Genomic DNA, 142,813 nt, shown 5'->3' with positions numbered 1-142,813 from the left:
CTCTCTGCAGTTCATTCACTAGGTCCCCCCGCGTGGTTCTGGGATTTTTGCTCACCGTTCTTGTGATCATTCTGACCCCACGGGGTGGGATTTTGCGTGGAGCACCAGATCGAGGGAGATTATCAGTGGTCTTGTATGTCTTCCATTTTCTAATTATTGCTCCCACAGTTGATTTCTTCACTCCAAGCTGGTTGGCTATTGCAGATTCAGTCTTCCCAGCCTGGTGCAGGGCTACAATTTTGTTTCTGGTGTCCTTTGACAGCTCTTTGGTCTTCACCATAGTGGAGTTTGGAGTCAGACTGTTTGAGGGTGTGCACAGGTGTCTTTTTATACTGATAACAAGTTTAAACAGGTGCCATTACTACAGGTAATGAGTGGAGGAAAGAGGAGACTCTTAAAGATGAAGTTACAGGTCTGTGAGAGCCAGAAATCTTGATTTCTTGTTTCTGACCAAATACTTATTTTCCACCATAATATGCAAATAAAATGAAAAAAAAACAGACAATGTGATTTTCTGGATTTTTTTTTCTCAGTTTGTCTCCCATAGTTGAGGTCTACCTATGATGTAAATTACAGACGCCTCTCATCTTTTTAAGTGGTGGAACTTGCACTATTGCTGACTGACTAAATACTTTTTTGCCCCACTGTATGTGGTATTATTGATTATTTAAAAAAAAAGTATGTGACACATTCTCTTAAAAGAAAAATAAATAAAAAAAATACCTAAAAAGAGTATTGGGTATTTTAAGAATTTTTTATAGGTTAGAGTAGAGTAGGACCCGGCCAAAAGAGTCCATATTGTCATGGTGGTGGCTTAAAAAAATATTTTGGCCAAACCAAAAGCTGATGGCTATGTATCTGTGTATGTGATCTGGTGTTCGATGGGAACTGCTAATCTGTGATTGGTGAGGACGAGGTAAAGAAATCGAGTTTTTCTGAGAGTGGGCAGGGACTGTGGAAGGTACGAGGGGTGGAGGCAGAGCTGTGGTGGACCCTGGGCGGAATCTCAAGGGGGACTGAAAATTTTGCCAGTATGGGGCCCTAAAATTCCTGGTGGCAGCCCTGACGGTAGCGCTTGGTTGGAAACAAGTGCAAATTTGACTGTTACAGATTGCGGTCGCCATGTCACTTTTGCCGAGTCCTTGTCATCCCAAAACAGCAGAAAGCCCTCACAAGTAACCCCATTTTGGTAACTAGACCCTTCAAGAAATTGATCTAGAGATGTGGTGATTATTTTTAACCCGCGGGTGCCTGGCAGAATCTTATAAGTTTGAGCAAAAATTATGTTTTTTCCACTAAAATGTTAATTTAGTCTCAAATTTTTCATTCTCTCAAGAGGTCATTTTTCCCAAACACAATGGCTGGATACTATTTTTGGTTTTATGCCAGGTCACGGATGGGAAGGAGTGCCAACTTTGGCTGGAATAGATAGTGAAGACCATGTTGCATTACAAGAGCCCCTGAAGTGGCAGAACTGCAAAAAAAAAAACATAAGTGACCCCATTTTGGAAACTTTGGAAATCAAGCAGTTCATCTAGAGGTGTTCTGAGTATTTGGAACCTACAAGTGCCTGAAAGAATTTTAGAACAGTAGGCCGCGGGAATACATTTTTCATTTATACAAGTGGTTATTGGATACAACTTGACCCCACGTTTTGTTCTGCAACTTCTCTTGGATGCAATTACACCCAATATGGGGTTGGAAACTACTGTTGGCCACACAGCAGAGCTCGGAAAGGATGGAGCAGTAACTTTTGGAGAGGAAATTTTGCTGGAATAGATGGCAAATTCCATTTTCAGACCCGAAAAAAAACCCAGAAAAACCCAAAAGTGACCCCCCTTTTGGAAAATACACCCCTCAATGAATTGATTTCTGACAATCCATACTGACAAACCAATCACAAAGATCACCGGTGGGAACCATAGTTGATAGGTCTGGGGCCGGCTAGCTGCATGTCTCCGGTGTAGGAGACAGTAGTTTACATTAAACTGTCACTGTGAAATTTTGAAGTTTAAAGCAATCAGGTCCATGTACGATGGAAAATGGTAAAAGAAATCTGTCAGTAGGATCAACCCTCCTAAGCCGTCTATATGGACACACGGGTCATTGGAAGCTGATTGAAATAATACCTTAATAACTGCGATCTGATGTCTTATTCTAGAGAAATCCACAATTTTTTTAAATATGTAAATGAGCTGTTGAGACCCATAAGCCGAACATAGATCTCCCCGAGAATCTGCCTCCAAAGCATATTATAAATGTAAGGGGGAATTACCAGTGTGAGACATGTAATGACTGACAGTCCGCTCACCTGGTTTCATTGCAGTGCTGAGCGTGATTACAACTAACACTTTTTCACAGGAAGTCAGTGTGGGGGAAGGACAGTAAAGCAGAGCTGTGTCTCATTGCAAACACATCTGTAGATCTCTTCTCACAGTTCAGTTAGCTTTGCTTCACCACTGTGCCTGCTTACATCTAATATTTCTTCAGCTTCTTTCTCATAGGTGGGTAATGTCAAAGAAAGAGATAGTACGGCAGAACTGAGTACTGTCTCATTACAAACATCTGCAGCTCTCCTCTAGCTGTCAGCTCAACTGCACATTCCGCCTCCCCCCACTGTGAGAAGAGAGATGCAGATGGGTTTGTAATGAGACACAGTTCTGCTGTACTGTCCATACCCCACACCGACTTCCTGTGAAGAAGTGTTAGTTGTATTCACACACAGTTCTGCAGTGAGATCAGAAGAGCAGACTGTCAGTCATTACATGTCTCACACTGGTAATGTCGCCTTTCATTTACAATAATCTGTGGAGGCAGATTCTCACGGAGATCTATGTTCAACCCATAGATCTTAACAGCTCATATACACATGGATTTCTCTGGAATAAGACATCAAACTTCAGATATCAACGTGTCCTTTCTGTTCAGTTTCCTATGACCAGCATCACCATATAGATGAGTTAGGAGGGTTGATACCCTTCAAGTAACCCTTGTCAAGATGGCACTCCTTCCTAATTCTTTTGAAAAACTGGAGAAAAAATATATATTAACTCAGTAATATCTTACCACAACAGTATAAATGGTATGGGACAAAGAGAGGGGGAACCCCAACAGAGTATATATGCAAAAAATGCCTATATAGGTTCCATCATGTAAGGAACAGCTACAGTAAGATGTTACCATAAATCTAAATGTCTAAAAGGACGGCCAATTCAGGGGTGAATAAGTCAGAACCTATGTATGCCCATGTATCGGGCTGATCATGCATCTATAGGTGGCAAAATTAGTCCTCCATTATTTATGTAAGTTGTTGTGCATTGCCCAAACAAAAAATGTATTGCGGGAGTAAGTGTGTCCGCTACCGGCGTGATAGAATCCCAGCGTAATATATGTGCAAAATGGCCTATATGGAATTCGTCATGCCAAGAGCAACCACACAAAAAGTACCCGGCACGGAATCAACTCATGCAATTTATAATCAAGTGGAAATGAGAAATGAAGGTAACTATTCCTGATGAATAAATAGATGTGAAGCAATGCTAGGGATGCATGGTAGACAACTCAGATAACCTGAAATAACATAACCATCATGGCAGAATGTAACAGGTGTGCTGGCCAGGAACCCCAACGCACGTTTTGCGGCTGAAGTACCGCTTCCTCAAGGGGCGTGGCTTAGATAGTGAAAGTGTAGGGAAGGTGACCTGACGGACGGACGGACTAGTCAGAGTGAAGAAAGATAGGTTTGCACAGTGTAGGTAGGAGTCAGTGATTACAGTGGGGAAACAACTAGGAAAGTGTAGTGGACGTGCAGTACCTTGGGATGACCATTAGATGGCAGGGAGGAGTGTGAGCAAAGGACTTTACAGCAGCTTAGGGCTTTAGAAACCGTTGGTCATGGGGGGCGTGGTGACAGTTAGAGTGACAGTTTCAAGGAACCGGGGAAGTTATAAATACTGAGGGAGGGTTCCAGAAGGTTCCAGTCCCCAGGGGGAGCTCAGGTGACAGGAGGACTTCGCCAGTCTGTGTGTCCTGAGGAGAATCCGACCAAGGGGACTGAGGAGAGGAAACGTCAGGGGGTGGTCCTGACAGAAAGATACCGCAGAAGAGACGAGGCAGTGAGTGCCATATACCGTATTTGACACGACGACTGACCAGTGAAAGCGCTGTTGGTTATTGGGCCTAGGGCGGCCACAGTGGCGGACCTGTCAGGAGCGTCGAACAAGTGAAGGAGGGACAGTACGCATATGTACGTCCCTATTGTAAAAGTACGGTGTGTAAACGGCTCTGGAAACGGAGGGCCGATAAGTGAAGAAACGTGCGGTGTGCTGCGGAGGCCGTCAGGCGGACGGCAAGTAATGAAATAAACTTGGACTTGTTGCACCCAGAATCTGCCTCATCGTGTCTCTGTTATCATCTCTGCGCGGTACAAAAGTAGGACCACCCCCCCAGCTCGGCACCCCACCACCGACACTACATTTGGCGTAGTCGGCAGGATAGACGCCGCTAATACATCATCTTCTGCGGCAGGCCTGCCTCAAAGACTGGAAAAGGACTTGGACTACTCTTTGGATTACAATTACCTGTGGATTACAAATGACCTACCTGTGGAATACAAATGGGAAGCGCTGTGGCGGATCTGTGTGGCCAGCAGAGGATCCGGGGCGGTACCAGGTACTGTGCAGTATGGCGGTGTTGCTTCAGCGCAGAGGAGAGGTCCGGGTGTTTGCAGTCATGTTGAATGGACTGGGACCCCCTCCAACGTATCCCAAAAGGAAGCAGTATGTGCCTGGAGATCGACGCTTCCATATATTGGACCCTGACAGGAGGGTGGAGAGGCCTGCCGACACCTCACCTCACAGAGGGAGTGGCACAGAAGAAAAACTTGGCTGCGGCTGTCTGATGCCATTCGAGTGCTGCCCAACGGACGGTATGAGACTCTGCAGGTGTCGGGGCATCGGCCGCCTAGAGTGGCAGTGGCGGCAGGGGATGGAGCTGTGCCAGAAGTTGCCCTCAGAGCCACGGGAGAGCAGCGGGATGCTGAGCTGGGGAGCGGAGCCTGAGCGGAGTTAGCGAGAACGGCCGCCACCAATACCAGCAGAGGACTTCTCAGCGGAGCCCCCGAGTTTGGGGGAAAGACCCGCGGGACAGTGGAGCGAGGGACGGAGGCTGCGGGTGAAGCCGCGTATTGATGTGATGGAGGCCGCAGCGCCGGAGAAGGTGAGAGTACCCCCGGCACCACCAGTGCCTCCGCCAGCGGCCCTCATCATTCCGCCGCAGCACGCTGCCCCCTGCGCACCGGAAGGCCTGGGTACATCGGGCCCAGTGGTGTATGCAGAGTTGTGCGAGGCCCCTGCTCAAGTCCCTGAGGTACCCCGCCTGGAGCCGCCAGTGCGGAAGTCATCCAAAGAAGACGCTGCTGCGTTCCCCCTGCTGATAGCAGCTGCGTCGTTGGAACCGGCCGTTACTCCGGCTCCATTGGAAGTAGTGGATGCGGCCTGTCCTGAGGCCGCGGTTATGCCGCTGCTGAAGTCGACTGCGGCCGACTTAGTGGGCCTTGTGATTCCAGCCTCCAAGGACCCGGTTGTCCCCATTTGCCACCTGGCCCCAGCGGCTGTTGAGCCGCAGGAATCATCGGCCGCCTCTGATCCACGTCCTTCCTCGGTTAAGTCCCGCCCACCGGACTCCAGGGCTCATGCCGGACCCTCTGTTTGGGTCGCAGGAGTTATAGAGAAGAAGAGGGCCAGGGGGCAGGAAGTCTGGAACCTGCTCCATGAGAGGGGAGAGGCTGGCATGGCGGCTGCACGACCCCCGGGACGGCTCGTTTATACTATCTTGCAGAAAGGGACACTTCTTGCATCCTGGGAGCTCCACGGTTGTGGGGTCCCTTACTACTGACCACCGAAAGGAGGATTGAACTGTCAGGAGTTCGTTGCACCGTTGTGCAGGTCAAAAGGACAGTTCGCGGTCAGCTTTTAAAAAAAAAAGAAATGTTTATCTGTGATTTTTATGTCTGTTTTTCTATGTTCCTCTTACAGGATAGATTGTGTTTACTTTTTAGACTGACAGAGCGCGGGATACTTAGAAGAGAGGGAGTGTCCATGTCCAAGGAAGGGAGGAGGAAAGGAGACATGCAATGTTATGTTATATTTTGGTTTTAAAAGCAAGAAAAAAAAAAATTATAAAAATGGGTACTTGTGCTATTATAAAGTTGTTTAATGTATAATATGCCAAAGTAAATGCAACAGGTCCGGGTAAGGGAAGGTCTGCGGGACCAAAGGAAAGTGTGAGATCCGGTAGGGATCTAAGAGTTGAGGAGGTCTGGGAGACCGGGACGCCGACCATGACATGTAATTGAAAGAAGGAAAATGAGTTGGAAGACGTGAGAAAGACAGCCGTCCTAGGTCAGGTCCCCAACACCACGGACACCCCTGAAGAAGGAAAGGCGGGTGCCGGCAATGATCTGGTAGGTGAGTGGCCTCGATCATGGCGTACCGGATAGTGAAAGGTAACAGTAGGGGAGAGTAGGGGAAAGATACACGCCGTAGAGAGAATACGGGTGTACCTTGCCCAATTTGAAAGACGTTGTCATGTGGCGTGCGAGCAGTAGGCTGCTCAGAGCATAGTGCTCCCAGTATGGTTCGGCCCCCGCAGATAGTGGGTTTGGCTCAACTTCTGGTCCGACAACAGAATGTAGGTGTAGATTCAGAACGACGAAGGCAGGGATGACGATTGTCGAGGACGACAATGGACAAAGGAAGGGGGAGTGTAGGGAAGGTGACCTGACGGACGGACGGACTAGTCAGAGTGAAGAAAGATAGGTTTGCACAGTGTAGGTAGGAGTCAGTGATTACAGTGGGGAAACAACTAGGAAAGTGTAGTGGACGTGCAGTACCTTGGGATGACCATTAGATGGCAGGGAGGAGTGTGAGCAAAGGACTTTACAGCAGCTTAGGGCTTTAGAAACCGTTGGTCATGGGGGGCGTGGTGACAGTTAGAGTGACAGTTTCAAGGAACCGGGAGAGTTATAAATACTGAGGGAGGGTTCCAGAAGGTTCCAGTCCCCAGGGGGAGCCCAGGTGACAGGAGGACTACGCCAGTCTGTGTGGCCTGAGGAGAATCCGACCAAGGGGACTGAGGAGAGGAAACGTCAGGGGGTGGTCCTGACAGAAAGATACCGCAGAAGAGACGAGGCAGTGAGTGCCATATACCGTATTTGACACGACGACTGACCAGTGAAAGCGCTGTTGGTTATTGGGCCTAGGGCGGCCACAGTGGCGGACCTGTCAGGAGCGTCGAACAAGTGAAGGAGGGACAGTACGCATATGTATGTCCCTATTGTAAAAGTACGGTGTGTAAACGGCTCTGGAAACGGAGGGCCGATAAGTGAAGAAACGTGCGGTGTGCTGCGGAGGCCGTCAGGCGGACGGCAAGTAATGAAATAAACTTGGACTTGTTGCACCCAGAATCTGCCTCATCGTGTCTCTGTTATCATCTCTGCGCGGTACAAAAGTAGGACCACCCCCCCCCAGCTCGGCACCCCACCACCGACACTACAAAAGTATCGGTTTAAATACACAACCAAAACTGTCATCTGACAAGAAAAGGCCAATGATATGCTGAAAATAGGTGCATGCGCTATGCCGCAGGGGGGGAGGAGAAAGCTCCACCGCCAATGCCATCACAGGACGCGTCAGCGGCGCCTGACAACAGCCGTGACTCAGATGCTGGCAGGACAACGCCAGTGGGCGTGCCGTGCAACAAAGTGGTACCCGGAAGCAAGTCCGTCAACAGACTGCTAACCAGGCAGCGCCCAGAGCATGTGATTCGCCAACGTCACCGAGGGGCGGCCGGCGCCTTAGCCATCACCAGGGTAACGCAGGAATCAAAAGACACGCCAGTGTCGCTGGGGGACGGTCGACGCCTGACCATCACCCCAGCAACGCCATGACGCACCCCGGAGGCAGAGGAAGGAGGGCCAGCACCACCGCCGCACGTGCATGTATATTGGGCAATTACATGGCTGTACTAGATGCACATAGATATACATGTACTGATTCCCACTAAACATACATAAAGCACCGCATGTGCAAAAATATAAGTAAACTGGGCAGTTATACAGCTGTAATGAATACACACATATATGTACTATTTCCCAATAAAAATATATAAAGCACCTATAATTAAATATGCAACAATAAGCATAAGAATGTGATATAACATAAGCAGACACATGGATATGCGAGGTGGATAAGGGCATCATGCCGTCCATAAAATAATGACTAATGATGAGTCCACATATTTTTCAAATATTTTCTTCCATCTTGCTGATTAGTCATCATAGTATAAGAGCGACGATACATCAGATGACAATAATAGCGATGCCTAGAGGCAAATATGAAAGAAAGACCAAATTAAAACGCAATAAAAAAAAACAAATAAAATTAAAACCAGTAGGCGAGGAGTCCATGTCGGAGTCAGGGAATCCAGAACTGCGATAAATCACAAGAAGGGCGCAAAGCCTAGTGTCTCGTTACGACCATGTGGTGTCATGGAGCCAAGAACCGTGATCCACATGCATTCCTTCTGAGCGAGGAGGCGTTTGATGTCTCCTCCCCGTATCCCACTTCTTACATGTTGAATACCCTTAACTAGAGTTGAGCGGCTTTTGTTTTTTTATGGTCGAGTTTCGTTTCGTGAAACCCGACTTTTCCAAAAGTCGGGTCGAGCAAGATCGTCCGATTATAGGGAAAAGTCGAGGTCGTCCCGAAACACGAAACCCAATGTAAGTCAATGGGGGATAAAAGTCGGCAGTGAGAGGAGGACAGGAAACACACCTACAGTGCCCATTTGAATGCCAAAAGCATCAATTCTTCTTACTTAAGCTTGTCAACCTTAATTAACTTCATAATACAAGTTACGCACTGAAAAATGGGGGTTATTTGGCTAAAGTTGTGGGGGGGTAGGGCTGGCTCCAGGTTTTCATGTTCCCTGGGCGAAAGAGCGCCCCTTTAACACATACCACAACTCATCATGCTCCGATACGGCAGAGAAATAGCGGTATAGTACAATGAAAAATACCTCACTTTTTACATCTCATGACGAGGCCCATCTATTTCTCCATACAGAATCATTGGTCCCATATAATGTTTGAAACAGTATATGATGAGCTCCACATAATGCTACAGTATATGTTGGTCCCCATGGATGAAGCTCCCCTGTCTTATGGGCCCAAATAATGCTCCAAACATAATGGGCCCCATTTCTAATGCTCTAGTGTATAATGGGCCCTGTAAATGCTGCTCCAGTGTCTGATGTCCACCTTTGGAATGTTCCAGTGTATGGTGAGCCCCATCTATCATTCTCCAGAGTATAGTGCTCCCCAATAATTGCTGTCCCAACATTGAAAACAATGAAATAAGTCTCCTCGCTAGGGAATCCCTGTACTTGTCTGGACTCCTCGTCGTCCCCATCTTCCATCTCACTGCACAGTATTTCAACTTTGCAAGTGCTGTGATCCTGAGCAAGCAGGGGGGGCCCACTCGTTGGCGACGGCACTGGCACAGGGCCCCTGATAGTACGGTGGTGTGTCTGATGGCGGGTGGGCCGAACCTGCACTTTCATCTGCAGCTTCCTCTTTGTCACCGTGTAAGATGGAACTGTATATGGGAAGGGTAACCTGAGTTTCATCAGGGTCAGATTCAGGCCATGTAGCGTGCGAGGGGAATGTAGTGGTCTGGGTCAATGTACCAGCAGATTCATCGAGCAGTGGCTGGGCATCAGTGCACTTGTGTCGCCCCCAAGGAGTACGGTCGCCACAGTGGCATTACCTTCTTCCTAGGGAGTGTGATGTCATGCTTGGGAGCAACGAAGGATCTCTCTAGCAGGTTAACTGATTGGGCGGCGTTATTCCCACGAGTCATGACCCTCCAAACAGCGTTCAAAGTGTTTGTTTTACGTGGGCAGTATGGTTGCAAAGCTGAACCTTAAAGGAATGTCCAGAAGGGCACCACCAGGAGTGGAGCCTACGGTTAAATTCGACTCCACCTGGGAAACCTCAACCATGCCAGCTACAGAACAGATGCACACATTGCAAGCTTAATTCCGTTAACGAACGAGACTCCGTCATGCCCCGCGGTCCGAGTCCGGCTTACTAGAGGGACACGTGAGGCTCTGGCACATGAGATTGGCCAATAACTGGTGTGTCATGCCCTTACATGTCCGTGGCTGCATGTGCGCTACAATGAAAAGGCCAGCGTTTGTCGCTTACAGGTGCAGATAACCCGCTGAACAACGTTAGTGATGGGGATCACTGATTACAATTATTACCCGCGAACAATGATTTCCCAGTAAGTGCAGATCAACCGCAGTTCCGGAATTAGGCCTAACCGTCATTCCTGAAAAAATGAAAAACTTACGTGTGCAAACCACAGGTGCTGTAGCTTGCTTAACAGCTCGCCAGCCGTTCTCACGCCCAGTATGGATTACACGTGATTGCACAAAGGTGAGAAAGGGTACCGTATACCCAGATAACATGTATGGATAGTGTACACATTCAAAATATATGTCTATACATCAGGAGGCAGGCTCAGACGGTGTTAGGCCCAGTATGGATTGCACGTGATTGCACAAAGGTTAGAAAGGGTACCGTATCCCCGGATAACATGTATGGATAGCGTACACATTCAAAATATATGTCTATACATCAGGAGGCAGGCTCAGACGGTGTCAGGCCCAGTATGGATTGCACGTGATTGCACAAAGGTTAGAAAGGGTACCGTATCACCAGATAACATGTATGGATAGCGTACACATTCAAAATATATGTCTATACATCAGGAGGCAGGCTCAGACGGTGTTAGGCCCAGTATGGATTGCACGTGATTGCACAAAGGTTAGAAAGGGTACCGTATCCCCGGATAACATGTATGGATAGCGTACACATTCAAAATATATGTCTATACATCAGGAGGCAGGCTCAGACGGTGTCAGGCACAGTATGGATTTGACGGCCCAGACTACACAGCGGAGGAGCAGGGAGAGGTAAAGATTGCAAATGCTGGGGTCCTGCCCAAGCAAGGGGGGCCCACTTGTGGGCGTCGGTACTGGCACTGGGCCCCTCATAGTACGGCGGCGTGTCTGACGGCGGGTGTGCACCACCACTGTCAGAGACACTTGATTGCACTATGAAAGACCCTGTGCCAGTGCCCGCGCCCAAGAGTCGGCCTACCCACCTGTCCAGGGCAACGGCACTCGCACGGTGTCGTGAGCTAGGTGGTGACCCCGGCCATGGGGGGGGAGGCAGCACAGTTAGGGAGTTTTAGAAAGTGGCATATGTTGATGTTGGACATTCAGCTGATGCAAAAGGTGAAATAGGTCAAGTCCCAGGAAGAGGTGGACCAAAGCAAGCCATTTTTCTGTCACCCTATGTGTCATCAGGGGAAGGTGGGACAAAATCCTTGGAAAGCCATGCATGGTTCATTTTAATGAAGGTTAGATCATCCACATTTTGGGTTGACAGACGGGTCCTTTTTTCTGTCAGGATTGATCCAGCTGCACTGAAGACTCTTTCCGATAGCACACTTGCAGCTGGGCAAGCGAGCTCCTGTAAGGCATATTGTGCCAATTCAGGCCAGGTGTCCAGTTTAGCGGCCCAATAGTCAAAGGGGAATGACCTGTGTGGGAGAACATCGATATGGGAGGAAAAGTAGTTTGTAACCATAGTTGACAACTGCTGTCTCCTGTCACTTTCCATCGATGCAGTATTACCAGTTGTGTGAGCGGTACTTGAAAAATCAGTCCACAACATTGTCATGAAACCCCTGTCTCCAACGCCACTTCTGCTGTGTGCACCACGAACACCTCTGCCAAGCTGCCCCCGGCCCGTACGGCTCGTGTGAGAACCATCACCGCTGCTGTGTGCTGGGAATGCCTCAAGCAACCGATTTACCAGAGTTGCTTGTTTATTAGCCAATATTAGGTCAAGGTTCTCCTGTGGCATGATGTTTTGTAATTTGCCTTTATAGCGTGGATCCAGGATGCTGGCCAACCAGTAGTCATCATCGTTCATCATTTTGGCAATGCGGGGGTCCCTTTTTAGGATCTGCAAGGCATAATCTGACATGTGGGCCAATGTTCCCGGTGTCAATGATGCACTGCGAGTGCTGGTTGGAGGAGCACTTTCTGGCAAATCCACATCCGTCCAGTCACGCACAAACCCTGTACCAGACCTTGCCACGCCAACATTTTCACTTGCCCCACGAGATGCATCCTCCTCCCCTAAGTAATCATCCCCATCATCATCCTCCTCCTCCTCTTCTTCCTCCACCTCGTCCAGGAGAGGTCCCTGAGCAGACAATGGCTGAATGTCATCAAGGATTCCCTCCTCCTCTTCCTCCTCATCTACATTGGCTGCAGAAGCCTGCTCCTTAAGGTGCGTCAAAGTTTGCATGAGCAGACGCATAAGTGGGATGCTCATGCTTAGGATGGCGTCGTCTGCACTTACCAGCCGTGTGCATTCCTCAAAACACTGAAGGACTTTACAGAGGTCTTTCAGCTTCGACCACTGCACGCCTGTCAACTCCATGTCTGCTCTCAAAGTGCCTGGCCGTGTATCCTCCCACAAATGCATTATGGCCTGCCTCTGCTCGCACAGCCGCTCCACCATGTGCAGGGTGGAGTTCCACCTTGTTGCAATGTCGATAATGAGGCGGTGGTTGGGAAGGTGGAGCAATCGCTGCAGCTTCTGCATACGAACGGAGTGTACAGGCGACCGGCGGATGTGCGCGCACAGTCTTCGCACCTTCTGGAGCAGGGCTGTTAACTCCGGATAATTTTTGAGGAAGCACTGCACCACCAGGTTCAAGGTGTGAGCCAAGCAAGGTATATGGCTGAGTTTTGAAAGGGCTATGGCTGCCACAAAATTACGCCCGTTATCACTAACTACCTTGCCTGCCTCAAGATGTACACTGCCCAGCCATGACTCAGTTTGTCGCTTCAAGTACTCGGCCAGCACCTCGGCAGTGTGTCTGTCGCCCAAACACATCATCTGCAACACTGCCTGCTGACACTTTCCACTAGCTGCTCGATAGGGGGACACCTTGTGTGCCACAGTGGCAGCTGCAGATGGAGTGCTCGTACGACTGCGCTCTGTGGACGAGCTTTCGCTTCTGGAGGAGGAGGAGGAGGAGGAGGAGGAGGAGGGTCGAACGCCTACAGCCAACTGTTTCCTATACCGTGGGCTAGGCAGCACTGTCCCACCACCGCTGTCCCCTGTGGACCCTGCATCCACCACATTAACCCAGTGCGCAGTGATGGACACATAACGGCCCTGGCCATGCCGACTGGACCATGCATCAGTTGTGAGGTGCACCTTTCCGCTCACTGACTGCTTGAGTGCATGGACAATGCGGTCTTTCACATGATGGTGGAGGGCTGGGATGGCTTTGCGAGAGAAGAAGTGGCGACTGGGTAGCTCATAGCGTGGTACTGCATAGGCCATGAGTTCGCGGAAAGCTGCGCTTTCCACCAAACGAAAGGGCATCATCTCAAACGAGATTAGTTTGGCAATGTGGGCGTTCAAACCCAGTGTACGTGGATGAGAGACTGAGTACTTTCTTGACCTACTCATAGTGTCTGGGAGGGTGAGCTGGACTTGAGAGCTGCATATGGTGGAAGTAGCGGTGGACAGGGCGGACTGAGAGAGGGTTGATGATGGTGATGGAGTTGGTGTTCTTTCTGATGGCCTAGAATCAGTCTTTTGTTGATATAACAGTGGGATTCCCTGACTGCTGTGGCCTTGCAACGACACCTCAACATTTGCTACTGTGCTAACCGGTGGGCTTACAGTGGGGGAAACAATGTAGCGTTGCTGACTACCTTCGTTGTGATCAGTTGCACATGTGGCACTTGAGGTTTGGTGTTGTGTCCACGCTTGCAAGTGCATGCTGGTTAAATGTCTAAGCATGCAACTGGTATTCAAATTTTTCAGATTTTTCCCTCGGCTAAAGGTCTTTGCGCACTTCTTACAGATAACCTTGGCCTGATCATGAGGATTTTGTTCAAAAAAGTGCCACACTGCACTCTTCCTACTTTGGCAGACATTTTGCAGCCTAGCACACTGTGATCTTTTGACCCTCTGGACAAGCTGTCCAGCAACTCTTTTAATGTTTGGAACCTGTCTTTGGAGTGCTCTGGGCCTGCCAGATAACAGCTGTTGCGATGTCGATGTCTGCCGTGGATGCTCCTCATCTGAGCTATTGGAAGCAGCACCCTCTTCCCCCAATGGATGCCAATCTGGGTCAACAACTGGGTCATCCATCACCTCCTCTTCTATGTCATGTGCACCTTCCTCTGTGTCACCGTGTATGGTGGTATAGTGTGCGGGAAGGGGCACCTGAGTCTCATCAGGGTCAGAATCTGGCTCTGTACACTGCGAGGACAATGTAGTGCTCTGAGTGAATGTACCAGCAGAATCATCCATCAGCGGCTGTGCATCAGTGCACTCCATGTCAGATTCATCTTGGCCTGGGTAATTCACCATTTCACTTGATAATCCAGGCATGGTATGTGAAAACAGCTCCATGGAGTAATCAGTAGTATGGCCTGCGTCATCCTTCAATCTTGGTTGGGGTGAAGGACACAAGGAAAGGTGTGGTTCATGAACATGAGCCTCCAATGACGACTCAGTGCTTTTACTTTTTACAACTGAAGAAGAGGAGGCGATAGAGCTGGAGGCTGAGTCAGCAATGTAAGACAAAACTTTTTCCTGATGCTCTGGCTTTAAAAGCGGTTTGCCAACTCCTAGGCCTTATGTAGCCAGACGATGACGCAGGCTCAACACCTCCTGCATTCGGTCCTATTTTGCTCTTGCCATTACCATCAGATCCACCACCAACACCATTATTACCAGCTGCCAACCCCCGCCCAATTCCACGGCCTCTTCCACCAGCCTTCCTCATTTTTGGTAGAAATGTAGACAAAATCCAACAAACTATATAGTAATGTAAAACAAGGTACAAGGTGTCTATAGGACAGGGGAGATTTTGAATTTCTGCAGACACTTGTGGACACTGGACACTTTTGGATTGTGTGAGGCCCACTGAATATCTGAGCGCTCTGTCACAGGCTCGATGGCACAGCTGTGACCAAAGTAACTAGAGGATAAGGGAGATTTTGAATTTCTGCACACACTTGTGGACACTGGACACTTTTGGATTGTGTGAGGCCCACTGATATCTGAGCGCTATGTCACAGGCTCGATGGCACAGCTGTGACAAAAGTGACTAGAGGATAAGGGAGATTTTGCATTTCAGCAGACACTTGTGGACACTGGACACTTTTGGATTGTGTGAGGCCCAATGAATATCTGAGCGCTATGTGACAGGCTCGATGGCACAGCTGTGACAAAAGTGACGAGAGGATAAGGGAGATTTTGAATTTCTGCAGACACTTGTGGACACTGGACACTTTTGGATTGTGTGAGGCCCACTGATATCTGAGCGCTATGTCACAGGCTCGATGGCACAGCTGTGACAAAAGTGACTAGAGGATAAGGGAGATTTTGAATTTCAGCAGACACTTGTGGACACTGGACACTTTTGGATTGTGTGAGGCCCACTGATATCTGAGCGCTATGTCACAGGCTCGATGGCACAGCTGTGACTAAAGTGACTAGAGGATAAGGGAGATTTTGAATTTCAGCAGACACTTGTGGACACTGGACACTTTTGGATTGTGTGAGGCCCACTGAATACCTGAGCGCTCTGTCACAGGCTCGATGGCACAGCTGTGACCAAAGTGACTAGAGGATAAGGGAGATTTTGAATTTCTGCAGACACTTGTGGACACTGGACACTTTTGGATTGTGTGAGGCCCACTGATATCTGAGCGCTATGTCACAGGCTCGATGGCACAGCTGTGACTAAAGTGACTAGAGGATAAGGGAGATTTTGAATTTCAGCAGACACTTGTGGACACTGGACACTTTTGGATTGTGTGAGGCCCACTGAATATCTGAGCGCTCTGTCACAGGCTCGATGGCACAGCTGTGACCAAAGTGACTAGAGGATAAGGGAGATTTTGAATTTCTGCAGACACTTGTGGACACTGGACACTTATGGATTGTGTGAGGCCCACTGAATATCACAGCGCTATGTCACAGGCAGAAATTGGCTAGTGTATCACAAACTACAAGGTGTATGTAGAATTGGGCAGAATAGGAATCTCCCTAGAGTGCAGGTCTGTAAGAACGGAACATGTCCTCGTTTTATTCTCACAGAGTGACACACTGATAGCTTCACTGTGGCTGTGATAACAGCCGTTACACGGTACTGTGTGAGGAGCGTACACCGCTGTATGGTGTGAAAAAATGCACGCTCAGTACCTCAGCAGGACAAAAAAAAAAAATTGGGATTGCTTTTAAAAAAGCAGTTTGCGGAGCAGTGGGTAAACAGCAATGCAGGAATGTCAGGAAGCCTTAGAAGGCAGCCCAACAACCAACACCACTGATACACCACTATATAGCCTCCCCTTGCACTGCACACACAGTGACTGGTGTGTTGTGCAGGCCAAATCGCTAGCAGCAGAAGCAGTTTTTGGTGTCTTCTTCCCTGCCTAACGCTCTCTCTACAAAATCAGCAGCAGCAGCAGCTCTCCCTATTCTGAGATCAGCATGAGAAAATAAGTATTTGGTCAGAAACAAAATTTCATCTCAATACTTTGTGATATATCCTTTGTTGGCAATGACAGAGGTCAAACGTTTTCTGTAAGTCTTCACAAGGTTGCCACACACTGTTGTTGGTATGTTGGCCCATTCCTCCATGCAGATCTCCTCTAGAGCAGTGATGTTTTTGGCTTTTCGCTTGGCAACACGGACTTTCAACTCCCTCCAAAGGTTTTCTATAGGGTTGAGATCTGGAGACTGGCTAGGCCACTCCAGGACCTTGAAATGCTTCTTACGAAGCCACTCCTTCATTGCCCTGGCGGTGTGCTTTGGATCATTGTCATGTTGAAAGACCCAGCCACGTTTCATCATCAATGCCCTTGCTGATGGAAGGAGGTTTGCACTCAAAATCTCACGATACATGGCCCCATTCATTCTTTCATGTACCCGGATCAGTCGTCCTGGCCCCTTTGCAGAGAAACAGTCCCAAAGCATGATGTTTCCACCACCATGCTTTACAGTAGGTATGGTGTTTGATGGATGCAACTCAGTATTCTTTTTCCTCCAAACACGACAAGTTGTGTTTCTACCAAACAGTTCCAGTTTGGTTTCATCAGACCATAGGACATTCTCCCAAAACTCCTCTGGATCATCCAAATGCTCTCTAGCAAACTTCAGACGGGCCCGGACATGTACAGGCTTAAGCAGTGGGACACGTCTGGCACTGCAGGATCTGAGTCCATGGTGGTGTAGTGTGTTACTTATGGTAGGCCTTGTTACATTGGTCCCAGCTCTCTGCAGTTCATTCACTAGGTCCCCCCGCGTGGTTCTGGGATTTTTGCTCACCGTTCTTGTGATCATTCTGACCCCACGGGGTGGGATTTTGCGTGGAGCACCAGATCGAGGGAGATTATCAGTGGTCTTGTATGTCTTCCATTTTCTAATTATTGCTCCCACAGTTGATTTCTTCACTCCAAGCTGGTTGGCTATTGCAGATTCAGTCTTCCCAGCCTGGTGCAGGGCTACAATTTTGTTTCTGGTGTCCTTTGACAGCTCTTTGGTCTTCACCATAGTGGAGTTTGGAGTCAGACTGTTTGAGGGTGTGCACAGGTGTCTTTTTATACTGATAACAAGTTTAAACAGGTGCCATTACTACAGGTAATGAGTGGAGGAAAGAGGAGACTCTTAAAGAAGAAGTTACAGGTCTGTGAGAGCCAGAAATCTTGATTGCTTGTTTCTGACCAAATACTTATTTTCCACCATAATATGCAAATAAAATGAAAAAAAAAACAGACAATGTGATTTTCTGGATTTTTTTTTCTCAGTTTGTCTCCCATAGTTGAGGTCTACCTATGATGTAAATTACAGACGCCTCTCATCTTTTTAAGTGGTGGAACTTGCACTATTGCTGACTGACTAAATACTTTTTTGCCCCACTGTATATAGTGAGAATGAACCAGAATATCACCGAGATTAGGACTCCTGCCATATGTCATTAAGGGGCGCTCAGATACGAATTTACTTAATGAAGGCTCCTTTTTCAGGATGTTCCATTGTTTGTTTAGAACATCTCTCATCCTATCCCATTCTCAATTGAAATAAATCTGTTCCCTGTTGCTGTTCCTTATTATTCTTAGAGGTGGGGTGTAATAAAGCTTTTTTTGCTCTATTGTACCCTTTTTTGATACAACGATGGCTGTAGCCCCGTGTTGAAAAGCGATCTCTGAGATCCTCCAATACAACTTATATAAATAATGGAGGATTAATTTTGCCACCTATAGATGCATGATCAGCCCCGATACATGGGCATACATAGGTTCTGACTTATTCACCCCTGAATTGTCCTTTTAGACATTTAGATTTATGGTAATATCTTAGGGTGGTTTCACATTAGCGTTTCAGGCCGCAGCGGCGGCCTGTGCTAAGCCCCGCCCCCTGCTGCGCCTCTTCCAGTAGCTCTGCCTACGGGCGCATGATGCTGCATGCGTCCCCTATCTTTATCACTGGGGATGCAGGCCGTGAGCAGTATGCATTTGGTGGCGCATGCGTCCTTTTGACGGTGCGCCGAGCGCAACCAAATTGCAACAGGTTGCGTTTGGCACTGGTCGGCGCACCGTCAAAAGGACGCATGCGCCACCAAATGCATACTGCACACGGTCTGCATCTCCAGTGATAAAGATAGGGGACGCAGGACGCATGCAGCATCATGCGCCCGTAGGCGGAGCTACCGGAGGAGGCGCGGCTGTGCGCAGGCCGTCGCTGCGCCCTGAAACGCTAATGTGAAACCACCCTGACTGTAGCTGTTCCTAACATGATGGAGCCTATATAGGCATTTTTTGCATATATACTCTGTTGGGGTTCCCCCTCTCTTTGTCCCATACCATTTATACTGTTGCGGTAAGATATTACTGACTTAATATATATTGGGCGACGTGCAATAATTTGCATAATATCTACTAACGTAGAATTTATTTCGGTACTTACAGATGCATTGTTTGCTCTTATGTATAAATATAGATTTCTCGACCTACTCATTTTTTAGTAGGTTCGTCCATTGGGACGTTCAGATCATTAATCATGTCTCATTGGCTCTGGGTTACGTATTTACATGATGCCTCATCTACTTACATTATAAATTAGTCACGTTCTCTCCGATGTGTCTTTTTTGATATAATTGACTTTATTTAAATAGCTTTGGACTGGATTTTTTCTCCTGTTCTTCATTGTATTGTTTCAGGAGTCGTCTCTGTTGCTATCACTATTGAGGCCCACTAAAGTATTTTACTGGTGATGGATTGGAAATGTCTTTTTGGAGTCTTCTTTTCATGTGCTAATTCTTTGGCAGCCCGGGACCCTCACACAGTCTGGGACGCCATTCTGTCCTGCCTTAAACAACGGTCGCAGAAATGTTCATCTGTATGTGGCTGCCCATGTGTATGTACAAGAGACCAAAAAAGAGAAGTAAAAAACAGCGCTGAAGTTATCATAGGTAGAGGTAAAAGGACTCTGTGCAGCCAAAATTGGACCCCTATAACAGGGCAATGGGCTCGCTTGATTGACATTTTTATACAGGGATGTAAAGTCAAGGCCACCATACACAGAAGACCTGGGAGTATCGTCAGGATCAGTCAACAGTTTAATATACATGGGGTCCTCCTTACTCTTCTCTGACTGATGATGTCGGGAGAAAGAAGGATCGGCAACTGGAACTCCAACAGTAGACCCTTCTGTTTTCCAGAAGTCACTGGCAGAGGAGTCTGGAGGAGGAGAGGAGAGTCTGGCAGAGGTCCCGGAGAACACACAAGTTAGGAGAGAGCTGTAGGCCAAACCATGGACTGACCAACAACTATCTAATATGTATGGTGGCCATTACAATGGTGATAGTTTGGTCTTCTCTATGACTACGGAAGAAGAGGACCCCCACATCCTCCCCATTAGGAGAATTCTAGAAATGTCCTCCTTTTTATTGTGTGGTTAGACATGACAAATTAGGCCCTCAAACTAGAAGATGTTATGGTCCTCTGCAATTTATTTAAAGAGGTTCTCCGCTACTTTTAGGTTGATCCTTACGTCCACCACCTATTGGTTTGAATAGGAGGAGGAGTACTCAGCAAGTGAGTACTTCCTGTCCCTAATAACAGCTGATCGGTAGAGGGGCCGGGTGTCATACTGCAGTGGATCAGACATTGATGACCTATCCTACGGTTGTAAAAGTAGTGGAAAACCTCTTTATTTTCGGTCTTAAAAAGTTACCTAAAAAATCCTTTCTTAGTCTTGATTATTTGTTTTACTACTCTAATATTTTGCATTAATTAGAAATGAGCCGTAAAGCACCGGACAGCTGGATGCACCATGGAAATGTACGATTGCATTCATCTCCATCTCATCCTAACTATAGTTTACTTTGGGGAAACAAAAAGTATTAAAAAAAACAGAAAGTGAAGTTCCTCCGATCCGTCCGCACATTTCGGGACAGTATCTCCGTGCCCGCTTGGTAAAAACCGTCACCGACCACAACAGGTCAGTACAAAGGACGGATAATGTTCAGGGCAGAAAGTTTCAGGATTGACATAAAGGAAAAGAAAAGTTCTGAGCTCACTAGAAACAGACACTAATTCCAGGCTTCGGTGATCTCCTTGGGGGACGGTTATTTCCTTCGGTATAAATCTAAACGTTAATAGTTGACTTTCACAAAATGTTTCCCAAGATTAAAAAAAAAAAGCTTCTAACAAAATCCTTAAAAGAAAAAGAACAAAAAAAGAAAAACGAGAACCAGTGATTATCGTCTGTGACCGAGCTAAAAGAGACGAAGGAGGGACGGGAGGCGTGAACGAGGCGGGAACCCGCGGGGAATAGCGCCACAGATTGTTTACCATTACATCAGCGGATATTCTAAGAGAGAAGCCTGCCGGGAGATTCTGCCAGCAATAGTCAGCGGTCAGAGACCGAGCGGCGCAGAGGAAAAGTTCTCTACAAGAGCTGCGATAATGATTAAAAGCTAACAAAATGATTAAAATGAACAATAACCGGCAGCACTGAAAATAAGGCAAAAAAAAAAAAATATATATATATATATATATATATATATATATATATATATACCATAGTTAAATTAATTATGAACAGCATCGAAACATAGTACAAAAAATAACAAAAACTGTCAAATATTAAAATGAATAATAGGCAAAATAAAAAACAAAAATGTAAAAAAAAATCAAATATTAAAATTAGTAAAATTAAAAATAATAAATCAATGCACAAAAAATTATAAAATATTAAGGAATAATAAAGTAGGAAAATGAATAATCACCAGCGTCATTGAAAACAATAATGAAAAAAAAATAACGTAAAATAATTAAAGTTTCCTAATATAGTAATGCAAAAAATAACAGAAATAGCCAACAAAAATAAATGCAATATTACAGTAAAATTAGGAATGAAAAGCATAAAATAATGCAATAATAATAAATAATATTATTATTATTAGGCAGCATCCTAAAATACAGTAGTAATGCAAAAAATAAAAAATAATAATTAAGATATTATAGTAAAGAAAGAAATGAAAAGCATAAAATAATGCAACAATAATAATCATAATAATAGACAGCATCCTAAAATAGTAATGCAAAGAAAATAAGAAAAATAAAAAGAGAACTAGCAAACAAAAAATAATTAAAATATTATAGTAAAAATAGCAATGAAAAGCATAAAATAATGCAAAAAAATAATGAAAATAGCGGGGTAAAATGAATAACAAGTACCATTAAATAAATATTTTAAAAAAATATTATTAAAAATGGTTAAAAAAAAGTAAAATTTATAATAAACATAAAAAAGCACAAAAATGTAGAAATGCATAAACTCGAGATGAAATATTACAATAAATAACAACCTGCATCATTAAAAGAAAGGCGAAAAAGAAAACAAAAAATTTAACGTTTTTAAAATTAATCATGTAAAATACACGGTAAAGTGTTAAAATTAATAGTAACCAACATTATAAAAAAAATGACAAAAAAATAGTAAAGTTAAACTTAATAATCACCTGCAGCAGAAAAAGAAATATATTAATGAAAATAAAATACTGCAATGAATAACCTGTATCCTAAAAAATAATGAATAATAATTATCAAAAAAGTGGTAAAATGAATAATGTACAGTATTAAAAAAAATATAAAAATGCAAAAAGTAAAAATTAGCTAAAAGCTAAAAAAAAATATATATTAAACTTTGAAAAAAAAAATAAGAAATTCACCATGGCTTTGCGTACGGCGCAGGGATGTGACATGTTTAATACTTGTGCCGCATCAGTAACATCAGTAACAACACGTACCAGCGCCAGGGAAGCAGCAGTACAGTTAGTGCTGTTCCCCGGCGCTGACTGCTGAAGACGGCTCTCATCATTCTCACCTGCTCTGCCGGCGATCAGCAGTGAGAGCATGCATCGGCTGGTAGGACTACTGTTCCCATCAGCCTACACCTGCTGCGGTTAATAATAGTGAGAGCAGGCGGCAGCTGATGGGAGTATTCATTGGCCGGTGCCGGTGCTATGAATAAATAAAAACGGTGTGGGTTCATCTGTATTTTTGATAACCAGCCAGGCAAAACTGACAGCTGAGGGCTGCAACCCTCAGATCTCAGCTTCAGCAAGGCTGGTTATCAAGAACAGAGGGGTCCCCAAACCGATTTTTTTTTAATTATTTAAATAATTTTAATAGACGACGTGGGGTTCCCCATTTTTGGAACCAGCCTTGCTAAAGCTGACAGCTAGGGGCTGGTATTCTCAGGCTTGGTAAGGGGCCATGATGTCACCTCTAGTCACTGAGGCTGCGCTTGCACAGCAGCTCATTCAACTGTGGTTCTCAGCCTGGATGGTCGCATCTTGGCACCGTCCAGGTTAAAAACTATTAATCCCTCAGACATCGATTACGGTGTGGGACAGAAGAATGGACAGGTGAGGGATATTGTTGTTTTTTTACTTTAGTTTTATTACAGGAGATGAGGGCTTCGGTGGAATTAGGCATTAGGTGAGTATAACTGAGTTTAGTCTTATTTCTAATAAAGGACTTAATTCTGCCTGTGTCTTTATTTACCATGTAACTATAGGATTATATAATGGATGGGCATCTTATAGATGCTTCTCCATTACTAATCTGGGGGCTTGATGTCACCAGAAAATACAAAGGTGACATCAGCCCCACAAATATGAACCCCACTTGCCACCTCTACGGGGCAAGTGGGAAGAGCTGGGCAAAGCGCCAGAGCTGGCGCATGTAATAGATGTGCCTTTTCTGGGTGGCTGCGGGCTGCTATTTTTTGGCTGGAGAAGTCTGCTTTAGCTAGGCTGGTTGTCATAAATGGGGGAGACCCAACGCCATTTTTTTACATTATTTATTAGTTATTTATTATTATTAATTATTCATTAGTATTAAAAAATACGGTGTGGAGACCCCACTATTCTTCATAACCAGCCTAGCCAAAGCTGCCTGCTCTCACTGTTATCACTTGAATACAATTTTCATCATTCACCCCTGCTTGCGCTGATTGTCAGCAGAGCAGGGGACAAGGCACCAGGGAACAGCACTAACTGTACCGCTGCTTCCCTTGCGCAGGTGTGTTTCACACTAATGGCACACGGATGCCATTTTGGGACCCGTGCTGCTGGTAAAAAACGGACATGTCAGCGTATGTTGCCCATGGACATATGGTCCGTGGAAGCAAACTGACATGTGCACAGACCCATTCACTTGAATGGGTTTAAGTGTGTAAGTGTCTCCATAAAGTGTGAAACCTGTCACCACACCAGAGACACGGACATGTAAAAGAGGCCTTAAACTGAGCACAGGAATAAAGTGAGACTCCTGCAGAGAAGAAGACATTCCCCACAGGAACATTGCCGGATACCATCACATTAGGGAGCTGCTATATAAGCAATAGTGTAATAATGACCTTTCATTTCATATAACTTTTTTTTTTACATACAGTGGCTTTCGAAAGTATTCACCCCCTCCTGGCATTTTTCATATTTTGTTATCTCACAACCTTTTTTTTTTGAGGATTTCCATCCTGACAACTCTGAAGATTTAGGGGTTTTTTATTGCGAAATAAACAACAAATACGACAAAATAACTGAAAACGTCAGTGTGCAAAACTATTCACCCCCCCTAAAGTCAGTACTTTTGCAGCAATTACATCTACTAGTCGCTTTGGTTAAGTCTCTATGAGCTTTCCACATCTTACCACTGGGATTTTCCCCATTCCTCATGGTAATACTGCTCCATGTCCATCAGGTTAAATGTTTCCTCTGGTGAACAGAAATTTTCACATCTGACCACAGATTCTCCATTGGATTAAGGTCCGGGCTGTGACTCGGCCGCTTCAGAACATTTACACATTTCCCCTTACACCACTTGAGTGTTGCTTTAGCAGTATACTTTGAGTCATTGCCTAGTTGGAAGGTGAACCTCCGTCCCAGTGTCAAACAGGTTTTGCTCAAGAATATCCCTGTATTTCTCACCATCTATCTTCCCCTCAACTCAGACCATTTTGTCTGCTGACTAAAAACATCCCCACAGTATAATGCTGCAACCACCATGTTTCACTGCGGGGATGGTGTTATTGGGGTGATGAACTGTGTTGGTTTGGCGTCAGACATAGCGTTTAACTTTGAGGCCAAAAAGTTCAATTTTGGTCTCATCTGACCACAGCACCTTCCTCCGTACATTTAGGAGGTGTCTCACATGTCTTTTTGTGTGTAAGTAAAGGCTTTTTTAAGCCCACTCTTCCACAAATGCCCCCTCTATGGAGTGTTCGGCTTATTGTGGTCCTATGAACAGATACTCTAGTCTCTGCTTGGGAACTCGGCCCCTCCTTCAGGATTACCTTAGGTCTCTGTGCTGCCTTCTCTGATTAATGCCCTCCTTGCCCGGGCTGAGAGCTTTGGTGGCACCCTCTCTTGGCAGGTTTGTTGTGGTACCATGTTCTTTCCATTTCATGATAATGGATTTGATGGTGCTCTGGGGGATCATCAGAGATTGGGATATTTTTTTTTATAACCCAACGCTGGCTAGTACTTGTCAACAACTTTGTCCTTGACTTGTTTGGAGATCTCCCTCGTCTTTGTGGTCTTGGAGATCTCCTTGGTCTTTGTAGTGTTGTTTGGAGATCTCCTTGGTCTTTGCAGTTGTGTTGGAGATCTCCTTGGTCTTTGTGGTCTTGTTTGGAGATCTCCTTGGTCTTCATGGTGTTGCTTGGAGACCTCCTTGGTCTTCATGGTGTTGTTTGGAGATCTCCTTGGTCTTGGTGGTGTTGTTTGAAGATCTCCTTGGTCTTGGTGGTGTTGCTTGGAGACCTCCTTGGTCTTCACGGTGTTCTTTGGAGATCTCCTTGGTCTTGGTGGTGTTGTTTGAAGATCTCCTTGGTCTTCGTGGTGTTGTTTGGAGATCTCCTTGGTCTTGGTGGTGTTGTTTGAAGATCTCCTTGGTCTTCGTGGTGTTGTTTGGAGACCTCCTTGGTCTTCGTGGTGTTGTTTGAAGATCTCCTTGGTCTTCGTGGTGTTGTTTGAAGACCTCCTTGGTCTTTGTGGTGTTGTTTGGAGATCTCCTTGGTCTTGGTGGTGTTGTTTGAAGATCTCCTTGGTCTTCGTGGTGTTGTTTGGAGACCTCCTTGGTCTTCGTGGTGTTGTTTGGAGATCTCCTTGGTCTTCGTGGTGTTGTTTGGAGATTTCCTTGGTCTTCGTGGTGTTGTTTGGAGATTTCCTTGGTCTTCGTGGTGTTGTTTGGAGATTTCCTTGGTCTTCGTGGTGTTGTTTGGAGATTTCCTTGGTCTTCGTGGTGTTGTTTGGAGATCTCCTTGGTCTTCATGGTGTTTGAAGGTCTCCTTGGTCCTTATGGTGTTGTTCGGAGATCTCCTTGGTCTTCATGGTGTTTGGTTAGTGGTGTCTCTTGTTAATGGTACTGCAGCCTCTGTGGCCTTTCAGAAAAGGTAAAGTGTATACAAAGCAACTAACTTACTAAGGAATTGCAAAAGGGGTGAATACATATGCACATGACAATTTTTAGTTATTTGATCCCATAAATGTAATTTAGAAAATATTTGCACACAGGCTGCAATGTAAAAAACAAATAGGTAAAAAAAGGCAAGGGGGTGAATACTTTGACAAGCTACTGTACATGTAGGTAGGAGAATCAGTGAAAGAGTAGATTACCATCCCACATACATGGAGATGATAGATTCTAATTCTAAATGTAATGGGGTCCTCCAGGTTTATCAGCAAAGCCGGCAGTCACTGTAAGAAAACCAAACCCAAAAAACCGAGGCGGAACCCATATGGGAAACTACAACGCGTCCCGCATAGAACAAGCCCTCGTACAACCACGGGGTTAAAAAAAAAAAGATACAAGTGGTGGCACCTGGAAGAAAGAGAAAGTAAGATATTACCGAACCAAAAATTGTCCTCAGTGTGAAGGGTTAAACGTCATCAATATTCCTCAACATAGAAAATGTCTCCATACTGGTATATGGACGTATTTGGGCTTTCCATGCTAGCTCCCAAATCGTGAGTAGACCCAATGACAGCCCCCCGAGACGGATGACCCAGTGATAGACGCCCCCCGGCCTCAGTCCCATCACTGACTGCAGCTCAGGGGGTCTCTGAAAAAGTCTGATTGTTTTATCTACAATTTACAGAACGGCCACCAGGTGGCGGCATTGTACCAGGTAAGAGCGCGCAGCCCGAGACTAACGTGCTGAGAATAGAGCGCGGGACGCAGACGGCTCCGGCCACTGCGCAGGCGCGGGGGTTATTTGCTCGTCACACAATCCCCTCCATTTCCTCACACGCGGTCACGTGTTCCGCGGAATGGAATTGTTAGAACTTTTTGATACATTTTTTTCTTCGTTTTTGTTTTACATAAAAAAAAAAATAATAATGTGTTTACACTAAGTGACCACGAGGTGTCAGTGTGGCGCCGCAGACAGCGGAGCATGCGCAGAACGGACTCGCGCTCATCACTCTCATCCTCCGGCTCTCAGCGCGCTGGGAGTTGTAGTTCTACAATGGGGGAGGGGGTGAGCTGGAGGCGAGAGAGGAGCAGCTGCTGCATCTGCGTAAGGTCACACTCTAGTCACATACAAAGCTGCGCCTCCAATCCTCAGCAAGGCGGTACCGGCGCCCCCTGGTGCTGCACCCAGGTAATAACATCCCGGCATGCCGTGCGGCCTAGCACTAGCTCCTACATCACCCCTCCCATCACCGGCCCGGCCCAAACATCAGAGGAGGGGTCACAGCAACGTGTCCTCACTGCAGCTCTGGAGGTGACCGGAGGATAAGGCTGATACTGTGGAAAGCTGTGGGTGCAGCTCTGGATGTGACTGGAGAATAAGGCTGGTAGTGTGGAAAGCTGTGGGTGCAGCTCTTGATGTGACTGGAGGATAAGGCTGGTAGTGTGGAAGGCTGTGGATGCAGCTCTGGGTGTGACTGGAGAATAAGGCTGGTAGAGTGGAAAGCTGTGGGTGTGACTGGAGAATAAGGCTGATAGTGTGGAAAGCTGCGGGTGCAGCTCTGGGTGTGACTGGAGAATAAGGCTGGTAGTGCGGAAGGCTGTGGATGCAGCTCTGGGTGTGACTGGAGAATAAGGCTGGTAGAGTGGAAAGCTGTGGGTGTGACTGGAGAATAAGGCTGATAGTGTGGAAAGCTGCGGGTGCAGCTCTGGGTGTGACTGGAGAATAAGGCTGGTAGTGTGGAAGGCTGTGGGTGCAGCTCTGGGTGTGACTGGAGAATAAGGCTGGTACTGCGGAAGGCTGTGGGTGCAGCTCTGGGTGTGACTGGAGGATAAGGCTGGTAGTGTAGGGGACTGCGTGTGCAGCTCTGGAAGTGACTGGAGAATAAGGCTGGTAGTGTAGGAGACTGCGGGTGCAGCTCTGGGTGTGACTAGAGAATAAGGCTGGTAGTGTAGGAGACTGTGGGTGCAGCTCTGGATGTGACTGGATGATAGGGCTGGTAGTGTGCAAAGCTGTGGCTGCAGCTCTTGATGTGACTGGAGGATAAGGCTGGTAGTGTGGAAGGCTGTGGGTGCAGCTCTGGGTGTGACTGGAGAAAAAGGCTGGAAGTGCGGAAGGCTGTGGATGCAGCTCTGGGTGTGACTGGAGAATAAGGCTGGTAGTGTGGAAAGCTGTGGGTGCAGCTCTGGGTGTGACTGGAGAATAAGGCTGGTAGTGCGGAAGGCTGTGGATGCAGCTCTGGGTGTGACTGGAGAATAAGGCTGGTAGAGTGGAAAGCTGTGGGTGTGACTGGAGAATAAGGCTGATAGTGTGGAAAGCTGCGGGTGCAGCTCTGGGTGTGACTGGAGAATAAGGCTGGTAGTGTGGAAGGCTGTGGGTGCAGCTCTGGGTGTGACTGGAGAATAAGGCTGGTACTGCGGAAGGCTGTGGGTGCAGCTCTGGGTGTGACTGGAGGATAAGGCTGGTAGTGTAGGGGACTGCGTGTGCAGCTCTGGAAGTGACTGGAGAATAAGGCTGGTAGTGTAGGAGACTGCGGGTGCAGCTCTGGGTGTGACTAGAGAATAAGGCTGGTAGTGTAGGAGACTGTGGGTGCAGCTCTGGATGTGACTGGATGATAGGGCTGGTAGTGTGCAAAGCTGTGGCTGCAGCTCTGGATGTGACTGGAGGATAAGGCTGGTAGTGTAGGGGACTGCGTGTGCAGCTCTGGAAGTGACTGGAGAATAAGGCTGGTAGTGTAGGAGACTGCGGGTGCAGCTCTGGGTGTGACTAGAGAATAAGGCTGGTAGTGCAGGAGACTGCGGGTGCAGCTCTGGAGGTGACTGGAGGATAGAGCACGCCCAGGAAGAGGAGGAGCATCTGTGCTGAGCGTCTGCAGGCTAGGGCCTTGCTAAGCTCCTGGGAAGGGAGGTTTTTTCCTGCAAGGACTTTCCATCTGCCCCCTTCCCAGGAAAGAGGACTTTCCCTGGGACTGAGCGCCGGGGCTGTGCCCCTGGCTCCCACCCTCCGGCAAGCCAGCTGGGGGTGGGGGGCCTCAGCACCATCCAGAGGCCAGGGTGCAGCCAGCCAGTCCCAGGGAGATGGGGAAGAGACGGAGCCAGGAGAGAGGGGGTCGCAGGACCCAGGAGCCCCGGGACACCGGGCCCCCCGAAGCTGGTACCGTGGCGGCTCCTCCTCCCGGAGGAGTGGCGGCCCAGAGCAGAGGTGCAGTGGCAGAGCCCCCCAACATCTGGGGCTCCAGAGCTGAGGGAGAGCCATCCACCATCTACGCCTCCCGCATCCATGCGCACCTCTGCGAATATGAGGAGGCCGCCAAACAGCTGAGAAAACTCCGGGAGGAGTTAAGGGGAGCACGAGCGGTGGCTAAGAACCGGCTCCCCGCCTCGAGACGAGCTGAGGTCTCCGCCACGGTGGAGAGGCTGAAGGGGGCTATCAGGGCCTTGGAGGAGATACGGGCGGCTATCCTGAGTGGGAGCGGCCCCTTTGCAGAGAAACTGAAAAACGATGACCGGTTTAGAGCCATGACCGGAGGGTCTCCTGGGGGGTCGGGAGGCCCCTGCCAGGTGGAGGGCCAAGAGGAGGAGGAGGATGGCGGAACATCTACGCCTGCCCCACCTGAAGGCCTGGTGAGCAACAACACCCAGGTAACATGCAGCGGGGTGGCCCCTGAGCAAGTGGCTCTCCCACCGGACTCCAGTTACTCGGAGGAAAGTGGGGGCGAGGGGGAGGCTGGTGGGAGTGGGGACAGTAGTAGTGAGGGGGGCTGCCTCGTCCTACAACAGGTGAGGCAGATCGAGTCCCCAGAGCGGTTTGGCACACTGCTCTTTGGGGATGAGGTCTGCCCTGAGGACGGGGCAACCGGAAAGAGGAAAAAGAAAAAAAACAAGCGCAAGCCAAAAAACACCGTGGCTGACAAACTTATGTTTGTCCCTCTTTCCGGGGCCCCTCTGTCCCGCTGTATGGAACCCGCTGCCCACCCCGGCTCGGGCCCTGTGGTGGGTCCGCAGCGGGGGCGCGGGGAGAGTGATGTGTGCCTGGACCTTACCGTCACATCTGGTGGTGGCGGTGAGGGTTCAGGCAGCGACATGGAGGTCGGTGCTGGTGCCAGTGGTGTAACAGCCGCTGGCGGTATTGGCAGTAGTGGTGTCCGGGCTCAGTCCCCGGTGGCAGGGGGGGCTGGCCTGGCGCTCAGCACGGGTACAGCCAGGACCGCACCTCCGGCGGTGAGTGCTGGGGTCTCTGGATCCCCCACGCACGGGTCCGTTAAGTCTGGTCCACTTATGGGGGTCCAGAGACCTAGAAAGGGCGTGGAGGCTGCTGTGAAGCAGCAGCTAAAAAAATGCAAGGGGCTGGTAGCTCCTCTGACGACGCCCGTGGCAAGAGCGGGGTCCCCGGCGCGTAGACCCAAAAAGGGGTCCGTGCTGGGGGCACCGCCGCCGCTGGGCGACGAGGGGGAGTGGCCAGCCCTGCCAACATCAAGTGGTGGGTTCAGGGGTGCAGTGACAGTCCGTGAGGGGGGCGTGGCCTCCCCGAGTGTTGCCCAGCCTGCAAAGGCTGCGGCATGCTGGGGGGGCGTGTCCTCCTCGGCCGCTGTCCCGCCCGCTGTGCCCGCGTCACCTGGGGAGGGCGTGGCCTCGCAAGGGGTCACTGCTCTGCCCGGGGTGGCTGCGGCCGGCGGGGGGGGCGTGGCCTTGGCGGGCCCACTGCCTCCTGTCCCGCCTACCCCCTCAAGCAGCATAGTGCCCCCAAAAGTCGGTAGGGAGTTGTCGGGGTCCCCAGCCCGCTTACCTCCATCTGGTGGTGCGGGGGCTCTGGCGCTCCTTGGGAAGCCGGCGGGGGCGAACAGCAGAGGGCAGGGTGCGGTGGCAGTGGCCGTCCCTGTCCTCAGTGCAAAGACACCGCAAAAAGAAAAAAAAGTGGAGCCAGAGAACCCAGGAGCTGCTGCTGCTCCCAGGCTCGGGCAGGGCGTACTGAGTGCGCTCTGCTCGGAGGTATTTAAAGGGGCAGCGGCACTCCTGGACAAGAGTTGGAGCAGTGCCAGCAGCTCCAAGGAGCAGAGCACTGGCCAGTCAGGGCCCCCAGCAGGCAGGCAGGGGTACTGCAACACCAAGTCTGCTAATGTAAATAGTGGTCTATCTGGAAGTGAGAGTGGGAGTGAGATAGGAGATATTTTTGAAGAGCTGTTTGAGGACATAAATGGTGATGTGAGCGATATGGATGAGGGAGTGAGTGCGAGTGTGAATGTGGCAGTAAATGCTGGAGTGAGTGCCGGAGCGAGTGGAAATAATAAAAGAGTGAACGGGAGAGTGAATGAGGGTGCTGGCACAAGTGGTGGTAGTGGTGGGAGGGCTGGCCCGTCTGCCCCCCCAGCCGCGAGGCCCCAACGTAATTATGCGGGTGTCGCGGCTGGGGGTCGGGGTGGTTCCGGGGGGGCCTCCTCGCCTCCGGGCTCCGGGGACGGCGGTTTGCACCGCCGTTTCCTGGAGGCCCTCCAAAGGGGAGAAAGATCGATCATGGTAGAGGGGAGGACAGTGGACCTGTCTTTCTGGATAGAGAGACATGGCCTAGCAGCCTTCCAAAATCAAAGGGAGGGAGGGACTGTTTGGTCTCTCCCCACAGCCGGGCAGGGGCCGCCAAGAAGGAATGTGGTCCGTCTTAGGTGGGGGGGCAGTGAAGCTTGTCCACCTAGGAGCAAGGTGGTGGAGCTCCTCCTTAAGATGGGCTTCGGGGCGAATGACATCTTTGCCCTGATACACCCTTCGGCGTCCCGCTTCTTCGACGTCAGCTTCGTGCGGCCAGAGGGGCTTGAGCTCTTCTGGTCAAACTACGAGCTGGTGCGAGAAGAGCCCGGATGGCGAGACTTCGTGGCTCAAGCGGTGTCTCGCCAAAATTCCGTCAAGCGAGTGACCGTGGTTACATGTAACGAGTCACTCGCAGGCGTGGACATCATGACGTGGCTTTCCCGTTACGGGGAGGTCACCGAGGTCCCAAAAAAGAACAGGGACGAGTTTGGCATCTGGTCGGGGGGCTGGACCTTCATGGTCAAATTGAAGGTTTCCGGCGGCACGGTCACCCACATCCCTTCCTCGGCGTTCCTGGGAAGGGACAGGATCCTGGTCTTCTACCAGGGGCAACCGAAGGTCTGCCACAAGTGCGGCGACCCCACTCACTTCAGCGCCAACTGCAAGGTGCAGAAGTGCGCGTTGTGTGGTGGGGTAGGTCACCTGGCTGCCTTGTGCAAAGACATTCGGTGCCACCTGTGTGGTGACCTGGGTCACCCTCTCAGCCGCTGCCCTCGCTCTTTCTCTAATGCCGCCACAGGCCCGGTGGGGGGAGACCGCGGGGGGGCAACCCCCGGTGGCGCTGCTTCTGCTGTGGCAGGTGGTGGCGAAGGGGGAAGGGCTGAGGGGCCAGTGAGGAAGGGCAATGCTGCAAGGGGCCCCGCGTACCAGCGGAGGCAGGAAAAGCGCCAGGGAGGTAAGGGACAGGTGGAGCCTCGGGCAACCGGGGTGATGCCTGCTCCTCCCTCCAGGCCCGTGGCCAAAGCCTCTGAGGCCCTGGGGGAGAGTGCGGTGAGTGAGGAGATCAGGAGGATGGAGAGAGAGGAGAAAGCGGCTGACTCGGACAATTCCTCTCAGTATGAAAGTGTTGATGAGGATGTCCAAGAGCAGCCTACAGCACCAGGTGGCAAAACCAGGCGTGCCAAGCGCAAAGCGGTGGGGAGGAAGGCTGACAAGCCTTCAAAGTCCCCCCCGCCCCCGACCACAAGGGTGCATACGGAAGGGCCCGCTGACCCCCCTCTGATCAGACTCTCCAACCGGTTCAGCGCCCTCGGGGGTTCAGATGATGAACCGCAAGACGAGGGTACTGGGCCGGGGGTAACACCGGAGGGTCCTTCGGGGGATGGCGGAGTCTGTCCCTCAGGGGGCATTGCTCCTCCTGAGGGGGGGACAGACCTGGAACCCGGGGGCGAGGACACCAGGGGGGGTGGGATGGACACGTCGGGAGCTTCCCTGAAAAGGAAGGTGTCTGACCCCTCCCCAGGAGGAGGTAATAGCGGGGTAGGGAAGAAATTGGCCATCCAACTCGATCACCCATGATGGCTGAACTCGCCCCGTTGACGCTGGCGTCTATTAATGTCGCCAGCATTAAGTCAGATGCGGCTCGCTTCACGGCCTTTGATTTTTTCTCCCGGATTGAGGCAGAAATTTTATTCTTGCAAGAGACCAGACTAACAGACATGGGGGCCATCTATAAAGCACGGAGGGAGTGGAGGTGCGGGCCCTCATACTGGTCTCTTGCGGCCGAGCCGTATAGCGAGGTGGCAGTCCTTTTTAAGACTGCAGCAGTTGAATGCCGACGGGTTACTGAGTTGGAAATGGGGAGGTGCCTGATCCTAGATGTCTTCATGAGGGGACAAGAGCTCCGGCTCATCAACATCTACGGCCCGCAGTCCAAGTGGGACCGCAAATGTCTCTTCCTGAGGATCAAGCCCTTTCTTTTTACGAGCCGACAGGTCGTCTTCGGTGGGGACTTCAACACCATTACGAGGTCCCGTGACCGGGGGGGTCCCGGAGATCGCCTGGCTTATGATAGCGTCGCGTTGAATAGCATAGCCAGTGAAGCTCGCCTGGTGGATGCCCACATCCGGCACACCCCAGGTCACGGAGGTTTCACCTACCATAGGGGTAGCTGTAGGTCTAGAATAGACAGGTTTTTTTTGAAGGAGGACGCCATCTTTTCTGCTGTGTCCGCCGTTGAGGTGGAGTTCTCCGATCACTGTCTAATTTTCTTTTCTCTGAATGTTGCAGAGACTCCTCGGATGGGAAGAGGGCTGTGGAAGCTCAATTCGTCCCTGCTGGAAGAAGCGGAGGTGAGACAATCCTTCGAGGATTTTCTTCAGAGCCAGGTACCGCTGTTGGATCTCTGTAGTAGTAAGTCAGAGTGGTGGGAGATCTTCAAAAAGCGGGTGGCGGGGTTCTTCCGTCAGCTCTCGAGCCTCAGGAGTCTGAACAGGCACCGCTTGTACCAGGCTCTGGGGAGGAAACTCGAGCAGCTTGTCTCGACTGGAGGTGACCGAGAGGAAATCTCCAGAGTGAAATCTTTGCTCAAGAGGTGTCAGTATGATAGGCACACATCTTTGGTTTTTGAGAGGGACTTCGGGAAGTACCGCTCGCCCGACCCTTACAGAAACTGTAAGATGTCAGTGAATTGTAAGATGGTGACAGGACTGATCGACAGTACGGGGTCCCTGAACAGATCCAAATCAGGGATCCTGGAGGTGGTCAGATCCTTCTACTCACACCTCTTGGAAAAGAAGGATCTGGATCGGGACAGGATGTCGGCTTTCCTGGCTGAAGCCATCCCTGAGCCAGGGGGTGACCCCTCTCTTGGTGTTTTGGCAGAAGAAATCAGGGAAGAGGAAGTGAGACTGGCCATTGATGGGCTTCGGCTCAAGAAATCGCCAGGTCCGGATGGCTTAACATCTGAGTTCTATAAGACTTTTAGGGACTCCTTGGTCCCCCTCTTGACAGGGGTCTTTAATGAGTGTCTCTCCTCGGGCACTCTTCCCGGCTCAATGAGGAAGTCAGCCCTCATTATTCTGTCAAAGGGTAAGGATCCGTCCCGAATCGAGAACTGGCGTCCCATAGCGCTTCTCGATACGGACCGGAAGGTTCTGGCCAAGGTGCTGTTTAATCGGCTGGTGAAGTTTGCACCCCGGCTCCTTTCAGGGGCCCAGCATTGCTCTGTTCCAGGCCGCAGTACTTTTAGTGCTGTGCTCGGTGTCCGAGAGGCAGTGGAGCAGGGTAGGGCAGGTCACTGGAAGGGGTACTTGCTGTCATTAGATCAAGCGAAAGCCTTTGACCGGGTCAACCACGAGTACCTCTGGTCCGTCCTTTTGAGGTATGGTCTGCCTGGGAGGTTTGTAAAATGGTTAGAGATCTTGTACCAAGGGGCTGAGACTTTTCCGCTGGTGAATGGTTGGTCAGGTCGTCCTTTTGAGGTGGGTTCTGGGGTCCGTCAGGGCTGTCCGCTGAGCCCGCTTTTATACGTGTTCGCGATCGATCCCTTCTTAAGGAGGGTAGATCGTGGACCGTTGGCGGGAGTCGGGATGGACCGGGTGGGCTCTGGCTCCTCTCTGAGGGTGGTGGCGTACGCCGATGATGTTTCCCTGTTCGTATCCTCGAGAGGGGAGGCGGACTGGGTCATGTCGGAGGTAGTGCGCTACTCGGAGGCATCCGGGTCCATGATCAACCGGGATAAGTGTGAAAGTCTCTGGCTGGGAGGGGGAGATCCTAGTTTTGATCTCCCGGACACCCTTCCAGGGCCCCAGGCCACCGCCAAAATTCTAGGCATCGAATTTGGCCCCGGGGACTACCCCCAGCAAAATTGGGAGGGCAGACTTAAGATCGCCGCCCAAAAGGTGGACCAATGGAAGGGTTGGTCTTTAACCCTGAGGGAAAGGGTTGCCCTGGCTAAAGGCTATCTGCTACCTTTATTGATATACCTGGGCAGTGTGTGCATCTTGCCGGAACCTCTCTGGACGCGGGTCTATAGCCTGTTCTTCCAATTGTTATGGGGGAATAGGCTTAACCTAATCAAGAGGGAGGTTACATACCGTACGAGGAGACTAGGCGGGTTGGGTATGGTCAACCCGGTGGTGTTTCTAGTAAACACCTTTCTTAAGACTAACATCTCTAACCTCTGGCTAGAGAGGGCTCCTCCGTGGGTAGTCTCCTGCAAGGGTTGGCTTTGGCCTTTCTTCCAGGAATGGGAGACAGGAGGGCGGGTGAAGGACCTACGCACACCTCATGGGCATCTTCCGGCTTACGCTACCCCGGTTCTGAAGGTGATCCGCCGGTGGGGTCTGGGAATGTGGGAACTCAGGACCATGTCGAGGCAGTGCCTTGACAGGAGGGTCCTGTTGACCCATTTCCAGAAGCCCCTGGCCCTTAAGGATTGCCCAGGCCGGGATCTGGAGGTCGGGCTGGGGCTTTTAAATTCTAAGCGGATCCCCATGAAGTTTTGGGACTTGACCTGGCGTTGCTTCCACGGGAGGCTGTATGTAAGGGACAACTTGAAGTGCAGGAACTCCGATGACCGGGGTTGCCCTCGTGAGGAGTGTGGCGACGTGCTGGAAAGCATGGAGCACTTCCTGCTTCATTGTCCCTTTAATGCAGAGGTTTACAACAGGGTGGGTGCCTCCATACGTTGGCCGCGGCTGGCGTCCCTCTCCTACACTGAATGGGCCTATGGAGCGTTCAGATCCCTGGGTGGCCGGGACCCGTGCACTTTATTCCTAGTCAGTGCAGCGGTTAGGTTCCACACTTGGAATGCACGGTGCCTAGTTACGACGCGGAAAAAACCCTCCCAAGGGATGAGGTGGTAGGAAACATCTTGGGTGACCTGGTGAAGGTCCGTTCTTTGGAGTTCGAAAGGTTGGGTGTGAGGAAGGCCTCTTGGCTTTGGAGAGGCCTCTCCTTTTAAAAACGCACTCAAGGGAGAGCTAGCTCCGTGTGAATGAGGGTAGGGATAGCATAAGTTTCACTGGGTGTGTTAGGGACAGAAGTAGAGGCAGATAGGGACAGGGAGGGACAGGCACTGAGGGACAGATAGTTAGTTATGATAAGTTAGGTAGAGTAGGGACAGATAGGGACAGGGAGGGACAGGCACTGAGGGACAGATAGAGAGTTAGTTATGATAAGTTAGGTAGAGTAGGGGCAGGTAGGGACAGATAGGGACAGGTTTCTTTTTTTAGGGACAGAAGTAGGGACAGTCTTAGTTCTTGAGGGATAGGATGAATGTGTTAGTGAGGGATGGAGCCTCTAGAACCCCGTTTTCCTGGTGGTGGGCTGGTGCATGCCACCTTAGCTTTTTGTTTTAAAAACAGGACATATAATGGATATTGGGCTTACAGGTGCCAAACTTGGGCCTTGGGTATGTAAATGCTGTGTTTAGTTTGTATATTAATGCGTAAGTAGATGGGATGGTATTGAGAGTTTTGGAAAATGTCTTTTGGTTGTGCTTTGGTAAAAGGAAAAACATATAACACACGTTTTTTTTTTGTTTTTTTAGTTAGAATGTGTGGATGGGGTGTAGTCAGGTTGGGAGGGGGGTGCATGGGGGGTGGTGGATGGATGACCGGATGCCAAGAGCAACATGAAGGAGCAAAGGAGCAGGGCAGGAGAAGTAGACTCTGCGGACCCTGGAAATAATTTTCGTGTGGAATCAAAAGGCCATAAACTTTCGTGGACCAGATTTTGCAGTGACAAGGCTACAAACTTGTAGGACCTGCGGTGCAAGGTGGTGGGAAAAAAGGCTGCGAACTTGTTGCCATGTGTGGGAGAGGGAAAAAAAAAAAAAAAAAAAAAAAAAAAAAAAATCTTTGCTGTGTAATAGGAGGTAAGGTTTGTCGGCCAAAGTGGCAGAGTTCTTGTTTTTTTCAAGGCGGAGGGCCAGGAAAGGGTTATTTTCGTTTGGTTTTTGTAAATAGTAAAATTGTAAATAGTAAACTAGTAAAATCGGTGAGGTGTGAATGGGGGTGAATGGGGGTGAATGGAGTGAGAGTGGGTAGAGGGGTCTAGGTTTCTTTGTATTCTCTTTTAAGTGGATTCCTGCTGGGGGACCCTAAGCTGCCGAGCTCAGTGGAGGACAAGGAAAGGATTTGGACTTTCAGTTGTTTGCGCATGTTTTGCACATTTTATGTCTGTCTATGTTGGTTTTCTTTAGTTTATGTATTGTGGTTTGTTTCTGAGTGTAATTTTGATAATTTTGTAAAATAAAAGAGTTGGAGAATAAGGCTGGTAGTGTAGGAGACTGCGGGTGCAGCTCTGGGTGTGACTAGAGAATAAGGCTGGTAGTGTAGGAGACTGTGGGTGCAGCTCTGGATGTGACTGGATGATAGGGCTGGTAGTGTGCAAAGCTGTGGCTGCAGCTCTGGATGTGACTGGAGGATAAGGCTGGTAGTGTAGGGGACTGCGTGTGCAGCTCTGGAAGTGACTGGAGAATAAGGCTGGTAGTGTAGGAGACTGCGGGTGCAGCTCTGGGTGTGACTAGAGAATAAGGCTGGTAGTGCAGGAGACTGCGGGTGCAGCTCTGGATGTGACTGGCGGATAAGGCTGGTAGTGTGGAAAGCTGTGGGTGCAGCTCTGGATGTGACTGGAGGATAAGGCCGGTAGTGTGGAAGGCTGTGGGTGCAGCTCTGGATGTGACTGGAGGATAAGGCCGGTAGTGTGGAAGGCTGTGGGTGCAGTTCTGGATGTGACTGGAGGATAAGGCCGGTAGCGTAGATAGCTGTGGGTGCAGCTCTGGATGTGATTGGAGGATAAGGCCGGTAGTGTGGAAAGCTGTGGGTGCTGCTCTGGATGTGACTGGAGGATAAGGCTGGTAGTATGGAAAGCTGTGGTGCAGCTCTGGATGTGACGGGAATAAGGCTGGTAGTGTGGAAAGCTGTGGGTGCAGCTCTGGATGTGACTGAAGGATAAGGTTGGTAGTGTGGAAAGCTGTGGGTGCAGCTCTGGATGTGACTGGGGAATAAGGCTGGTAGTGTGGAAAGCTGTGGGTGCAGCTCTGGATGTGACTGAAGGATAAGGTTGGTAGTGTGGAAAGCTTTGGGTGCAGCTCTGGATGTGACTGGGGAATAAGGCTGGTAGTGTGGAAAGCTGCGGATGCAGGTCTGCATGTGACTAGAGGATAAGGCTGGTACTGTGGAAGGCTGAGCGTGCAGCTCTGGATGTGACTGGAGAATAAGGCTGGTAGTGTAGGAGACTGCGGGTGCAGCTCTGGGTGTGACTGAATGATAAGGCTGGTAGTGTGCAAAGCTGTGGGTGCAGCTCTGGATGTGACTGGCGGATAAGGCTGGTAGTGTGGAAAGCTGTGGGTGCAGCTCTGGATGTGACTGGAGGATAAGGCCGGTAGTGTGGAAGGCTGTGGGTGCAGCTCTGGATGTGACTGGAGGATAAGGCCGGTAGTGTGGAAGGCTGTGGGTGCAGTCCTGGATGTGACTGGAGGATAAGGCCGGTAGCGTAGATAGCTGTGGGTGCAGCTCTGGATGTGATTGGAGGATAAGGCCGGTAGTGTGGAAAGCTGTGGGTGCTGCTCTGGATGTGACTGGAGGATAAGGCTGGTAGTATGGAAAGCTGTGGTGCAGCTCTGGATGTGACGGGAATAAGGCTGGTAGTGTGGAAAGCTGTGGGTGCAGCTCTGGATGTGACTGAAGGATAAGGTTGGTAGTGTGGAAAGCTGTGGGTGCAGCTCTGGATGTGACTGAAGGATAAGGTTGGTAGTGTGGAAAGCTGTGGGTGCAGCTCTGGATGTGACTGAAGGATAAGGTTGGTAGTGTGGAAAGCTGTGGGTGCAGCTCTGGATGTGACTGGGGAATAAGGCTGGTAGTGTGGAAAGCTGTGGGTGCAGCTCTGGATGTGACTGAAGGATAAGGTTGGTAGTGTGGAAAGCTTTGGGTGCAGCTCTGGATGTGACTGGGGAATAAGGCTGGTAGTGTGGAAAGCTGCGGATGCAGGTCTGCATGTGACTAGAGGATAAGGCTGGTACTGTGGAAGGCTGAGCGTGCAGCTCTGGATGTGACTGGGGAATAAGGCTGGTAGTGTGTAAAGCTGTGGGTTCAGCTCTGGATGTGACTGGAGAATAAAGCCGGTAGTGTGGAAGGCTGTGGGTGCAGCTCTGGATGTGACTGAAGGATAAGGCTGATACGGTAGAAGGTTGTGGGTGCAGCCCTGGTTGTGACTGGAGAATAAGGCTGGTACTGTGGAAGGCTGTGGGTGCAGCTCTGGATGTGACTGGAGAATAAAGCCAGTAGTGTGGAAGGCTGTGGGTGCAGCTCTGGATGTGACTGGAGGATAAGGCTGATACTGTAGAAGGTTGTGGGTGCAGCTCTGGATGTGACTGGAGAATAAGGCTGGTACTGTGGAAGGCTGTGGGTGCAGCTCTGGATGTGAATTGAGGATAAGGCTGATAGTGTGGAAGGCTGTGGGTGCAGCTCTGGATGTGACTGGAAAATAAGGCTGGTAGTGTGGAAAGCTGTGTGTGCAGCTCTGGATGTGACTGGAGGATAAGGCTAGTTTCACACTTGCTTTTTTTTGCAGCGCGTTTTTCCCGCAAAAAAACGCATTGAAAAAACGCATACAGATGCTGCGTTTTTTTTCAAGCATTTTTATGAGCATGCATGAAAAAAACGCAGCGTTTTTATGCGTTTGTATGCGTTTTTAGTGCGTTTTTACTGCGTTTGCGTTTTTCCAACATTAGGTGGCCCCTCACACTAACCCAAACCATGACTTCACTAACCCTAACCCTGACCCTAACCCTAACCCTTAACCAAACCATACCCTGATCCAAACCCTGACCCTAACTCTAACCCTGACCCTAACCCTGACCCTAACCCTTAACCAAACCATACCCTGATCCTAACCCTAACCCTAAACCCCTTAACTAACCCTAACTCTAATGCAAACCCCTAAATTCCATTGTCTAAACTAATGGTAAAAAAAAAAACGCATGTTCAAAAAAACGCATACATAAGCATGCCAATGCGCACATATGCTCACCATAGACTTATAATGGGTGTCTTGCTGTAAAAAAACGCATTGCGCGCGCACACGTTTTTTTGAGGCAAGTCGGACGCCCAAAAAATGCAACAGGTTGCATTTTGTGCGCCCGAGCGCATACCGCAAAAAAACGCATGCGCGGAAAAACGCGTACAAACGCATGTGTATGCGCACATAAGCGCATCCCATGCAAAGTATAGGAAAAAAAAACGCATGCGCTATTTAGCGCTAAAATACAGCGAAAAAAAACGCAAGTGTGAAACCAGCCTAAGGCTGGTAGTGTGGAAAGCTGTGTGTGCAGCTCTGGATGTGACTGGAGGATAAGGCCGGTAGTGTGGAAGGCTGTGGGTGCAGCTCTGGATGTGACTGGAGGATAAGGCCGGTAGTGTGGAAGGCTGTGGGTGCAGTTCTGGATGTGACTGGAGGATAAGGCCGGTAGCGTAGATAGCTGTGGGTGCAGCTCTGGATGTGATTGGAGGATAAGGCCGGTAGTGTGGAAAGCTGTGGGTGCTGCTCTGGATGTGACTGGAGGATAAGGCCGGTAGTGTGGAAAGCTGTGGGTGCAGCTCTGGATGTGACTGGGGAATAAGGCTGGTAGTGTGGAAAGCTGTGGGTGCAGCTCTGGATGTGACTGAAGGATAAGGTTGGTAGTGTGGAAAGCTTTGGGTGCAGCTCTGGATGTGACTGGGGAATAAGGCTGGTAGTGTGGAAAGTTGCGGATGCAGGTCTGCATGTGACTAGAGGATAAGGCTGGTACTGTGGAAGGCTGAGCGTGCAGCTCTGGATGTGACTGGGGAATAAGGCTGGTAGTGTGTAAAGCTGTGGGTTCAGCTCTGGATGTGACTGGAGAATAAAGCCGGTAGTGTGGAAGGCTGTGGGTGCAGCTCTGGATGTGACTGAAGGATAAGGCTGATACTGTAGAAGGTTGTGGGTGCAGCTCTGGATGTGACTGGAGAATAAGGCTGGTACTGTGGAAGGCTGTGGGTGCAGCTCTGGATGTGAATTGAGGATAAGGCTGATAGTGTGGAAGGCTGTGGGTGCAGCTCTGGATGTGACTGGAAAATAAGGCTGGTAGTGTGGAAAGCTGTGTGTGCAGCTCTGGATGTGACTGGAGGATAAGGCTAGTTTCACACTTGCTTTTTTTTGCAGCGCGTTTTTCCCGCAAAAAAACGCATTGAAAAAACGCATACAAACGCATACAGATGCTGCGTTTTTTTTCAAGCATTTTTATGAGCATGCATGAAAAAAACGCAGCGTTTTTATGCGTTTGTATGCGTTTTTAGTGCGTTTTTACCGCGTTTGCGTTTTTCCAACATTAGGTGGCCCCTCACACTAACCCAAACCATGACTTCACTAACCCTAACCCTGGCCCTGACCCTAACCCTAACCCTTAACCAAACCATACCCTGATCCTGACCCTAACCCTAACCCTGACCCTTAACCAAACCATACCCTGATCCTAACCCTGACCCTAACTCTAACCCTGACCCTGACCCTAACCCTAACCCTTAACCAAACCATACCCTGATCCTAACCCTAACCCTAAACCCCTTAACTAACCCTAACTCTAATCCAAACCCCTAAATTCCATTGTCTAAACTAATGGTAAAAAAAAAAACGCATGTTCAAAAAAACGCATACATAAGCATGCCAATGCGCACATATGCTCACCATAGACTTATAATGGGTGTCTTGCTGTAAAAAAACGCATTGCGCGCGCACACGTTTTTTTGAGGCAAGTCGGACGCCCAAAAAATGCAACAGGATGCATTTTGTGCGCCCGAGCGCATACCGCAAAAAAACGCATGCGCGGAAAAACGCGTACAAACGCATGTGTATGCGCACATAAGCGCATCCCATGCAAAGTATAGGAAAAAAAAACGCATGCGCTATTTAGCGCTAAAATACAGCGAAAAAAAACGCAAGTGTGAAACCAGCCTAAGGCTGGTAGTGTGGAAAGCTGTGTGTGCAGCTCTGGATGTGACTGGAGGATAAGGCTGGTAGTGTGGAAAGTTGTGTGTGCAGCTCTGGATGTGACTGGAGGATAAGGCTGGTAGTGTGGAAAGCTGTGTGTGCAGCTCTTGATGTGACTGGAGAATTAGGCCGGTAGTGTGGAAAGCTGTGGGTGCAGCTCTGGATGTGACTGGAGGATAAGGCTGGTAGTGTGGAAAGCTCTGGGTGCAGCTCTGGATGTAACTGGAGGATAAGGCTGGTACTGTGGAAGGCTGTGGGTGCAGCGCTGGATGTGACTGGAGAATAAGGCTGGTAGTGCGGAAAGATGTGGGTGCACCTCTGGAAGTGACTGGAGAATAAGGCCAGTAGTGCGAAATGCTGTGGGTGCAGCTCTGGATGTGACTGGAGAATAAGGCCGGTAGTGTGGAAAGATGTGGGTGCAGCTCTGGATGTGACTGGAGAATAAGGCCGGTAGTGTGGAAAGCTGTGTGTGCAGCTCTGGATGTGACTGGAGAATTAGGCCGGTAGTGTGGAAAGCTGTGGGTGCAGCTCTGGATGTGACTGGAGGATAAGGCTGGTAGTGTGGAAAGCTCTGGGTGCAGCTCTGGATGTAACTGGAGGATAAGGCTGGTACTGTGGAAGGCTGTGGGTGCAGCGCTGGATGTGACTGGAGAATAAGGCTGGTAGTGTGGAATGCTGTGGGTGCAGCTCTGGATGTGACTGGAGAATAGAGCACGCCCAGGAAGAGGAGGAGCATCTGTGCTGAGCATCTGCAGGCTAGGGCCTTGCTAAGCTCCTGGGAAGGGAGGTTTTTTCCTGCAAGGACTTTCCATCTGCCCCCTTCCCAGGAAAGAGGACTTTCCCTGGGACTGAGCGCCGGGGCTGTGCCCCTGGCTCCCACCCTCCGGCAAGCCAGCTGGGGGTGGGGGGCCTCAGCACCATCCGGAGGCCAGGGTGCAGCCAGCCAGTCCCAGGGAGATGGGGAAGAGACGGAGCCAGGAGAGAGGGGGTCGCAGGACCCAGGAGCCCCGGGACACCGGGCCCCCCGAAGCTGGTACCGTGGCGGCTCCTCCTCCCGGAGGAGTGGCGGCCCAGAGCAGAGGTGCAGTGGCAGAGCCCCCCAACATCTGGGGCTCCAGAGCTGAGGGAGAGCCATCTACCATCTACGCCTCCCGCATCCATGCGCACCTCTGCGAATATGAGGAGGCCGCCAAACAGCTGAGAAAACTCCGGGAGGAGTTAAGGGGAGCACGAGCGGTGGCTAAGAACCGGCTCCCCGCCTCGAGACGAGCTGAGGTCTCCGCCACGGTGGAGAGGCTGAAGGGGGCTATCAGGGCCTTGGAGGAGATACGGGCGGCTATCCTGAGTGGGAGCGGCCCCTTTGCAGAGAAACTGAAAAACGATGACCGGTGTAGAGCCATGACCGGAGGGTCTCCTGGGGGGTCGGGAGGCCCCTGCCAGGTGGAGCACGAAGAGGAGGAGGAGGATGGCGGAACATCTACGCCTGCCCCACCTGAAGGCCTGGTGAGCAACAACACCCAGGTAACATGCAGCGGGGTGGCCCCTGAGCAAGTGGCTCTCCCACCGGACTCCAGTTACTCGGAGGAAAGTGGGGGCGAGGGGGAGGCTGGTGGGAGTGGGGACAGTAGTAGTGAGGGGGGCTGCCTCGTCCTACAACAGGTGAGGCAGATCGAGTCCCCAGAGCGGTTTGGCACACTGCTCTTTGGGGATGAGGTCTGCCCTGAGGACGGGGCAACCGGAAAGAGGAAAAAGAAAAAAAACAAGCGCAAGCCAAAAAACACCGTGGCTGACAAACTTATGTTTGTCCCTCTTTCCGGGGCCCCTCTGTCCCGCTGTATGGAACCCGCTGCCCACCCCGGCTCGGGCCCTGTGGTGGGTCCGCAGCGGGGGCGCGGGGAGAGTGATGTGTGCCTGGACCTTACCGTCACATCTGGTGGTGGCGGGGAGGGTTCAGGCAGCGACATGGAGGTCGGTGCTGGTGCCAGTGGTGTAACAGCCGCTGGCGGTATTGGCAGTAGTGGTGTCCAGGCTCAGTCCCCGGTGGCAGGGGGGGCTGGCCTGGCGCTCAGCACGGGTACAGCCAGGACCGCACTTCCGGCGGTGAGTGCTGGGGTCTCTGGATCCCCCACGCACGGGTCCGTTAAGTCTGGTCCACTTATGGGGGTCCAGAGACCAAGAAAGGGCATGGAGGCTGCTGTGAAGCAGCAGCTAAAAAAATGCAAGGGGCTGGTAGCTCCTCTGACGGCGCCCGTGGCAAGAGCGGGGTCCCCGGCGCGTAGACCCAAAAAGGGGTCCGTGCTGGGGGCACCGCCGCCGCTGGGCGACGAGGGGGAGTGGCCAGCCCTGCCAACATCAAGTGGTGGGTTCAGGGGTGCAGTGACAGTCCGTGAGGGGGGCGTGGCCTCCCCGAGTGTTGCCCAGCCTGCAAAGGCTGCGGCATGCGGGGGGGCGTGTCCTCCTCGGCCGCTGTCCCGCCCGCTGTGCCCGCGTCACCTGGGGAGGGCGTGGCCTCGCAAGGGGTCACTGCTCTGCCCGGGGTGGCTGCGGCCGGCGGGGGGGGCGTGGCCTTGGCGGGCCCACTGCCTCCTGTCCCGCCTACCCCCTCAAGCAGCATAGTGCCCCCAAAAGTCGGTAGGGAGTTGTCGGGGTCCCCAGCCCGCTTACCTCCATCTGGTGGTGCGGGGGCTCTGGCGCTCCTTGGGAAGCCGGCGGGGGCGAACAGCAGAGGGCAGGGTGCGGTGGCAGTGGCCGTCCCTGTCCTCAGTGCAAAGACACCGCAAAAAGAAAAAAAAGTGGAGCCAGAGAACCCAGGAGCTGCTGCTGCTCCCAGGCTCGGGCAGGGGCCGCCAAGAAGGAATGTGGTCCGTCTTAGGTGGGGGGGGCAGTGAAGCTTGTCTACCTAGGAGCAAGGTGGTGGAGCTCCTCCTTAAGATGGGCTTCGGGGCGAATGACCTCTTTGCCCTGATACACCCTTCGGCGTCCCGCTTCTTCGACGTCAGCTTTGTGCGGCCAGAGGGGCTTGAGCTCTTCTGGTCAAACTACGAGCTGGTGCGAGAAGAGCCCGGATGGCGAGACTTCGTGGCTCAAGCGGTGTCTCGCCAAAATTCCGTCAAGCGAGTGACCGTGGTTACATGTAACGAGTCACTCGCAGGCGTGGACATCATGACGTGGCTTTCCCGTTACGGGGAGGTCACCGAGGTCCCAAAAAAGAACAGGGACGAGTTTGGCATCTGGTCGGGGGGCTGGACCTTCATGGTCAAATTGAAGGTTTCCGGCGGCACGGTCACCCACATCCCTTCCTCGGCGTTCCTGGGAAGGGACAGGATCCTGGTCTTCTACCAGGGGCAACCGAAGGTCTGCCACAAGTGCGGCGACCCCACTCACTTCAGCGCCAACTGCAAGGTGCAGAAGTGCGCGTTGTGTGGTGGGGTAGGTCACCTGGCTGCCTTGTGCAAAGACATTCGGTGCCACCTGTGTGGTGACCTGGGTCACCCTCTCAGCCGCTGCCCTCGCTCTTTCTCTAATGCCGCCACAGGCCCGGTGGGGGGAGACCGCGGGGGGGCAACCCCCGGTGGCGCTGCTTCTGCTGTGGCAGGTGGTGGCGAAGGGGGAAGGGCTGAGGGGCCAGTGAGGAAGGGCAATGCTGCAAGGGGCCCCGCGTACCAGCGGAGGCAGGAAAAGCGCCAGGGAGGTAAGGGACAGGTGGAGCCTCGGGCAACCGGGGTGATGCCTGCTCCTCCCTCCAGGCCCGTGGCCAAAGCCTCTGAGGCCCTGGGGGAGAGTGCGGTGAGTGAGGAGATCAGGAGGATGGAGAGAGAGGAGAAAGCGGCTGACTCGGACGGGTCCTCACAGTATGAAAGTGTTGATGAGGATGTCCAAGAGCAGCCTACAGCACCAGGTGGCAAAACCAGGCGTGCCAAGCGCAAAGCGGTGGGGAGGAAGGCTGACAAGCCTTCAAAGTCCCCCCCGCCCCCGACCACAAGGGTGCATACGGAAGGGCCTGCTGACCCCCCTCTGATCAGACTCTCCAACCGGTTCAGCGCCCTCGGGGGTTCAGATGATGAACCGCAAGACGAGGGTACTGGGCCGGGGGCAACACCGGAGGGTCCTTCAGGGGATGGCGGAGTCCGTCCCTCAGGGGGCATTGCTCCTCCTGAGGGGGGGACAGACCTGGAACCCGGGGGCGAGGACACCGGGGGGGGGTGGGATGGACACGTCGGGAGCTTCCCTGAAAAGGAAGGTGTCTGACCCCTCCCCAGGAGGAGGTAATAGCGGGGTAGGGAAGAAATTGGCCATCCAACTCGATCACCCATGATGGCTGAACTCGCCCCGTTGACGCTGGCGTCTATTAATGTCGCCAGCATTAAGTCAGATGCGGCTCGCTTCACGGCCTTTGATTTTTTCTCCCGGATTGAGGCAGAAATTTTATTCTTGCAAGAGACCAGACTAACAGACATGGGGGCCATCTATAAAGCACGGAGGGAGTGGAGGTGCGGGCCCTCATACTGGTCTCTTGCGGCCGAGCCGTATAGCGGGGTGGCAGTCCTTTTTAAGACTGCAGCAGTTGAATGCCGACGGGTTACTGAGTTGGAAATGGGGAGGTGCCTGATCCTAGATGTCTTCATGAGGGGACAAGAGCTCCGGCTCATCAACATCTACGGCCCGCAGTCCAAGTGGGACCGCAAATGTCTCTTCCTGAGGATCAAGCCCTTTCTTTTTACGAGCCGACAGGTGGTCTTCGGTGGGGACTTCAACACCATTACGAGGTCCCGTGACCGGGGGGGTCCCGGAGATCGTCTGGCTTATGATAGCGTCGCGTTGAATAGCATAGCCAGTGAAGCTCGCCTGGTGGATGCCCACATCCGGCACACCCCAGGTCACGGAGGTTTCACCTACCATAGGGGTAGCTGTAGGTCTAGAATAGACAGGTTTTTTTTGAAGGAGGACGCCATCTTTTCTGCTGTGTCCGCCGTTGAGGTGGAGTTCTCCGATCACTGTCTAATTTTCTTTTCTCTGAATGTTGCAGAGACTCCTCGGATGGGAAGAGGGCTGTGGAAGCTCAATTCGTCCCTGCTGGAAGAAGCGGAGGTGAGACAATCCTTCGAGGATTTTCTTCAGAGCCAGGTACCGCTGTTGGATCTCTGTAGTAGTAAGTCAGAGTGGTGGGAGATCTTCAAAAAGCGGGTGGCGGGGTTCTTCCGTCAGCTCTCGAGCCTCAGGAGTCTGAACAGGCACCGCTTGTACCGGGCTCTGGGGAGGAAACTCGAGCAGCTTGTCTCGACTGGAGGTGACCGACTGGAGGTGACCGTGAGGAAATCTCCAGAGTGAAATCTTTGCTCAAGAGGTGTCAGTATGATAGGCACACATCCTTGGTTTTTGAGAGGGACTTCGGGAAGTACCGCTCACCCGACCCTTACAGAAACTGTAAGATGTCAGTGAATTGTAAGATGGTGACAGGACTGATCGACAGTACGGGGTCCCTGAACAGATCCAAATCAGGGATCCTGGAGGTAGTCAGATCCTTCTACTCACACCTCTTGGAAAAGAAGGATCTGGATCGGGACAGGATGTCGGCTTTCCTGGCTGAAGCCATCCCTGAGCCAGGGGGTGACCCCTCTCTTGGTGTTTTGGCAGAAGAAATCAGGGAAGAGGAAGTGAGACTGGCCATTGATGGGCTTCGGCTCAAGAAATCGCCAGGTCCGGATGGCTTAACATCTGAGTTCTATAAGACTTTTAGGGACTCCTTGGTCCCCCTCTTGACAGGGGTCTTTAATGAGTGTCTCTCCTCGGGCACTCTTCCCGGCTCAATGAGGAAGTCAGCCCTCATTATTCTGTCAAAGGGTAAGGATCCGTCCCGAATCGAGAACTGGCGTCCCATAGCGCTTCTCGATACGGACCGGAAGGTTCTGGCCAAGGTGCTGTTTAATCGGCTGGTGAAGTTTGCACCCCGGCTCCTTTCAGGGGCCCAGCATTGCTCTGTTCCAGGCCGCAGTACTTTTAGTGCTGTGCTCGGTGTCCGAGAGGCAGTGGAGCAGGGTAGGGCAGGTCACTGGAAGGGGTACTTGCTGTCATTAGATCAAGCGAAAGCCTTTGACCGGGTCAACCACGAGTACCTCTGGTCCGTCCTTTTGAGGTATGGTCTGCCTGGGAGGTTTGTAAAATGGTTAGAGATCTTGTACCAAGGGGCTGAGACTTTTCCGCTGGTGAATGGTTGGTCAGGTCGTCCTTTTGAGGTGGGTTCTGGGGTCCGTCAGGGCTGTCCGCTGAGCCCGCTTTTATACGTGTTCGCGATCGATCCCTTCTTAAGGAGGGTAGATCGTGGACCGCTGGCGGGAGTCGGGATGGACCGGGCGGGCTCTGGCTCCTCTCTGAGGGTGGTGGCGTACGCCGATGATGTTTCCCTGTTCGTATCCTCGAGAGGGGAGGCGGACTGGGTCATGTCGGAGGTAGTGCGCTACTCGGAGGCATCCGGGTCCATGATCAACCGGGATAAGTGTGAAAGTCTCTGGCTGAGACTAGTTTTGATCTCCCGGACACCCTTCCAGGGCCCCAGGCCACCGCCAAAATTCTAGGCATCGAATTTGGGCCCGGGGACTACCCCCAGCAAAATTGGGAGGGCAGACTTAAGATCGCCGCCCAAAAGGTGGACCAATGGAAGGGTTGGTCTTTAACCCTGAGGGAAAGGGTTGCCCTGGCTAAAGGCTATCTGCTACCTTTATTGATATACCTGGGCAGTGTGTGCATCTTGCCGGAACCTCTCTGGACGCGGGTCTATAGCCTGTTCTTCCAATTGTTATGGGGGAATAGGCTTAACCTAATCAAGAGGGAGGTTACATACCGTACGAGGAGACTAGGCGGGTTGGGTATGGTCAACCCGGTGGTGTTTCTAGTAAACACCTTTCTTAAGACTAACATCTCCAACCTCTGGCTAGAGAGGGCTCCTCCGTGGGTAGTCTCCTGCAAGGGTTGGCTTTGGCCTTTCTTCCAGGAATGGGAGACAGGAGGGCGGGTGAAGGACCTACGCACACCTCATGGGCATCTCCCGGCTTACGCTACCCCGGTTCTGAAGGTGATCCGCCGGTGGGGTCTGGGAATGTGGGAAATCAGGACCATGTCGAGGCAGTGCCTTGACAGGAGGGTCCTGTTGACCCATTTCCAGAAGCCCCTGGCCCTTAAGGATTGCCCAGGCCGGGATCTGGAGGTCGGGCTGGGGCTTTTAAATTCTAAGCGGATCCCCATGAAGTTTTGGGACTTGACCTGGCGTTGCTTCCACGGGAGGCTGTATGTAAGGGACAACTTGAAGTGCAGGAACTCCGATGACCGGGGTTGCCCTCGTGAGGAGTGTGGCGACGTGCTGGAAAGCATGGAGCACTTCCTGCTTCATTGTCCCTTTAATGCAGAGGTTTACAACAGGGTGGGTGCCTCCATACGTTGGCCGCGGCTGGCGTCCCTCTCCTACGCTGAATGGGCCTATGGAGCGTTCAGATCCCTGGGTGGCCGGGACCCGTGCACTTTATTCCTAGTCAGTGCAGCGGTTAGGTTCCACACTTGGAATGCACGGTGCCTAGTTACGACGCGGAAAAAAACCCTCCCAAGGGATGAGGTGGTAGGAAACATCTTGGGTGACCTGGTGAAGGTCCGTTTTTTGGAGTTCGAAAGGTTGGGTGTGAGGAAGGCCTCTTGGCTTTGGAGAGGCCTCTCCTTTTAAAAACGCACTCAAGGGAGAGCTAGCTCCGTGTGAATGAGGGTAGGGATAGCATAAGTTTCACTGGGTGTGTTAGGGACAGAAGTAGAGGCAGATAGGGACAGGGAGGGACAGGCACTGAGGGACAGATAGTTAGTTATGATAAGTTAGGTAGAGTAGGGACAGATAGGGACAGGTTTCTTTTCTTTTTTTAGGGACAGAAGTAGGGACAGTCTTAGTTCTTGAGGAATAGGATGAATGTGTTAGTGAGGGATGGAGCCTCTAGAACCCCGTTTTCCTGGTGGTGGGCTGGTGCATGCCACCTTAGCTTTTTGTTTTAAAAACAGGACATATAATGGATATTGGGCTTACAGGTGCCAAACTTGGGCCTTGGGTATGTAAATGCTGTGTTTAGTTTGTATATTAATGCGTAAGTAGATGGGATGGTATTGAGAGTTTTGGAAAATGTCTTTTGGTTGTGCTTTGGTAAAAGGAAAAACATATAACACACGTTTTTTTTGTTTTTTTAGTTAGAATGTGTGGATGGGGTGTAGTCAGGTTGGGAGGGGGGTGCATGGGGGGTGGTGGATGGATGACCGGATGCCAAGAGCAACATGAAGGAGCAAAGGAGCAGGGCAGGAGAAGTAGACTCTGCGGACCCTGGAAATAATTTTCGTGTGGAATCAAAAGGCCATAAACTTTCGTGGACCAGATTTTGCAGTGACAAGGCTACAAACTTGTAGGACCTGCGGTGCAAGGTGGTGGGAAAAAAGGCTGCGAACTTGTTGCCATGTGTGGGAGAGGGAAAAAAAAGGGAAAAAGGAAAAAAAAAAAAAAAAAAAAAATCTTTGCTGTGTAATAGGAGGTAAGGTTTGTCGGCCAAAGTGGCAGAGTTCTTGTTTTTTTTCAAGGCGGAGGGCCAGGAAAGGGTTATTTTCGTTTGGTTTTTGTAAATAGTAAAATTGTAAATAGTAAACTAGTAAAATCGGTGAGGTGTGAATGGGGGTGAATGGGGTGAGAGTGGGGAGAGGGGTTTATGTTTCTTTGTATTCTCTTTTAAGTGGATTCCTGCTGGGGGACCCTAAGCTGCCGAGCTCAGTGGGGGACAAGGAAAGGATTTGGACTTTCAGTTATTTGCGCATGTTTTGCACATTTTATGTCTGTCTATGTTGGTTTTCTTTAGTTTATGTATTGTGGTTTGTTTCTGAGTGTAATTTTGATAATTTTGTAAAATAAAAGAGTTGGAGAATAAGGTTGGTAGTGTAGGAGACTGCGGGTGCAGCTCTGGGTGTGACTAGAGAATAAGGCTGGCAGTGTAGGAGACTGCGGGTGCAGCTCTGGATGTGACTGGATGATAAGGCTGGTAGTGTGGAAAGCTGTGGGTGCAGCTCTGGATGTGACTGGAAGATAAGGCTGGTAGTGTGGAAAGCTGTGGGTGCAGCTCTGGATGTGACTGGAGGATAAGGCTGGTAGTGTGGAAAGCTGTGGGTGCAGCTCTGGATGTGACTGGAGAATGAGGCAGGTAGTGTGGAAGGCTGTGGGTGCAGCTCTGGATGTGACTGGAGGATAAGGCCGGTAGTGTGGAAGGCTGTGGGTGCAGCTCTGGATGTGACTGAAGGATAAGGTTGGTAGTGTGGAAAGCTGTGGGTGCAGCTCTGGATGTGACTGGGGAATAAGGCTGGTAGTGTGGAAAGCTGCGGATGCAGGTCTGCATGTGACTAGAGGATAAGGCTGGTACTGTGGAAGGCTGAGCGTGCAGCACTGGATGTGACTGGAGAATAAGGCTGGTAGTGTGTAAAGCTGTGGGTTCAGCTCTGGATGTGACTGGAGAATAAAGCCGGTAGTGTGGAAGGCTGTGGGTGCAGCTCTGGATGTGACTGAAGGTTAAGGCTGATACTGTAGAAGGATGTGGGTGCAGCTCTGGTTGTGACTGGAGAATAAGGCTGGTACTGTGGAAGGCTGTGGGTGCAGCTCTGGATGTGACTGGAGAATAAAGCCAGTAGTGTGGAAGGCTGTGGGTGCAGCTCTGGATGTGACTGGAGGATAAGGCTGATACTGTAGAAGGTTGTGGGTGCAGCTCTGGATGTGACTGGAGAATAAGGCTGGTAGTGTGGAAGGCTGTGGGTGAAGCTCTGGGTGTGACTGGAGAATAAGGCTGGTACTGCGGAAGGCTGTGGGTGCAGCTCTGGGTGTGACTGGAGGATAAGGCTGGTAGTGTAGGGGACTGCGTGTGCAGCTCTGGAAGTGACTGGAGAATAAGGCTGGTAGTGTAGGAGACTGCGGGTGCAGCTCTGGGTGTGACTAGAGAATAAGGCTGGTAGTGTAGGAGACTGCGGGTGCAGCTCTGGATGTGACTGGATGATAGGGCTGGTAGTGTGCAAAGCTGTGGGTGCAGCTCTGGATGTGACTGGAGGATAAGGCTGGTAGTGTAGGGGACTGCGTGTGCAGCTCTGGAAGTGACTGGAGAATAAGGTTGGTAGTGTAGGAGACTGCGGGTGCAGCTCTGGGTGTGACTAGAGAATAAGGCTGGCAGTGTAGGAGACTGCGGGTGCAGCTCTGGATGTGACTGGATGATAAGGCTGGTAGTGTGGAAAGCTGTGGGTGCAGCTCTGGATGTGACTGGAAGATAAGGCTGGTAGTGTGGAAAGCTGTGGGTGCAGCTCTGGATGTGACTGGAGGATAAGGCTGGTAGTGTGGAAAGCTGTGGGTGCAGCTCTGGATGTGACTGGAGGATAAGGCTGGTAGTGTGGAAGGCTGTGGGTGCAGCTCTGGATGTGACTGGAGGATAAGGCCGGTAGTGTGGAAGGCTGTGGGTGCAGTTCTGGATGTGACTGGAGGATAAGGCCGGTAGCGTAGATAGCTGTGGGTGCAGCTCTGGATGTGATTGGAGGATAAGGCCGGTAGTGTGGAAAGCTGTGGGTGCTGCTCTGGATGTGACTGGGGAATAAGGCTGGTAGTGTGGAAGGCTGTGGTGCAGCTCTGGATGTGACTGGGGAATAAGGCTGGTAGTGTGGAAAGCTGTGGGTGCAGCTCTGGATGTGACTGAAGGATAAGGTTGGTAGTGTGGAAAGCTGTGGGTGCAGCTCTGGATGTGACTGGGGAATAAGGCTGGTAGTGTGGAAAGCTGCGGATGCAGGTCTGCATGTGACTAGAGGATAAGGCTGGTACTGTGGAAGGCTGTGGGTTCAGCTCTGGATGTGACTGGGGAATAAGGCTGGTAGTGTGGAAGGCTGTGGGTGCAGCTCTGGATGTGACTGGGGAATAAGGCTGGTAGTGTGTAAAGCTGTGGGTTCAGCTCTGGATGTGACTGGAGAATAAAGCCGGTAGTGTGGAAGGCTGTGGGTGCAGCTCTGGATGTGACTGGAGGATAAGGCTGATACTGTAGAAGGTTGTGGGTGCAGCTCTGGATGTGACTGGAGAATAAGGCTGGTACTGTGGAAGGCTGTGGGTGCAGCTCTGGATGTGACTGGAGAATAAAGCCAGTAGTGTGGAAGGCTGTGGGTGCAGCTCTGGATGTGACTGGAGGATAAGGCTGATACTGTAGAAGGTTGTGGGTGCAGCTCTGGATGTGACTGGAGAATAAGGCTGGTACTGTGGAAGGCTGTGGGTGCAGCTCTGGATGTGATTTGAGGATAAGGCTGATAGTGTGGAAGGCTGTGGGTGCAGCTCTGGATGTGACTGGAAAATAAGGCTGGTAATGTGGAAAGCTGTGTGTGCAGCTCTGGATGTGACTGGAGGATAAGGCTGGTAGTGTGGAAAGCTGTGTGTGCAGCTCTGGATGTGACTGGAGAATTAGGCCGGTAGTGTGGAAAGCTGTGGGTGCAGCTCTGGATGTGACTGGAGGATAAGGCTGGTAGTGTGGAAAGCTCTGGGTGCAGCTCTGGATGTAACTGGAGGATAAGGCTGGTACTGTGGAAAGATATGGGTGCAGCTCTGGATGTGACTGGAGATTAAGGCTGGTAGTGCGGAAAGATGTGGGTGCAGCTCTGGATGTGACTGGAGAATAATGTTGGTACTGTGGAAGGCTGTGGGTGCAGCTCTGGATGTGACTGGGGGATAAGGCTGGTAGTGTAGAAAGCTCTGGGTGCAGCTCTGGATGTAACTGGAGGATAAGGCTGGTACTGTGGAAAGCTGCGGATGCAGCTTTGGATGTGACTGGAGAATAAATCTGGTAGTGTTGAAAGCTGTGGGTGCAGCTCTGGATGTGACTGGAGGATAAGGCTGGTAGTGTGGAAAGCTCTGGGTGCAGCTCTGGATGTAACTGGAGGATAAGGCTGGTACTGTGGAAGGCTGTGGGTGCAGCGCTGGATGTGACTGGAGATTAAGGCTGGTAGTGCGGAAAGATGTGGGTGCAGCTTTGGATGTGACTGGAGAATAAATCTGGTAGTGTTGAAAGCTGTGGGTGCAGCTCTGGATGTGACTGGAGAATAAGGCCAGTAGTGTGGAATGCTGTGGGTGCAGCTCTGGATGTGACTGGAGAATAAGGCTGGTAGTGTGGAAAGATGTGGGTGCAGCTCTGGATGTGACAGGAGAATAAGGCTGGTAGTGTGGAAAGCTGTGTGAGGAGCTCTGGATGTGACTGGAGAATGAGGCTGGTAGTGTGGAAGGCTGCAGGTGCAGCTCTGGATGTGACTGGAGAATAATGCTGATAGTGTGGAAGGCTGTGGGTGCAGCTCTGGATGTGACTGGGGAATAAGGCTGGTAGTGTGGCAGGTTGCGGTGCAGCTCTGGATGTGACTGGAGGATAATGCTGGTAGTGTGAAAGGCTGCGGGTGCAGCTCTGGATGTGACTGGAGGAAAAGGCTGGTACTGTGGAAGGCTGTGGTTGCAGCTCTGGATGTGACTGGAGAATAAGTCTGGTAGTGTGGAAAGCTGTGGGTGCAGCTCTGGATGTGACTGGAGAATAAAGCCGGTAGTGTGGAAGGCTGTGGGTGCAGCTCTGGATGTGACTGGAGAATAAGTCTGGTAGTGTGGAAAGCTGTGGGTGCAGCTCTGGATGTGACTGGAGAATAAAGCCGGTAGTGTGGAAGGCTGTGGGTGCAGCTCTGGATGTGACTGGAGGATAAGGCTGATACTGTAGAAGGCTGTGGGTGCAGCTCTGGATGTGACTGGAGAATAAGGCTGGTACTGTGGAAGGCTGTGGGTGCAGCTCTGGATGTGACTGGAGAATAAGGCTGGTACTGTGGAAGGTTGCGGTGCAGCTCTGGATGTGACTGGAGAATGCTGGTAGTGTGGAAGGCTGCGGGTGCAGCTCTGGATGTGACTGGAGGATAATGCTGGTAGTGTGGAAGGCTGCGGGTGTAGCTCTGGATGCGACTGGAGGATAATGCTGGCAGTGTGGAAGTCTGTGGGTGCAGCTCTGGATGTGACTGGAGAATAAGGCTGGTACTGTGGAAGGCTGTGGGTGCAGCTCTGGATGTGACTGGAGGATAAGGCCGGTAGAGTGTAAATCTGTGGGTGCAGCTCTGGATGTGACTGGAGAATAAGGCTGGTAGTGTGGAAAGCTGTGGGTGCAGCTCTGGATGTGACGGGAGGCTAAGGCTGGTAGTGTTCAAAGCTGTGGGTGCAGCTCTGGATGTGACTGAAGAAGGCTGGTAGTGTGCAAAGCTGTGGGTGCAGCTCTGGATGCGACTGGAGGATAAGGCTGGTAGCGTAGGAGACTGCGGGTGCAGCTCTGGGTGTGACTGGAGAATAAGGCTGGTAGTGTAGGAGACTGCGGGTGCAGCTCTGGATGTGACTGGTTGATAAGGCTGGTAGTGTGCAAAGCTGTGGGTGCAGCTCTGGATGTGACTGGAGAATAAGGCTGGTAGTGGAGACTGCGTGTGCAGCTCTGGAAGTGACTGGAGAATAAGGCTGGTAGTATAGGAGACTGCGGGTGCAGCTCTAGGTCTGACTAGAGAATAAGGCTGGTAGTGTAGGAGACTGCGGGTGCAGCTCTGGATGTGATTGAATGATAAGGCTGGTAGTGTGCAAAGCTGTGGGTGCAGCTCTGGATGTGACTGGAAGATAAGGCTGGTACTGTGGAAGGCTGTGGGTGCAGCTCTGGATGTGACTAGAGAATAAGGCTGGTAGTGAGGAAGGCTGTGGGTGCAGCTCTGGATGTGACTGGAGAATAAGGCTGGTAGTGTGGAAGGCTGTGGGTGCAGCTCTGAATGTGACTGGAGAATAAGGCTGGTAGTGTGGAAAGCTGTGGGTGCAGCTCTGGATGTGACTGGAGAATAAAGCTGGTAGTGTGCAAAGCTGTGGGTGCAGTTCTGGATGTGACTGGAGAATAAGGCTGGTAGAGTGGAAAGCTGTGGGTGCAGTTCTGGATGTGTCTGGAGAATAAGGCTGGTAGAGTGGAAAGCTGTGGGTGCAGCTCTGGATGTGACTGGAGGATGTCTGGTAGTGTGCAAAGCTGTGGGTGCAGCTCTGGATGTGACTGGAGGATAAGGCTGGTAGTGTTCAAAGCTGTGGGTGCCGCTCTGGATGTGACTGAAGAAGGCTGGTAGTGTGCAAAGCTGTGGGTGCAGCTCTGGGTGTGACTGGAGAATAAGGCTGGTAGTGTGGAAGGCTGTGGGTGCAGCTCTGGGTGTGACTGGAGAATAAGGCTGGTACTGCGGAAGGCTGTGGGTGCAGCTCTGGGTGTGACTGGAGGATAAGGCTGGTAGTGTAGGGGACTGCGGGTGCAGCTCTGGGTGTGACTAGAGAATAAGGCTGGTAGTGTAGGAGACTGCGGGTGCAGCTCTGGATGTGACTGGATGATAGGGCTGGTAGTGTGCAAAGCTGTGGGTGCAGCTCTGGATGTGACTGGAGGATAAGGCTGGTAGTGTAGGGGACTGCGTGTGCAGCTCTGGAAGTGACTGGAGAATACGGTTGGTAGTGTAGGAGACTGCGGGTGCAGCTCTGGGTGTGACTAGAGAATAAGGCTGGTAGTGTAGGAGACTGCGGGTGCAGCTCTGGATGTGACTGGATGATAAGGCTGGTAGTGTGCAAAGCTGTGGGTGCAGCTCTGGATGTGACTGGAAGATAAGGCTGGTAGTGTGGAAAGCTGTGGGTGCAGCTCTGGATGTGACTGGAGGATAAGGCTGGTATTGTGGAAAGCTGTGGGTGCAGCTCTGGATGTGACTGGGGAATGAGGCAGGTAGTGTGGAAGGCTATGGGTGCAGCTCTGGATGTGACTGTAGGATAAGGCTGGTAGTGTGGAAAGCTGTGGGTGCAGCTCTGGATGTGTCTGGAGGATTAGGCCAGTAGTGTGGAAAGCTGTGGGTGCAGCTCTGGATGTGACTGGAGGATAAGGCCGGTAGTGTGGAAGGCTGTGGGTGCAGCTCTGGATGTGACTGGAGGATAAGGCCGGTAGTGTGGAAGGCTGTGGGTGCAGTTCTGGATGTGACTGGAGGATAAGGCCGGTAGCGTAGATAGCTGTGGGTGCAGCTCTGTATGTGATTGGAGGATAAGGCCGGTAGTGTGGAAAGCTGTGTGTGCTGCTCTGGATGTGACTGGAGGATAAGGCTGGTAGTATGGAAAGCTGTGTGTGCAGCTCTGGATGTGACTGGGGAATAAGGCTGGTAGTGTGGAAGGCTGTGGTGCAGCTCTGGATGTGACTGGGGAATAAGGCTGGTACTGTGGAAGGCTGAGCGTGCAGCACTGGATGTGACTGGAGAATAAGGCTGGTACTGTGGAAGGCTGTGGTGCAGCTCTGGATGTGACTGGGGAATAAGGCTGGTAGTGTGGAAGGCTGTGGTGCAGCTCTGGATGTGACTGGGGAATAAGGCTGGTAGTGTGGAAAGCTGTGGGTGCAGCTCTGGATGTGACTGAAGGATAAGGTTGGTAGTGTGGAAAGCTGTGGGTGCAGCTCTGGATGTGACTGGGGAATAAGGCTGGTAGTGTGGAAAGCTGTGGGTGCAGCTCTGGATGTGACTGGGGAATGAGGCTGGTAGTGTGGAAAGCTGTGGGTGCAGGTCTGCATGTGACTGGGGAATGAGGCTGGTAGTGTGTAAAGCTGTGGGTTCAGCTCTGGATGTGACTGGAGAATAAAGCCGGTAGTGTGGAAGGCTGTGGGTGCAGCTCTGGATGTGACTGAAGGATAAGGCTGATACGGTAGAAGGTTGTGGGTGCAGCTCTGGTTGTGACTGGAGAATACGGCTGGTACTGTGGAAGGCTGTGGGTGCAGCTCTGGATGTGACTGGAGAATAAAGCCAGTAGTGTGGAAGGTTGTGGGTGCAGCTCTGGATGTGACTGGAGAATAAGGCTGGTACTGTGGAAGGCTGTGGGTGCAGCTCTGGATGTGAATTGAGGATAAAGCTGATAGTGTGGAAGGCTGTGGGTGCAGCTCTGGATGTGAATTGAGGATAAGGCTGATAGTGTGGAAGGCTGTGGGTGCAGCTCTGGATGTGACTGGAGAATAAGGCTGGTACTGTGGAAGGCTGTGGGTGCAGCTCTGGATGTGAATTGAGGATAAGGCTGATAGTGTGGAAGGCTGTGGGTGCAGCTCTGGATGTGACTGGAAAATAAGGCTGGTAGTGTGGAAAGCTGTGTGTGCAGCTCTGGATGTGACTGGAGGATAAGGCTGGTAGTGTGGAAAGCTGTGTGTGCAGCTCTGGATGTGACTGGAGAATTAGGCCGGTAGTGTGGAAAGCTGTGGGTGCAGCTCTGGATGTGACTGGAGGATAAGGCTGGTAGTGTGGAAAGCTCTGGGTGCAGCTCTGGATGTAACTGGAGGATAAGGCTGGTACTGTTGAAGGCTGTGGGTGCAGCGCTGGATGTGACTGGAGAATAAGGCTGATAGTGTGGAAAGATGTGGGTGCAGCTCTGGATGTGACTGGAGAATAAGGCTGGTAGTGCGGAAAGACGTGGGTGCAGCTCTGGATGTGACTGGAGAATAATGTTGGTACTGTGGAAGGCTGTGGGTGCAGCTCTGGATGTGACTGGAGGATAAGGCTGGTAGTGTGGAAAGCTCTGGGTGCAGCTCTGGATGTAACTGGAGGATAAGGCTGGTACTGTGGAAGGCTGTGGGTGCAGCGCTGGATGTGACTGGAGAATAAATCTGGTAGTGTTGAATGCTGTGGGTGCAGCTCTGGATGTGACTGGAGAATAAGGCTGGTAGTGTGGAAAGCTGCGGATGCAGCTTTGGATGTGACTGGAGAATAAATCTGGTAGTGTTGAAAGCTGTGGGTGCAGCTCTGGATGTGACTGGAGAATAAGGCCAGTAGTGTGGAATGCTGTGGGTGCAGCTCTGGATGTGACTGGAGAATAAGGCTGGTAGTGTGGAAAGATGTGGGTGCAGCTCTGGATGTGACTGGAGAATAAGGCTTGTAGTGTGGAAGGCTGTGTGTGCAGCTCTGGATGTGACTGGGGAATAAGGCTGGTAGTGTGGAAGGTTGCAGTGCAGCTCTGGATGTGACTGGAGAATAAGGCTGGTAGTGTGGAAGGCTGCGGGTACAGCTTTGTATGTGACTGGAGAATAAATCTGTGTTGAAAGCTGTAGGTGCAGCTCTGGATGTGACTGGAGGATAGGGCTGGTAGTGTGGAAAGCTGTGTGAGGAGCTCTGGATGTGACTGGAGAATGAGGCTGGTAGTGTGGAAGGCTGCAGGTGCAGCTCTGGATGTGACTGGAGAATAATGCTGATAGTGTGGAAGGCTGTGGGTGCAGCTCTGGATGTGACTGGGGAATAAGGCTGGTAGTGTGGCAGGTTGCGGTGCAGCTCTGGATGTGACTGGAGAATAAGTCTGGTAGTGTGGAAAGCTGTGGGTGCAGCTCTGGATGTGACTGGAGAATAAAGCCGGTAGTGTGGAAGGCTGTGGGTGCAGCTCTGGATGTGACTGGAGGATAATGCTGGTAGTGTGAAAGGCTGCGGGTGCAGCTCTGGATGTGACTGGAGGAAAAGGCTGGTACTGTGGAAGGCTGTGGGTGCAGCTCTGCATGTGACTGGAGGATGTCTGGTAGTGTGCAAAGCTGTGGGTGCAGCTCTGGATGTGACTGGAGGATAAGGCTGGTAGTGTTCAAAGCTGTGGGTGCCGCTCTGGATGTGACTGAAGAAGGCTGGTAGTGTGCAAAGCTGTGGGTGCAGCTCTGGGTGTGACTGGAGAATAAGGCTGGTAGTGTGGAAGGCTGTGGGTGCAGCTCTGGGTGTGACTGGAGAATAAGGCTGGTACTGCGGAAGGCTGTGGGTGCAGCTCTGGGTGTGACTGGAGGATAAGGCTGGTAGTGTAGGGGACTGCGGGTGCAGCTCTGGGTGTGACTAGAGAATAAGGCTGGTAGTGTAGGAGACTGCGGGTGCAGCTCTGGATGTGACTGGATGATAGGGCTGGTAGTGTGCAAAGCTGTGGGTGCAGCTCTGGATGTGACTGGAGGATAAGGCTGGTAGTGTAGGGGACTGCGTGTGCAGCTCTGGAAGTGACAGAAGAATATGGTTGGTAGTGTAGGAGACTGCGGGTGCAGCTCTGGGTGTGACTAGAGAATAAGGCTGGTAGTGTAGGAGACTGCGGGTGCAGCTCTGGATGTGACTGGATGATAAGGCTGGTAGTGTGCAAAGCTGTGGGTGCAGCTCTGGATGTGACTGGAAGATAAGGCTGGTAGTGTGGAAAGCTGTGGGTGCAGCTCTGGATGTGACTGGAGGATAAGGCTGGTAGTGTGGAAAGCTGTGGGTGCAGCTCTGGATGTGACTGGAGAATGAGGCAGGTAGTGTGGAAGGCTATGGGTGCAGCTCTGGATGTGACTGGAGGATAAGGCTGGTAGTGTGGAAAGCTGTGGGTGCAGCTCTGGATGTGACTGGAGGATAAGGCCGGTAGTGTGGAAGGCTGTGGGTGCAGTTCTGGATGTGACTGGAGGATAAGGCCGGTAGTGTGGAAGGCTGTGGGTGCAGTTCTGGATGTGACTGGAGGATAAGGCCGGTAGCGTAGATAGCTGTGGGTGCAGCTCTGTATGTGATTGGAGGATAAGGCCGGTAGTGTGGAAAGCTGTGGTGCAGCTCTGGATGTGACTGGGGAATAAGGCTGGTAGTGTGGAAAGCTGCGGATGCAGGTCTGCATGTGACTAGAGGATAAGGCTGGTACTGTGGAAGGCTGAACGTGCAGCACTGGATGTGACTGGAGAATAAGGCTGGTACTGTGGAAGGCTGTGGTGCAGCTCTGGATGTGACTGGGGAATAAGGCTGATACGGAAGGTTGTGGGTGCAGCTCTGCATGTGACTGGGGAATAAGGCTGGTAGTGTGTAAAGCTGTGGGTTCAGCTCTGGATGTGACTGGAGAATAAAGCCGGTAGTGTGGAAGGCTGTGGGTGCAGCTCTGGATGTGACTGAAGGATAAGGCTGGTACTGTGGAAGGCTGTGGGTGCAGCTCTGGATGTGACTGGAGAATAAAGCCAGTAGTGTGGAAGGCTGTGGGAGCAGCTCTGGTTGTGACTGAAGGATAAGGCTGGTACTGTGGAAGGCTGTGGGTGCAGCTCTGGATGTGACTGGAGAATAAAGCCGGTAGTGTGGAAGGCTGTGGGTGCAGCTCTGGTTGTGACTGGAGAATACGGCTGGTACTGTGGAAGGCTGTGGGTGCAGCTCTGGATGTGACTGGAGAATAAAGCCAGTAGTGTGGAAGGCTGTGGGAGCAGCTTTGAATGTGACTGGAGGATAAGGCTGATACTGTAGAAGGTTGTGGGTGCAGCTCTGGATGTGACTGGTGAATAAGGCTGGTACTGTGGAAGGCTGTGGGTGCAGCTCTGGCTGTGAATTGAGGATAAGGCTGATAGTGTGGAAGGCTGTGGGTGCAGCTCTGGATGTGACTGGAGAATAAGGCTGGTACTGTGGAAAGCTGTGTGTGCAGCTCTGGATGTGACTGGAGGATAAGGCTGGTAGTGTGGAAAGCTGTGTGTGCAGCTCTGGATGTGACTGGAGAATTAGGCCGGTAGTGTGGAAAGCTGTGGGTGCAGCTCTGGATGTGACTGGAGGATAAGGCTGGTAGTGTGGAAAGCTCTGGGTGCAGCTCTGGATGTAACTGGAGGATAAGGCTAGTACTGTTGAAGGCTGTGGGTGCAGCGCTGGATGTGACTGGAGAATAAGGCTGGTAGTGTGGAAAGATGTGGGTGCAGCTCTGGATGTGACTGGAGAATAAGGCTGGTAGTGCGGAAAGATGTGGGTGCAGCTCTGGATGTGACTGGAGAATAATGTTGGTACTGTGGAAGGCTGTGGGTGCAGCTCTGGATGTGACTGGAGGATAAGGCTTGTAGTGTGGAAAGCTCTGGGTGCAGCTCTGGATGTAACTGGAGGATAAGGCTGGTACTGTGGAAGGCTGTGGGTGCAGCGCTGGATGTGACTGGAGAATAAATCTGGTAGTGTTGAAAGCTGTGGGTGCAGCTCTGGATGTGACTGGAGAATAAGGCTGGTAGTGTGGAAAGCTGCGGATGCAGCTTTGGATGTGACTGGAGAATAAATCTGGTAGTGTTGAAAGCTGTGGGTGCAGCTCTGGATGTGACTGGAGAATAAGGCCAGTAGTGTGGAATGCTTTGGGTGCAGCTCTGGATGTGACTGGAGAATAAGGCTGGTAGTGTGGAAGGCTGTGTGTGCAGCTCTGGATGTGACTGGGGAATAAGGCTGGTAGTGTGGAAGGCTGCGGGTACAGCTTTGTATGTGACTGGAGAATAAATCTGAGTGTTGAAAGCTGTGGGTGCAGCTCTGGATGTGACTGGAGGATAAGGCTGGTAGTGTGGAAAGCTGTGTGAGGAGCTCTGGATGTGACTGGAGAATGAGGCTGGTAGTGTGGAAGGCTGCAGGTGCAGCTCTGGATGTGACTGGAGAATAATGCTGATAGTGTGGAAGGCTGTGGGTGCAGCTCTGGATGTGACTGAGGAATAAGGCTGGTAGTGTGGCAGGTTGCGGTGCAGCTCTGGATGTGACTGGAGGATAATGCTGGTAGTGTGAAAGGCTGCGGGTGCAGCTCTGGATGTGACTGGAGGAAAAGGCTGGTACTGTGGAAGGCTGTGGGTGCAGCTCTGGATGTGACTGGAGAATAAGTCTGGTAGTGTGGAAAGCTGTGGGTGCAGCTCTGGATGTGACTGGAGAATAAAGCCGGTAGTGTGGAAGGCTGTGGGTGCAGCTCTGGATGTGACTGGAGGATAAGGCTGATACTGTAGAAGGCTGTGGGTGCAGCTCTGGATGTGACTGGAGAATAAGGCTGGTACTGTGGAAGGCTGTGGGTGCAGCTCTGGATGTGACTGGAGAATAAGGCTGGTAGTGTGGAAGGCTGCGGGTGCAGCTCTGGATGTGACTGGAGGATAATGCTGGTAGTGTGGAAGGCTGCGGGTGTAGCTCTGGATGCGACTGGAGGATAATGCTGGCAGTGTGGAAGTCTGTGGGTGCAGCTCTGGATGTGACTGGAGAATAAGGCTGGTAGTGTGGAAGGCTGTGGGTGCAGTTCTGAATGTGACTGGAGAATAAGGCTGGTAGTGTGGAAAGCTGTGGGTGCAGCTCTGGATGTGACTGGAGAATAAGGCTGGTAGTGTGCAAAGCTGTGGGTGCAGTTCTGGATGTGACAGGAGAATAAGGCTGGTAGTGTGGAAGGCTGTGGGTGCAGCTCTAGATGTGACTGGAGGGTAAGGCTGGTAGTGTGGAAAGCTGTGGGTGCAGCTCTGGATGTGACTGGAGGATGTCTGGTAGTGTGCAAAGCTGTGGGTGCAGCTCTGGATGTGACTGGAGGCTAAGGCTGGTAGTGTTCAAAGCTGTGGGTGCAGCTCTGGATGTGACTGAAGAAGGCTGGTAGTGTGCAAAGCTGTGGGTGCAGCTCTGGATGCGACTGGAGGATAAGGCTGGTAGCGTAGGAGACTGCGGGTGCAGCTCTTGGTGTGACTGGAGAATAAGGCTGGTAGTGTAGGAGACTGCGGGTGCAGCTCTGGATGTGACTGGTTGATAAGGCTGGTAGTGTGCAAAGCTGTGGGTGCAGCTCTGGATGTGACTGGAGAATAAGGCTGGTAGTGGAGACTGCGTGTGCAGCTCTGGAAGTGACTGGAGAATAAGGCTGGTAGTATAGGAGACTGCGGGTGCAGCTCTGGGTCTGACTAGAGAATAAGGCTGGTAGTGTAGGAGACTGCGGGTGCAGCTCTGGATGTGACTGGATGATAAGGCTGGTAGTGTGCAGCTCTGGATGTGACTGGAAGATAAGGCTGGTACTGTGGAAGGCTGTGGGTGCAGCTCTGGATGTGACTGGAGAATATGGCTGGTAGTGAGGAAGGCTGTGGGTGCAGCTCTGGATGTGACTGGAGAATAAGGCTGGTAGTGTGGAAAGCTGTGGGTGAAGCTCTGGATGTGATTGGAGGATAAGGCTGGTAGTGTGGAAAGCTGTGGGTGCAGCTCTGAATGTGACTGGAGAATAAGGTTGGTAGTGTGGAAAGCAGTTGGTGCAGCTCTGGATGTGACTGGAGGATAAGGCTGGAACTGTGGAAGGTTGTGGGTGCAGCTTAGGATGTGAATGGAGAATAAGGCCGGTAGTGTGGAAAGCTGTGGGTGCAGCTCTGAATGTGACTGGAGGATAAGGCTGGTAGTGTGGAATGCTGTGGGTGCAGCTCTGGATGCGACTGGGGAATAAGGCTGGTAGTGTGGAATGCTGTGGGTGCAGCTCTGGATGTGACTGGAGAATAAGGCTGGTAGTGTGGAAAGCTGTGGGTGCAGCTCTGGATGTGACTGGGGAATAAGGCTGGTAGTGTTGAAGGTTGTGGTGCAGCTCTGGATGTGACTGAAAGATTAGGCTGGTAGCGTGGAAAGCTGTGGTGCAGCTCTGGATGTGACTGGAGGATGAGGCTGGTACTGTGGAAGGCTGTGGGTGCAGCTCTGGATGTGGCTGGAGAATAAGGCCGGTAGTGTGGAAGGCTGTGGGTGCAGCTCTGGATGTGACTGGAGAATAAGGCTGGTAGTGTGGAAAGTTGTGGGTGCAGCTCTGGATGTGACTGGAGAATAAGGCCGGTAGTGTGGAAGGCTGTGGGTGCAGCTCTGGATGTGACTGGAGGATAAGGCCGGTAGCGTGGAAGGATGTGGGTGCAGCTCTGGATGTGACTGGAGAATAAGGCTGGTAGTGTGGAAAGTTGTGGGTGCAGCTCTGGATGTGACTGGAGGATAAGGCCTGTAGTGTGGAAGGCTGTGGGGGCAGCTCTGGATGTTACTGGAGAATAAGGCTGGTAGTGTGGAAAGCTGTGTGCAGCTCTGGATGTGATTAGAGGATAAGGCTGGCATTGTGGAAGGCTGTGGGTGCAGCTTTGGATGTGATTGGAGAATAAGGCTAGTGCAGCTCTGAATGTGACTGGAGGACAAGGCTGGTAGTGTGGAAATTTGTGGGTGCATCTCTGGATGTAACTGCAGAATAAGGCTGGTAGTGTGGAAGGCTGTGGGTGCAGCTCTGCATGTGACTGGAGGATAATGCTGATGCTGTGGAGGCAGCTCTGGATGTGAATGGAGAATAAGGCTGGTATTGCAGAAAGCTGTGGTTGCAGCTTTGATTGTGACTGGAGGATAAGGCTGGTACGATGGAAGGCTATAGGTGCAGCTCTGGTTGTGACTGGAGAATAAGGCTGGTAGTGTGGAAGGCTGCGGATGCAGCTCTGGATGTGACTGGAGGATAAGGAAGATACTGTAGGAGGCTGTGGGTGCAGCTCTGGATGTGACTGGGGAATAAGGTTGGTAGTATGGAAAGCTGTGGGTGCAGCTGTGGATGTGACTGGAGAATAAGGCACGGTAGTGTGGAAGGCTGTGGGTGCAGCTCTCGATGTGACTGGAGGATAAGGTTGATACTGTAGAAGGTTGTGGGTGCAGCTTTGGATGTGACTGGAGGATAAAGCTGGTAGTGTGGAAAGTTGTGGGTGCAGCTTCGGATGCGACTGGAGGGTAAGTCATGCACAGGATGCCATGTGCCTGGTAGCAGCAGACTTTATTGGTGAGGTGCTGCCCCCACAATCAGTGCCGCACGTCCGGGGATCCGGTGGTGATCCCTTTAATGAGGGGTCGTCTTATCTCCGCACATCGGAGGATTTCATCCCATTAATGCTGGCGTTGTCACATTGCGCAGGTGACAGGTCGGGCAGGGTCTGCTCCGCACACACCGCAGTCTGCACACAGGAGAGTCCGGGCTTTATGTGACGGTGAGCGCAGCTGCTCCGCTCTCGGGGTTCAGGTTGATCAGTTGGTTCGTGGCCTGTGCGAGCTCAGAGATGGAGACGCGACCCCGCTGCCGGATGAACTGCGCCACCGCCGCCAGCTCCTCCGCCGTGATGTAGATGAACTTCCCTCTGTCGTCAATCACCCCTGCGGGAGAAATGGGACGCGGTCACCTGAGGTCTTACACCGAAGCTACTCAGGTCACAGCCAGAGCTGCATCCTCACCTGTAATGGAGCCGTCAGCCAGTAAGTCCTGTATCCTGCTGATGGCGTCCTGTGAGTGAGAGGAGGAGAGGTGAGTGAGCGAGAGCAGAGCAGGAGGAGGAGAGGCGAGCGAGAGCAGGAGGAGGAGTGGTGAGTGAGCGAGAGCAGAGGAGGAGTGGTGAGTGAGCGAGAGCAGAGGAGGAGGAGTGGTGAGTGAGCGAGAGCAGAGGAGGAGGAGGAGGAGGAGGAGGAGTGGTGAGTGAGCGAGAGCAGAGGAGGAGGAGGAGGAGGAGGAGGAGTGGTGAGTGAGCGAGAGCAGAGGAGGAGGAGGAGGAGGAGGAGTGGTGAGTGAGCGAGAGCAGAGGAGGAGGAGTGGTGAGTGAGCGAGCGAGCGCAGAGCAGGAGGAGGAGGAGGAGTGGTGAGCAGAGCAGGAGAGGTGAGCGAGCGAGAGCAGGAGAGGTGAGCGAGCGAGAGCAGAGCAGGAGAGGCGAGCGAGAGCAGAGCAGGAGGAGGAGAGGTGAGCGAGCGAGAGCAGAGCAGGAGGAGGAGAGGTGAGCGAGAGCAGGAGGAGGAGAGGTGAGCGAGCGGGAGGAGGAGAGGTGAGCGAGCGAGAGCAGGAGAGGTGAGCGAGCGAGAGCAGGAGGAGGAGAGGTGAGCGAGCGAGAGCAGGAGGAGGAGAGGTGAGCGAGAGCAGAGCAGGAGGAGGAGAGGTGAGCGAGAGCAGAGCAGGAGGAGGAGAGGTGAGCGAGAGCAGAGCAGGAGGAGGAGAGGTGAGCGAGAGCAGAGCAGGAGGAGGAGAGGTGAGCGAGAGCAGAGGAGGAGAGGTGAGCGAGCGAGAGCAGAGGAGGAGAGGTGAGCGAGCGAGAGCAGAGGAGGAGAGGTGAGTGAGCAGAGCAGGAGGAGGAGGAGTGGTGAGTGAGCAGAGCAGGAGGAGGAGAGGTGAGCGAGCGAGAGCAGGAGGAGGAGGTGAGGTGAGCGAGCGAGAGCAGGAGGAGAGGTGAGGTGAGTGAGCGAGAGCAGGAGGAGGAGGAGAGGTGAAGGTGGAAGCGAGAGAAGAGCAGGAAGTCCAAATAACGCAGCAAGGACCCAGTAGGACTTTCCAATTCTCTGCTGTTGTCAGCGAGTGACCGCAGGGTCTCAGGGGTTAATCTGCAGTCAGAGGCAGGCGCTGGCTGTACAGCACTGCCGGAACCTGCCCGGTATGGAGGGAGATCAGGGCCTTACACATACGTCCCTGACACTGAGGATACAGGGGGCATCGCCAGCGCTAAGATCATACTGGGGGACAAAAATCACTGACCTGAGCACGGAGTCCAAAGTGCGCCCCCAGATCCTCCAGAATCACCACTTTTGAAGCCTAACAGGAAGGGGAAAAAAAAAAAAAATCAGAATTGACTCGCTACCCGGGATCCATCTAATGGGGGCGCCGCGTCCCTGTACTGCAAGAAGCCCCTCAGCCTCCCCATAAACTCTCACCGCCATACCGGGGGGCACCGATGCACAGTGACAAGCAGGACCGGCGGTGAACGGCAGACATGGCGAGTGCTGGTAATTATAGGTGGATCACATCACACTGGAATACGAGCAGGGAACATGGAAGAATCCGGGAGGTGGCGCACGTGACGTTCTGGGCAGCCGAGCTGGAGGACTGGACTTCATGGGCTGCAGATTCTGTACTGGAACAGTCCATGGAATTCAGTTCTCAGGGCTCGGAGCTGCCATCAATCATCTCCATCTTCAGAGCTGAGAGCAGCTCCATCCGCACCAAAGCAACGGACAAAAAGAGGCGGGAAACCCGCACTAAGACTAAATAAGATTGGATAAAGAACCTTTAATCATTAGGATTCCGAAACTCAAGACCCTGGACACGCGCCCTGCCGGTGGAACGCAATCCCCTGGACATGCGCCCTGCTGGCGGAACGCAAGACCCTGGGCACGCGCCCTGCCGGCGGAACGCAAGACCCTGGGCACGCGCCCTGCCGGCGGAACGCAAGACCCTGGACACGTGCCCTGCCGGCGGAACGCAAGACCATGGTCTTCCCCTGCCGAACAAAAGAACATGATCATTCCCAAGGATGCGGCATCTCCAGCCTTGGTGACATCCTGTGCAGGCAGCGATGCACACTGCACTAAAACCAAGTGTCAGAAAGGCTGAGATGATGCCGCCGGTCCACAGGCACATCAGTTGTGAATTCAGACCAGTAATTTACAACTGGGATAAGATAAACTTCCCTTGGACTAGGAACAGCTGCAATAAAAGTACCAGTGCAGCGCTGGGTGGTAGTGGGAGGCGACACTTGGGAGTGGGCCAGTCAAAGATATAATTCTCACTTCCGAAAGCCACCACTAGAGGGAGCGCAGGAGCTTACTATAATAATTCTCTCTTCCTAAAGCCACCACTAGGGGGAGCGCAGGAGCTTACTATAATAATTCTCTCTTCCTAAAGCCACCACTAGGGGGAGCGCAGGAGCTTACTATAATAATTCTCTCTTCCTAAAGCCGCCACTAGAGGGAGCGCAGGAGCTTACTATAATAATGCTCTCTTCCTAAAGCCGCCACTAGAGGGAGCGCAGGAGCTTACTATAATAATGCTCTCTTCCTAAAGCTGCCACTAGAGGGAGCGCAGGCGCTTGCCATGTACTGTTTTTACACTGAGCTCCATCACTACACTGCATGCAGTGGGCTCCCTCTAGTGGTGGCTGCAGGTCGTCTCATGCAGCAGGTACGGGAGCTCAGGAGCAGAAGTCTGAGCTCCGATCACCATCATGGTGTCAAGAAATCAGAAGGAAATATAGCACATAAAGGAGCACAGAAATTGCAGGAGTCAGACCCCTGCTGTGTCATCAGCCCCTTACCTTAATGTAGTTAATGAACTCTGTGAGAAAACTGCGCGTCTGGAAGAGCAAAAGAAAAAAAAAGATTCAGTATCTCAGGAGGACAGCGAGTATCTGCCCCGTGTGCGGGGTCCTCATCTAAGGAGAGTTTTCAGAGCTTAAGAAACTGCTCAAGTGTCGGCCCGACCATCGGCCTTCATGTCCGTGTGTGCTTTCTTGGCCTTTTTCAAATATGAATGATAACACCAAACCTTTTCTCCACTAGTGGTTTGGTGAAGCCATTTATTGTCAGACTACTGTGTTTTCTCTTTTTAAATCATAATGACAACCCAAAACATCCAAATGATCCTGATCAAAAGTTTACATACCCCATTTCTTAATACCGTGTATTGCCTCCTCTAACATCAATGACTGCTTGAAGTCTTTTGTGGTAGTTGTGGATGAGGTTCTTTATTTTCTCAGATGGTAAAGCTGCCCACTCTTCTCAGCAAAAAGCCTCCAGTTTCTGTAAATTCCTGGAATGTCTAGCATGAACTGCGTGCTTGAGATCTCCCCAGAGTGGCTCAATGATATTGAGGTCAGGACACTGCGATGGCCACTCCAGAACCTTCACTTTGTTCTGCTGTTGCCAATGATGGGTAGACTTGGCCTTGTGTTTTGGATTGTTGTTGGAACGTCCATGTACTGTACCTCCCATGCTCAGCTTCCGGGCTGATGATTGCAAATTTTCCTCCAGTATTTGCTAATAACATGCTGCATTCATCTTTCCTTCAACTTTGACCAAGTTTCCAGTGCCTTTGTAGCTCACACATCCCTAAAACATCAGCGATCTACCTCCATGCTTTACAGTAGGAATGGTGTTCCTTTCAGCATAGGCCTTGATGACCTCTCTCAAAATGTAACTTTTATGGTTGTGGCCAAAAAGTTAAATTTTGAAAAGAGAAAACACAGTCTGACAATAAATTGCTTCACCCAACCACTAACCATGAGCGGAGAAAAAGGTCTGGTGCTATCATTCATATTCTCCAAGAAAGCAACATTTCTGCCAGGGTATGCAAACTTTTGAGCACAACTGTACATGTATGTATATTATATGTATATTTTCATATTTGTGTGTACACACGGACATGTAAAAGTTTTGGCACCCCTGGTCAAAATTCCTGTTATTGTGAAGAGTTAAGTTGAAGATGAAATGATGTAAGAGGCCTGCCGTTACAGATGACACAGGTCCTGTCTGTCTTAGGGGAAAACATTGTAATTATTTTCATTTTAAACATTGATTTCCTTTTCTTTCAGGAACATTTTTATTCTATGATCAAATTCACCTAAGAGTGACCCCGACGTCGATCACCTGATTCTAGACCTTAAACCTCACACTTTTGTCTTTTTTTAATTTGTGGTTTTTATATTTTACGGCGACTTTACAGGTAATGAAGAAGATGGAAAATGCCTCATCCGTCACAGGAGAATGGCCGCCTCCTCATAGGGAAAGTCTGAATGAAGACAAGAGGCCAGAAATGCTTCATGAGCGAGCGAGAACCCCGCACCGACCACGTGCCATTAACCACTGGAGGAAGGCGGCCATTTCTAATTTTATGGTTGGTTTTATTTCTTCCCTTTTTTTTCCTATAGTCATAACTTTTCTAATTTTTCTTCCCCGCCCGCGATGCTGCACGAGCGCTGGTGTTGTTGTAGTTTTGAATGACAACATTCATTTTACTGTATAATGATGAAAAAAAGAGCGGCGAGGCGACGGAATCTCCGCTGCGGCGAGGCGACGGAATCTCCACTGCGCCTGCGGCGAGGCGACGGAATCTCCACTGCGCGTGCGGCGAGGCGACGGAATCTCCACTGCGCCTGCGGCGAGGCGACGGAATCTCCGCTGCGGCGAGGCGACGGAATCTCCGCTGCGGCGAGGCGACGGAATCTCCGCTGCGCCTGCGGCGAGGCGACGGAATCTCCGCTGCGCCTGCGGCGAGGCGACGGAATCTCCGCTGCGGCGAGGCGACGGAATCTCCGCTGCGGCGAGGCGACGGAATCTCCGCTGCGCCTGCGGCGAGGCGACGGAATCCTCCGCTGCGCTTGCGGCAAGTTAAAGATTTTTAGGGTGACTTTTTGGCAAATTTCACCGGCAAAACCCGAAATGTAAGCAAAATGCACAAAAGAATTAATTTTTGGTTTTTTTTTTTTTTTAACATCTGTTCATATAACTCACGCAAGCTGCATTTTTCAGCGATGCCGAGACAGAGATTGGATATTTTTACTTTGTGTAAAGATGCAAACAAGTTTTCCGAGCGTTTTTTTATCCTCTCGGGCATTGTGCGCACGTCGTCTTTTTCGTGTGGATTCTAGCTGGACTGAACGCGGCGAGCAGCAACGTTCCGTCTTTGGTTACTTCTCTTAACCGCTTCAGGGTTCAAGCAAGCGGGAACGGGTTAAAAAGAGCGACCGGGTCACTCTTCAGGCAGCTTCTGCTAAACCGCACAAAGAGGGGAAAAAATGCTGCAAAAATAGGTGCGAGCGAAGGCGATCCAGGAAAAAGGCGCTGTGTGCACACGGCCTTATACAAAGTGATTATCAGCACCAAAGATTTATTGTGCAGAGTCAGAAAATAGTAAAAAAAAAACAAAATAAGGAGTCAAACAACGTTTCTCCCCCATATTATACTGACCCATCATGGAGGTTCCCAAATTACATTTTTATTGCTCTTTTCGTCCTCAGAACATGCAGCATTTCTCCGCACTTGTTTGGGGGGTTTTTATGCAGCAAAAATTGACTATTGCTTTTTATTTATTTTTTATTTTGCACCAAATGTGTTTTATGAACGGATTTTCCCCATAGACCTGAAGGAGATGAAGAAAATCCTCAGACACAAAACTCACGAGTGTTTCCCCGCAGCACAAACTCGTGGAATCCACACACGACTTTATCAAAGCAGCCAAGTAACCGGAAAAAAAACGTACCAAAAAAAAAAAAAAAAAAGGTGGAGGGACAGGAACGAGCTGCAATCACTGCCGTTTCGCCCTATACATGCCGGGTACCATCCTGCCTGAGCGTCCGTTGGGGCCCCCATTGGCCCTCCTGCGATTTACCATTGCAGCCTATCATCCTGAGATTTCCATTCTGCGCAAAAGTGATCAAAACGTCACAAGAATACCGAAATATTACCAATACAGACGACTGCTCGTCACACGAAAGTCAATCATCAATCTGCTCCATTGGCGGGAAAATGTAACAAAAAAAAAAAAAATCAAAAAAAGTTTTGCGTGTCAAAACAATTGGCGACACAAACCATTTTATTTTTTTTTTTTCTTTCGCCACATAATGCCATAATCTGACAAAAAAGAAAATTTTTTTCACTATTTTATCCCACAAGGATTTTTTTTTTCCAATTTTCCAGTATATTAAAACAAAAAAAAAAAAAAGAGTCCTGAGCACAGCGGGAAAGGAAGAATTTTACTTAGAAGAACGGAGGGAAAAAAAACAAAAAGAAGAGGAAGTTAGTAGCGAGGCTGCCGTCAGTGCGGGTGTTATTTATGGCAGTAGAGCAGATATATCGCGGTATGCGGCGGCAGCCAGGATCATCCTGAAAGAAAAGCCGCTCACAGGAGATCCCAGCATGGTGGATTCCATCTATTTTATACACATAATATATATATAAATATAAAGCACCGCAGAATATCGTACGGTGAATTAAAATGAGAAAAAAAAAAAAAAGTTCCAAAATCAGGTTTTAGTTATTTTGCCAAGAAAAAAAATAAATAAAATAACCTGATGAATACACTGTTGTCTACATAGAATGGAGAAATAAAGATGAAATGTGCTGGACACAGATTCCAGATTACCGGAGATTCCAGATGTAATAAAGTCCATTCCCTTCCATTCTAGCAGATCAGACATCCCCCTATGTAGGACGTCTCCGGGCAGCCTGTCTAGCTAACACCCTGTATCGGTGGTGGCGTTACCTGCTCCTCGTCCATGGTCTCGGCCTCGCCCTCCTCCTCCACCACGAAGCTCTCCTTCAGCCGCAGGTACTCCTCGTGCTCGCGCTTCTCCTGCTCCTCTTTGGCTTTCTTCTTCTCTTCCTCCTATAGAGAAGAGACATCACGTCAGCGAGCAGAGCCGGTGAGAGGAGGAAGCGGCGCGACACCGGGATTATATACTGCAGACACTACCACAGTCACAGCCCACATACAGTGTACACAGATTACCATAGTCCCCCCCCCCCCAAATACAGTGCATGCAAAAAGTCTTCACACCCCATGAGCTTCCTATTTTATGTGACCTCAACACAAAGTAGAAAGTATTTGAAGTGTAAAGGAAATGATGCATATCTAATTATATTAAAAAAAAATATAAAGCTGAAAATTGTGCAGTGCATTTGTATTCAGCCCCCTGTAGTCTGATACCCCTAAATAAAGTCCCAAGTGACCGATCGCCTCCAATAATCAGTCAATTGCATCAACCTGTGTGTAATTTCATCTCAGTGTAACTACAGCTGTTCTGTGAAGGCCTCAGAGGTTTGAGTGAGACCATTTGGGATCAAACACCATCATGAAAACCAAGCAGCCCACCAGACAGGTCAGGGATAAAGTTGTGGAGAATAGTAAAGCAGGGTTAGGTTATAAAATATAGCCCAAGCTCTGAACGTCTCACGGAGCACTGTTCAATGCATCAGCTAAACAAAATGGAAGGTGCATGGCACAACTGCAAACCTACCAAGATAAGGCCGTCCACCAAGGAAGGAGAGCACTAATAAGAGAAGGAGCCGAGAGGCCCATGGTCACTTCAGAGTTGCAGAAATCCACAGTCCAGGTAGGAGAATCTGTCCATGGGACAGCTATTAGTCGTATGCTCCATATATCTGGCCTTTATGGAAAAGCGACAAGAAGACTTTTCTTAAAAGCCATAAGAAGTCCTATTTGCACTTTGCAAAAAGCCATGTAGGAGACACTCCAGGCATCTGGAAGAAGTTGCTCTGGTGAGATGAGATCAAAGGGGAACTTATTGGGCTAAATACAAAATGTGGCAGAAAACTAACACTGCACATCATCCTGAAAACACCATGCCCACCGTCACACGTGGTGGCAGCATCCTGGGGAGGTTTTCCTTCAGCAGGGAAGATGGTCAGTGTTGGTGGGAAGATGGATGGAGCTAAACACAGGGCAATTCTGGAGGAAAACCTGTTAGAGGCTGTAAATGACTTGAGACAGGGGCGTAGGTTCACCTTCCAACAGGACAACGACCCTAAACATCCTGTCCGACCTACAATGGGGGGGTGTTTAGATCAGAGATTACTCCTGTGTGTGAAAGGCGGTTTAGACAATTCTGAATGAGAAAATGTCTGGTCCCAGAAAGCTGTAAAGCGTCAGGTGCATCCGTCAGATTCCTCTCAGAGGGGAACTTTGGGCATTTAATTACAAGCCCTACCATTTGTTTTATTTTTTTTTTTGTACTTTATATATATTTTTTGTATTAATAAGATGAATAAAAAAGCAAATTAAAATAGAAAAAAGAAAAATCAGATCGGGATCTAACGGAAAATAGCGGCAGTTTTTAGCGACCCTTGGGGCACCAGACAGGCGCTCTTTAATAAACCTGCCCCCCCGCTGGGTGCTACTTGTATCCGGTCAAGTAGGCGGAGCATGAGGGTACATAGAATATTAATGAGGTCATCCTTGTGTCAAGCTCCGCCCCTTAGGGCTGTACACCCCACCCCCAAACTAAGGGATTACATGGATTCTGGATTCGAACCAGAGGGTTCCTTAGATTTGCCGAAAGGGATCACGGTCATCTAAATAAGGCCTACCTCCACAAATATCTACCCCCCTCTAAAAAAAAAAAAAAAAAAATTTAAAAACAGATTAGTTTAAAAAAGCTTTTAGTTCATTTTTAGTTTTATATTTAAAAGGGGTAAAAATATATAAATATATATACACACACACACACGGAAGAGCCGGCGCTGCCTGGGCATAGTAACCAACTGTGGTTAGTTATAACAAATTATAATGATCATATTGCACATAAAAACCGTGCATCTAATCCTCTCCTGTGTGATACTGCCTGCTGAGCCGTGTATCCAATCCTATCCTGTGTGATACTGTCTGCTGAGCCGTGTATCTAATCCTATCCTGTGTGATACTGTCTGCTGAGCCGTGTATCTAATCCTCTCCTGTGTGATACTGACTGCTGAGCCGTGTATCTAATCCTGTCCTGTGTGATACTGACTGCTGAGCCGTGTATCTAATCCTGTCCTGTGTGATACTGCCTGCTGAGCCGTGTATCCAATCCCATCCTGTGTGATACTGACTGCTGAGCCGTGTATCTAATCCTATCCTGTGTGATACTGTCTGCTGAGCCGTGTATCTAATCCTCTCCTGTGTGATACTGACTGCTGAGCCGTGTATCTAATCCTATCCTGTGTGATACTGTCTGCTGAGCCGTGTATCTAATCCTCTCCTGTGTGATACTGACTGCTGAGCCGTGTATCTAATCCTGTCCTGTGTGATACTGACTGCTGAGCTGTGTATCTAATCCTATCCTGTGTGATACTGTCTGCTGAGCTGTGTATCTAATCCTATCATGTGTGATACTGACTGCTGAGCCGTGTATCTAATCCTATCCTGTGTGATACTGACTGCTGTGTATCTAATCCTATCCTGTGTGATACTGACTGCTGAGCCATGTGTTTAATCCTCTCCTGTGTGATACTGACTGCTGAGCTGTGTATCTAATCCTATCCTGTGTGATACTGACTGCTGAGCTGTGTATCTAATCCTATCCTGTGTGATACTGACTGGTGAGCCGTGTATCTAATCCTATCCTGTGTGATACTGGGCTCCCCCTGCAGTCTGTGTCAGAGGGTGGTCTGTGTTGGCACGGTAATAAATTGTGTTATTTCCAGCTTTACAGAAGGACGATAACACCACAGAAATGATAAGAATAATAGGCTTCAGTTACCACAACTGTCTGCAAAGAAAACTGTTGCTGATACCAACCAATCACAGCTCAGCTTTCATCTTTTAAACAGCTCTGGGACAGTGTGGCGAGTTTTGAGTGGCGACTTTTGTGTTTGGACTTTTATGTGGCGAGGTTGGTGTATGTGTGGTGAAATGTGTGCTGAGGGTGGTATATGTGGTGAAGCACGTGGTAGTGTGTGGCGCATTGTGTGTGTGTTCATATCCCCGTGTGTGGTGAGTATCCCATGTCAGGGCCCCACCTTAGTAACTGCACGGTATATACTCTTTGGCGCCATCGCTCTCATTCTTTAAGTTCCCCTTGTTCACATCTGGCAGCTGTCAATTTGCCTCAAACACTTTTCCTTTCACTTTTTCCCCATTATGTAGATAGGGGCAAAATTGTTTGGTGAATTGGAACGTGCGGGGTTAAAATTTCGCCTCACAACATAGCCTATGATGCTCTCGGGGTCCAGACGTGTGACTGTGCCAAATTTTGTGGCTGTAGCTGCGACGGTGCGGATGCCAATCACGGACATACCCGCATACACACTGAGCTTTATACAGTGGCATGCAAAAGTTTAGGCACCCCTGGTCAAAATTACTGTTATTGTGAACAGTTAAGCAAGTTGAAGATAAAATGATCTCTAAAAGGCCTAAAGTTAAAGATGACACATTTGTTTTGTATTTTAGGCTAAAAAGTAATACACATTGTAATTTTTTCACATTTTAAAAATTACAAAAAGAAAAATGGTCCGATGCTAAAGTTTGGGCACCTTTGGAGATTTGTGTGCTCAGATAACTGTGACCAAGGTTTCAGACCTTAATTGGCCTGTAAGGGTTATGGCTTGTTCACCCTCAATGTTAGGAAAGGCCTGCTGATGCAGATTCCACAGGTTTAGAAACACATAGCCTCCTCTAACCTTGTGCGAAAAAACAGCCACCATGGGTTCTTTTAAGCAGCTGCCTAGCACTCTGAAAATGAAAATGGTGGAGGCCCACAAAGCAGGAGAAGGCTATAAGAAGATAGCAAAGCGTTTTCAAGTTGTCCTTTCCTCAGTTCAATATGTAATTCAGAAATAGCAGTTTACAGGAACAGTGGAGGTCAAGATAAGGTCTGGAAGGCCAAGCAAAATTTCAGAGAGCTGCTTGTAGGATTGCTAGAAAGGCATATCAGAACCCCCACTTGACTGCAAAAGACCTTCAGAAAGATTTAGCAGATTCTGGAGTTGTGGTAATTGTTCTACTGTTCAGAGACAACTGCACAAATATGGCCTTCATGGAAGAGTCATCAGAAGAAAACCTCTCCTGCACCCTCACCATAAAATTCAGCATCAGAGGTATGCAAAAGAACATCTAAACAAGCCCAATGCATTTTAGAAACAAGTCCTGTGAATCGTTGAAGTTAAAATAAAACTCTTTGGTCGCAATGATCAAAGGTATGTGCAGAGAAAAAATTGCATAGAATTTCAGGAAAAGAACATCTCTCCAACCATTAAGCATGGGGATGGATCAATCATGCTTTCGAGTTGTGTTGCAGACAATGGCACAGGGAACATTTCACAGGTAGAGGGAAGAATGGAGTCAATGAAATTTCAACAAATTCTTGATGCAAACATAACTCCATGTGGAAAAAAGCTGAAATTGAAAACAGGATGGCTTCTACAAATGGATAATGATCACACACATCAAAACCCACAATAGACTACCTCAAAAGGCGATAGCTAGAGGTTTTTCAATGGCCCTCACAGTCCCCCGATTCGATCATCATTGAAAATCTGTGGCTAGTCCTCAAAATAGCAGTGCATGCAAGACGACCCAGGAATCTCACAGAAATGGAAGAATTTTCCAAGGAAGAATGGATGAAAATCCATCAAACAAGAATTGAAAGACTCTTGGCTGGCTACTAAAAGCGTTTACAAGCTGTGATATTTTTAAAAGGGAGTGCTGCTAGGTAGGAACTATGCAGGGTGCCCAAACTTTTGCATTGTCCTATTTTCCTTATTGTTATTTTTAAAATGTAAAAAATGACAATATATAATTTTTTTGGCCTAAAATACAGATAAAATGTGTCATCTTTAACTTTAGCCCTTTTAGAGATCATTCCATCTTCAGCTTGCTTAACTGGTCACAATAACAGTAACTTTGACCAGGGGTGCCCAAACTTTTACATGCCACTGTATATTAGAGAATATATATATATAATTGGCAAATTATAAAAATAAAAAATATAAAATCAGTGATGAGAAAAAAAAAAAAAAAAAAAGAAGCAGAGCCCAGTCCTGTTAGCGCAGGCACAGGAAGAAAGGGCCGCGCCGCCGCCAGCAGTCTTCTGATCTTTACTTGAGGCGAACTGTTGTGCAATGAAAAGGAAGCGTTCTCTCGGTGATAGTGTCAGTGGGTTAACCATTTCCTCACCAGAAAAACTCCACGGGGCGAAAGGGAATTCCCCGGCAAAGAGCGCCGAGCCGCAGCAAAAAAAGAAAAAACACACACAAAGCAAACGCCCAAACTGAAGGAGACGTAGCGTCATGTAAAAATATTGGAAAAAATAAAAGCTAAAATAAAACAAAAAATGCTAAACCATATGTCTTTAAAAAAAAAAAATAAAATTAAAAAAAAAATTATATTTTTTTTTCTTTCAGCAGACATTGCTATAGAAGTATTTTTTTTTTTTTAAATAAAATTCTTAATGCACTGATTGACTCCTTCAGAAATAAAAATGAAAAAAATCCATCGATTTTTCGCAGTTTGGATTCTTTGCCGTATACGTAAAGCGTTACTTCCCTTTTATGCATGGGGTAGCGTGAAGTCGAGGCCAAATATGTAGAATTTGCATTTAATTTTTATATTTTTACACATTTTGCACAATTATAGCACATCCTCACTAACGTTATTATGTGGCTTGGTTTATAGCAGAATTAGTTGCTTTTTTTTTTTACATGGTGTACATCCAAGTAAGGCTAGCTTCACATTAGTGTTTACGGCCGTAGCGTCGGGCTGCGCACAGCCGCCACTAAGCCCCGCCCCCTGCCGCGCCTCCGCCGGTAGCTCCGGCTACGGACGCATGACGCTGCATGCGTCCCCTATCTTTAGCACTGGGGACGCAGGCCGTGCGCAGGTGTTTGGCGGCGTATGCGTCCTTTTGACGCTGCGCCGAGTGCACCAAATTGCAACCTGTTGTGTTTGGCGCTGGTCGGCGCAGCGTCAAAAGGACGCATGCGCCGCCAAACGCATACCTGCGCACGGCCTGCGTCCCCAGTGCTAAAGATAGGGGAAGCAGGACGCATGCAGTCATGCGTCCGTAGGCGGAGCTACCGGCGGAGGCGCGGCAGGGGGCGGGGCTTAGCGGCCGTGCAGAGCCCGACGCTGCGGCCGTAAACGCTAATGTGAAAGTAGCCTAATTGTTTCTTTGAACAACGTTCCAGAGCAAAAACTTTTTTTTTTTCTTAATAGAAAATGATTTTTTCTAATTACTTTTGATAAAGTTTACACAGGCCTGTGCTTACAGAGTAGTTTGGGTTAGTTCATTTCAATTGTAACTATGCTTTGCTGGTTTTATGTTTGGTCTTTTGGGTGTGGGGGAAGGGGGGGGGGGGTTCCCACTTACAGGTTTCAGGAAAAAAAAAAAAAAAACTTTTTTTCTCCACCAGGCAAGTGCCTGTCATTTCTTTAAAGTGTCTCCTGATGGAAAAGGCTCCAAACTAAACACCGTCCAAAAGCTGCAAACAAAAACTCTTAAGAGGGAAAAATAATCTTCCAAAACAAAAAACAACAACTCCTCCTATAGCTCCCAAAGGGTAGCGGAAAATGCCCTATCTATCATCATCTCTCATAAATATATCTGTAAGTCTTCTCCCGTGCTGCACCAAAATCCTAGAGTGTTTTTATTATCCGGGGATTTGTCATTCCTTTCTCCAGCTTTTACAAATGAAGAAAAAAAAAAAATGCAAAATGACAAAATGTATATTAACCAAGCAAAGAAAAATGAATAAAAAGAAAAAAAAACAGTAAGAAGATAGAGATCTTCCACCGCTCAATCACACTGCGGGATCTGCACAGAAAGGTCAGAATCAGCCCGAAGTTCTGTGTAGGAGGACAGAACACACTTAGGTTTTCCTGTCTCTTTGCTTTGGTGAAAGAAGGGTGGAGCTCGAGACCCCAAAAAACAAAAAAAAAAAAAATATGATACCACAAAACATTAACGAAGACACTTAGAAAATAAAGAAAGAATATGACTCCTCAGCCAAGAAAAAGGTCACACAGGCTGCACTGGAGAAAGAAGTAAAAAAAAAAAAATACCATATATACATACACATACATAAAAAACGACCAGCACCTTCTAATGTGAACACGTGCAAGCTGTGTATATATTATATTTTATATATATATATATATATATATATATATATATATATATATATATATATATATAAAAAAATTTTGTTTTTTTTCTTTTTTTTTTTTTTTTTTTTAAGTTCCTCAAAACAAGATGTCCGGGCAATTTTGATCATTTTTGTGCTTTCATTTTTTGTTTTCTTTTATTTTTTTTCTTTCTTCTTTTTTGCAGGACGCAGAGTTCTTTTGAAAAGCACCATTCGTTTTAGCAAAGAACAAAAAACGTTGACGCAAAAAAAAAAAAATCCAAGTGTAGTTAAAAGTAAAAAAAATATAAATAAATAAAAAATAAACAATGGAGTTCTATTTTTTTTTCTTGGGGTTGTTTACTTTCATGGTAAAACGGTAAAAATGGCCCGGTAGTGCGATTCTTTGGGTCAGCACCAATAGGACGATACCAACATTTATCCACTTTTTTTTGTGTGGTTAAAAAAAAAAAAATATATAAAAGAAAATTAGAACATTGTTACAAAAAAAAAAAAAAATTAAATAACTGGATTTTTCTGTGCCGAGCTGTTGATTTATCAATTACGCTTACAGCACTTATTATGGTTTATTATATTTTTTGTAATCGCTTTTCTTTTTCCTCTTTTGCGCCTTTGACTGTATGGCATACGGTAAGCCACTTCCCGTTTTCTTCGGTCAGGTTTTTTTTTTTTTACAGACGCATCAACTATTACACAGGTCAACGAAAAAAATTTTTTTTTCTGGTGTCCAAAATATTTTAATGAATTTGGGGTATTTTTGGGGTGCTGATTCTGAATATGTCATCAGTTTTGCCAGATTGGCTCAAGTTTTTGAGATTTTTGGTATCTTATTTATAGCACTTGTTGGTAAATGCGACGCATCATCTCATTAATTTCTTTGGATTAGTACTTGAACTGAGCAGTTCTCAATATAGTTTTGTGTTAATTAGTGTTCTAAAAGTTTGTTCATAGCTTGATTTTTGCACTAACTTTATGTTGTTGTCTGTTTTCCAGTGAAAAGCATGAACTCATCATGAAGAAGTTGTCTTAACGATCCAGACTCATTCTGTTACATTTGTGGTGAATATACACTGCCAAAACATAGAAGAAACATAACACACTTCGTAAAAAAAGTGTATTTTGCCTATTTTGGGGTTATGCTTGGGGACCAAGACAAGTTTTGGGCACCACACATAGTGTGCAAAGCATGTATCGAATTATTACGAAAATGGAGCAAAGGACAAAGAAAAAGCTTCAAATTTGGTGTTCCAATGGTGTGGAGAGAGCCAAAAAATCATCATGATGACTGTTATTTCTGTGCAGTGCAAGTGCAAGGATTCAATAAGCATAAGAAACGAAAATGGGAGTAACATGGAATCTGCAAGAAGGCCTGTCCCTCATTGTGAAGATGTGCCTGTACCTGTGTTTACCATAAATAACAGTCATCATGATGATTTTTTGGCTCTCTCCACACCATTGGAACACCAAATTTGAAGCTTTTTCTTTGTCCTTTGCTCCATTTTCGTAATAATTCGATACATGCTTTGCACACTATGTGTGGTGCCCAAAACTTGTCTTGGTCCCCAAGCATAACCCCAAAATAGGCAAAATACACTTTTTTTACGAAGTCTGTTATGTTTCTTCTATGTTTTGGCAGTGTGTATTCACCACAAATGTAACAGAATGAGTCTGGATCGTTAAGACTACTTCTTCATGATGAGTTCATGCTTTTCACTGGAAAACAGACAACAACATAAAGTTAGTGCAAAAATCAAGCTATGAACAAACTTTTAGAACACTAATTAACACAAAACTATATTGAGAACTGCTCAGTTCAAGTACTAATCCAAAGAAATTAATGAGATGATGCGTCGCATTTACCAACAAGTGCTATAAATAAGATACCAAAAATCTCAAAAACTTGAGCCAATCTGGCAAAACTGATGACATATTCAGAATCAGCACCCCAAAAATACCCTAAATTCGATGAAATATCTTTGGCACCAAAAATGCTGTTGACCAGTGTTATTTTATCTATTTTACTATTATTGTTTATGTTTGGAGAAAAAGAGGGAATTCAAAGTTACTTTTTTAATAATTATTTTTAAAACTTTATTTTATTTGAAGCAGAGCCTGTCTGATCGCTTGAACAATAGATGGCAATTCACGATCTCCTAAGAAGCCTGGCCACGGTTACGGCTTCAGGAAATGCCCATGTTGGGAAGGGTGAACAGATTGACGTCCCGATACCCGTGCTGAAAGGGAGTTTGTGATATTTCCAACTTGTGAAGTCACAGCAGGTCTCTGGGATCAGGTATGAAACTTTAGGATCATGGGGGGGGTCCAACATCTGAGGTCACCACCGACCCGGAAAAGAGGGATTTTTGTTGGGTTCTTACCATAAAATCTCTTTCTTGGAGCCTTTATTGGGGGACACAGATTACCATGGGTGTATGCTGCTGCTGCTAGGAGGCTGACACTATGCAAAAAAAGGAAAATTAGCTCCTCCCTGGCAGGATACACCAACCGACAGGCACCAAGTACCTCAGTTGGTGAGAAAGCAGGAGGAACAACCAAAAACTCTCAAAATATGTACCAACCCAACAAGGGACTCGAAGACCCAACACGGTACAACTTAAAACAGGGAGGGTGCTGTGTCCCCCAATGAAGGCTCCAAGAAAGATTTTACGGTAAGAACCCAAAAATCCCTCTTTCTTTATCGCTTCATTGGGGGACACAATTACCATGGGACATTCCAAAGCAGTCCCGAGGGTGGGAACAGTAGTAAAGGAACGAGAAGGAAGGGCTTAGGTCGGCCGATGTGCTACCGCCGCCTGCAGAACCTTCCTACCAAAAGCTGCATCAGACAAGGCCTGGGTATGAACCCTGTAGAACCTCGCAAACGTGTGCAAAGACGACCAGATCACAGCCCTGCAAAGTTGTAAAGCCAAAACCTGGTGTCGAACAGCCCAAGAAGCCCCTACAGCCCGGGTGGAGTGGGCTCTCACTCCCGGAGGGGGCCGTTTTTCCTGAAGGCTGTAAGCTTCCAGAATGGTAGAACGAATCCAGCGAGCGATTGTGGATTTGGATGCCGGCAGCCCTTTCCTGCGACCTTCAGAGATGACAAGCAGGGAATCGGATTGACGAAGAGAAGCGGTCCTGGCAAGATAGACACGCAAGGCTCTCATGACATCCAGTTTGTGGAGCGACTTTTCCAGAGGGTGAGCAGGCGCAGGACAAAAAGAGGGAAGGACGATATCCTCATTAATGTGGAAAGGGGATACCACCTTTGGAAGGAAGGAGGGAACTGGCCTGAGAACGACCTTATCCTGATGGAGTATTAGGTACGGGGAACGACAGGATAAAGCCGCCAGCTCAGAAACTCTCCTAATGGATGTAATGGCGATCAGGAACGTTACCTTCCATGAGAGAAGGGAAAGAGGAATGTCCTGGATAGGCTAGAACGGCGCCTTTTGGAGAGCGCCAAGAACGAGATTGAGGTCCCACGGATCTATTGCAGAATGATGAGGAGGAGCCACGTGGGCGACTCCCTGGAGAAAGGTCTTAACTTGCGGTAAGGGAGCCAGATCCCTCTGGAAAAGAATCGACAGAGCCGATACCTGGCCTTTGAGGGTACTGAGGGACAGGCCCGCATCTAAGCCGGACTGGAGGAAGCCAAGTATGAATGGAATGGAGAACGACAAATGGAAAAACATTATTATCGTCACACCAACGGAAAAAAGCCTTCCAGTACCTATGGTAAATGCGGGAGGAGGCTGGTTTTCTAGCTCTGATCATTGTCTGAATGACCTGGTTGAAAAAACCGGATTCTCTCAGAATCGCGGCCTCAACGGCCATGCCGTTAAATTCAGAGACTGAAAATTCTGGTGGTAAAGGGGGTCTTGTGAGAGAAGATCTGGACGGTCTGGAAGCCTCCAGGGGACGTCCGCAAGCATATTCACTAGTTCCGCATACCAAGGTCGTCTTGGCCAGTCTGGAGCCACCAGAATTACTGGGATGCCTTCTGATTTAATTTTCTTGACCACCCTCGGGATCAGGGCATGGGGAGGAAAAAAGGTAAGGAAGTTGGAACTGGGACCACAGAATTACCAGGGCGTCGCAACCGACGGCTAGAGGGTCCCTGGACCTGGCTACGAAACGAGGAAGTTTGTGGTTCATCCGAGATGCCATGAGATCGACGTCCGGGGTGCCCCAACGCTGGCATATCTGATTGAAGACTGTGGGATGAAGAGACCATTCGCCTGACGCTAGGCCCTGGCGACTTAGGAAGTCAGCTGCCCAATTTTCCACCCCTGGAATGTGAACGGCGGAGATCGCCGGAACGTAACGCTCTGCCCAACGCAGTATCTTTGCCACTTCTGTCATTACCTGCCTGCTGTGAGTACCGCCCTGGTGGTTTATGTATGCCACAGCTGTGGCGTTGTCCGATTGAATGCGTACTGGTTTGCCAACGAGGAGAGGCTGCCAGCAGAGGAGGGCAAGGAAGATCGCTCTGATTTCCAAAAGGTTGATGGGAAGAAGAGTCTCCTGGGCGTTCCAGCGCCCGTGGGCCGTTTTCCGATGGAAAACCGCCCCCAATCCTAGAAGACTGGCATCGGTGGTGATGACTTGCCACTGAGGCGGGAGAAAGGACCTCCCCTGTAGAACTGACGCCGGTATTGTCCACCAAGTCAGAGATTGCCTTACTCTGAGAGGAAGGAGTATGGGGGGGATCCAGAGAAACCGAGGTCTTGTCCCAGGCTGAAAGGAGGGACAGCTGGAGAGGAAGAGTGTGAAATTGTGCGAAAGGCACTGCTTCCAAGGACGCTATCATCTTCCCCAGGACCCTCATGCAGGACCGAAGGGGAATGGGCCTTGACCGCTTTAGGGATCGGATTCCCTTGCAAAGGGCTGAAAATTTGTCCCTCGGAAGAAACACCCGGGCTAGATTTGTGTCGAATGCCATGCCCAAAAAGGTCAGACGCTGAGTAGGGCGCAGAATGGACTTCGCTTTGTTGACTATCCATCCAAGCCAGGCGAGGGTATCCAGAGTTATTTGGAGACTTTGAAGACAGTCTTGGCGGGACGAGCCCTTGATCAACAGATTGTCCAGATAAGGGATAATGAGAATCCCCCTGGAGAGAAGAATGGCCATGACTGTTGCCATCACCTTCGTAAAGACACGGGGAGCGGAGGCTAGGCCGAAGGGAAGGGCCGTGAACTGAGTGATTTTCCTGAATCGCAAAGCGGAGATATCTCTGATGTTGCAAACAAACAGGGATGTGAAGATGGGCATCCTGTATGTCTACAGAGCACAGGAACTCTCCGGGTTCCATCGAGGCTATCACCAAGCGCAGGGACTCCATCTTGAAGTGGAGGGTCCTCACGTGGCGACTGAGCAACTTGAGGTCCAAGATTGGGCAAAGGGAACCGTCTTTTTTCGGGACTACGAAGAGATTTGAGTAGAACCCTGAAAACTGTTCGTTTGAAGGAACGGGAGCGATAACTCCGGCGGAAAGAAGGGAGGAGACGGCCTGAAGGAACCCTGGGGTCTGGGACTGCTGTCTTGGGGGTTGAGACAGGTGGAAGCGACTGTTTGGGGGGGGGGAGAAAATTTGATTTTGTATCCGGATATGATGATTTCCCTGACCCAAGCGTCGTCGACAATGGACAGCCAAGCGTCCATGAAAGAGAGCCTGCCTCCCACCCTGGAAGAAATTCCAGGTGGGGGTGTCACTGAGGAAAATCTACTGGAGCGGGAGCCTGAAGACCTGGAAGGCTGGCCTCTTGATTTCCAGCGGGGAGCGGGTTTATACGATGGTTTTCTCCGTTCTCTGGAGGCAGAGGGGCGGTCCTGCTGGGATGGTCCTTCTGCGGAAGAGGACCTAAACGGTCGAGAAGCTTTTCTGTTGAAAAACCGTCTAGGCCAAGACTGGGGAAGGGAGGTACTTTTACCACCAGTGGCATCCGAAATTATCTGATCCAGCTTGGCGCCAAAGAGCCTAGAACCGTTAAATGCCAGGTTGGTGACAGACTTCTTGGAGGTGGTGTCCGCACTCCATGACTTCAACCAAAGAATACGGCGTATGGCTACTATGTTGCTGTTAGCTCTTGCTACAGACCCAGCCGCATCTAAGGAGGCGGCCAAAAAGGTATTTACCCGCTTGATTAATTTGGTCTGCTAGATCTGCCGGCTCGTCCTGAGGGGCAGCCGATAAGATGCCCTTGCGAAGAATTTTTGCCCAAGCTGAAATTACTTTCGCCACTCAGGCGGAAGCGAAAATAGGGCAGAGAGAGGTGCCGGATGCTTCAAAAATTGATATAGCCAGCGATTCTATTTGCCTGTCTGTTGGATCATTAAGAGATGCCCCGTCCGGAAGGGATAAAACAGTCTTAGAGGATAGACGGGAAACTGGTGGGACCACCTCAGGAGCTTTAGTCCATTTTGTGAGAAGATCCGCATCAAATGGATACAGGACATCTAAGTACCTTCTGGAAAATAGCCGATATGAGACTATCAACCATGTCCTGTGTTTTAGACATGTTGTCCGCCTCTGATCCTGATTGGGAATCATTGTCTGACCTAAGGTCGTCTTCTGAAGAGGGAGACGAGGAAAGTAGCCTGGGTGGAACGGACGGACCTTGCGAGCTGGAAGAAGAGCTAGAAAGAACCCGCTTCCTCGAAATCCTACCCGGTCTGTCCCTATGGAGGTCGCGGTCAGGTGAAAACGACTCACCGTGAGAGGCAATCGGATCACAGGTGGCTGTCGATAGCTGAGGTAATCGTTCTAGGACCTGGACCTGGGACTGAGAAACTTTCGTCAGGTCAGAGACCGACAGACATTGCAACGGCCCTGTGGTGCAGTGACTGCTGTGTCCGCTAGGGGGCGGTGTGGGTGTCCCAGGACAGCCGTATAAGCATTTCCATTACCCTGATAGGTGTAGGATACTGAAAGATCGTAATGATCAGCAGAGGTACTGCTGAGTAGTACGTTCCGTTACAATGTCAGGGAAGCCTGTGTGTGGCTGTGTGCAATAGGACCTTGGGTGAGGTCATAGTCATTTGATCACCTGTGGGTGTGGTTATGGACTATATAACGTACCTGAGGTCTGGTCACAGGGGGTGAATACTGGGACCTGATTGGTCCAGTTTGGAAGGTCCCGGGAGGAGAAGGATCTCCTCACTAACAGCACGTGTGGACGCTGTGACTAATGGCGATGTGTGCCTGACCATTCCCAGGGAGAGGGAAGGAACGTTTGCAGTGTAAAGCAGCAAGCAAGGTAACCCGGAGACGGGACTGCTACTGAGAGACTGTATAGCCTGCTGGCTAGATGAAGCACAGCCTGTGTGACTAGGAGGCTATAGGGGAGCAGAGCTCCAGTGTGAAGATCCCCTGCTGTCTGCTATAAGACTGTTGCATATTACTGCTGGAGGTTTATGAAGGATGAATAAACCTCATGGACTATGATTTGTTGGAAAATCCTGTGCCGATGTGTTTTTCGATCGCTGCAAGGGAGAACCCCCTACTTACATGACAGCGCTACCTCACAAATGGTGGAGAATGCGGGCAATATAGTAGCCTTGTTGCTGGGGGCAACGGAAAAGGACTGCCAAAAAAAAAAAAAAAAAAAACCTTTGTTGCTAAGGGCTGCGGTTCCAACAGCACATGTTGCAGTGCTGGCAACTCTGAGCCAGGAGGGCTGACTGTTGTGGAAGCCGTATACTGACAGCAGCTCAGTGGAAGAGACTGGTGATTGCTAGGGTGCCTCTGCGGATAAGAGGTACCCGAGGACCTGTGTGGCTGACAGGTAACGACAGGTGTTTGTTGTTGTACTGACCTGGATCAGTGAGCAAGGTCCTAGAGGGTCAGTGTTGGGAGGTTCTGGGAGAGGAATCGGATCCCTGGAACACGTGATATGACCTTGGACCTGGTGAGGCCGGTGTGTTGGGAGACCCTGGGAGGAGGGTCGGCTCCCTGAATAGCACCCGGTGTGCCCTGTGTGTTGGACGGTCTCAGGTGGAGACGGTACGTCCTGAATAGCGCACAGACAGGATACATGAGTTTTTTGGAGTTTTTCGTGCATGTGTTTTTCCTTTTTTTCCTCTGCAAAACCTGAAGGTGCTTGCTGTGGCTCAGTGGGGTCACGAAGGTCTCGCAGCACAGGGACCTGGTGTTTTTCCTCTTTGAGCATTGGTAGCAGACGCTGTCTGTCTACACCATCCTGCTGCAGCTTTATTGCATGTGACTAAGCGGATACAGTAGTTGTGGCTTTACACAACTATTAAGGGTGAGTACCCTGGATTATTTCTTTATACCTGCACTGATAAGGCCCTATGGGCGCGCTTTTGTGGTTTCTTTTATCTTCGAGGGTGACAAGCGGCTTCCGGTAACCCGGCGGGGTTACGAAGGGGACAAGCGGCTTCCGGTGGATCGGCGGGTCCACGAAGACGGCGCAGCTGGAGCTGCAGGGACTCCAGCCGCTGTGTGTGTGTGAACAGCAGCCGGTGGTGTCGGTGATCGGTGACAGCAGGAGTTGTGGTGGTGCCAACAAAGACTTGTGTGGTATCGTTAAAAAAAAAAAAAAAAGAAACTGTACTGTGTGAACTGTGGCATAAGAAGTTCTGCTGAATGGACATGGGGAGATCCCGCAAGGGGGCGGTAACCCAAATTGGTGTGGTAACCCAAAAGGGGGCGGTGACCCAAAAGGGGGTGGAGTCCCAAATTGGCACGGTAACCCAAAAAGGGGTGGAGTCCCGGGAGGGGGCGGCAACCCAAAGTGGGGTGGTGGTCCAGAAAAGGGCCAAGTTTGAAGAAATGACAGCACTAGATGACTCAGTGGGTATGTCTGGAGTACCGCAGTGTGTGTGTATGACTTGGTCAGAATGTGGGATATCGTTTCCGGATAGTGACGATGGGCCGCAGGTGTGTACCGTGATGCTGCATCGGGAAGGAGTCCCTGGTAGGCTGGACTCAAAGAGTCAGGTGACTCTGACAGGAACTCGGCTCGTTTTAGCTCTGACCGAGAAAAACGTTAGAGTTCGCTGCGTCCACGGGGTCATCGTGAATTATAAGGTGGACAGAGTCCTGATTGAGATGACAAAGGGGGAGTGCCAAGGTGGTAGTATGCCACCAAACTTAGTGCATACCTTTGAGAGGCGCCGGGACTTTGTCATGTTTAAAGATGTGGGCAGGAGGATGGAGACATTTCTACTGTAGGGCTAGCAGACACTGAGACGCCCCCTAACGTGGACAGGCCAGACGTAAGGGCGACCGGAGAAAGAATTGCGTCAGACGAATTTACTGACCTGACGTCACCTGAAGCGTACCACAGTGTGAATGAGAATGGTGTGGTAAACAAAAAGAGCGGAGCTGACGCACGGATAGAGAGCGCCTTGGGGAGTTCACCGTACGATGTGGTGTGATTGTGACGTGTTGTTGCCAGTAGCCACCACTAGGACAGAATCTAATGCTGTGCTGACTGAAACTCGTGACAGGACTGGTGGTAACCTGATCGAGAAGATAACGGGAATAGAAACACAGTCAGAGGGTAACCGGGGGGGTTCACTCGACTGATAGGACTGACTCAGTGGTACCCTTTGACGATATAATTAAAGAATTAGTGGTGCGACACGTGCTGGCCAAAAGAGAACAAGATCAGGAGATACAACTAATAAAAGAGACAGTGGAAGAAAATGTCAAACAAGAAAGAATCTTGAGACAATTGGCCGAGCACAAGGTGGAGGGGCTCGAGAAAGAAGTCTTGGAGCTCAGAGGTCACCTGTCCACCTGGCAAAGTGTGTACAAGAGCCTTAAGGAAGAGATGGAGGAACTCAGAGGAGTAGTAGAAGGTCTTCTGCGGGAGAAGAGCTTGGACGGAGATGTGCAACGGCTGGGTCCGAGTGATAACAAGACGGAACTGCCGGTACCTATCTTGGCAAAGGCTCGCGAGGAGATAAAATCTCCTGAAGTTGGTGAGCAAAGAGCCAAAGAAGACAGTCACCCGGTCGGGTCAACTGTAGTGAGGGAAGTGTCCATGGTAAAGCCAGAGTCTTCTGTCCAGGAAGAGAGCAAGACCACGACCTTCAAATCTGTGATCGAGGTACCCAAAGACATGCAAGAAGCCTGTGCGGAGGAAGGTGTACATGAGGCTTTCAAAGAGGCGGTCAAAGCGTGTGAGGTGCACTGGGCACCTGAGACTCGGCAGTTAGTGATAGTATCAGCCAGGGAAGATACATCAAACCGAGTAGCTGTCCTGAAAGAGATGCATTTGCAGTGTCTACGTGTCAAACAATTGGTTAGGCAGAGTAATATGAAGGCTGCTCGACGCCTAGAGATAGCAAGAGAGGCTATGGATCGGTTGGGTTTGAGGAAAGATGTGGTTCTGGTACCCAAAGCTCTGATTGGGAGCATCACTGGAAGGTCCGGAAAGGTAATGCAAGACCTTGTGAATATCTCCGGTGTGGTGAGGGTGAGGATCCCTCCTGATGAAGACCAGGTATCCAGGGAAGTGGATAGGATTTCCATCATGGTGGTTGGCTCCGTGAAAAGCCTGAGAGACTTTCGGATGCTCGTGGAGTATCGAGTGGAGTACCTGCAAGAAATTGAGCAGTTGAGGCTGGACCGTCGGCGAATTAATAAAGAAATACAGAATACCAGGTGGCGGCCGCCTCCAACCCAAGATGTAAGGACCCGAACGGTTCCTCCAAGAAGTGACATGGCAGGTGGCAGAAGAGTGTCAGCAAGGGGTAGTTCGACTGGCAGGATGACGTTGAAAGACCATAGTTCCTGTGAGACGCTGACTGAGTCAGACTCAGACCAGACAGCATATCTGTCATACATAACATAAGACTTATGACCGCACGCACCGAGAGAGATGGTCAGTGAGAGAAAGATCAGGTGACGAAGCGTACTGCAGACAGGTGGAGACTAGAGAATGTCTGATAACGCAGACAAACCGTGACTAGAGGGTCAAAGACAATGACCGGGGAAGCGGGGGAGGCCTAACGTAGAGATGAGGCCGTATGACAAATGGAGACGGTTCTCTCGACCTGGTGGGCAAGGTGTAGTGAGTGCCCAGTCTCAAGAGCCGGGGGTAATGCTATGTGTTCAACCCCACAGGTTTGAACGTAGGGGGGAGGTATGTGGTGCAGTGACCGCTGTGTCCGCTAGGGGGTGCTGTGTGGGTGTCCCAGGACAGCCGTATTCCATTACCCTGATAGGTGTAGGATACTGAAAGATCATAATGATCAGCAGAGGTACTGCTGAGTAGCACGTTCCGTTACAATGTGTCAGGGAAGCCTGTGTGTGGCTGTGTGCAATAGGACCTTGGGTGAGGTCATAGTAATGTGATCACCTCTGGGTGTGGTTATGGACCATATAACATACCTGAGGTCTGGTCACAGGGGGTGAATGCTGGGACCTGATTGGTCCAGTTTGGAAGGTCCCGGGAGGAGAAGGATCTCCTCACTAACAGCACGTGTGGACGCTGTGACTAATGGCGATGTGTGCCTGACCATTCCCAGGGAGAGGGAAGGAACGTTTGCAGTGTAAAGCAGCAAGCAAGGTAACCCGGAGACGGGACTGCTACTGAGAGACTGTATAGCCGGTTGGCTAGATGAAGCACAGCCTGTGTGACTAGGAGGCTATAGGGGAGCAGAGCTCCAGTGTGAAGATCCCCTGCTGTCTGCTATAAGACTGTTGCATATTACTGCTGGAGGTTTATGAAGGATGAATAAACCTCATGGACTATGATTTGTTGGAAAATCCTGTGCCGATGTGTTTTTCGATCGCTGCAAGGGAGAACCCCTACTTACATGACAGCGCTACCTCACAGGCCCACTCTGGGGGAGGGGGGAGTGCTGTCATCCAGGGACTCGGGGTGCTCTGGTGGGGCAGACATTGCGGAAGGACTGCAGGACAGGCAGAAGGGAGACGACTAACCTGACGCCCACTTCTTTTTACAGCGCGCACAGGCGTAGTGGGTAGCTGTGGGTCTAGGATAAGGAGGGGCTGATAAAAGGCGCCAACAAAGCGCGTGCACTGCAGGAGGCGTGAACCGGCGAAGAAGGCAAGTGAAAGTGAAAGTAAGAAGTGCCCGGTTTGTGCCCCCGGAGTCCTGCCCGTGACGCCGCAGAGATGATGGAGGTAAGAGGATGGGGACCCGCTGTCTGCTGCTTCAGTGACGAGCACCCGTGCGGAGGGAAGCTGTGAGGCGCGCGCCTGCCAAAAAATGGCCGGGAAATTTAACTGGAGAGTGACATTGTATCAGCGGCGCCGACCCCACCGACTTCTATGTGGGGCGAGCACGGGATTGGGGGTAGCCTTTAGGCTGCTTACCTGAGGTCCACATGCTGCCTGAGGACGATGATCGCAGGGGCCGCTGGGAAAGAAGGTCCTCTGCCCAGCACAATGTCCAAATAGTGCAGAAGACGGCACTAACCCTTTGCCAGCAGGGGAGAGTCACTGCTGGTGACCGCCGTCTTCCTCTCAGCCCTGTCCCAGGAGAGGGGTGAGGAGGGGAATCGGCTAGGACCAGCCACCTGTTGTCAGCCCGTAGGACCCGAGGGTGATAGGGAAAAAGTCCTGCCTGCGGTCCTGAGAGTTGCGATGTGGGTCACACCACATTGCTCGCTCAGCCGCGTGATATGGGAAAGCAGGGTGAACATTTACCCCCTGTTTCCCGCAGCTGAACCTGAAAAATAAATGGGAAAAAATTAATACACTCCAAACCTAAAAGGGAAAAAGGAATCGTTAAATGCGGATCTGGGGAGATCCCGATCCGCCTCCTACAGACACTAAGCACAAACTGGGGTACTTGGTGCCTGTCGGTGGGTGTATACTGCCGGGGAGGAGCCAATTTTCCTTTTTTGCATAGTGTCAGCCTCCTAGCATCAGCAGCAGCAGCATACACCCATGGTAATCTGTGTCCCCCAATGAAGCGATAAAGAAACAAAGGCGCCGCAGCACTAAACAACTCAGCTGGATGGCACCGTGCTCATCTGTAAATAAGGGATTCAGCAGGATAACAGGAAGGAAGTTCCGGTACCTATAACGCTGGCAGAACGATGATTAACCCCTTAATGACTGGAGCTTTTGTTCGGTTGTGCGTTTTCTTTTTTCGCTCCCCTCCTTCCCAGAGCGATAACTTTTTTTACTTTTCGTCAATATGGCCACGTGAAGGCTTATTTTTTGCAAGACGAGTTGTACTTTTGGACAACGCCATTGGTTTTACCATGTCGGGTAAAAGAAAACGGGAAAAGAATTCCAAGTGTGGGGAAATTGCAAAAAAAAAAAAAAAAAGTGCAATGCCACACATGTTTTTTGTTTGGCTTTTTTGCTAGGTTCACTAAATGCTAAGTCTGACCTGCCATTATGAATCTCCAGGTCATTACGAGTTCATAGACGCCAAACATGTCTAGGTTCTCTTTTATCTAAGTGGTGAAACAAAATTCCAAACTTTGCTAAAAAAAAAGATAAAAAAATAAAAAATTGCGCCTTTTTCCGAGTCTCGTAGCGTCTCCATTTTTCGTGATCTGGGGTCGGGTGAGGGCTTATTTTTTGCTTGCCGAGCTGACGTTTTTAATGATATAATTATGGTGCAGATACCTTCTTTTGATCGCCTGTTATTGCGATTTAATGCAATGTCACAGCGACCAAAAAAACCATAATTCTGAAAAAAAATTTTCCCCACTACGCCGTTTAGCGATCGGGTTAATCCTTTTTTTTCTACTGATAGATCGGGCGATGCTGAACGCAGCGATACCAAATATGTGTATGTGTGATTTTTTTTTTGTATTGTTTTATTTTGAATGGGGCAAAAGGGGGGTGATCGGGCGATGCTGAACGCAGCGATACCAAATATGTGTATGTGTGATTTTTTTTTTTGTATTGTTTTATTTTGAATGGGGCAAAAGGGGGGTGATTTAAACTATTTTTAATTTTTTTTTTTTTTTTTACACTTTTGGCATGCTTTAAATAGTCTCCATGTGAGTCTAAAAGCTGCCATAGCTCGATCAGCTCTGCTACATAGAGGCGATGATCAGATGTAGCAGATTTACTGCATTGCTATGAACGCCGACCAGAGGGTGGCGCTCATAGCAATCCGGTATCAATAACCATAGAGGTCTCCAGGAGACCTCTGGTTGTCATGCCAACGAGCTGATGACCCCCGATCACCGGTGAGCGCATTTCCGGCCAGATGGCCGGGAGCGCTTGTTAAATGTCGCTGTCAGAGTTTGACAGCGGCATTTAACTAATTAATAGGCGTGGGTGGATCGCGATTCCACCCGCGCCTATTACGGGGACATGTCCTGGCTTTGATGCGGGCTCACCGTCTGAGTACACATCAAAGCGGGGGATACTGCTAGCTGACGTACTATTCCCTCTGATGGTAAAAAGGGGTTGAAAGGAAACATCCACTTAAAAAAAAAAAAAAGGCAAGTAACAATAGCAGACTCAGGACAGGTCCTGGACATTTTAGATGGATATATACAGCACAATCAGTGTTGTGAGGGATGAGGGCAGCCTCCACCCAACTGCAGTGTAAAGCATGGTGGAAGTACACAGCCTCTCGAGGGCCCATTATTAATAGAGCGCTTTCAGGGCTCGGTCTAAGGCTCAGGGCATGCACGCTGGGATAGGATGGCCCCAATCAGCGGGGTGGAGAGAAAGCTACGGCTCTTGGTCATGCGCTTTACTCCTGCACGTTTATAAACTGGGCCCCGGCCGTCACACACAGTCGGGGCCCCGAAGAGCGTTCATTACCGCTTCTTTCTTTATTTTTCCCAGCTTCATAGCGGTGAGTACTGAACAGAGGCGTGGGCAGTGCGACCGGCGATGATCACGGGGTGTCTGACACTGAATATGTGTCACTCGTACTGCACAGATTTCCCCTGTAACCGGGGCTCCTATGGATGAACAGAGGAAAAATATGTGTGTGTCCCCTAGAGATCTACAGACGCCTTATAATCCTGAGGGCTATAAATTACATACATGATGAGAGACAGAATGAGGGTGGGCCAGTTACTAAGGGGTTAATAGCGGACGGACCTGCTTCTCCTCCTCCTCCCGCAGCCGCTCCTCGTCCTTGCGTCGCTCCTCTTCTCGCTTCACTTCCTGCTTTTTTCGTTCTTCTCTTTCGGCTTCTTCTGCCTTAAATAAAATGAAAACAAACAGTAAATAAGACATTTCCACCAATCAGGAGGGGAGAATCTGCACTCAGAGGTGTCAGACGGCCAATCATGGCACAGGAAACCTGCGTGGTCTCCAGTCACATCTAAAGCTGCACAATTCATACAAACTCACTGCTCTGACCGGCCAGGAAGTAAGATTCTCTATGGGTGCTTCATTCAGCACAGCGATAACTATTACTTTTGAATACGGCTTCGTACATGACTAGAGTAAAAAAAAAAAAAAAAAATACATGCAGCTTTGGTCAGAACTAGAGTAAAAAATACATGCAGCTCTGGTCAGGACTAGAGTAGAATAAGAAGATTGATCAGTGCTGCTGGTGTGTGAAGCTCAGCCAACACCAATACTGACACACTGTAACAGAACGCAGGCTGTCAGCAGGAATGAGTGAGCACAGATTATTATCCTCTGGGTGCAGCGGTCTCCAATCCCTGACAGCCAGCAGAGGTGCCATCACCGGCCCCCATCATCCTCTGGGTGCAGCGGTCTCCAATCCCTGACAGCCACCAGAGCTCCCATCACCGGCCCCCCATCATCCTCTGGGTGCAGCGGTCTCCAATCCCTGACAGCCACCAGAGCTCCCATCACCGGCCTCCATCATCCTCTGGGTGCAGCGGTCTCCAATCCCTGACAGCCACCAGAGCTCCCATCACCGGCCCCCATCATCCTCTGGGTGCAGCGGTCTCCAATCCCTGACAGCCAGCAGAGCTCCCATCACCGGCCCCCCATCATCCTCTGGGTGCAGCGGTTTCCAATCCCTGACAGCCAGCAGAGCTCCCATCATCCTCTGGGTGCAGCAGTCTCCAATCCCTGACAGCCAGCGGAGCTCCCATCACCGGCCCCATCACCCCCTGGGTGCAGCGGTCTCCAATCCCTGACAGCCAGCAGAGCTCCCATCATCCTCTGGGTGCAGCGGTCTCCAATCCCTGACAGCCAGCGGAGCTCCCATCACCGGCCCCCATCACCCCCTGGGTGCAGCTGTCTCCAATCCCTGACAGCCAGCAGAGCTCCCATCACCGGCTCCCATCATCCTCTGAGTGCAGCGGTCTCCAATCCCTGACAGCCAGCAGAGCTCCAATCACCGGCCCCCATCACCCCCCTGGGTGCAGCGGTCTCCAATCCCTGACAGCCACCAAAGCTCCCATCACCAGCCCCCATCATCCTCTGGGTGCAGCGGTCTCAAATCCCTGACAGCCACCAGAGCTCCCATCACCGGCCCCCATCATCCTCTGGGTGCAGCGGTCTCCAATCCCTGACAGCCAGCAGAGCTCCCATCACCCCCTGGGTGCAGCGGTCTCCAATCCCTGACAGCTAGCAGAGCTCCCATCACCGGCCCCCATCCCCTGACAGCCAGCAGAGCTCCCATCACCGGCCCCCATCCCCTGACAGCCAGCAGAGCTCCCATCACCGGCCCCCATCACCCTGACAGCCAGCAGAGCTCCCATCACCGGCCCCCATCACCCTCTGGGTGCAGCGGTCTCCAATCCCTGACAGCCAGCAGAGCTCCCATCACCCCCTGGGTGCAGCGGTCTCCAATCCCTGACAACTAGCAGAGCTCCCGTCACCGGCCCCCATCCCCTGACAGCCAGCAGAGCTCCCATCACCGGCCCCCATCCCCTGACAGCCAGCAGAGCTCCCATCACCGGCCCCCATCACCCTCTGGGTGCAGCGGTCTCCAATCCCTGACAGCCAGCAGAGCTCCCATCACCGGCCCCCATCATCCTCTGGGTGCAGCGGTCTCCAATCCCTGACAGCCAGCAGAGCTCCCATCATCCTCTGGGTGCAGCGGTCTCCAATCCCTGACAGCCAGCGGAGCTCCCATCATCCTCTGGGTGCAGCGGTCTCCAATCCCTGACAGCCAGCGGAGCTCCCATCACCAGCCCCCATCACCCCCTGGGTGCAGCGGTCTCCAATCCCTGACAGCCAGCAGAGCTCCCATCATCCTCTGGGTGCAGCGGTCTCCAATCCCTGACAGCCAGCAGAGCTCCCATCACCGGCCCCCATCACCCCCTGGGTGCAGCGGTCTCCAATCCCTGACAGCCAGCAGAGCTCCCATCACCGGCCCCCATCATCCTCTGAGTGCAGCGGTCTCCAATCCCTGACAGCCAGCAGAGCTCCCATCACCCCCTGGGTGCAGCGGTCTCCAATCCCTGACAGCTAGCTGAGCTCCCATCACCGGCCCCCATCCCCTGACAGCCAGCAGAGCTCCCATCACCGGCCCCCCATCATCCTCTGGGTGCAGCGGTCTCCAATCCCTGACAGCCAGCAGAGCTCCCATCATCCTCTGGGTGCAGCAGTCTCCAATCCCTGACAGCCAGCGGAGCTCCCATCACCGGCCCCCATCACCCCCTGGGTGCAGCGGTCTCCAATCCCTGACAGCCAGCAGAGCTCCCATCATCCTCTGGGTGCAGCGGTCTCCAATCCCTGACAGCCAGCGGAGCTCCCATCACCGGCCCCCATCACCCCCTGGGTGCAGCGGTCTCCAATCCCTGACAGCCAGCAGAGCTCCCATCACCGGCTCCCATCATCCTCTGAGTGCAGCGGTCTCCAATCCCTGACAGCCAGCAGAGCTCCAATCACCGGCCCCCATCACCCCCTGGGTGCAGCGGTCTCCAATCCCTGACAGCCACCAAAGCTCCCATCACCAGCCCCCATCATCCTCTGGGTGCAGCGGTCTCCAATCCCTGACAGCCACCAGAGCTCCCATCACCGACCCCCATCATCCTCTGGGTGCAGCGGTCTCCAATCCCTGACAGCCAGCAGAGCTCCCATCATCCACAGCCAGCGGAGCTCCCATCACCGGCCCCCATCACCCCCTGGGTGAAGCGGTCTCCAATCCCTGACAGCCAGCAGAGCTCCCATCACCGGCCCCCATCATCCTCTGAGTGCAGCGGTCTCCAATCCCTGACAGCCAGCAGAGCTCCCATCACCCCCTGGGTGCAGCGGTCTCCAATCCCTGAGAGCTAGCAGAGCTCCCATCACCGGCCCCCATCCCCTGACAGCCAGCAGAGCTCCCATCACCGGCCCCCATCCCCTGACAGCCAGCAGAGCTCCCATCACCGGCCCCCATCACCCTGACAGCCAGCAGAGCTCCCATCACCGGCCCCCATCACCCTCTGGGTGCAGCGGTCTCCAATCCCTGACAGCCAGCAGAGCTCCCATCACCCCCTGGGTGCAGTGGTCTCCAATCCCTGACAACTAGCAGAGCTCCCGTCACCGGCCCCCATCCCCTGACAGCCAGCAGAGCTCCCATCACCGGCCCCCATCCCCTGACAGCCAGCAGAGCTCCCATCACCGGCCCCCATCACCCTCTGGGTGCAGCGGTCTCCAATCCCTGACAGCCAGCAGAGCTCCCATCACCGGCCCCCATCATCCTCTGGGTGCAGCGGTCTCCAATCCCTGACAGCCAGCAGAGCTCCCATCATCCTCTGGGTGCAGCGGTCTCCAATCCCTGACAGCCAGCGGAGCTCCCATCATCCTCTGGGTGCAGCGGTCTCCAATCCCTGACAGCCAGCGGAGCTCCCATCACCGGCCCCCATCACCCCCTGGGTGCAGCAGTCTCCAATCCCTGACAGTCAGCAGAGCTCCCATCATCCTCTGGGTGCAGCGGTCTCCAATCCCTGACAGCCAGCGGAGCTCCCATCACCGGCCCCCATCACCCCCTGGGTGCAGCGGTCTCCAATCCCTGACAGCCAGCAGAGCTCCCATCACCGGCCCCCATCATCCTCTGAGTGCAGCGGTCTCCAATCCCTGACAGCCAGCAGAGCTCCCATCACCCCCTGGGTGCAGCGGTCTCCAATCCCTGACAGCTAGCAGAGCTCCCATCACCGGCCCCCATCCCCTGACAGCCAGCAGAGCTCCCATCACCGGCCCCCATCACCCTGACAGCCAGCAGAGCTCCCATCACCGGCCCCCATCACCCTCTGGGTGCAGCGGTCTCCAATCCCTGACAGCCAGCAGAGCTCCAATCACCGGCCCCCATCATCCTCTGGGTGCAGCAGTCTCCAATCCCTGACAGCCAGCAGAGCTCCCATCACCCCCTGGGTGCAGCGGTCTCCAATCCCTGACAACTAGCAGAGCTCCCATCACCGGCCCCCATCCCCTGACAGCCAGCAGAGCTCCCATCACCGGCCCCCATCCCCTGACAGCTAGCAGAGCTCCCATCACCGGCCCCCATCCCCTGACAGCCAGCAGAGCTCCCATCACCGGCCCCCATCCCCTGACAGCCAGCAGAGCTCCCATCACCGGCCCCCATCACCCTCTGGGTGCAGCGGTCTCCAATCCCTGACAGCCAGCAGAGCTCCCATCACCGGCCCCCATCACCCCCTTGGGTGCAGCGGTCTCCAATCCATGACAGCCAGCAGAGCTCCCACCACCGGCCCCCATCACCCCCTGGGTGCAGCGGTCTCCAATCCCTGACAGCCAGCAGAGCTCCCACCACCGGCCGCCGTCGTCCCCCAGCACTGACCTCGCGCTGAGCTTTCCTCGCCTGCTTCTCCTCCAGTTTCTTCTGTTTCTTGGCTCCGATCTTCCCCGAGGTTTGTGCGGCTGGAGACGATTCATCATCATCGGCCTCATCTTCTGCAGCGACTGGAAGCCGGCAAAGAAAAAAAATACACGAGAGGTTTGTGATTATTGTGATAATTGCAGCAATGAAAACATGACTTATGTAAGATGAGACTCCTGTAATAGGAGCCACCAGGGGAACACGTCCGCCCATGACACTTCTTCCTCCTGAATCTTCCCCATCACTTGTGAGTGATATTATTGGGAAGTGGAAGGAACTGCACGAGACCCCATAACGTTCCAAAGCGGGGGGCCGAGTGCGGAGGAGCAGAGGGCAGAAAAGTCTCCACCGCTCTGCTGCCCCCATAACTGCAGAGTCCAGACCTCCTCTGGTAACAGCACAAACACTGCCCCCCGCCGGGAGCTTCATAGCCGAGCATCTGCATGCAGCCGTACACCACCAAGCACAACGCCGAGCGTCGGATGGAGTGGTGTAAAGCCACCACCACTGGACTCTGGAGGAGACGTGTTCTGTGCAGTGACGGATCGCACTTCTGTATCTGTGTCTGATGGAGGAGTCTGGGTTTGGTGACTCCAGGAGGATGTTACCCCCTGACTGCATTGTGCCCCCTGTACAGATGGAGGATGATGTAGGAGCTGTTATCAGGGGGCGGCCTCAGACCCTAAATCCCAGGGATGGGAAATCCTAAACCAATGAGGACAATTGTACCTTCATTTTTGTGGGATCAGTTTGGGGTTCACCCTTCTCTGTCCCCCATGACTGTGCCCAGTGCACAAGCTCCACACAGACATGGGGGGGGGGGGGGAACATGAGCGGCCGCACAGAGCCCGGACCCCAGACTCATCCTATAATGGAGACTGTGAGCTCGGCCTCCCCCCAACATCAGGGTCTGACCCCACAAATGCTCTTCTGAATGAAGGGGTAAATCCTTCCCAGAGGAGCGGGGGCCATTATATCTGCAGAGGACAATTCCATATTATTGCCTATGGGTGCAGGATGGGAGGGCAGAGACGCTCCTGGGGGGCACATACTTTTCTCCATACCGTGCAGTGGTGCTCCATTCTGTATGATGGGCACCAGGATACCAGTTAGGAGCAGACCCGTACAGTGCAGAACTGAGCCGTCACCGGGTCACATATCAGACCTCGTCTGCGCCTCTATATTCACTGAACACCCCCCCAAAAAAAAGTTAAAAGAAATGAGAAAATCAGCAAATCATTCACAGGCAGCTGCAGAGCAGGAGAGGAGCTCCGTCAGGCGGCAGCAGAAGTCCCACGCGTGGTGGAAGCGAGACCTCGAGCAGCCGCCCACTCCCTGACTGTCTTCAAATGTTGTGATCCTCAGACGAAAGGCCTGATCTATGCACAAATGAATGGCCACAAGGCAGGAACGTTAAAGCGCAGAGGCAAGAAGGGAGAGGGGGAGCGCAGAGGCAAGAAGGGAGAGGGGGAGCGCAGAGGCAAGAAGGGAGAGGGGGAGCGCAGAGGCAAGAAGGGAGAGGGGGAGCGCAGAGACAAGAAGGGAGAGGGGGAGCGCAGAGGCAAGAAGGGAGAGGGGGAGCGCAGAGACAAGAAGGGAGAGGGGGAGCGCAGAGACAAGAAGGGAGAGGGGGAGCGCAGAGACAAGAAGGGAGAGGGGGAGCAGAGAGACAAGAAGGGAGAGGGGGAGCAGAGAGACAAGAAGGGAGAGGGGGAGCAGAGAGACAAGAAGGGAGAGGGGGAGCAGAGAGACAAGAAGGGAGAGGGGGAGCAGAGAGGCAAGAAGGGAGAGGCAAAAAGGGAGAGGGGGAGCGGAGAGGCAAGAAGGGAGAGGGGGAGCGGAGAGGCAAGAAGGGAGAGGGGGAGCGGAGAGGCAAGAAGGGAGAGGGGGAGCGGAGAGGCAAGAAGGGAGAGGGGGAGCGGAGAGGCAAGAAGGGAGAGGGGGAGCGGAGAGGCAAGAAGGGAGAGGGGGAGCGGAGAGGCAAGAAGGGAGCAGAGGAGAAGGATGGAGAGGGGCGCAAAGCCAGCACCAGGTCCTTATGGTTTTGGAAAATGCTATAGAAATCCAACAAACACTTTTGAGATCAGCTGTCCATAAGAGCATAAGATCGTCCCTGCTGTACGGCACCTGGCTGCAGCACAACAACTCCCCCAACACAGGAGCTCTGCCCAGAACTGGACCCCAACCAAAATAAGATCAGTGCTGACTCCGGCCATGATTCACCTGTCTAATCAGCAGGGATCCATCTGTTAAACTCCCATAAGCTTGTATGCAATGAGCTCCCCCTTGTGGCTTCTGCCTTTACTGCTGATGGTCTTATTTGTGGACAGAAGGTGTGAACAGCGTCTAATATCAGTTGTGCTTCCACCAGGGACATCTACAAAGTGTCCATATTGGGTTATATCAGAGGGTAGTGTGTGAGTCTAATATAAGCCATTTGAGTTCCACTCCAGGGGTCCTTCCTGCAGCCGCACATGCTCACATCACACCTGCTCACTATAAAAGGGGATTAATATTATTGCAACACCTTAGAGATTAATGGGAACCTCCTGACATTCCCCGTATTCCCCTGTATACAAGTAATGTGCAGAAGTCACGGTTTCCCCGGCACTCAGAGGTCAGTCGATATGCCGGGATGCCGTGCTCCCATCGTCCCTCAGCCTGGAGAGTTACAGAAACGTGCTAGATTCAGCATCCAGGACGAGCCGCTGATCACTAACGCGTTTTTGGACGAAGTTTCCATGGAATTAGTCAATCTGCCTCGGTTAAGTTCAGCAGAACGTTGCAGCTTCTCCGGATCCACAGAGGGAAGTCACGATGGTTTTCAGTGAGTGCGGGGATTCTGGGAGTGTACAGACCAACCATATACCATAGATCTATGCACATACCCCTCTATAAGGGCCATGAGCTCTAAAAGAAAACTCAGGGGTGGCCTTCATGCGAGACGGTGGCTGCCCCCCGGGGAGATCAGCCGACCGGCAGAGGTTTCACCGGCAGAAATCATGATGTTCTCAACGCCGCCTGGCCATAGAGGACGCCCCACACGCTGCCCGATGTTTATTACACCGCAGGCACCATCATGTAATGACGCACGTTACGACACCGTTGGCAAAGCCCCCCACCTGCCCAGCAGTCAGCGGATGTCACCCCCCCGCCGGTGGTTACCTTCTCGCTCCTCCTCCATGCGCTGCGCCCTTCTCTGCGCCTGCATACTACGGTTCATCCTCCTCCTCGGCATCCCATCCGCACGCTGCTCCGGCAGAGGCCGCGGCCTCGCTGCTGCTGCCACCACCACATTCTGCTCGTGCTCGCGGTCGGCTGCAAGCGAGAATCAAAGTAAAATAATCAACAATTGTCACCTGAAGACCCCCAGATCTCAACCAGGAGCGAAAAGACTAGAGATTTTTTTTTTTAAATCATTTTTTATTTATATTTATTGGCTTTAAAATAAACAAACAACGCATCACGGCCACGATTTCCTTTCACCTTGGCCCTTATATATTCCCATCGATGCCGCTCACTCTCCGCTGTTTCTCTTTTTATACCATTTTTGGGCCACACGACCTTTTTCATCACTTTTTATTATACTTTTCCTGGCTTCAGGACGGGACCAAGCAACAATAATTCGGCATTTACATTTTTGTTCTGTTTTCTTTCACAAGGTTTTCCATTAGCCGTTAATGACTTTGAGCGGAATTTTGACACCAAATATTCTTGTTTTTTTCTTTTTCTTTTGATCTAGGGAAAAGTTGGTGATTGAAAATTCAACGCTTCAACCATTTAGTGACTTACACAGTACAGACCAAAAGTTTGGACACACCTTCTCATTCAAAGAGTTTTCTTTATGTTTATGACTATGAAAATTGTAGATTCACTCTGAAGGCATCAAAACTATGAATTACATGTGGAATTATATAATTAACAAAAAAGTGTGAAACAACTGAAAATATGTCTTATATTCTAGGTTCTTCAAAGTAGCCACCTTTTGCTTTGATCACCGCTTTGCACACTCTTGGCATTCTCTTGATGAGCTTCAAGAGGTAGTCACCGGAAATGGTCTTCACTTCACAGGTGTGCCCTGTCAGGTTTAATAAGTGGGATTTCTTGCCTTATAAATGGGGTTGGGACCATCAGTTGTGTTGTGCAGAAGTCTGGTGGATACACAGGTGATAGTCCTACTGAATAGACTGTTAGAATTTGTATTATGGCAAGAAAAAAGCAGCTGAGTAAAGAAAAACGAGTGGCCATCATTACTTTAAGAAATGAAGGTCAGTCAGTCCGAAAAATTGGGAAAACTTTGAAAGTGTCCCCAAGTGCAGTGGCAAAAACCATCAAGCGCAAGAAAGAAACTGGCTCACATGAGGACCGCCCCAGGAAAGGAAGACCAAGAGTCACCTCTGCTGCGGAGGATAAGTTCATCCGAGTCACCAGCCTCAGAAATCGCAGGTTAACAGCAGCTCAGATTACAGACAGGGACAATGCCACACAGAGTTCTAGCAGCAGACACATCTCTACAACAGCTGCTAAGAGGAGACTGTGCAGCAGGCCTTCATGGTAAAATAGCTGCTAGGAAACCACTGCTAAGGACAGGCAACAAGCAGAAGAGACTTGTTTGGGCTAAAGAACACAAGGAATGGACATTAGAATCATAGAATCATAGAATCGTAGAGTTGGAAGGGACCTCCTGGGCCATCTGGTCCAACCCCCTGCTCAAAGCAGGATTCGCTAAATCATCCCAGTCAGATGTCTGTCCAGCCTCTGTTTGAAGACTTCCATTGAAGGAGAACTCACCACTTCTCGTGGCAGCCTGTTCCACTCATTGATCACTCTAACTGTCAAAGTTTTTTCTAATATCTAATCTGTGTCTCCTCCCATTCAGTTTCATCCCATTGCTTCTAGTCTTTCCTTGTGCAAATGAGAATAAAGTTGATCCTTCTACAATGTGACAGCCCTTTAGATATTTGTAGACAGCTATTAAGTCTCCTCTCAGTCTTCTCTTTTGCAAACTAAACATTCCCAAATCCTGCAACCTTTCCTCATAAGACAGGGTTTGCAGACCGGTCACCATTCTGGTCGCTCTTTTCTGAACTTGCTCCAGTTTGTTGATGTCTTTTTTAAAATGTGGCGCCCAAAACTGGACACAATATTCCTGATGAGGTCTGACCAAAGAGGAGTAGAGGGAAATAATGACTTCACGTGATCTAGACTGTATGCTTCTGTTAATACATCCTAGAATTGCATTTGCCTTTTTTGCTGCTGCATCACACTGTTGACTCATATTCAGTCTGTGATCTATTAGTATACCTAAGTCTTTCTCACATGTGCTGTAACTTAGCCCTATTCCTCCCATTCTATATATGGTTTTTTCATTTTTATTGCCCAGATGTAGTACTTTGCATTTCTCCCTGTTAAAAACCATTCTGTTAGTTGCTGCCCACTTCTCCAGTTTATTTAAATCTTTTCGAATCCTCTCTCTCTCTTCTCTAGTATTAGCTATCCCTCCTAGCTTTGTGTCATCAGCAAATTTAATCAGTTTACCCTCAATGCCTTCATCTAAATCGTTGATAAAGATGTTGAACAATACAGGGCCCAGGACAGAGCCCTGTGGTACCCCACTTGAGACATTCTTCCAACTGGATGTGCAGCCATTTACGACCACTCTTTGGGTCCGATCACTAAGCCAGTTATGAATCCACCTAACAGTTGCCTTGTCCATTCCATACTTAGTCATTTTTTCAATAAGGATTGTATGAGAGACTTTGTCAAATGCTTTGCTGAAGTCAAGATATACTATATCTACAGCATTTCCTTGATCCACCCAATCAGTGATTCCGTCATAGAAGGAAATTAAGTTAGTCTGACATGACTTATTAGTTACAAACCCATGCTGACTCTGTTTAATCACTTCATTCTTATCCAGGTATTGACATACATGTTGTTTAATAATTTGTTCAAAGATCTTTCCTGGTATAGAAGTCAGACTCACCGGCCTATAGTTGCCTGGGTCCACCTTCTTCCCCTTTTTGAAGATAGGAACAACATTTGCTCTTCTCCAGTCTTCTGGCACTTCTCCTGTTCTCCAAGAATTTTCAAAGATTATGGAGAGGGGTTCAAAAATTTCTTCTGCTATCTCCTTCAGTACTCTGGGGTGTAATTCATCTGGACCTGGAGACTTGATTTCATTTAGGTTAGCTAAGTGTTTCCTCACTATCTTTCTGTTTATAGATATCCTGGATTCTTCTATTCCCTTAATAGGACAGTGAATAACAGTTGATGTTACATTTCCTTTCTGAGAGAAAACAGATGCAAAATAGGAATTTAAAAGTTCAGCCTTCTCAACATCCTGTCTTACCATTTCATCATTTTCATCCTGTAAAAATCCTATAGCATCTTTGACTTTTCTTTTACTTTTGACATATCCCCAAAATCCTTTATTATTGCTTTTGACATCTCTTGCAAGCCTCAATTCATTTTCAGCTTTAACTAATCTGATTTGTGCCCTGCAGGTTCTGCAGACAGCATTATATTCTTCTTTAGATATGCCTCCCTCTTTCCATTTTATAAACATTTTTTTCTTCCTTTTTAGCATGTGCTTAAGTTCTGTGTTCATCCATCCTGGTTTCCTTAAATGCTTCCTATTCTTCCCTCTTTTTGGAATTGTTAACAATTGTGCTTTGAGAATTTCATTTTTCAAGATTTCCCATCCTTCCTGGACATTTTTGTCTTAAGGATATCCAGCCATTGGATCCCTCCAATTCTCTTTCTGAATCCCTTAAAATCTGCCTTTCTGAAATCTAACCTTGACGTCTGAGTCTTCACAGGTCTTCCGCCTCTAGTTATCCAAAATTCTAAAATAGCATGGTCGCTACCTCCTAGGGTCCCAGCCACTTTTACCTCCTCAACCATTTCCTCCCTGTTTATAAGGATTAGATCCAAGGTAGCAGTTCCCCTTGTTTTCTCCCTTACCTTTTTGAAGATATAGTTGTCAGCAAGAGAGGATAAGAATTTCCTTGACCTGTTAGTTTTGCCTGAGAGAGATTCCCAACAAATGTCTGGATAGTTGAAATCTCCCATGACAACTATGTCATATTTTTTGGAGAACTTGGCCATTTGATGCATAAAGATTTCATCCATATCTTCAGCTTGCACAGGCGGCCTGTAGTAAATGCCTACAATGGTGTCCTTTCCATTGTTATGTCCTTGTATTCTTACCCAAACAGTTTCCACAGAACTCCCAGTCTCTGAAGCTTCAATCTCTGTGCAGATATACGCATTTCTAACATACAATGCGACACCCCCTCCTCGTTTATCAAGTCTGTTTCTTGCAAATAAGTTGTATCCTTCTAGTCTTGTATTCCAATCATGTGTATTGTCCCACCAAGTTTCAGTGATTCCAATGACATCATATTTCTTTTCCTGTGTTAGTAGTTCCAATTCTCCTTGTTTGTTGCCCATGCTTTGTGCATTAGTATAGAAACATTTTAGTTTGTGATTGGTTTCTCTTTCTCCAATATTTTTATTAATTAGATTCTTTCGTCTTTGTTCTTCCTTTCCACTTCTAATAGCAGAGTTCTCAATAGCATTTTTCAGATGTATGGCTTTTTCTGGTCTTTTGCTTCCCTTCCCATGTTGTTCTAGTTTAAAGCTCTCCTTACAAGTGTAGCAAGGCGACTTCCAAATACATGCTTTCCAGTCTTCGTAAGGTGCACCCCATCTCTAGCAAGTAGTCCATCGTATAAGTAGTTCACTCCGTGATCCAGAAATCCAAATCGTTGCTGACGGCACCATCGACGTAGCCAGTTGTTCACCTGCAGAATCTTATTCCACCTCCTTGTTCCATGGCCATCCACTGGGAGGATGGAAGAGAAGACCACCTGCGCTCCCAGTTCTTTCACTTTCTTGCCTAAGTCTTCAAAGTCTCTGCAGATGGTTTCCAGGTCGTTTCTTGCGGTGTCATTTGTCCCCACATGTAGTAGCAGGAATGGGTAGTCATCTGTAGGTCTGAAGAGTCCTGATATCCTGTCAGACACATCTTTAATTTTTGCACCTGGAAGACAACACATTTCTCTTGAGGTTATATCCTGTCTGCAGATAGCGGCCTCAGTTCCTCTCAGCAGGGAATCCCCCATGACCACCACTCTCCGTTTCTTCTTCACAACATTTTTCTTTCTCCATCCAGGAGGACTCTGAAGGCGTACAAGGTTGCTGTTTGTTGGCAGAGTCTTATCCTGATGTATTTCTTCATCGTTTTCCTGCGTGAGAGCCTGGTACTGGTTCCTGAGCAGTATGGGTGCTGACTGCCTCCTGATCCTCCTGCTTCTCTGGGTCACATGTCTCCATTACTCTGTTTCTTCAGGTGCACTTCGAATTTCTTCTCTTTCTGTAACATGAAGAGATAATTCTGCTCTGTCCAAGAACTCTTCACCTTCCTTAATGATCTTCAATGTAGCTAACCTCTCTTCGAGATTTTGCAACTTTTCCTCCAACAGGGACACAAGCTTGCATTTGTGGCATGTGAAGTTTGGCTTTTCCACTGGTAAGTCTGTGAACATGTAGCAAGAAATGCAGCTCACCAGATGGCTCCTGGCCTCTTCCATCTTGAGATTTCTTAAAAACGATGTAAGACGAGCCAAAATTCGCGCGCCTGTCGGCGCGCAGTTTTTCCGGTTTCCTCTTTTCAGCTGCAACGGCCAAAACCCAGTGATCGTTGAGCTCGCGGAGACTCTTCACTTATCCCAGAAGGCACTGGGAATATGCAAATGATCTCCTCAAGACTCTTCCCCTGACCAGTGGAAATCTGTGCTTTGCTCTGATGAGTCCAAATTTGAGATCTTTGGTTCCAACCACCGTGGCTTTGTGTGACGCAGAAAAGGTGAACGGATGGACTCTACATTCCTGGTTCCCACCGTGAAGCATGGAGGAGGAGGTGTGATGGTGCTTTGCTGGTGACACTGTTGGGGATTTATTCAAAATTGAAGGCATACTGAACCAGCATGGCTACCACAGCATCTTGCAGTGGCATGCTATTCCATCCGGTTTGTGTTTAGCTGGACCATCATTTATTTTTCAACAGGACAACGGCCTCAAACACACCTCCAGGCCGTGTAAGGGCTATTGACCAAGAAGGAGAGTGATGGGGTGCTACGCCAGATGACCTGGCCTCCACAGTCACCAGGCCTGAACCCAATCGAGATGGTTTGGGGTGAGGTGGACCGCAGAGTGAAGGCAAAAGGGCCAACAAGTGCTAAGCATCTCTGGGAACTCCTTCAGGACTGTTGGAAGACCATTTCCGGTGACTACCTCTTGAAGCTCATCAAGAGAATGCCAAGAGTGTGCAAAGCAGTAATCAAAGCAAAAGGTGGCTACTTTGAAGAACCTAGAATATAAGACATATTTTCAGTTGTTTCACACTTTTTTGTTAATTATATAATTCCACATGTGGTAATTCACAGTCTTGATATAAAGAAAACTCTTTGAATGAGAAGATGTGTCCAAACTTTTCGTCTGTACTGTATGTTTGTTTTATTAACCCCCTCTAGGACTGAAGACCTTGTATAGAGCAGATCCAACGCTTAGAAGCCCGGCCTGATATAAGGGCTCATAGGACAGCACAGTGGGGGAGGGGAGGAAACAGCGGACCCCCGGACACCATCAGCGGACCCCCGGACACCATCAGCGGACCCCCGGACACCATCAGCGGACCCCCGGACACCATCAGCGGACCCCCGGACACCATCAGCGGACCCCCGGACACCATGGAAGCAGACTGGCATCTATCATTCAAGTCCCAGGGGATCAGTGGGGGGGCGATGATGGGCACCCGAAAGGGATACAACTCCTATAACAGGTCAGACACTGCCCCAGAGACTGATACTTCTCACAGCTGAGCCTTCGTGACAATTGTATGTGGAAATATCAGCCACGTGACCCAAGCCGCCCCATTATAAAGCCAAAAATAACTTTCCTGAAAGAGGCGTACACTGGGAGGCCGCTGCCACGATCACTGACTGCAGCGGTACACCTTAAAGGCGCAGTCACCTCCCTCCGTGTAATCGCGTTTTGCGCTGCCCAGTATAACCGTCCCCACAGCCGGGATATACCACGGGAACACCCCGGAGAGCCGCTCACCTCGCTCCGTCTGCCCCCTAATCCGGGTGATAAAGAAGAGCAGGACCGCCAGCAGCGCCGCGGCGACCACGTACAGCACTGCGTCCATCACTGCACACGTCACTGCCCCAAGCCCCGCCCACACACGGCGCAGCGACACAGGCCGGCAACATAACGCGTGGACGCAACCACTTGTTTTCAGAGGGGACAATTTGTTACAACTATGTTTAGAGCATCCGGCTTCACATAACCCTGCCCAAGATAACAATTTAATAGGCTCTAAATAGAATATATTCCGCGTAAGGTGCATATGGCAGCTCTGTGAGGCGCAATCTGTGAAAAATCCACCCCTCCCCACGAAGTAGTAATGGTCGCTCCCGGTTTTAATGTTATGATACACAGGCGTTGGTGTGTAGAGAAATAGAGTGAGGCGGGAGAGAACTGACGTGCAATGTTTGTGTGTCGTTGTAGCGCGCTGTAACTTTCTCTTCCTCCTTATTAGTGATTGTTCAGGTGAGAAAAGGAAAAAGGGAGAAAAAAGTCACTGAAGCTGAAAAGATGGATGGGAGCGACATACGGCATCAGGTGTCCGGCCCCCGCGGCACCGCCGCCAGGTCTGGCCCCGAGACGCACCGCCTCCATATAGCGCTTGTCATCGTGGCGGTGGGGTCTTATTGGGGTCACTCAGTAACATTTGGGGGTCTGTACCATGATTTCATCGCTTCTATTACATTTTTTTTTTGGGGGGGGGGATGGAAATGGAAAGACAAATAAATTATTATTATTATTATTATTATTATTTTATTATTCTATTACTATTATATTATTATTAGAATTATTATCCTTATTATTAGTTGTATTATTGATATTACTATATATTGTTATTATTATTATTAGATTATTATTAGGCTATTATATTATTATTAATATTAATAATGTTATATTGTTTGTATTTATATTATTATCATTTTGTCATGATTATTAATAATAGTACTATTATTGGGATATTATTATATTATTAGTAGTATTAATAATATATTATTATTATTATTTTGTCATTATTATTTTAATATTCTTCTTATTATAATTCTATTATTATCTTATTGTTATTAGTATTATAATGATATTTTTAGTAATATGATTACTATTATTATTATTATTATATTGTTATTAGTATTATTATTACTAATAATGGTAATTCTGGAGCGTTGTGTTTTGTTTTTTTTTTTACATTAAACATAAATGTTTCCTTTTACATTCTGACAGATCAGCCTTTTACAGACACGTGTCACACGACTCCACTGAAGATGATTTTTTTTCTTTTTTTCCATTTCTTTCATTATTCTTTCATTTTATTTTCCTTATTTGGGAAAACACTTTTTTTTTTCTATCTTTTTTTAAGTCAATTTTCACAATTATTTTTTATTTTTTCAGTCCTCCCTCCAAGGAAAATTGCTCCTGATCGTCCGATCGCTTCTTCTATGTGCTGCAGTATAGAGAGAAGAAGCACTCCACCTCCCAGCCATGGGTGTACCAAGATGGCGGAAGAGCACCGTACAGCCCTGATCTACACAGGATGGACTGTGTCGGGAAAGGGTTAAATGTCGGAGTATTTGGGGGCTGTTTTGTTTGTTTTTTTCTTTTATTGTCTCTGGTGAACTCCGTGTATTTGTAAAGTGCTGCAGAAATACAATTATTGTTATTAATAATAATAATAATCTTTATTTTTATATGGCGCTAACATATTCCGCAGCGCTTTACAGTTTGCACACATCATCATCACTATCCCCGATGGGGCTCATTATTATGATTCTTAATTGTAATTTTTGTGTATTTTATTCTTCTTTCTCATATATATACACCGTATTTTTTTACACTTTTTTTTCGTGCCCCTAGAGGTCATGTGATCAAACGCCTCCTGGTATGACAGCATATACAAGGCCACATAGCCAGGAGACTTCTGTAGGATCCTGGCTTCTGTGTCACATCCCATTGGCTTACACACAAGGTAATGTCGGGGCACAGTGTTTTTTTTTTTTGGGGGGGGATATTTAGGGGCAGGCAGAGAAATGACCGACCTCCAACGGCTCCCAATGGGAGATGCGCAGGTGTGGCGCCATAATATAGAGATACATAGAAGACATCGCCACCTAGTGGTCAGCACCTGCAGCGCATATGACAGTGGTACAGTGTAGCAGCACTTCTGCAGTGAGTGGGAAGGGTGATCCACAGATATCACCCACGCTGTGTTCACTATGGGTGGATATTGTACTCCTGTCCTCCCTATATATTACCGCCACGAGCAGCACCCTGACCCCAGGAGCGGAGCGTGCGCCGTTGTACACAGGTCTGGTGGCTGCTGTACCGTCACTTGTCTTCATCTGTCTTTGCTTCACCCCATACACTTCAAGGGGCTTCATTCTATGGGGACATCATTTAATTTATTTTTATTTTTTTACTTAAATCCAAGTATTTGGGGCTAGAAATCTTGTTTTTTTGCGATCAGGTTTGCGCCATTTGGCTTTTACAGGACTGAACTTTGCTGTGGTCTGTGGTTGTGAATCAGCTGAGAGGAGCCCTGGAAAAAACTGAACAGAAGGAGCTTCCTGACAGATTCTCAGTTAACTCCTCCTGCAGCGGGTAACAGACAGTGCAGCGCGAAGGTTGTAGGAAGCGAACGGTGCAAGGTAATAATATCATTTTATGGCAAAAAATGATTTGTCTTCGACAAAAATACTTGCAGTTAAGGAAAATACTGTTCCCGGAGGCGCACCTCCCCTTTAATAGGAGTCAGTCACCCCCTAAACACAATCCCGCCTGACCGGTGTCAGTGCTCCCGTTCACCTCCGTCTCCCTTCCTTGTGGAGCGCATGCACCCACAGTTCTCTCTCTCCTCTCGACCGCTCCACCATCAGCACCTGCTGCAGCAGAGAGGAGAGGGAGATCTGTGTGCATGCACACTCTGGTCTCTGAGCTCTGACGGTCAGTGAGCGCATGCACCCACAGTTCTCTCCTCTCTGCTGTGGCTGCTCCACCATCAGCACCTGCTGCAGCAGAGAGGAGAGGGAGAACTGTGGGTGCATGCACATTCTGCTCTCTGAGCTCTGACGGTCAATGAGCGCATGCACCCACAGTTCTCTCCTCTCTGCTGTGGCTGCTCCACCATCAGCACCTGCTGCAGCAGAGAGGAGAGGGAGAACTGTGGGTGCATGCACACTCTGCTCTCTGAGCTCTGACGGTCAGTGAGCGCATGCACCCACAGTTCTCTCTCTCCTCTCTGCTGCAGCCGCTTCATTATTAGCACCTGCTTTAGCAGAGATGAGAGGGAGAACTGTGTGCATGCACACTCTGCTCTCAGAGCTCTTGCGATCAGTGAGCGCACGTACCGACTTTCTCCTGAAACAGCACTGTCAATCACTAGAGGCGGCGTATTCAGATTTACAACACTAGAATCGTGCACTGATGCTGCACTGTGATTGCAGCTCCGGATGTGACTAGACGATAAAAAAACTATCATATATAGGAAAACTCTTCTTAGTGGTCTGCACTCTCCTTTAGGACCCCACAGCAGTGCTGAGCTGTCGGTCACACGGAAGCCCCGCCTACAATGAGTAAGGGACCAGAGTAAACACTCCTGTTCCTCCAGGCTCCTCAGCACAGGACGCCATTGCCCCATATGTCATCATCACACAGGAGTCTGATCATACGTCATGCTGTGTGTGCGGAGCGCAGCGTGCTATGGCGTCCCGTCCGGCGATTAAATTCTCCCCCCAGGCAGCATGCTGATAGAAGCGTATCTCCCACACAGACATTACTCTCAGCTCATGGATTTTCCATCTCTCTGTGTTTGCAGTGATATTAAATTCACTTTAGCGGCTGTGATCAGCGGAAAGAGAAACATCAACGTCTGCGCCACCGAGCAAGATTGCTCCATCATGTCCTCCCCGTGGAGTCAGCAAACAGATCATCGAAAGGGCTAATAGTGAGGGACACACCGCCATCAGTCACTGCAGAAAACGACTGCACCAGCAGAAGAGTGAGCGCAGCTCTGGAGTATAATACAGGATTAGTAATGTAATGTATGTACACAATGACTGCACCAGCAGAATAGTGAGTGCAGCTCTGGAGTATAATACAGGATGTAACTCAGGATCAGTAATGTAATGTATGTACACAGTGACTGCACCAGCAGAAGAGTGAGCGCAGCTCTGGAGTATAATACAGGATTAGTAATGTAATGTATGTACACAATGACTGCACCAGCAGAATAGTGAGTGCAGCTCTGGAGTATAATACAGGATGTAACTCAGGATCAGTGATGTAATGTATGTACACAGTGACTGCACCAGCAGAATAGTGAGTGCAGCTCTGGGGTATAATACAGGATGTAACTCAGGATCAGTAATGTAATGCATGTACACAGTGACTGCACCAGCAGAATAGTGAGTGCAGCTCTGGGGTATAATACAGGATGTAACTCAGGATCAGTGATGTAATGTACGCACACAGTGACTGCACCAGCAGAATAGTGAGTGCAGCTCTGGAGTATAATACAGGATGTAACTCAGGATCAGTGATGTAATGTATGTACACAGTGACTGCACCAGCAGAATAGTGAGTGCAGCTCTGGGGTATAATACAGGATGTAACTCAGGATCAGTGATGTAATGTACGCACACAGTGACTGCACCAGCAGAATAGTGAGTGCAGCTCTGGAGTATAATACAGGATGTAACTCGGGATCAATGATGTAATGTATGTACACAGTGACTGCACCAGCAGAATAGTGAGTGCAGCTCTGGGGTGTAATACAGGATGTAACTCAGGGTCTGTAATGTAATGTATGTACACAGTGACTGCACCAGCAGAATAGTGAGTGCAGCTCTGGGGTATAATACAGGATGTAACTCAGGATCAGTAATGTAATGTATGTAAACAGTGACTGCACCAGCAGAATAGTGAGTGCAGCTCTGGGGTATAATACAGGATGTAACTCAGGATCAGTAATGTAATGTATGTACACAGTGACTGCACCAGCAGAATAGTGAGTGCAGCTCTGGGGTATAATACAGGATGTAACTCAGGATCAGTAATGTAATGTATGTACACAGTGACTGCACCAGCAGAATAGTGAGTGCAGCTCTGGAGTATAATACAGGATGTAACTCTGGATCAGTAATGTAATGTATGTACACAGTGACTGCACCAACAGAATAGTGAGTGCAGCTCTGGGGTATAATACAGGATGTAACTCGGGATCAGTAATGTAATGTATGTACACAGTGACTGCACCAGCAGAATAGTGAGTGCAGCTCTGGGGTATAATACAGGATGTAACTCAGGATCAGTAATGTATGTACACAGTGACTGCACCAGCAGAATAGTGAGTGCAGCTCTGGAGTATAATACAGGATGTAACTCAGGATCAGTAATGTAATGTATGTACAAAGTGACTGCACCAGCAGAATAGTGACTGCAGCTCTGGAGTATAATACAGGATGTAACTCAGGATCAGTAATGTAATGTATGTACAAAGTGACTGCACCAGCAGAATAGTGAGTGCAGCTCTGGGGTATAATACAGGATGTAACTCAGGATCAGTAATGTAATGTATGTACACAGTGACTGCTCCAGCAGAATAGTGAGTGCAGCTCTCAGGTATAATACAGGATGTAACTCAGGATCAGTAATGTAATGTATGTACACAGTGACTGCACCAGCAGAATAGTGAGTGCAGCTCTGGGGTATAATACAGGATGTAACTCAGGATCAGTAATGTAATGTATGTACACAGTGACTGCACCAGCAGAATAGTGAGTGCAGCTCTCGGGTATAATACAGGATGTAACTCAGGATCAGTAATGTAATGTATGTACACAGTGACTGCACCAGCAGAATAGTGAGTGCAGCTCTCGGGTATAATACAGGATGTAACTCAGGATCAGTAATGTAATGTATGTACAAAGTGACTGCACCAGCAGAATAGTGAGTGCAGCTCTGGGGTATAATACAGGATGTAACTCAGGATCAGTAATGTAATGTATGTACACAGTGACTACACCAGCAGAATAGTGAGTGCAGCTCTCGGGTATAATACAGGATGTAACTCAGGATCAGTAATGTAATGTATGTACACAGTGACTGCTCCAGCAGAATAGTGAGTGCAGCTCTCAGGTATAATACAGGATGTAACTCAGGATCAGTAATGTAATGTATGTACAAAGTGACTGCACCAGCAGAATAGTGAGTGCAGCTCTGGGGTATAATACAGGATGTAACTCAGGATCAGTAATGTAATGTATGTACACAGTGACTGCACCAGCAGAATAGTGAGTGCAGCTCTCGGGTATAATACAGGATGTAACTCAGGATCAGTAATGTAATGTATGTACACAGTGACTGCACCAGCAGAATAGTGAGTGCAGCTCTGGAGTATAATACAGGAGGTAACTCAGGATTAGTAATGTATGTACACAGTGACTGCATCAGCAGAATAGTGAGTGCAGCTCTGCAGTATAATACAGGATGTAACTCAGGATCAGTAATGTAATGTATGTACAAAGTGACTGCACCAGCAGAATAGTGAGTGCAGCTCTGGGGTATAATACAGGATGTAACTCAGGATCAGTAATGTAATGTATGTACACAGTGACTGCACCAGCAGAATAGTGAGTGCAGCTCTGGGGTATAATACAGGATGTAACTCAGGATCAGTAGTGTAATGTATGTACACAGTGACTGCACCAGAAGAATAGTGAGTGCAGCTCTGTTCAGCTGCTGCTCTTTGTGGTGATTGTGGGTGCAGTCAACACTGATCCTGCTGTGCGCTCCTGAGCTCTGAGAACCATCACCTCTCCACCTGGGGACCTGCTCTCTCTCTTACCCAGGGAGGGAGCGGGTTTCCTGGGATGAGTGAAAGAGCCAAGTCATAGAATCATAGAATCATAGAATCGTAGAGTTGGAAGGGACCTCCTGGGCCATCTGGTCCAACCCCCTGCTCAAAGCAGGATTCGCTAAATCATCCCAGTCAGATGTCTGTCCAGCCTCTGTTTGAAGACTTCCATTGAAGGAGAACTCACCACTTCTCGTGGCAGCCTGTTCCACTCATTGATCACTCTAACTGTCAAAAAGTTTTTTCTAATATCTAATCTGTGTCTCTTCCCATTCAGTTTCATCCCATTGCTTCTAGTCTTTCCTTGTGCAAATGAGAATAAAGTTGATCCTTCTACAATGTGACAGCCCTTTAGATATTTGTAGACAGCTATTAAGTCTCCTCTCAGTCTTCTCTTTTGCAAACTAAACATCCCCAAATCCTGCAACCTTTCCTCATAAGACAGGGTTTGCAGACCGGTCACCATTCTGGTCGCTCTTTTCTGAACTTGCTCCAGTTTGTTGATGTCTTTTTTAAAATGTGGTGCCCAAAACTGGACACAATATTCCAGATGAGGTCTGACCAAAGAGGAGTAGAGGGAAATAATGACTTCACGTGATCTAGACTGTATGCTTCTGTTAATACATCCTAGAATTGCATTTGCCTTTTTTGCTGCTGCATCACACTGTTGACTCATATTCAGTCTGTGATCTATTAGTATACCCAAGTCTTTTTCACATGTGCTGTCACTTAGCCCTATTCCTCCCATTCTATATATGCTTTTTTCATTTTTATTGCCCAGATGTAGTACTTTGCATTTCTCCCTGTTAAAAACCATTCTGTTAGTTGCTGCCCACTTCTCCAGTTTATTTAAATCTTTTTGAATCCTCTCTCTCTCTTCTCTAGTATTAGCTATCCCTCCTAGCTTTGTGTCATCAGCAAATTTAATCAGTTTACCCTCAATTCCTTCATCTAAATCGTTGATAAAGATGTTGAACAATACAGGGCCCAGGACAGAGCCCTGTGGTACCCCACTTGAGACATTCTTCCAACTGGATGTACAGCCATTTACGACCACTCTTTGGGTCCGATCACTAAGCCAGTTATGAATCCACCTAACAGTTGCCTTGTCCATTCCATACTTAGTCATTTTTTCAATAAGGATTGTATGAGAGACTTTGTCAAATGCTTTGCTGAAGTCAAGATATACTATATCTACAGTATTTCCTTGATCCACCCAATCAGTGATACCATCATAGAAGGAAATTAAGTTAGTCTGACATGACTTATTAGTTAGAAACCCATGCTGACTCTGTTTAATCACTTCATTCTTATCCAGGTATTGACATACATGTTGTTTAATAATTTGTTCAAAGATCTTTCCTGGTATAGAAGTCAGACTCACCGGCCTATAGTTGCCTGGGTCCACCTTCTTCCCCTTTTTGAAGATAGGAACAACATTTGCTCTTCTCCAGTCTTCTGGCACTTCTCCTGTTCTCCAAGAATTTTCAAAGATTATGGAGAGGGGTTCAAAAATTTCTTCTGCTATCTCCTTCAGTACTCTGGGGTGTAATTCATCTGGACCTGGAGACTTGAATTCATTTAGGTTAGCTAAGTGTTTCCTCACTATCTTTCTGTTTATAGATATCCTGGATTCTTCTATTCCCTTAATAGGACAGTGAATAACAGTTGATGTTGCATTTCCTTTCTGAGAGAAAACAGATGCAAAATAGGAATTTAAAAGTTCAGCCTTCTCAACATCCTGTCTTACCATTTCATCATTTTCATCCTGTAAAAATCCTATAGCATCTTTGACTTTTCTTTTACTTTTGACATATCCCCAAAATCCTTTATTATTGCTTTTGACATCTCTTGCAAGCCTCAGTTCATTTTCAGCTTTAGCTAATCTGATTTGTGCCCTGCAGGTTCTGCAGACAGCATTATATTCTTCTTTAGATATGCCTCCCTCTTTCCATTTTATAAACATTTTTTTCTTCCTTTTTAGCATGTGCTTAAGTTCTGTGTTCATCCATCCTGGTTTCCTTAAATGCTTCCTATTCTTCCCTCTTTTCGGAATTGTTAACAACTGTGCTTTTAGAATTTCATTTTTCAAGATTTCCCATCCTTCCTGGACATTTTTGTCTTTAAGGATATCCAGCCATTGGATCCCTCCAATTCTCTTTCTGAATCCCTTAAAATCTGCCTTTCTGAAATCTAACCTTGACGTCTGAGTCTTCACAGGTCTTCCACCTCTAGTAATCCAAAATTCTAAAATAGCATGGTCGCTACCTCCTAGGGTCCCAGCCACTTTTACCTCCTCAACCATTTCCTCCCTGTTTATAAGGATTAGATCCAAGGTAGCAGTTCCCCTTGTTTTCTCCCTTACCTTTTGGAAGATAAAGTTGTCAGCAAGAGAGGATAAGAATTTCCTTGACCTGTTAGTTTTGCCTGAGAGAGATTCCCAACAAATGTCTGGATAGTTGAAATCTCCCATGACAACTATGTCATATTTTTTGGAGAACTTGGCCATCTGATGCATAAAGAGTTCATCTATATCTTCGGCTTGCACAGGCGGCCTGTAGTAAATGCCTACAATGGTGTCCTTTCCATTGTTCTGTCCTTGTATTCTTACCCAAACAGTTTCCACAGAACTCCCAGTCTCTGAAGCTTCAATCTCTGTGCAGATATACGCATTTCGAACATACAATGCGACACCCCCTCCTCGTTTATCAAGTCTGTTTCTTGCAAATAAGTTGTATCCTTCTAGTCTTGTATTCCAATCATGTGTATTGTCCCACCAAGTTTCAGTGATTCCAATTACATCATATTTCTGTTCCTGTGTTAGTAGTTCCAATTCTCCTTGTTTGTTGCCCATGCTTTGTGCATTAGTATAGAAACATTTTAGTTTGTGATTGGTTTCTCTTTCTCCAATATTTTTATTAATTAGATTCTTTCGTCTTTGTTCTTCCTTTCCACTTCTAATAGCAGAGTTCTCAATAGCATTTGTCAGGTGTATGGCTTTTTCTGGTCTTTTGCTTCCCTTCCCATGTTGTTCTAGTTTAAAGCTCTCCTTACAAGTGTAGCAAGGTGACTTCCAAATACATGCTTTCCAGTCTTCGTAAGGTGCACCCCATCTCTAGCAAGTAGTCCATCGTATAAGTAGTTCACTCCGTGATCCAGAAATCCAAATCCTTGCTGACGGCACCATCGACGTAGCCAGTTGTTCACCTTGAAGTCCCAGGCTTCTGTTTCCCGGACCAGGCCGGAGGGGAGCAGAAGAAACCAGCAACCAGCCTGCACATCAGAGGACTCGGGGGTGAGACGCTCCACCAGGAGTCGCAGCAATGTGAATCCTACTCCCCCCACCCCCGGAGATGGAGGAGAAGCCTGCGAGCAGCGCGCAAGATGGCATTCCTTCCGGAGGAAAGCTGAGTGCTCAGGGAGGTAAGGCTGACCTCACTGAGGAAAGTTGGGGGCTGCAGAAACCCAAGGAGTCTGTGTCCACCTATGCCTCCCGGGTCATGAGCCACATCCGTGAGTATGAAGAAGCAAGTAAGATCATCAAGGGGCTCCGAGAGGAGCTGTGCAGCACAAACGCCAAAGATGCAGGTTCCTCCAGACCCAGGAAGACCCAACTCCAGGCGGAGGTAAAGAGACTGAAGCTTAAAATTAATGAGCTGGAGGTGAGGAATGCTTTTATTAGAGAAAAAAGTGGACCATTTAAAGAAAAACTGCTCAATGAAGACCGATTCAGAGAAATGGCTGATACCAGAGAGCAAAGGCAGATAGGGCTGCAGCCTGAGAGCCAGGTGGATGATGATGATGAGGATGATGGCCAGCAGAAAGCCCCACCTGGCAGCCTGCAACGTCACCCGCAGGCCATGTGCAGCGAGGTCCCTGCAGGACAGGCGACATTGGCATCTGGTCGCAGTTCTGCTGGCTCTGGGGAGGACAGTGACAACAGCAGCCAGGGAGGGGCACTAATGGCGGAGATCAAGCTCCTGGAGTCCCCAGTGTGCCTTCAGAATTTCCATGTTGGTGATGATTTACCAGAGGAGGCACCTGGGGGCCAGAAGAAAAAGGGAAAGACCACCAAGCCAAAGCTACAGGAAGCTGTAAGCTATGTATATGCCCCCCTCCCAGTACCCCGTCAGTCAGCTGCAGGGTCAACTCACTGTATAAGCCCCGTTGCCAGCGCAGCCCGGGTTCTGCTGTGGATCCGGTGCAAAGGCGCGGGGAGAGTACAGAGCACAGTAGTGAGGCGCAGAGCTCCATCTCTGCTTGTAGTAGTGGGTACGTAGCAGTAGGTGCATCAGCCGAGAGGCTGGACAGTGAGGGCGGCCCGGCTGAGAGCGAACTGTCAGGCCACGATGCTGTGGTGCGCTCCTCAGTTGGAGAGGGAGCGGCCCAGTGTCAGGGGCAGCCCCAGTAGCCTCGGCGCCTCTAAATGCTGTTCCCACTAATCACTTAGTTGAGAAGCGGTGGCAGTGTGTGGGGGCTCCGATCCTCCCAAAGTAATATTCTGTGTTGGCGCCGCTGGTCAGCAAATATATACACTCACTGGCCACTTTATTAGGTACACCTGTCCAACTGTGTGTTAAGACTTAATTTCTAATCAGCCAATCACATGGCGGCAACTCAGTGCATTTAGGCATGTAGACATGGTCAAGACAATCTCCTGCAGTTCAAACCGAGCATCAGTATGGGGAAGAAAGGTGATTTGAGTGCCTTTGAACGTGGCATGATTGTTGGTGCCAGAAGGGCTGGTCTGAGTATTTCAGAAACTGCTGATCTACTGGGATTTTCACGCACAACCATCTCTAGGGTTTACAGAGAATGGTCCGAAAAAGAAAAAAAATCCAGTGAGCGGCAGTTCTGTGGCCGGAAATGCCTTGTTGATGCCAGAGGTCAGAGGAGAATGGGCAGACTGGTTCGAGCTGATAGAAAGGCAACAGTGACTCAAATTGCCACCCGTTACAACCAAGGTAGGCAGAAGAGCATCTCTGAACGCACAGTGCGTCGAACTTTGAGGCAGATGGGCTACAGCAGCAGAAGACCACACCGGGTACCACTCCTCTCAGCTAAGAACAGGAAACTGAGGCTACAATTTGCACAAGCTCATCGAAATTGGACAGTAGAAGATTGGAAAAACGTTGCCTGGTCTGATGAGTCTCGATTTCTGCTGCGACATTCGGATGGTAGGGTCAGAATTTGGCGTAAACAACATGAAAGCATGGATCCATCCTGCCTTGTATCAACGGTTCAGGCTGGTGGTGGTGGTGTCATGGTGTGGGGAATTTTTTCTGGGCACTCTTTGGGCCCCTTGGTACCAATTGAGCATCGTTGCAACGCCACAGCCTACCTGAGTATTGTTGCTGACCATGTCCATCCCTTTATGACCACAATGTACCCAACATCTGATGGCTACTTTCAGCAGGATAATGCGCCATGTCATAAAGCTCGAATCATCTCAGATTGGTTTCTTGACCATGACAATGAGTTCACTGTACTCAAATGGCCTCCTCAGTCACCAGATCTCAATCCAATAGAGCATCTTTGGGATGTGGTGGAACGGGAGATTCGCATCAGGGATGTGCAGCCGACAAATCTGCGCCAACTGTGTGATGCCATCATGTCAATATGGTCCAAAATCTCTGAGGAATGCTTCCAGCACCTTGTTGAATCTCTGCCACGAAGAATTGAGGCAGTTCTGAAGGCAAAAGGGGGTCCAACCCCTTACTAGCATGGTGTACCTAATAAAGTGGCCAGTGAGTGTATATATTATATAAAGAATCAGCGGCGCCTCACAGCGGCAAAAGATCAGCGGCGCCTAGTGAAATAGCGAAAATTACCAACTGATGATGCGGAGGGCACACGTAAGTCCAGGGGTGAGGTCACCTCCAGTTCTGTGGAGGAGACTGAGCCCCTTGTGCCTGATGATGCGGAGGTCAAAATGTCACCCCCTGTTGTCACTGGTCGAGCAGGAGTGAATGTGGTGGGGGGGGTGAATGTGAAAAATTCTTTGCCTAGTGGTGTGGTTGCTGGCTTGGTGGAGAGTGAGGGTGTTATGGAGGTGACCACAATAAATCACAAAAATATCAAACTTTTATTAAGTGTCAAACAGACCAAGACACAATTAAAAACATTAAAAAGTCACTCAATGACAATACACCCAAAAGGTTAATAATATAACCCATAAAGGTTCCCCTATAACTTAAAGTACAGGTATAATAAAGACAAATTATTGGTCCATAAAGTCAATGGTCACATTATATTATACCAAAAAAAAATTTTTTGCAATACATATGAATAAATAAAGTCCAAATGGACACAATAAGAGACCGATAATAATAAACTGCTAAAAAGCATGAAATATATCATTAATCAAGCCGCCCTGTAATGTCGGAAAAGGACATAATCTAGAGGCAGAAAAAGTTTCCAATGGTACATCTGAGCCCTGAAAAAATACTCCGAGCCAGATGACCATCCTCCAGAATAGCGCATAACCTGTGCGCTTAAGTGCATAGCAGCCGTACCATACCAAATTTAGGGGAAGCCTGAGGAAGTGCCCGACGCGTGTCGCTACCGCACAGGGCTCAGATGTACCATTGGAAACTTTTTCTGCCTCTAGATTGTCCTTTTCCTACATTACAGGGCGGCTTGATTAATGATATATTTCATACTTTTTAGCAATTTATTATTATCGGTCTCTTATTGTGTCCATTTGGACTTTATTTATTCATTTGTATTGCAAAAAATTTTTTTTGGGTATAATATGATGTGACCATTGACTTTATGGACCAATAATTTATTGTGGTGATCCCAGTCTTTGGTCAGTAGCTTTTTCTCCCTTTTTTGGTTTAATTCTTTATACTGGCTATTGGTGTATCCCCTTGTTTATTGTTGGTGGTGCCCTCCCCATCTCTACTATTGTGGTGTTATGGAGGTGGGTAATAGTGATACTGTTGGTGTTGATGTGGTGTGCTGGTAAAAGGGGAAAAAAAAAAAAAAAACTCTTTTAAATCTCTTCTTCCTGAGCGAGTGTGAACGAGCTGAGTGTGACCTGAGCGTAAGTGCGAACTGTGGTAAGTGTGTGACTTGAAATTCAGTGAAGAGGTATTTGGAAAACCTATAACAAATACCTGTGTGAGTTGCTGGATTGTAGGTTGCTGAGTGCTTTCTACCTGTTCAATTTTTGCGGGGCTTTGGGGGCTTGTTTAACCTATATTTTCTCTCTCCAGGGTTAATCTCTTATTTTACTATCTGTGTTTTTAAGGGTAAACTATATTGCATTTAAATCTAGAGGTGTAACTATATTCATAAGGGGTTAATTAAGGGTGGGAGTTCATACAGTAATTAAGGGTTTATAAGGGGCAGCTGGTTGGGGCTCAACTCCTTTTGGAAGTGCATTGAGCAGCAGGGTGGTGTGCTGGTAAAAGGGGAAAAAAAAAAAAAAAACTCTTCTTCCTGAGCGAGTGTGAACGAGCTGAGTGTGACCTGAGTGTAAGTGCGAACTGTGGTAAGTGTGTGACTTGAAATTCAGTGACTTTAGATTCAGGGAGTTTCCAAGGAAGGTCTTACTGAATTGCTGTTATATTAATACTTTTTTTTTTTTTTTTTATAATTTATTTTTGCTTATCTTATTGTCTGGTGCAATCCCCATTAGGATGTGCTCCACTATTGCCAATGCCATCCAGTGCACGTCTTGCCGCATGTATGAAATCCTTGAACAGCCGGTGGAGGGTGCATACTGCTGTGCAAGATGTGAGCACGTTGTGCATTTGGAAGCCCAGATACAGGATCTAAATGTGCAGCTGGCAACACTGAGATCCATAGACAATATGGAAAGGAGTCTTCTGCTCACTGAGCAGACGCTCAATGGGATAGATGAGGGGGGGGATGCTAGGTTGGAGCTGCAGGACAATGAAGCAGCTAGCTGGGTGACAGAAGGCGGGGTAGAGGGAAGAGCGCCAGGGAGGCTAGTCCTGATCTGGCACACCCCAATAAGTTTGCTAAGTTGGCAGATGAGGGGAGTGTTAGTGCAGGAGTAGCACTGCTGCAACAAGGCATGTCCTCTGAAAGCCGGAGGAGTGTCTGCTCCAGTAAGGGGGAAATAGGAGAGCAGGGCAGGCCAGACAGGTTCTGGTAGTGGGGGACTCAATTATTAGGGGAACAGATAGGGCAATCTGTCACAAAGACAGGGATCGTCGAACGGTGTGCTGCCTACCTGGCGCTCGAGTCCGACACATCGGTGATCGGGTTGACAGATTACTGGGAGGGGCTGGTGAGGATCCAGCGGTCATGGTGCACATTGGCACAAATGACAAAGTTAGAGGTAGGTGGAAGGTCCTTAAAGAGGATTTCAGGGAATTAGGCTGTAAGCTTAAAGCAAGGACCTCCAAGGTGGTATTTTCGGAAATACTTCCTGTACCACGTGCCACGCCAGAGAGGCAACGGGAGATTAGGGAGGTTAATAAGTGGCTCAGGAATTGGTGTAGGAAGGAGGGGTTTGGGTTCCTGCAGAACTGGGCCGACTTCTCAGTTGGCTGCAGGTTCTACGCTAGGGACGGGCTGCACCTCAATGGGGAGGGTGCCGCTGTGCTGGGGGAGAAAATGGCTAGAAGGTTGGAGGAGTGTTTAACCTAGGGACGGGGGGAGGGTATTCCTTTTATAGGAGGGGAAGACAGTGCAGATAGAGACCTGGGCACAAATAATGACATTGGGGGTGGGGGTGGCATGGGGGGTGGGGTTAGAACAGTTAATAATTTAAGAAAGAATAGAGGTACAGAGAGATACATAAAGTGCATGTATACTAATGCCAGAAGTCTCGCCAACAAGATGGAGGAATTGGAGTTAATGTTGTTGGAACATAATTATGACATGGTGGGGATATCTGAGACATGGCCGGACGAGAGCCATGACTGGGCTGTTAATGTACAGGGCTATAGTCTGTTCAGAAATGACCGTACAAATAAGCGAGGGGGAGGCGTGTGTTTATATGTAAAATCATCCTTAAAACCCATCCTTCATGATAATATATATGAATCTAATGAAAATGTAGAGTCCCTGTGGGTAGAGATAAGGGGAGGGGGGAAAAATAATAAATTACTGATAGGGGTTTGTTATAAATCTCCAAAAATAATGGAAGCAACAGAGAATATCCTTATAAAGCAAATAGATGAAGCAGCGACTCAAGGAGAAGTCATTATTATGGGGGACTTCAACTACCCTGAAATACATTGGGGAACTGAAACCTGCAGTTCCAGCAAAGGTGATAGGTTTTTGACTACTATGAGAGACAATTACCTTTCACAACTGGTTCAGGACCCAACAAGAGGGGGGCACTGCTAGACCTAATATTAACCAACAGGCCAGACCGCATATCAAATGTAAGGGTTGGGGGTCACTTGGGTAATAGTGATCACAAATTAATAAGTTTTCATGTATCCTTTAATAAGATGTGTAGTAGAGGGGTTACAAGGACACTAAACTTCAGGAAGGCAAATTTCCAACGGATGAGAGATGATCTTGGTGCAATTAACTGGGACGATATCCTGAGACATAAAAATACACAAAGAAAATGGGAGACGTTTATTATCCTCCTGAATAGGACCTGTGCACAATATATACCGTATGGGAATAAACATGCGAGAAATAGGAGGAAACCACTATGGCTAAATAGAGCTGTAAGGGGCGCAATAAGAGATAAAAATAAAGCATTTAGAGAATTAAAGCAAGTAGGTAGTGATGAGGCATTAAATAAATACAGAAGATTAAATAAATTCTGTAAAAAGCAAATCAAGACCGCAAAGATTGAGACAGAGAGACTCATTGCCAGAGAAAGTAAAAATAATCCCAAAATATTCTTTACATAAATAGTAAGAAGCTAAAAAATGATAGTGTTGGTCCCCTTAAAAATAGTCTGGGTGAAATGGTGGATGAGGATGAGGAAAAAGCCAATATGCTAAATAACTTTTTTTCAACAGTATTTACACAAGAAAATCCCATGACGGATAACATGATCAGGGATAAAAATTCTCCATTAAATGTCACCTGCTTAACCCAGCAGGAAGTACGGCGGCGTCTACAAATCACTAAAATTGACAAATCCCCGGGCCCGGATGGGATACACCCCCGAGTACTGCAGAAATTAAGCACAGTCATAGATAGACCACTATTTTTAATCTTTAAAGATTCCATAATAACAGGGTCTGTACCACAGGACTGGCGTATAGCAAATGTGGTGCCAATATTCAAAAAGGGGACAAAAACTGAACTTGGAAATTATAGGCCAGTAAGTTTGACCTCAACTGTGGGTAAAATCCTGGAGGGTTTTCTAAGAGATATTATACTGGAGTATCTGGAGAAGACCCAATGTCAACATGGGTTTACAAGGGACCGTTCCTGTCAGACTAATCTGATAAGCTTTTATGAAGAGGTAAGTTCCGGACTGGACCAAGGGAATGCAGTGGACGTGGTGTACATGGACTTTTCAAAAGCTTTTGATAAGGTGCCACACAAAAGGTTGATACATAAAATGAGAACAATGGGGATAGGGGAAAATATGTGTAGGTGGGTTAAGAGCTGGCTCAGGGATAGGAAACAAAGGGTGGTTATTAATGGAGCACACTCGGACTGGGTCACGGTTAGCAGTGGGGTACCACAGGGGTCAGTTTTGGGCCCGCTTCTTTTTAACATATTTATTAATGACCTTGTAGGGGGCATAGAGAGTAGAATTTCAATATTTGCAGATGACACTAAACTCTGCAGGGTAATTAATACAGAGGAGGACAATTTTATATTACAGGAGGATTTATGTAAACTAGAAGCTTGGGCTGATAAATGGCAAATGAGCTTTAATGGGGATAAATGTAAGGTCATGCACTTGGGTAGAACGAACAAGTTGTATAATTATGTGCTTAATTGTAAAACACTGGGCAAAACAGTCACTGAAAAAGACCTGGGTGTATGGGTGGACGACAAACTCACATTTAGTGGCCAGAGTCAAGCAGCTGCTGCAAAGGCAAATAAAATAATGGGATGCATTAAAAGAGGCATAGATGCTCATGAGGAGAACATAATTTTACCTCTATATAAGTCACTAGTGCGACCACACTTAGAATACTGTGTACAGTTCTGGTCTCCGGTGTATAAGAAAGACATAGCTGAACTGGAGCGGGTGCAGAGAAGAGCGACCAAGGTTATTAGGGAACTAGGGGGTCTGCAATACCAAGACAGGTTATTACACTTGGGGTTATTTAGTTTGGAGAATCGAAGGCTTAGGGGTGATCTTATTACAATGTATAAATATATGTGGGGACAATACAAAGACCTTTCTAATGATCTTTTTACTCTTAGACCTGTGACGGGGACAAGGGGGCATCCTCTACGTCTGGAGGAAAGAAGGTTTAAGCATACTCACAGACGCGGATTCTTTACTGTAAGAGCAGTGAGACTATGGAACTCTCTGCCATATGATGTTGTAATGAGTGATTCACTACTAAAATTTAAGAAGGGACTGGATGCCTTTCTTGAAAAGTATAATATTACAGGGTATATACACTAGTCTCCTTAATATTGCGTTGATCCAGGGAGCTAGTCTGATTGCCGTATGTGGAGTCGGGAAGGAATTTTTTTCCCCAATGTGAAGCTTACTGTTGCCACATGGTTTTTTTTTGCCTTCCTCTGGATCAACATGTTAGGGCAAGTTAGGATAGGATATGGGTTGAACTAGATGGACTTAAAGTCTCCCTTCAACCTTAATAACTATGTTACTATGTTACTATGTTACTATGTTACTGGTCCGGTTGCCCCCCTGGTGGTGGCAGAACCCATTCGGAGTTATGCCGCTGTCACCTCCGGGGGAAGTAGGGCGTCCTCCTCATCTCCAGGCTCTGGGGATGGCATGTTGCAGCAGCACATCCTGATGGCTCTAAAGAAGGGGAGAGATCACTAATGGTAGAGGGTTGAGAGGTTGATCTATCCTACTGGATAGAGAGGCATGGCCTCGGGGCCTTCCGAGAGCAAAACGATGGGGATACAGTGCGGTCCCTCCTAACAGCCCGGCCCGGTAGTGTGCGTAGGAATGTGGTCCATCTTCGGTGGAGGGGCAGTGATGCGTGTCCTCCAAGGACCAAGGTGGTGGAGCTCCTGTTGAGGATGGGCTTCAAGGCAATTGACATCTACGCCTTGATACATCCCTATTCCATGCCAGAGTTTGATGTCAGCTTTGTTTGGCCAGAGGGGCTTGACTTATGAGTTGGCGAAAAAAAGAGCCTGGCTGCTGGCGAGATTTTGCCATTCAGGCGATGTCTCGCCAAAACCAAGTCAAGAAAGTGACCGTGATGTCTTGTAACATGTCGCTTTCTTGTTATGACATCATGATGTGGCTTGGCCTATATGGAGAGGTGGTGGAGATGCCAAAGAAGAACCATGACGAGTTTGGTATCTGGTCAGGGGCATGGACATTTATGGTAAAACTTAAGCGCTCATGTGGTGCGGTTGCCAACATTCCATCATCTGCAATCCTGGGTATGGATTGTGTCCAGGTCTTCTACCAGGGACAACCGAAGCTCTGTCACAGGTGCAGCGACCAAACACATTTCAGTGCAAACTGCACTGTGCAGAAATGTGCATTGTGTGGGGATGTCAGCCATCTTTCTGCATGTTGTGTGGAGATTAGGTGCCACCTGTGTGGTGACTTGGGTCACCCATTCAGCCGTTGTCCTCGCTCCTTCGCTAATGCAGCCCTGACCCCGGTGGGAGTAAGCCGTGAGGCTGATTCTCCTGGGGAAAGGACTAGCAGGGGTGAGGGAGCTGAGGGGCCAAGGAGGAAAAGCAATAAAAAGATGCCTGTCCAGCTGAGGAGTCTAGACAGGCGCAGACAGGAGAGGGAGCTGGGCGAGCCCTGGGCTACTGAGGTGGAACCTGCCCCGGACTCCAGTCTTGCTACTGAGGCCCCAAGGGATGATGAGTTGGATGAAGAGGTCAGGAGGATCCACAGGGAGGAAAGTGCCACTGCCTCCAAATCCTCCCATTATGGCTAGAAGATAAGCAGAAGCTCGGTACTAAAAAGAAGAGAAAAAAGGGAGATAAAACATCTTCTCCCTCTCTGACCAAGGTACCTAAGGAAGGAAAAACTGACTCCCCTCTGATTGGTCTTTCTAACTGGTTCCAAGCTCTTGAGAACATCTCTTCTGCTGATGTCTGCTGTCAGAACCTCCCACTCCCGTTTCCAAGACTATACACGTGCTGCGCCAATTCTTTGGAATGCACTTCCCAGGTCAATACGATTAGTCCCCAATCCCTACAATTTTAAGCGTGCCCTAAAAACGCATTTATTCAGACTGGCCTACCGCCTCAACACATTAACCTAACTATCCCTGTGTGGCACAGTCAAAAGTTTTACCATAACCAGATTCCCCACATTATGTTCCCACATGCGTTATGCATCTATTAGCCCTCTGTGTCTGTACTGTTACACACTTAACATTATGGCTGGTCCGAACAATGAAGGCAACTGTTACCACCCACCTTTCGTGTCTACCTTTTTTTCCTCATAGATTGTAAGCTTGTGTGGTGCCCTGTCTTTTTACCGCCACAAAAGGGTTAAATATGTACTGTTTTGTATGTGTTTTGTGAGCAATGGGAGTTATGCTTTCTCTGCTAGAGACCACAACACACACAATTCACCTCACTCCCTCACTTGTCTGAAGCTTAGAGCTTTGCAGACACACCCTAACTGGGAGGGGGAGGAGTCGAAAGTTGTTGTTCTTAGTTGGAGAAGAAGGGGGAAGAACGTCTTGGAGGCCATGATGGCATGTGGCTCATCCAACCCCTAGATCATCCATGCTTTCAGAGCAGGGTGGTAAGCTGAGAGACTGTGTGGGATTATACAACCAGCAGAAAAGTGTTTTCCCTCAGAAATGCTGCAACAATCTAGGATCAGTGAAGGATCGTGCAAGTGGGAACTTGAGCTGCTTCACAAAGGATTCAAACTGCAAGTTGCTGAAGGAGAAATACTCAGTGAGCAGAGGCAATACTGGGAAGTTCTTAACCCCGGGAAGCCTTGGTCCCAGAAGGCATTAGAATAGCAGGAAGTTACACTGAGTCACAGCAAAGAGAAAGATAACTCCCATTCTCCAGAGCAGACTGTAACCTGGTGAGAGTTGTAATGTCTCCTCTGAACTGCACCTGAACTACAGTAAATGATAAAGTGACTTTTCTTGTCTCCTGCCTTATTACTTCATGCCTTCTACTTCCATCACAATCTCTGGGGGTCAGCCCTGGTTGGAGAGGGTTTAACATCTGCACTGCCATCATCATATACTCCCCCAGGGATCATCTGCAGTGTCGGCTATACTACAGTCGAACGCTCCAACTGGCGTCACGAATCACTACATAAACTTTATCCCCATCTAATTCTACCCCTTTTACATGACCGCCTGGGGCCACAGACCGGGTCACCGCCACTGTGACATCTCCCATTGAAGTTAACGGGCTCGGTACCGAGTATCCCACGGCCCCTCGGGCGCGTCACTTGCGAGCAGGGCCCTCATTCCTCTTGCCATCTGTTATGATCTATGTGTCTATTGTTATGCTGTAATGTCTATCGTCTGTACAAGTACCCTCTGAAAAGTAAAGTGCTGCGGTATATGTCGGCACTATAGAAATAAAATTATTATTATTTCTTTCTCTGAGGAGGAAGCTGAGGGTGAGGTTACAGCTTTGGTGGGGCTTACAGGGGGTGCCAAATCTTCTACTTATGAGAATGTAAGGTCCTTGGAGGAAGGGACTGGCCCAGAGTCCGTAGACAAGGACAATAAAAAGGAAAAAGCTTGTAGGAATGGACACCTCTGTGTCTTTAAAGAGGGGGAAGGATTCCTCCTCTGAGGCAGAGGATAAGGGGAGTGGGAAGAAGAAAGTCATCTAACTCGATCACCAATGATGGCGGTACCCACTCCGTTGACGCTGGCGTCCATTAAAGTCGCCTGCATAAAGTCAAATACAGCTAGATTTGCGGCCTTTGATTTTCTCATCCGTGTTGAAGCTGACATTTTCTTTTTGCAAGAGACCAGACTGCCAAACATGGCAGACGTGTTGAAAGCTAAGAGGAAGTGGAGACTTGGGCGTTCCTATTGGTCTTTTGCGGCCGAGCCGTATAGCGGAGTGGCAGTTCTTTTTACCGCACCGGTGGAATGCTGACGGGTTATTGAGTTAGAAATGGGGAGGTGCCTGATCTTAGATGTCCTCATGAAGGGACAAGAGCTCAGGCTCATTAACATCTATGGTCCCCAATCTAAGTGGGATTGGAAGTGTCTCTTTATGAGGATCAAGCCCTACCTTTTTACAAGTCGGCAGGTTTTCTCTGGAGGGGACTTCAATCCTGTCACGAGGCCCCGAGATAGAGGAGGTTCCAGAGACAATCTGACTTTTGATAGTGTCGCCCTTAATTGTATAGCTAGTGAGGCTCACCTGGTGGATGTCCACATTCGGCACATCCCAGGCCACGAGGGGTTCGCCTATCATAGAGGTAACTGTAGGTCCAGAATAGATAGGTTTTACTTAAAGGAGGAAGGTGTCTCTTCAGCAGTGTCTGTTGTTGAGGTGGAGTTCTCCGACCACTGTTTAATTTTGTTTTCTCTTAATGTTACAGAGACCCTCCGGATGGGAAGAGGCTTTTGGAGGCTCAATTCATCTCTCTTGGAAGAAGCGGATATAAGACAGGCCTTTGAGGATTTTCTTCAGAGCCAGGTACCCTTTCTGGATCTTTGTAGTAGTAAAGCCCCCGTTACACACAGCGAGATCGCTAGCAATATCGCTGAAACGTCACTGGTTTTGTGACGCGACAAGGTCCTGGACCATTTCTCGTCGGGCGCTTCCTGCTGGGCTTCCTGTGGCGCCGACAAGCGGACGCGGGTGGGAGGACATCAGGATCGCTGCGTCTGACAGGTAAGTAGCGACCCCCGACCGCTGCTATGTCGCTGGTGAGATCTGGTTCTCTGCCGTGTAGGCGGACAGTGTGCTGTCTCTGGCTCTCTCTGGTTCTCTGCCATGTAGGCGGACAGTGTGCTCTCTCTGGCTCTCTGCTGTGTAGGCAGACAGTGTGCTCTCTCTGGTTCTCTGCCGTGTAGGCGGACAGTGTGCTGTCTCTGGCTCTCTCTGGTTCTCTGCCGTGTAGGCGGACAGTGTGTTGTCTCTGGCTGTCTGCTGTGTAGGCAGACAGTGTGCTCTCTCTGGTTCTCTGCTGTGTAGGCAGACAGTGTGCTGTCTCTGGTTCTCTGCTGTGTAGGCGGACAGTGTGCTGTCTCTGTCTCTCTGCTGTGTAGGCGGACAGTGTGCTGTCTCTGTCTCTCTGCCGTGTAGGCGGACAGTGTGCTGTCTCTGTCTCTCTGCTGTGTAGGCGGACAGTGTGCTGTCTCTGGCTCTCTGCTGTGTAGGCAGACAGTGTGCTCTCTCTGGTTCTCTGCCGTGTAGGCGGACAGTGTGCTGTCTCTGGCTCTCTCTGGTTCTCTGCCGTGTAGGCGGACAGTGTGTTGTCTCTGGCTGTCTGCTGTGTAGGCAGACAGTGTGCTCTCTCTGGTTCTCTGCTGTGTAGGCGGACAGTGTGCTGTCTCTGTCTCTCTGCTGTGTAGGCGGACAGTGTGCTGTCTCTGTCTCTCTGCCGTGTAGGCAGACAGTGTGCTGTCTCTGTCTCTCTGCCGTGTAGGCAGACAGTGTGCTCTCTCTGGTTCTCTGCTGTGTAGGCAGACAGTGTGCTGTCTCTGGTTCTCTGCTGTGTAGGCGGACAGTGTGCTGTCTCTGTCTCTCTGCTGTGTAGGCGGACAGTGTGCTGTCTCTGGCTCTCTGCTGTGTAGGCAGACAGTGTGCTGTCTCTGGCTCTCTGCTGTGTAGGCAGACAGTGTGCTGTCTCTGGTTCTCTGCTATGTAGGCGGACAGTGTGCTGTCTCTGTCTCTCTGCTGTGTAGGCGGACAGTGTGCTCTCTCTGGCTCTCTGCTGTGTAGGCAGACAGTGTGCTCTCTCTGGTTCTCTGCCATGTAGGCGGACAGTGTGCTGTCTCTGGCTCTCTCTGGTTCTCTGCCGTGTAGGCGGACAGTGTGTTGTCTCTGGCTGTCTGCTGTGTAGGCAGACAGTGTGCTCTCTCTGGTTCTCTGCTGTGTAGGCGGACAGTGTGCTGTCTCTGTCTCTCTGCTGTGTAGGCGGACAGTGTGCTGTCTCTGTCTCTCTGCCGTGTAGGCAGACAGTGTGCTCTCTCTAGTTCTCTGCTGTGTAGGCGTACAGTGTGCTGTCTCTGTCTCTCTGCTGTGTAGGCGGACAGTGTGCTGTCTCTGTCTCTCTGCCGTGTAGGCAGACAGTGTGCTCTCTCTGGTTCTCTGCCGTGTAGGTGGACAGTGTGCTGTCTCTGTCTCTCTGCTGTGTAGGCGGACAGTGTGCTGTCTCTGTCTCTCTGCCGTGTAGGCAGACAGTGTGCTCTCTCTGGTTCTCTGCCGTGTAGGTGGACAGTGTGCTGTCTCTGTCTCTCTGCCGTGTAGGCGGACAGTGTGCTGTCTCTGTCTCTCTGCCGTGTAGGCGGACAGTGTGCTGTCTCTGGTTCTCTGCCGTGTAGGCGGACAGTGTGCTGTCTCTGGTTCTCTGCCGTGTAGGCGGACAGTGTGCTGTCTCTGGTTCTCTCCTGTGTAGGCAGACAGTGTGCTGTCTCTGGTTCTCTCCTGTGTAGGCAGACAGTGTGCTGTCTCTGGTTCTCTGCTGTGTAGGCGGACAGTGTGCTGTCTCTGGTTCTCTCCTGTGTAGGCAGACAGTGTGCTGTCTCTGGTTCTCTCCTGTGTAGGCAGACAGTGTGCTGTCTCTGGTTCTCTCCTGTGTAGGCAGACAGTGTGCTGTCTCTGGTTCTCTCCTGTGTAGGCAGACAGTGTGCTGTCTCTGGTTCTCTCCTGTGTAGGCAGACAGTGTGCTGCCTCTGGCTGTCACTGTCTCTCTGCTGTGTAGGCGGACAATATGCTGTCTCCAGCTGTCTGCTGTGTAGGTGGACATCTGACCAAGTCCTGACAGTCATTTATCTTCCTACATGGCAGTGTTGTAGCATTCCCTTCATATAGACAGTACGGTGACCGCGCACGCGTTGTGTTACTCGCTACTGCTGGTAAGTATATGATGACCAGCCTCCATGTCAGTAATTTCGTGGCCAGCTGGCAGCCTTTGCTGTAAAATTGAATATGGAGGCACTGCAGAGGTGGCCATGAAAAGGCAGTGAGCGTTTAGATTTTGATCAAAATGTTTACTTAGACCATCATGTTCTGTTTTGAACATTTTTGTGCAGCGGCAGGAGGTCGGTGCAGGGTGCAGTATTCAGATATGAGCTCTAGGATCCTTTCTCACAAAGTCTGTGTTGTCACAATATGCCAGAAAGTTAAACTGCCGAGACGGAGACTGACGCAAAAGGGAATGTCTACTACTAGTAAAACCCCTTCTAAAAATACTATATTTCCCTTTGTAAATTAAAAACACTCTACACTATCCTCCTGTACCAGGGTAGTTCTAGCAATACCAGCACCGTGGCATCTGAGACTCGGGTGACATTGTTATGCCACATGAGCTCCACAGCCACGATTGGGCGGATGTGCTCTTATTTCCTTCAGCTGAACCTCAGGGGCGGTGCCAGCTCTGCAGTCTACTAGCAACCAATGACTGTCTGTGGGGCTTATGAGGCATACTGTCACACGAGTCTCAGGAGACCTGGTGGCAATATAGATGAAACCACACTGGAGCTTTATATTTCGAGGTAGCAAAACTGAGCACAACTTGATAAATTTGGCCATGTCTTCGTTATTTTTGGTCTCGTCCCATTTTCTCAATATTTTCAGAGTACTTTTAAAAAAATTTGAACTAAAAGCAGTTTTTGGAAATGGCTTTTTTTTTTTTTTTTTTTAAATTTTTCATCTTTTGTATTTTTCTCGCTCTAGGTTTCATTGCTCGTTGCTGGCTGAAGAATGAGTTAAATGAGAATCCATCAATGAGCTCATTCTGATGGGGAGTTTTAGCTCTTTTGGAGAATGTCCACATGGCAATTTATTTCCTTAAATTATAACTAGAATGATGGGCTGTGGGCAGCACGCTTCTTCTTGGAGATGAGCAGTTTGGACAGACCCCTCGACAGCATGATACTTGAATTATTACAATTTGTGTTGGATCACAATTTTTTTACCTTTAAGGATCGGTACCATCTGCAGAAGCATGGCACTGCCATGGGTACAGCATGTGCCCCCGCTTACGCAAATCTTTCTTGGCTGTTGGAAGAGGGAGATTTTCCGTGGCGATGGGGCATGTGCAGTGCTGGCTTCCATATATTGACAATTTACTTATTTTACTTATCTGGCAAGGGACTGAGCTTGAGCTGGATAAGTTCATGTCCAACCTTAATAACAACATTTACAATATTGAATTGACTTACAAATGTCATGTGAAAAGTATTAATTTTTTGGATATTACGCTGTCGGTTGATGATCGGTGGTCTGTCCAGAGATTTATCCATCGCAAGGAGACCTCTGTCATCTTGCTTCTGCACTCCTCTTCTGCACATGCATACTCCACCATAAAAGCAATTCCAGTTAGCCATTTTTTAAGAGCAAAAGGTACTTGTTCCACGATGGAGGGATTTGTGTCACAGGCCAAAGAACTTAGGGATCTTTTTTTGGATAGAGGGCACAGTGATAGAGTGATTAAAAATGGCTATCACAGAGTGAAATATACACCACAGGATAAACTCCATGTTCCATCCAATGGTGATAAGAAGAGAAACCAAAAGACCAGATTTATCTCCACCTTTAATTGCGAATGGCACACAATCCACCAAACTTTAACTAAACATTGGCCACTGCTCAAAACAGATCCCATATTGACCAAAGAAATCTGAGAGAACCCCCCTCATGACAGCAGAAGGGGCAAAAACCTGAAGGATCATTTGGCGAAGAGCCTCCCATAAAAATAATCCTTTTTGTGCCAAAAAATGAGATGGGGATGTTTCCCAAGGGCAAATTGCCTGGCATGCGATAACATCAACATCAAACGAGCCAAATCTTTTTCTTCAGCTGATGGTACCCGTGAGTTCACAGTTACCCATTAGATTTCGTGTACTACCTCTTTAAATATACATAGGCCTAACCTCCAGAGAGCTGCGTGTCAGAACAAGGGAGCACGTCAGGGACATTCTTGTGGCAGGAGAGGTGGATGATCCTTCCCTACTAAAACATTACCCAAACATTTCAAACAGTATCACAACTCTGATCCCCGGGGGGCTGCAGGTCAGAGGCATTGACAGAGTATATGGTGGCATCAGAGGAGGAAACCTGAAACAAATTCTGGTGCAGTCAGAAGCCAGGTGGATAGTTGTGTTGGGCACTATGTCCTCTGCGCGACTCAATTAGAAACTTGAGTTTTGCTTCCTTTTGGTAAACTTTTCTTTTTTTTAATCTTTTTCTTTTTTTCTGTGTCTCCTTGTCCATGTATTAGTTTTATGTTCCTCGCATTCCAGTAGTTTACTCATTGTTCTTACCATGTGCTGCTGTAAATCTCTGAGAACTCTGGACCTTCTCATCTGAGGTGATCCATCAGGTACCAGCAGTCGGGAAATGGCACTATTGTCGTGAATTTTCGTATTACCATTGATTGAAGAAAAGAAGAATGAACTAGATGCGTCAGTGATTCTGCTTTATCTTATTTGGGACTCTCTAATCAAATGACTTTGTGCACTCATATACCATTATTGGGCTGCCCACCTTCGTAGAATCTCTTCGTGGTCCTCGTTTTGGGCCTATACTAAATGGACAGAAATAGAAAAGTTGTGGGTGGCCCCAATCCATCCTAATTCCCTCCTAAGGTCTAAGAGGACTGCGGTAATCCCAGATCACCTTTTGGGCCCGATTCGATTTACAAGAGAAATTTGGCACTTATGTATGATGAAGCTCGGTTTAGTTTCCCCAAATTCGCCTATGATCTCCTTCATATTCCAACCTCTGCTACCGAGCAGTCTGGAACACGCAATGGCCCATCCTTGGACCTCTGCGGGTCTGTTTAGATTTGCGGATGTGGTAGATGGGGACGCACTTGAGCTGCTCTCATTTAATGATCTTAAATCTAAATTCTCTATTACTAATAAAGAGGTTTACCAATATTTACCGATCAAGCATTTTACCTCCTCCCTTTTTGGCTCCTCGGGAATCTCCCCGCCAACTGATTTTGAGAGACTTTGTAGAAAATAGACGGCGACTAAAGGTTTAATCTCAGAAATCTATAAAATTCTATGTTCCACTTGAGACGGTCGTCAACCGAAATATCCATACATGAGCAGATGGGAATCTATTCTGGGAAAGGAACTCTCGCCCCAGAAATGGTTTATCATTTGGGAACAGGCGGCTAAATCATCTATGTGTACCCTCTATAAAGTGACTCAGTATAAGATATTAATGTTTTGGTATCATACTCCTGATCTTCTGAAGAAATTGAACCCTGCGATTCCAAACGTATGTTGGCATTACGGACTGGATGTGGGCACATTGTATCATATCTTCTGGACGTGCCCAGAGATTCAGAATGTTTGGAAAGTAAGCTGATTTCCAAGGTGCTCAATGCTGATGTGGGGCTAGAGCTCACGACATATCTGCTAAATCTTACCCCTAGGGGGATGGGGAAGAGTGCGGCAAAGTTGCTGCTTCACATTCTTACTGGGGCTAGGTGTTTGATTGCTCTTAATTGGAGACAGGTTTCTCCGCCACCTTTTCCCCATCGATTTCATAGAATTAATGACATTAGACGGATGGAGTATATGACCGAGATACTTACTGCAAGGGTGGAGCATTTTGACTCAGTTTGGGCTCCTTGGGATTATTTCTGGGTGTAAAGATCAGAAAAGATCAATATTTGAACATAGCCCTCCTCTCCCCTCGGGTGCTTACTTTCCCCTTCCTTTCCCTTTGTTCTCCTCCCCATAGTGTGTCTTTTGTCTTTTTGTATGTCCATAAATCACCTTTCTTATAAACTGCTTTAGGTTTCCCCTTTTGTTCTGTTGGAAGATGTATTGATTGTCTTCCAACTTTACTGTCTATGATTGTAATGGACACATGTGATTGGTTTATATCTGTTAATAACTGATGTATAATAAATAAAAATTTACAGTTAAAAAAAAAGACTCATGTACCATTCATTATTTTATAATTAATTTATATTTTCATTTTTTATATTATTTTCTACTTTGATACTGGTCCCTTCCTAGCTTGTTACTCATGATGATCTTTCCAGCTTTCACTGTCTAATATTTTTTATGCTCATCACACTCCCCCCGCTTTTTTTCTATTGAACAGTATTGGTAATCTTATCTACTTTTACGGACTTTTATGTCCTTTAGCACTGTGCACTTTATTTATTTTCTCACTGTATGCTTCATCTACATAATGTAGTTTTCACCAGGGCTGTGGAGTCGGAGTCAGAGTCGGAGTGCTCATTTTGGTGGAGTCGGTGTAAAATGGTCCGACTCCTAAAATATATAATAAATTAGGTACAGTAGTTCAATGCAGAATGTGCTGAATATTTTTTCATAGGAATTTGGGAAAGTTATCAAATGTCCTATAAATGGCTGTTCTATTCCTGATCTAAGGCTACATTCACACACAGCGTTTTTGCTGCGTTTCTTGAGGATACGATTTTCAGCTGCAAAAGCAGATCAGCTTTTTAAAAAACCGCATCACCTGAAAGGTTTTTGAGCTCATAGATAATGTTTTCAGTAGCAAAAGCAGATTAGAAAAACGCCACACAAACCGACATACTCATTCAGCCCAAAAACGGATCCTCACAAAACAATGTGTCTGAATGAATGTCATATCTTGAAACCCATTGACTTTGCTGGGATGCCCAGAGTCACTGCATTTTACTGCAAAAAACTGATCCAAAAAAACGCTGTGTGTGAATCATGGCCGTAGCCAGCGAGGGGCAGGGGGGGGCAGCTGCCCCACCCTAGAAGCAGGGGCACGCACCTATCAAAACTCACTTGTATGCTGCAGTGCTCCCGTCCTGCATCGGCTCCAGACTGCAGGGAGCAATCTCCCCTCCTCTGTCCTGTCTTCTGCCATCTTCACCAGAGAGAGGAGTGGGAGGGGTGCCTGCCCCGCACAGGATCCGATTCCTGGGCCCCGAGCTGGAGAAAGTGAGAAAGTTGTGCATGCGCTGCAGCTGGCAATAAGACATAGTCTGCAAGAGGGACATGCTGGAAATCTGATTGGAAAAGTGAGGAAATGGGTTATTGCTGCCAGAACCCCTAAAATTGATTCCATCTAGAAGAGACGAGCTGGGAAAGGGGCAATTGTCGATGAAGCCACTCGGTGAGGCAGCACTTATTTAATGATTGAGTGATTGCTTGAACTAAAACCGTTTCTTATAGATATGGTGAACCCTCAGGTAACCCTAAATGAAGGTCAATGGACACAGGTGGCTGAATTGAAGGAATTGCTTAATCGCCCATTTACCGTGACTAAAAAATTATAAGCTGAGGATTTAACTCCTGGCATTTTCATAAGGGAGTGGAAGAACTTGCTATTTTGCCTGTCCCAAAGAGGAGGTTTAATTGCAGATGGCATTTCTGCTTCAATGAAACGGAGAGAGGCACAGCTATTGGAAAATAAAATTTTTCTGGCAGCTGTTTATGTGGACCCAAGTCATTGTATATTGCTTGATGATCAACAGCTTACTAAAGGAAAAGAAGCTCTGACTGAGGTAACAGTTAGGATGAGTGGCCTACAGGAGAACTGCCAGGCGCAAGAGGACTCGGGTCCTGACAGTGCTACTGCTGCCATATCTTCATCCTCATCAGATGAGGCGTTTGACTTTGACAAGTATTTGGATGACATGGAGCAGGCAAAGCGTTGCTGCAAGGAAAAATATTTCACTCTGTCTCCTATAGCAGCAGATTGACCAGATTTCGGCAAAATGTTTCACTTGCTCTCAAAGAAATAGAAAAATTCAACCGTTCATCAAAACTGACTGTGCACGAGGCAATTCCTTTATACCCGGAAATTGTTAGAGTTGTTGCCCCTGTGGTTTCGGCTTTGCCTCCAACCCAAGTTACTGTAGGGAGGTTGTTCTCTAGCCTTAGAATTATTAGGTCAGATTTGAGGTCATCTATGAAGGAGGATCTGATGGAGGCAATTCTATTTCTTAGAACAAATTCATAGACTGCACAAATGTTATTTTAGTTATTTATGTTTTTGTTGAAAACTGTTTTTTGCCACTTACATAGTTTTTATTACATAGTATTATTTATATATATATATATATATATATATATATATATATATATGTGTAATCGATATTACATATTTACAATTTATAATTTTGTGTTCTAAAGTTGTCTTCCAATAAATAGATATTATGTTCTATCTAAAGAGCATTGATTATTGGATCATAGAAATGATTAAATGTCTGATGTTCACATTGTACGACAATAAATTTTTCACTTAAATATAAGCAATATGTGCGGGAGTCGGTGTAAGGGATATTGAGGAGTCGCAGTCACAGGTTTGGCTTACCGACTCCACAGCCCTGGTTTTCGCATACATTGGCGTACAGTGGTCTAACTCAATTTTTTTCAAGCAGGACAATTATTGTTCCCAACGTGTCTGCACTTTACTTGCATTTGTATTTTATTTTTTTAATCTGGCATGATAGCGATTTCAATTTCACGTGCCCTCTTTTTCTTCACGTAAGTTGGCTTTCATATTTATTCATCTCCCAGTCCTTTGCATTTATTATTCCCTAGTTCCCACTTTGACATCACGCTGGCAGTAAATACATACATCCCAAAATCGCCTCACACACTGTACTTCTCAAAAATGGCGACCCACATGCATGCCCGATGCCCTTGCTGGCACTAAATATATACATCCAAAAATGGCCGCAGACACAGTACTACTTAAACATGGCAACCCGCATGCGCACTGCACCTGATGTCCTTGCATTGCTGAAGGCCTCTTTTCAACTACCAGAGTGTATTACTGACGTCATGGAGGCACTTCCTCCAAACATACACCGGAGCTGAGTGCCCAAACAATGCAGGACCTGGAGGCGGTGGAGACATGTGCGGCATAGGATTCGCTGGTTCTCTGCCCACATAATATAAAAGATCAGATGAGGTTGATAAAGCACATCAGCGAAACGCGCGTCGGGGTGTTTGTGGTACCGTGGACGGGCGTTTTATACAACACTATTGGGAATCTATAAACTCTCTATACCTTTTGCTTGTCTTATGGATGCC

The 142,813-nt window shown here is 49.1% G+C and overlaps 2 protein-coding genes and 1 non-coding gene across 4 annotated transcripts; 2 read left to right on the top strand and 1 right to left on the bottom strand.

The window, feature by feature from the left end:
- Positions 1–41,957: 41,957 nt before the first annotated feature.
- On the top strand, positions 41,958–73,489 carry LOC141098785 (uncharacterized). 2 transcript variants are annotated; one of them, XR_012234358.1, is made up of 4 exons: positions 41,958–44,214; positions 47,720–47,781; positions 70,950–71,120; positions 72,364–73,489. XR_012234358.1 is itself a non-coding variant. In XM_073586772.1 (3 exons), the coding sequence occupies exons 1-3, from the start codon at positions 43,651–43,653 to the stop codon at positions 70,951–70,953; spliced, it is 630 nt and encodes a 209-aa protein (XP_073442873.1). In that variant the 5' UTR covers positions 41,958–43,650; the 3' UTR covers positions 70,954–71,678. The 2 variants fall into 2 exon arrangements, 1 of the variants encoding a protein (XP_073442873.1); XM_073586772.1 differs by lacking the exon at positions 72,364–73,489 and having other exon boundaries at positions 70,950–71,678.
- DDRGK1 (DDRGK domain containing 1) lies at positions 66,238–110,825 on the bottom strand. The gene is made up of 9 exons (XM_073586771.1): positions 110,669–110,825; positions 103,706–103,858; positions 100,502–100,623; positions 95,893–95,994; positions 73,488–73,610; positions 69,544–69,582; positions 67,989–68,045; positions 66,709–66,757; positions 66,238–66,630 (listed from the first exon to the last, which is right to left on the bottom strand). Exons 1-9 carry the CDS (start codon positions 110,754–110,756, stop codon positions 66,458–66,460), a joined length of 906 nt encoding a protein of 301 aa, XP_073442872.1. The 5' UTR covers positions 110,757–110,825; the 3' UTR covers positions 66,238–66,457.
- A 2,957-nt stretch (positions 110,826–113,782) lies between these two features.
- LOC141098869 (small nucleolar RNA SNORA17) lies at positions 113,783–113,912 on the top strand. The gene has a single exon (XR_012234378.1). It is a non-coding gene; the product is annotated as a small nucleolar RNA SNORA17 (small nucleolar RNA).
- The last annotated feature ends 28,901 nt before the right edge of the window (positions 113,913–142,813 follow it).

Source organism: Dendrobates tinctorius, unplaced genomic scaffold (assembly GCF_039654945.1).
Source record: "Dendrobates tinctorius isolate UK_male_01 unplaced genomic scaffold, ASM3965494v1 ptg000095l, whole genome shotgun sequence".
In the NCBI taxonomy this organism is placed as follows: Eukaryota; Metazoa; Chordata; class Amphibia; order Anura; family Dendrobatidae; genus Dendrobates; species Dendrobates tinctorius.
Note: the sequence above shows the minus strand (reverse complement) of the source record. Positions and strands in the feature narration are given on the sequence as shown.

Coding starts and splice junctions, on each gene's coding strand:
- DDRGK1 (XM_073586771.1), bottom strand. CDS start 110,756: ATGGACGCAGTGCTGTACGTGGTCGCCGCGGCGCTGCTGGCGGTCCTG. Junction 73,611..95,892: donor GGGAGGAGGAGGAGAAGCAG/GTCCGTCCGCTA, acceptor TCTTCTCTATAG/GAGGAAGAGAAGAAGAAAGC. Junction 66,631..66,708: donor GGCTGACGGCTCCATTACAG/GTGAGGATGCAG, acceptor TTTCTCCCGCAG/GGGTGATTGACGACAGAGGG.
- LOC141098785 (XM_073586772.1), top strand. CDS start 43,651: ATGGGGAAGAGACGGAGCCAGGAGAGAGGGGGTCGCAGGACCCAGGAG. Junction 44,215..47,719: donor TGGTGAGCAACAACACCCAG/GTAACATGCAGC, acceptor TGAATGTTGCAG/AGACTCCTCGGATGGGAAGA.